Genomic DNA, 110,732 nt, shown 5'->3' with positions numbered 1-110,732 from the left:
TGACTCTGCACATAATCTATAAATTACTTTAGGGAGAGATTGTATATAGAAAGGCTGCTACTTAAGATTTCACCTCTTATATGTCCAGCATAGCTTAGATTCAAGTCAAATGTGCAGGGCTTTTTTTTTTTTTATGCCATACTTAATCATTCAAATGTCTCATGTCACACTTAAGATGGCAGGTAGTTGGCATGGAAACCATCTTAGATGGGGGCGCAGGCAGAATGAATGGCACCACTGTAGCGCTGCTGTCCCAAACTAATCAGTTGCATTGTCCCCCGGTCTGTCTCTAGCAATGGCTCATGCATTCGCTTTTTTCCAGCAAGCTGCTGCACTGCACTATTCCTTGTTAGGGCCCATTGTGCCCACAGCGCACATACCCCTCACCAACTCATCTTAGGATGCCCATTAATGGCACCGTAAGAGGGTCTCCTTCAGTAATTATTTTGATTAAAGTTAATCATGAACAGTTGCAGGATTTGTGTAACAGAGATGCTCATGAAAGCTTAAGGTCAGTTACATGTGTTGGTAACTGCTACAGACAACATGCCTTTGTGCAGTCTGTCTGTGGTATAGATTGACATTTAATTCTGTAAATGCAGCCCTCCTTTTTTCATTACTTTGTTATTTCTTCCCCCAGCCTGTAGCGCGGCTGCTGTACAGCCTCTCCCTGATGAGAGGAGACGGTCGGCTGCTAATGTACTGGAATGCTCCACTCCCGATAATGGCAAACGCAGGCTCGCAGTGACCTGCCAGGAGGTCCAACAAAAAACAAAACCCATGCTTTCAGTCTTTGACAGTGAATGACATCACAACAACAGGAGCACAAACACAATCCTTTAGACTTCTGACTTATGGCTTACCTGTGATTATGCCGCCCTGTTCGAGTCATAGATAAAATACTTTAAATTCATGTTGAACAATTAAAAAGTGAAGTGTGCACCTGGGTGGCGATAATCACTACTTAGACGGTTTGACGCCTTGTGTTAGAAATAAATCACACCAGTAGAATGATAAGAGAATTCCCAATAAAAGTCAGCTATCAAGATGTATCCCTCTGGCAAGCCAGTTATCCATGTGGGTACCATTAGCAACCTGAAATCAGACAAACGACAAATAAAAAAGTAATATCACCTCTGGCATTGTCTTTATTGTCATGGGTGATGAGTGATAATATATTTTATTGAGTTATTACTGTTGGCGCTGTCACATTGTACCAGAGTGCTCCTATATTAAATAGTATAAGGATAAAAAAAAAAAAAGGTTGTGACCAGAGCTGCTAATGTGATTTTCTCAATTAACCAATTCATTGTTTGATCTATAAATAGTGAAAAATGCTTGTTTTATCCAACCAACTCACCAAAAGCAGTTTACTATGGCATACGATAAATAAATACAAACAGGGAATGTACAGAGTTTTTGCCAATAATTAATCAATCATCAAAATACTCGCAGACTATTTTCTTGCTGATGGATTAATGGAATAAGTGTTTCAGGTCTATTTTTCAAAGACTTGATGTAGAAACTACCTTTGGTGGAGTCACGGTATGTCCACAGTGTATCAGGCAGCTCCATTACTGGCAGGAGCTTTGGAAGGGCATTTCTTCAGCCACACGACAAGACTAATGTGTCGGGGGGGAAAAAACATTTATGATTTGCTATTTGAAAAGGGCATTTCTGCAGCTCTCCCCCCCCGCCCCCTTCCATGCCCCTGTGTACCCCACTGCAACGTATATTAGAGTGGAAAATAAATCAAGTGATAGATTATTCCAGCAGTGTTTTAGTGAGTGGAAAAATCTCTACTCTTTGCGTCAGGAAATGATATATGCAAATTAAACCTCTGCAGAAGATGAATGAGACTGTAAAACCTAAGCCATATGGAGGCCTCAATTTCGTAAAAAGAGCATCATGACTGGCTGCCTTTAGGAAATCTATGTGGCAGCTCGTGCGGTTATCAAACAGTGTAAAATCAATCTGGGAAGCGTTTGATCAGATGGATACCAAAAAGTGGACAGAGGGAAAAAATGATAAACACAACAAACAGCTGTCAAGAATGATAAAAATGATTTTAGACTTGGCACACCTTCCTATTATATCATACTATTGTTTGATTTGACTGTGTTACATAAATGTCCTATTTAAAGACAATGATATATTGTATCTTTCTAGTTTAAATAAACTTTTGATAAGAGTGTTTTCCCTGTCAATTTGTGTTTTGAAATAGGTGAAGTTTCCCAATAAGATAAGATGAAAGCACAGCAGTATTGTCTCTCAAATGCACCGTATTTACCCTCACTGAAAGTGCTAACGGCAAAGACAGGCCAAGTGTTTAATTATCTATGTAATAATATGTGTGCATTATCTTAATGTAGCTGGTCCTGAGCTTAACTACTGTTGTCTAGTCAGTCAGTGTAAAACTGAAGCCATGGAAAAGTGCAATGAAGCAAACAATGTCCGTGATGTTCTACTGAAATAGAGCAGAGGTGTAAAGTTAAAGAAAAACTTAAATAGCCGACTTACTGTACTGAAGTACAGTACAGAGTAAATGTGCTTGACACTACTTTCAATAGCACCTTTAAATGGTTTCAGAGACATTTGAGCAGTAAACAGCATCCTCTTGTGTTTAACAGACAGAGTCACAGTATCTAAACATTTGTCAAACTACACTTATTTTTAATAATAATCAATAAGTGAAGAGGGGATAATAAGAATATAATGGTGAACTCTGCACACCACCAAAACAGGATTATTTTAAATAACCAAGCTGCATCTGTCTGATCATTTGCCTGCAGTGTGATAGACGTCTCTGATTGGCTCTTTCTTAGAAACTGGGCGGGACCATGCGGCAGCAACGACCAATCAGTGTTTGAGCTCTCCGCCCCACACCAAAAAGTAAACAGACTTGTTTTGATCTGTCAAAAAATCAGGAGCCTGAGCAGCTAGCTTGTCGTCCCGCTGAGGACTCGGGGACACTGTGGCCAGTCAATGTAAAACGGTTTGTTGTCGACGAACACAAAAATATTTCCGTGTAGCTCTTTTTTAGGCAGTTTTAAAGAGTAGCGCTGGCAGGCTAGCCAGCTGATAGCTGATAGCTGATAGCTAGCTAGCTGTTTTGCTAGCGTTAAAAACTAAGTTAACATTAGCTGAGGGCTTAGCCGGGCTGTGCCTGCTAGCAGAGGCTCACCAGCAGTGCGTGACTGACTAACTGACTAACAATATAACTAAACGTCTTTCCAGTTTCTCTGTAGATGAAACTATGGCGTGAATAACCTGATATACATCTATAACGTTACTATGTAGTGACATTTGAAGCAACCGTAGCCACCCTCACTTAGCCGCTAGCTGCTCAGCCGTCCTCCTCTTCCTCTTCCTCTTCCTCTTCATCAAGCTGCGGCTGAAGTGTTAAACGTATAATGTGAAGAAAATGCAACAACAGAACAATAGTGAATAACTAGAGAGGTTAAAGTGATGAAGCCTGAAGCTCAGCACCTCGCCATGGCCGAGGATGGAGAGCTGACTCCAGTGGGAGGACGCGCTGGCTCATCGGGCCACCTGGGCCGACAGACCTACAGGAGTTCAGCCCACTTCCGCAGCCTGCTGGACGGCCTGCTGTCCCTCAGGCAGAGTGGCATCCTGTTTGATGTGGTCCTGCTGGTGGAGGGTCGACCCATCCAAGCCCACCGCATACTTCTGGCAGCCTCTTGCGATTATTTCAGGTAAAAACTCACAGCAGATCTCCTTGCAGTTTCACTTTCACCTTCTTAAAAGCAAATACGCAGTTAGAGCAGCACTAAGTGTGTCAGGCAGTAGTCATATGCATGGCATTACTATTGACCGACTAAATGCATCCCCAAACATATGTTTACACAGCAGCACATTTCAATCCGTGAGAACAGGTGCAGGCACAGAGAGTCACAAGACACTCTCAAGGATTGGTGCAGAGTCCAACAAAGTTTTCCTTCTTGTGCGTCATCCCCTGCAGCTAATCAATACTGTCATATGATCAGCAGTGGTGCGCACATTTTAGGTTTGCTTTGTGGTTTTCTGTTTGTGCTTTATTTGTGTTTACCTGTTTTCCTCCATCATGACCTAAATCTAGCTTTTCTAGGTCAAAGATGCAGTCACTTAAGTCCACACTCAGCCCGGAGTGTACGTGACATAGAGGACTGATAGGGACAGGCATCGGCGTATTGAATGTGAAGTCAAACAATGAAGGAGTCAATATGTCAATTGGAACTAAATATTGGTTTGTGGCTTAGTGTGCAGGGGTGGAGGAAGCTGCTTCTGTGGAACATGCGTTTTGCCAGTGAACGCTACTGTTGGTAGGTGGCCCTGTAATCCCATTAGAACGCTAAATGTAGATGAAGGTAAGGCACTGATATCCCTTTATAGATCGGCTTTTCCTCTATTCCGTTGGGTGTTAACGTCAGCCTTTTTCTTTTGGCGTTCTTGGACAACTCATAGTAGAAAATGACAGGAAACCTGCAGAGAAACTTGGCAGAGTTCAGATTGGGGTCATACATCTTATCACCAGCGGGCCACTAGTTTACACCAACAGAAGCCATTTAACAATGTGCTCTCTACCAGGGGAATGTTTGCTGGGGGTCTGCGGGAGACGCAGCAAAAGGAGATCCCGATTCACGGAGTATCTTACATGGCCATGAAAAAAATACTTGACTACATCTACACTTCAGAGATTGAGTTAGACCTGGAATGTGTGCAGGAAGTCCTGATAGCTGCCACACTAGTACAGGTGAGCTCCTTGTTGTTCTTATGCCAAATCACGTCGGTCTTGGTTCTGTTATTTCCTGCTAATCTTGTGTCCCCTTGTGTTTCAAAGCTTGAGATTGTCACAGGCTTTTGCTGTGATTTCCTTTTCTCCTGGCTGGACGAGAGCAACATTTTAGAGGTGTGTCATCTGGCTGATGTCTACGGACTGCAGCAGCTTAACACCAGGGTCAAGTCCTACATCCTCAGGAACATCCAGACGTTGTCTCGCACCGACGTGTACCGACAGCTCCCCCCGGATGATGTCTTCAGAGCGCTGGGAAGCAACAAGCTTCAGGTGAACAGTGAGAACGAGGTGTACGAGGCGGCTCTTCACTACCACTTTAGCCCTGAGCAGGTGGAAACTGACCAGGTGTACTTGCAGGTCAGTCCCAAGGTGTGTCCACGTTTTGTACTCATCTCTCCAGCTCCATCAGATACACACTATATACTGAGCAAGGAAGGAACCACTGTTGTTGGTTATTTACCTGTTTAGTTTTACTTTGTCAAAGCTTGTCTTTGCTTAAGTGCAATCAGCTAACTTCTTTCATCTTTCTGACCCAAAGGACAATCTCAAGATGCTCGATGCCGTGCGATTCTGCCTGATTGAGAAACAAGTGTTGCAGAGGCTGCATGGCAAACTGAACCAGTGTCCACTGAAGGACTCTGTGTCAGCCGCCCTGCGGTACCACGAGCAGGAGATCTGGCAGCCCGTCATGCAGAGTCCCCTCACTCAGCCCCGGTCCACCTTCCACTGCATACTGGGCTTTGGGGGGATGTTCACCTCCAACTCCCTCACAGACAGCGATCATTTGTTTCAGGTCTTCCACCCGAGCTGGGGGGACTGGAGGACTCTCACTGCAGCTCACGCCCCCCGAATGTCCAACCAGGGCATCGCTGTGCTTAATAACTTTGTTTATCTCATTGGAGGAGACAAAAACACCAGTGGGTTTCGTGCAGAGGCCCGCTGCTGGAGGTCAGCAGTCCACACCTGAACTGTTCAGCTGTATTTAAACTGTGTTCCATTTAGCACTGAAACTTATAGCAGCGTTCTTTATAAATGAGTTAATAGTGTTTAACTTAAAAGTGAGCCAGTGGTCTCTGGTGGCGTCACTGTTTCTAGGCTACTTCAAACATTTCTTTGGCTTTTCTGTACTGCACTGTACTGTACTGTCTCTTGTGATATATGCTGAGACAGATGTATTTGCAATAAGCTAACACTGGCTGGAAGCCCTCCTGAGTTATTGATTGGACAATAGTTTGAAATGTCGACGTGTTCTCAGACATTCACTTTACACTGAGGAAAAACAGCAAATCCTCCCATTTGATAAGCAGGAACCAGTGAATGGTCGGTGTTTTAGCTTGATAAGTGATCTGATTGATTATCAGAATTGTTGTGGATTAATATATAATAATTATCTAATTGACTGACTAATTATTTCATCACCAGTTCTGTTACCCATATTAAAAATGACTGCTCAGATCTGTGCTCATACCCTTGTTGGCTTATAGTTCGTTCGATTTCATGGTGATGCTCGTCTGTTTTTCCCAGATACGACCCTCGACACAACAGCTGGTGCTGCATCCAGCCTCTGCAGCAGCAGCATGCTGACCACTGTGTCTGTGTGCTGGGCGGCCATATTTACGCCATCGGAGGACGAGACTACAGCAACGAACTGAACACGGTGGAGCGCTACGACCCACACACCAACATGTGGGAGTTTGTGTCACCCCTAAAGAGAGAGGTGTGGCAGCAGAGCTAAAAGCTGTAGTTCAGCCACCATCCACATGATGGTGCTACATACTCACCTGTGTGCTGTCATCAAGGCTCACCTGCATCCCTCTTTACTTGAATTTGCTTTGACATCAGTTTAACCTTCCCTCCAGGTTTACGCCCATGCTGGAGCAGTGCTGGATGGGAAAATGTATATTACCTGTGGGCGCAGAGGGATGGCGTACCTCAGAGAGACCTACTGCTTTGACCCTGCAGCCAATCATTGGACAGCGTGCGCTGAGGGGCCGGTGGAGCGGGCGTGGCACGGCATGGCTGCCGTTAACGGACGCATTTATGTTATAGGTGGAAGCAACGATGAGTGCAGATATCGGCGGGACGTCCTGAAGGTACATTTCACAAGTCATCGTTTATTGTTGCAGAATGAAGGCAGTGAACTCCTGTTTCCTTTTTTCCTCATTTTATTTGTACATTTTTCATGTTTTATGACACATTTCGGTAGTTTTTTGTGTTTTTCATTGTTTATTTTCCGTATATATATAAGTGCTCCAACGTCTTTATCTCCCCTCACTCCTCTCTGTCGCACAAATTTAAATCTGAAAATATTCCACAGTCTGTAAAGTCCAACCTCATTTTACATTCAGATCAGCCTTCGGGTGCTAGAAAGCCACCACTTTTGACTTATTGAATTAAGCACGGTTTGACAGAGGTTATTACCATTATGAAATAGGAAGTCATTCTTTTCCTCTTTTTTTTCAGGTGGCATGCTTCGACCCCCAAGCCAACTTCTGGTCTTTAATGACCCCCCTCCCCGCTGGACACGGAGAGCCCGGTGTGGCCGTGCTGGACAGTCGCATCTACATCCTGGGAGGACGCTCGCATGACAAAGGCAACAGGATGAAATACAACCACGTGTACAACATCGACACAGACGAGTGGGAGAGCGAGACAGACTTTAAGGAGCGTGTCTCCGGCCTGGCGGCCTGCGTGGTGCTCATGCCCCCCGCTGTGATCGCTCAGGCCAAGACCTGGGAGCAGCGCACCAAGGCTTCATGGGAAGACGTGGGCATGGACAACTCCGAGGACTCCAGTGACGACTGAGGCAGCCATGTTGAAGTGAATGTCTGAGCGCTGGAGACTTCTCATGCACTTTTCTTCCACAGCATGTTGAATTTGTACCCCGAGGATATTTCTTTGTGGCAGCATCGTGTCCTTCCTGCAAGTTGACCACTTTGAGTGCCTCTGAGCCAAAGTGTCATTCAGGACCTTTGCGCACTTTTTGTTCCTGTTCAAACATCCTCTCAGATTATCACACTCTGTCCATGAATCCCTACCTGCCCAGATGCTGTTTGCTGCTGATCCCTCTTTAGTTGCTGTCACACTAGCTACTGATTATCATGGAGAAGTGAAGACCACTGCCTATGCAACAACACGGCAATATGGAGTACTCTGAGCCTCCTGGGTTTGTTCTTTAAGTATAGGGTTTGGAAAAGCTTAGTTAGTGAAATGACTTTCTGTGAATTAAAGACCGTGGTTGACTTTTTATGTGACTCCAGCCGAGCAGCTGCTGCTCTTTGAGTTATCTTCAAATCCAAACTACTGAGTAACCATTAAGATGTTGGAATTCAACATCGTGCCTTGTTTTTTGTTGTTACATCCCGAACTTGTGAAGTGTATTTTTATGTTTGGGTGTACCCTGTGGATGGAGATGAGCTCCTCTGTTGTGCCTCTGATATCACAGTTTGTTTGAAAAAAAAAAAAAACCCCACTGTTGAATCAGTGTGTGTTTGAACCTGGCTGATGTAGACGTGAGCTCACGTGAAGCTGCCATGTCTGTAAACGCTATGTGAGCATCACGTCTTCATTTGCTTGATGAAAACCAAACCATTGCAGTCATTTTTTATTTTTTGCGTGTCCTTTCACTGACCCTCCCATGCTGTATAACTTAATCCACGAGTCAATCCAATGAGCACAACGAACAGTACTGATGACTGGGAAGAGCGCTCGCTGAGTCCAGCTCTGCTCCACGCTTCTGCTCGCTCCAGGAATAAATCTGTTTCATATGGTGACAGTTCCATCTTAAGAAAAACATGCATTGTACTACTCACTGCTACTTACAACTGAACACACTTGTCACACAAGATATGCAAATGTAGTATCCTGTTCATGAGATGAGTTTTGAATTTCAGTAAAACTAGTAATACATTGCTTTTGTCGTGTGTGTGCACGTCAGGGGTCGTAGTTTCCACTTTTTTCTGGGATTCTTGGGGTTTTTGGCAACGGAGTGGGGAGTTAATATTGCATAATTAAAAATGTGGTGTGTATCACTTAGGCTGATTCTACTTTCTTTAAATTAGAAGAACTACTTTCAGCTCAACAAAATAATCAAAGCATTCTGTTTTTCTCTGTCAGAATCTCATTGTCGGGCTTTGAAACAACATTTTAGGCTTCGTGTTGGGAAATGATTTACCAACGTGTATATAATATGATGATTTCCTTCCTGGTTGCGGGGGAAATAGAAACAACGTTCTGATGGTTCAGCTTGTTGTTTTGATGGCTGTCGTCCTTGTTTAAACTACAGTCGGTGCTGGTCGCTGGTTATTCCGCCCAGTCTCTAGCAGTTCCTCTCCATTTGGCCCTACACTCCATCAGCTTTATGAAGGCTGACTGCTGCTTTCCTCTCCGAGGCCGTTTCATCTACATCTGTTACCCCCTGCCAGCACTAAGTGAGTCCCCCCCCCCTACCTCCCTTTGTTTCACACTATTGTGGCAGCCCCCACCATGTTGTCTGGTGGGATCTGCTGACACAAGCACTGGACATCCAAGATCAACAATCTGCTGCGTTTATGCGGCAGCCATTTCATTCTAAAGCTGTAGTACCACCTGGGGGATACTCAAGACATATGTCATGCACTTAACCACGTCAGGGGCCTTTACCGGCTCCTGAGTGCAGGTCGATCTGGTGCTCTTTGCTGGATCATTATCAGAGCAATTAAAAGGCCCCAAATTACCCACTGATGCAGAGCTATGCAGATTAAACCCAGCGGAGGTGTGGGTGTGTCTGCTGGAAGGATTTTATGTAAGTGCTCACTTACATTTTTGTTTCTCCCGCTGTGTCAGAGAGGAGGAGGTCATCAGGCAGCTTGTCTGGCAACAAGTCAGTAGAGAAGAAAGAAAGTCACCTGTGGACGGAGATACGGACTCTTCACAGCCGACCCTGTGACCCTGTGACACACAGCAGCTTTGTCTGTAAATTACACCACACGTGAATGAAAGCGTTCATTTGAAGTGATTTTAAACTGGACTGTATTTCATACTAGTAATTAAACGGGAGCGGATGCTGCATTGGTGGAGCTTTAGCTTGGAGGGGCAGAAACTGGATGTTCTCTTTAAACCTTTTATTCGTCACTTTTGCTTTTTCGGCCTCAGCTGTTAACTAGTTCTCACACGTGTTTTTCTCCAGTCGATCATAATTTCTATTTTTTTCAAATTAGTTGAGCTACCACACTTTTTCCGTGTACCCTCAGGATCAAAGAGGACCAAATATCCATTCTACCCCTCGACCTTTCTGACCCCCTTCCTCTGTCATGAGTGCAGAGCCCTAAATACTGTACTTTACATCTCTTACTGGCACTGGTCTTTGATGCAGCTGCGGTCTGTTTGCCGTACACAGTATTGTTGTCCATCTAGACCAGAGTGTCATGGTTTAGCCTGATAATCAAAGCAATGTTATTTCGCTTCATTCATTCACAATATCTTTTAGAAAAATCCCCCCCCCCCCCATGTGCTATTATGTGTAATATCCTGTGGCAAAGGCTCTTTAAAGCCTTAACCAGGATTTTATTTTCCCAGTTCTTTCCAGCACAATTTTATCTTTACTGGGTTTAATGAAAAAGTTCTTCTGGGAGATATTATCTCATAATGTCTTTTGAACTTCATTGCACTGACCCCAGCTGTTCATCCAGCGGTGCAGATTCCTGTACAGATCTCTGCTTTCCTGTAATCAGTAAATGAAGTGAATGCTGCAGACAGCTGGAGAAGCCAGAGGTTTGGCACACTGGTTCAAGAAGCCTCCAAAATAATGAATCTCACTGGATAAAATCCACACCGTGTCAGAGCTGTTCCTGAAGGATGATCTTCCCCCTCCTCCTTCTGCCCACCCCCGCCCCCCCTCGGACTTTACAACAGTCATTAGCAGCTCATATCCACCCAGGGTGGAGGCGATGGGCCCAGCCTGTGTTTTTCAGTAGTGAAAAGGAGCACAAGCCCCACATTTTCATGCTTCTTAAGGCTCATTGAGATGGAGAACGAGGGTCGTGTAATGCTTTATGATGCCGGTGGGTAAACCTCAGCAGGTGAGCCGGAGTCACAGTAACACAATGTCTTTAATGCATGCTGGGCCTGTCGAGACTACGAGTGGCCCTCATTAGATCAACAAAGAGGAAATACAAACAAACACCACCAAAGGACTTGCTGCTTACCAGAGCTGGCAAAGCTACAAAGCATGCAGATGTGCAACTGCGCACAAAGACACTTTTACAATACGCTCATAGAACCTGCATGTGGAGCACAGACTGGATGAAAACCAGAAACACAAACGGGCAATTTGCAGTATCATAGTTGGTCCAACCAGTGGAAGATTTAAAGGCCTGGGTAGGTATGAAAACAGCCAGCGAGATGATTCTCACACTTTTTAGTTTGAATGTAAGCAGAATGAGCAATAGCGAAAGCCAAAGTATTATTTACACCATCCATTTATATTTAAATAAATGTTGGTGTTACAGTGGGATAGGCCAAAAGGGAGACGCAAACCAGTCCTCCTCAAGAAAGTTCTGCCTCTAGTTTCAGATGCATTTATACAAACGAGGCATTAAATCGTGTCACTTTTAGGTTTTTATTTTCCGATCACATCACAGTTTCATGACAGACATAAATTGGACACTTTAATTCTTTCCTTTTTTTTTTTTTTATAAAAATAATATTTACACTTGGAGATGAGATGAAATGCAAAATAAATAGACAATTCAACAATAAAACAATCAAACAGCATAAAGCAGCACACTAATTTCAGCCTAACCGGAGTGTGAATCCTGCCAAACTGAACAGAAGACAGCGACAGGCGGCTCCTTCAACCTCCGGTGGCCCTCAGCCTAGTCTGGGCATGCATTCTCATGGCTGTGAGCACTGGGTCAGCTGCAGCCTCTGCAAAGTCACTCTGTCACTTAACACTGAAGATCCCTTCACCAGCAGGAATAAGAGAACAGCGGGTACTGGCTCCACTCAGCCACGTTGCCATGGTGATAGCCGTGGTGCACAGCTTGTGTGGTGTAGTCAGCGGTCAGGTGGTGAGGGGGAGGGTACTGCGCGGGCCCGGGGCCGCTCCACTGCCCCAGGGGCTGCTCGGCGCCGTATGGGCTGTAGATGTGGTGGCCGATCACCCCCGGTTTACCGGCCTGGGCCATGGTCATGTTGAGGACGCCCGTGTAGTCCTGGGGGCCGGGGAGGTGCTGGGGGCCGCAAGGGGAAGGGCCTACCTCATGTGTACGGGGCTTTGATGAGTCGTGATCGGGAACGGTGGCGACATCAGGGACTCTGGACTCAAAGCTGCTGCGTCCTGATCCGCTGTTGCTGCTGCCGACGCTGGAGGAGGGAGAGGGAGACTTTCCATACTCGTGGAACCTGAGGAGTGACAGGAAGGTGGTCAGCGCCCCGGTCATCGTGACCACATTATGCTCTTATCTGTTGCACAACTTTAGCAGTATTCACCTGTACGGCTGGTAGGAGGCCGGAGCGGGAACAAGCTGCTCTGTGTTGTACATGTCCCTGGGGTCTGCCCCGGCGGGGGACTCAGTCCTCACACTGTGCTCCCTCTCGGCAGCCCACGGGGAGTAACGCTCCTCTTTGACGGCATCGCCTTCTTTCCTTTTGGGCAGGTCTCCTTCCTCTCCGTCGTAACCCTCATATGAGGACTGGCAGAAATCTGATGAGACACGAACCATCAGATCAACTTCAAGGCACAAGACAAGAGAGCGAAAACATCAACAGGAAGAAGGGAGTCTGAGAACCGCACCTGGGGGACTGTCCTCCTCAGAATCCCTGTTCAATGTGTCCGACATCTTGGCTCGCTTCTCCAGGCAGGCTGGGTTCTTGTTTGCACGTCTGCAGATGAGCATCAGATAGATTAGAACAATACTGCACACAATACAATCGACTGCAAAGGAAATCTGTAGGTGAGCCCCGTTTTTCAAGTGAAGCACCCAAACCAAGTGCCTCCATGTGCCGAGTGTGACACCCACCTTTTCTTATTAGTGCCTTCATCCCTGAAGCCTTTTGCAAATGGGTTGTGATCGATCTTCAGCTTTGTAATCTGTGGGTTGGGGAAATCAAATCGGTTACAATCTCGGATCATGTGCGATGTCCTGCCGGCAGTTTTTATTGTATCCTGCAGTGCCACAAACTGACCTTGGTGTTCTGGTAGGCCGTGACCGCTGTGAAGGAAGTCTCGGGGAAGGTGAAGGTCTGGAAGACACTCCAGCGGACACTGAACAGGTCGTCTGCCTGGACGATATGGAAGCGCGGGTGGTAGCGGTGCATGGAGTGCAAAATGATCTGCAGGTAGGAGGAGAGGGATGAATTCAGAGCACTGTTTTTCTGTTTTTAAGCTTCATTTCCACTTGTGTACGTGTCACCACTAGGACTACAACAACCCCCCTTTATCCAGCGTGCTGCAGAACAGTAGTAAGATCACGTGGGGTTGTTGTGCTCTTACTTACATGGCCGTGCTGGTCGAGTGTGTTGTTGGTGAGCTTGAGCTTGAGGAAGGACACGGACTGCTTCATCCAGTGGCTCCCCGGGGCCGGGGAGTCGGGGTGGAGGTAGGTCCTGCATGGAGGCTGGGGCTCCGCTTTTCCTGCCACCTCCCATTTCTCTTTATTCCACTGTAGGAAGCAGACAGATAATCAGTCAGTCAGTCTGTCATAGGGTGGATGGGTGATTTACAGAGGGAGAGGATCTTCTTCCCTTCCCACAGTGTGAGACGAGGACGGCAGAGTGGAGAGTGACTGCTGGCCAGTACCACCCACGGAGATAGGGGGTAGTACAGTGGGCTCCCAGCAGGGGAGAGAAAACAGGAAGAGATAGCACCCTTTGATGTACAATGTCAGGAGAGGGGGTGGGGGGCAAACAGGGGGTGTCATGTCTAGAGATACTGGTAACCACTGAGGGATGTCTACGGCCAAAGCCACGGCTGTGGTGAAGCACGGCTATACTTTATTTTTGATAAATCAAGACTCGTTCAGAAGTGAAGGATGAGTAAATGCTGCCTTACCTTATACCTGAAGCCATCCTCAGGAACCATGTCGACCAGTAAGATGTACTTGGCACATGGAATAAGGCCGGATAGGTTCACTTTACAGTGTGGAAACATCCTCCTGGAAAACATAAAAAAGGAACATGTGAGCAACAGAGGACGCTTTTTCCTGAACATTTTGCATTAAATGCTACGTTTTCTGTCACCGTACCTGCCGGGTTTAGTGATGATCATCTCTGTCCCTATTCCATGGAAGGTCTTCCAGAGTTCAGGGTCCTCCAGCGTCATTCTGATGTTGCCCTGCAGGTAGGCATCGGGGCCAGCAGCCATGGAGGAGGGAGGAGGGCCACCGCTGAAGTTAGGCTTAAGGTCTAGAAGTAAATAAGATTGATCAAAGCTGTGCTTAAAACGGAGAAGTCATGATGGAGAAAGCTGTGCTCGGGGAAAAAGACCAAACAGGTTGGCAGAGCTCTGTGCAAATCCACTGAATCAGTCAGCACTCACCTCTGATGGACTGCATTCTTCAGGCTCAGTAGTAGCACAGGAAAAGCCTGAGAGGGGTCATGCACTGAGAGCCAATAAGCAATCCGAGTATCTGTGATGTCCAAACGTTCCTTCAGCTCTGCTCTCCCTCCTTAGTCTCCTGCCTCATGTGTGAAAAAAAAAAACCCAGAAATCCAGCAGCTCAGGAAGTCAGAAGGTTTGTCGGTCTTGCTGCAGTGGATATTTCAGAGCTCTTGAGTCCTGCAGGGTGATGTGACCATGACTTTTAAGGGGAGCTATGGAGTGGGTGGGGTCAAGAGAGCCATTCCCAGACTTTGAAGTGGCACAATGATGAGTCAGTGTCCTGCTGTGATTGGAGGGTGCTGGAAATCAAAGAGACTTAACAGAGCCTTGATACCGTCCCCACAGGAAGGGGGACGGAGGAAATGCATCTTTATTAACTGCTAAGAGACTTTAAAACAAATATGGACAGACTTCCCTGCTGCAGATAGGGGCTCGCAGCGGCACCACAATCTGTGTAAATATCATTCGCACTGACATAACTACACGCGAAAATGGCATTTAGTGTGTTTGTGCAATGTGGTAAAAACTCAGTATGATACATTTCACACACCTGGTAGAAATCCAATGCAGGGTACATTTAAATGACATAATCCTTTTTGTCCGTTTAGCGTGCGCACTGGAGGAGTGATTTTCTTAAAAATAGCAGCTTTTCCAAGAGTTTTCTCAAAGTTACAACCACGATTTTAACGCCAAACACTGCAGAGGTCTTTTACACTGATCTGAAATGAAAAACTAAAAAGACTTCTCTGACTTCATGAAATATGTGGTCGACCTTTACGCTCTTCTACATCCTCAGCTTTCTCCATCAGAGGAATTATGCAGTGGGTGGGAAACTGTGTAAACCCATAATGGTGTAATGACAACATGCACTCTTTCTGCAGGTAACTTTTACCTGGGGCCATCCTCTGAAGCCTGGCAGTGGTGGTGGTTGTGTGTGTGTGTGTGTGTATGTGTGTGTGTGAGGAGGGGAGGGGGGGTGTGTATTGGGGTGTCTAGACAGGCCCATGCTCTGATAGATAATCTCATTAGGCTAGTTTCCCTTGAAGGGGCTAGTTTCTGCATGTGGAGAAAGCCCAGCGTATAGGCAGGCAATTAACAGCCAGTTAGCACCACAAGCCCAAGTCAGCCTTGAATGGGACGGGAGGGCTCTGAGAATAAAGACCTGCCACAACAGCCCTGCCGTCCTCCCACCATCCACATCCAGGCAAAATCCACGGGTGTCATTCGTAGGCCCGTCTCCGCCTGCGTCGTGCCACGTTACCACAGGCAAAGCAAATGCTAAACGCTGCCAGCATTAACATAGAGGAGCAAAAATTAAACCACAGTCCCCCCTCTTGTCTCCACGGACATGAACATTTGAATTGAGGTGACTTCATTCAACCTCTTTTCTAGCATGGACACAAGACTTCCACTCACATTCCTCATTGTATTCTCATGACCTGCGTGCTGCATACAGTGCCTCCTGTGAGCTCGGCTCTCTGACACCCACACACAAAGGAGTTCTTCTCTGCTTTTGTGTCACTGTGTGGATTTACAGGTCAGATACCAAAAACCATGCGCAACATGTGATGTGGGAGTTTACAAGCAGTGTGTGCAGATGTAAAGATGTCCCGCAGATTTAAAAGGCAGCACTTCACTTCACTCTGTAGAGTCGGCCGTTAAACGCAGAAAGAGATGTCCTCCCTGTGAAAGTATTGACTGGCCTCTTTAAGGCTGCTCAGAAGGGTCGATGCAGAATAAAAAGGATAATAACCTTCAGCTTGTAATGATGCACTTAAAGAGATCTCTGTGCGATGCTCATGTTAAATGCCCTGATGGAGGACCCCCCCCCCCCCCCCCCCCCCCGCCCCGTGCCCCCACACTGTCCTTCTAAAGAACCCGGTGGCACAACATTGGCCTTGAGGAGGTGCGATGTGTTTTTATCCTCCTTATGCCAAACCAATTGTTGTGGAGGAGTTATTAATCACAGGTTCAGTGTGGCTCTGCTCACTTGGCCCTCAGCTGCCCCCCTGCACGGGGATCCCCTTAAACTGTTTCACAGGGAGGAGGGGGAGTTGACACACAGCTCTTTTTTTTTTTTTCTTTTTCAAGGAGTTTGATGCTGCGAGAAATAAGGAGCTTTTGATAATTGATGGTAAATTCTCTGTGGCTCTAGCTGCAGAGTGTGTGACGGTGAGAGCGGAGGTGTACGTTTCAGCAGCAGCAGCGTCGATCCCATTACACACTGGGTCTGGAGGTGACAGGTGTGACTGGTAGAGGCCTCGGTGCCTGGCCTGGGGACAGAAGCCTTGTGGAAGAGCCAGCCTGGGGCAGTTTGGACCGGATCACACATCAGGGAGGTCATCTGGAGAGGACTGCTGACCAAAAACATGCTGGATTTTTTCCAAAGGCCCTAAAAACACTGCATGAGTTTAGCTCCTTATAGATACATCATAGATACCTTCAGTTATGTTATGAATACTTCCTGTTCAGATCGAACCCTTCCATCTCATGCTGATCCCACTGTGGCTTTCCTCCCCGGCTCTACTCTCAGATCACCTTCGGCAGCGATGTTCCACCTCCCAGGTGTCAGTCTCTGGCCATTTGCTTTAACTGCACAGATCCTCTTGTGCTCGACAGTTAACAGCTGCCAATATACAGCCAGGGCCCGGGGATCAGACGGCTCTCTAGCAGCCCAATAAAGAGCCCCCGGAGTGGACTGACGAGAAATCTCACACCTTTCACTCACATTAGCCATGCAGCATGCCCTTTTGATGCTTAATTGGCCACTTTGAGGGTTTTGTAGAGATAGCAGCCCTGTGGCTGGAAACAACATGATGTCACAGGAGGCCGAGCAGTCTCACATGGCAGGAGAAATGCCTTTACCTGAGAACGGGTCCATCATGGTTTACCTCCATCAGCCTTGAGACGCTGTGTTGTGACCGGAGAGGACTCATGACATCGTGTCTCCTTTATGGCACAGCTGGGAACTTTAATCTAAAAGTCTGCACGCAGCCATGTAGTCAGATTCAACAGGTGTAAAGGCCAATTCATCAGTTTACTTTATAGGCTGCAGATTATTGAAAACAAGCCTGTTTACTGTGAAAAATGAGAAAACAATGTGTCACCCAGCGTCCCTGCATTACCTCCACAGCGACCGGGGTCTGACACGCACCAACGAGGGGCCGGGTGAGCTCACATTTGGCCCTCCACATAAGAAAACAAACCTCACATCTAGCTTGCCTGGCAAAGGGAGCAAATGACAACTTCACAGCACTTCATAAGAAACTCCTGGAAGTTGCTAATGAAGACTAATGACTTCCCTCGTGTCGGAGACTTCACACCACCGTGTACAAGCCCTTTGACCACAAAGTCAATGTGGTCAGCGGGGTGGTCCGCTGGCCACAGGGGCCAGGACGCCACAGGAAACAGAAGATTCCACATATTTTTTCTCCTGTTGAAGGGTTTTGGGGTTTTATTAATGTTTCTGTTTATTTCATTTCTCTTTCTTTGATTGTTTGCTTTATGTCCGTTTTTTGAGCTGCAATAACAGGGAGCTTTCCCCACTGTGGGATCATTAAAAAAAAGTTTGTAAAAGCCTTCGTGATTTTGGGCGACACCAATGAAGCTGACTTCACTGTCCTGCAATATTCTGTTGGAGTGTTAAGAGTCGTTTAATCGAGACTAAAATAGTTATTTATCCTCTTATTGGCAGCCAATAAGAAATCAGGATTAAACACTGAGTGTGTTAACCTTGAGATTTAAATACTTTCCATCCGTCTAGGCCACACACACACTCTGAAAATAAACTTGACTGTTGAGAAATTAGCTGTCACTGTCACTGTTAAAATGCTGTGTGGCCTCTGACTGGTGACAAAAGCGACTGCTGTGTGTTTTAGTGAGCAGCCATCACCTTCCTCTCAGCCTGCAGAGCACTCCGACGTCTCCTGACCGGAAGCACGTGGACGTCCGAGCTCGCCGACCACTCAGCTCGCTGTAATAATCTGTATAAAACAAAGGCAAACCTCAATAGGCAGCTTTTAGCCTCATAAGTTAAACTACTAAATGAATTTGATGCGTCTTCACTGGATATTCTGTTCCTCTGTTGCAGTGTGTGACTGTCCTTACCGGTCTGTGTCGTCCTTATTGGATTCATTGTTGTAACACGTTGATGCTGCACTCTTGGCCAGGTCTTTTTTTTTTTTTTTTTTTTTTAACTGTTTAAGTAAAGGAAAATGAAGTTAAATACATATATATATTATATAGACACACACACACCTCTTTGATAGAAGAGCATTACAGCAGTGAAGTGGAAGGGAAATGCTCTCATCACACTACAAAATAACCTTTTCTTTCCTTGGTTCAAATTAAGCCTTGAACTTAAGGCTAAATACATTGTGTGGACAAAGCCGTCATTTTCCTACGAATATATGAAAAAAGCAGTTTAACTGGTGGGAACACTTTGTTTCCACCGTGTGAACTAAATCATTACGGGACACATCAGGTTTTTACTGCATTCATAATTCATTGTGTTATTCAGTGTCTTACGCAGCTTATCCACTTTCATAAAACATTATAACTCATGTGTCAGCATCCTATGAATGTCTGATTAGCAGCCACTCACATTTGCCTGACATGAATTATAAAGACTTTAAACCTGTGCGTCTGCGAGAAAACAAATGTGAAGACAATACCTGAAGAGTGATGTGTTATTACAGTTCTTCCTCGAGGTGCTGTTATACCGAGCTCTGTGTCCACAGGTCTTGTGATAAGCTCTAGTCAGGGCAGTCACAGATGACGGTGGCCCCTCAGGTACCTACAGGAAGCCCAGGAGGTCTGAGCTCTGCCGAGAGTCCGCCGTCTCATCGGCCCCCTGTGGACAGCTTCTTCTGCAGACCTGGATGGTATTTTAAGTACCACACGAAGCAAATGTGTGTTTCTCAAATGTATTTTTGGTTTGACATCTATAATGCATTCAGTCCAGGCATAGAGAACAGTTCCCCTCAAGCAGCCTGAGCCAGGGGGGGGCAGGGCTTGGGCCGAGCTAAAGCCTTCAACCCGGTGAACTCTTTAACTGTGGTACATTCCCAGAAGCTCAGCCGAACAATAGAAAACTATCTTACACCAAGAAATTAAAGAAAAACAATTAAATAAAATACAAAACAGCTTTCTTTTTTTTGTTTTTTTTTTTATATCAAGGGTGAGTTTTACAATTATTATTTTCTGTCCTCCTTAAAAATTATTTTCAGACAGCTCTCAAGAAACACAATCAGTAAATAGCTTTCTTTTCTTTTTATAGAAAACAATCTGTAAAAAACATTCGGTTGTCTTCCTCTGAGTTAAGCTAGAATTGAGACAAATTTACCAAAATGGTTTCAATGGAAAGGCATCTGTATTAGAAAGTCTCCCTCGGCGAGCATTTCAGTTCCACTGAACTCAGCAAAGCTCACGTCTGATGAGTCGTTTCCTGAGTTGATTGAAACTGAAGTGACCCGTGCCTCAGTGTTTGCACTCTCACACATGCGTGTGCTTCTCCAGCTTAACACTCGACCTGGCAGAGCCAAACATATTGGAAAGAGACTTTGGATTATGACATGTACAAAAGCTGATTTCTCATAGCTGCGACCCCCCTTCTCCGCATCGTTCAGATCAGTGCTGGTGACAGGACGCCTTCCTGGTAAGAACTGTTCCTCTTAGCTACAAATGCACACCGAAGAAAAGAAAAATATAGAAGACAAAATATTACAAGAAAATACAGTGAGTACAAAAATAGCACAAAGTTAAGTGCTAAATGAAAAACATCCCAAACGTTAAGTGTAAACATTTCCAATCTGCTACTGGTTGTGAGGCTGCAACCTCGAATGCAGCCGATTGTCCTCGTTTCACCTTTATGTCCACAGAAATATATTATATACCGACACGGTGTCTCTTGCCGATGAAAATTCTCATGCCAAAGTAAAAGACAGCAGGTGCATGCTGCTGCTGCTGCTGCTGCTGCTGCTGAGCGTCAGTCCAGACTGAGGCACCTCAGATCGTCCGCTTCTCAGACGAGGATTTAGCTGCGGTTAGTGTACAGAACAGAAAAAAATAACGATGCATAAAACACGGGGCTGGTTGGCTTTGAACGCTAAAGTCTCTCCCGACTGATCCAGTGTGCAGCTGGGTGCAGGAGAGCTCAATAAGCTGATGTGTGATATGCATAAATGGCACATTACAGACATGCTGCGAGACAGAAGCCGCCGCCGTCTGTCAGATACATACGCCATCGCTGTGGGCCGACAGACGATGTTTCATTGTTTTCAGTCTGGGAGTGTTTTTTTTTTTTTTTTCATAATGCACATGAGGGAACGATAGCATCAACAAAGACAGCTGCAGTGACATGTACCATTCCTTTTTTTTTTTGTTTAGCTTTTGAAGACAGGGGCACAGGGTTTGGCAGAAGTGAGGCCAAGTTAGGACCAAAGGCCTTGTTCAGTTTCAGCGAGCACAGAAGGCCATCAGAGTCTCAGATGTCCATGTAATCGTCTTCCTCCTCGTCCGACTCGCTCTCCAAGGACGACTCCTGGCTGGACGTCTCCTGCACTTCCAGCGCCGGCTGGCTCAGGGTGTCCTTTTTGACTGTGGCTGCAGACTGAGATGACAGGATGACGTTCTGTACGGGAGCAGACAGCAGGGGTCACTGTTGAGTTTTAGAAACTCTGCACGCTGCACCAAGTACGTACACTCACAGACGAACACACTCACACAGAACCAGAGCGCATACCTTAAGTCTCTGTTTGGTTTCCTCTGAGATGCTGCCTTTGGGGGAGAGGAGCGTGGGTGTCGGAGGTGTTACTGTGATTTCTGGCGGGAACTTGGTAACGGTGGAAGGGATGAAAAGCTTTGGCATGTTGGGTGGAACACGGGAGCGGATTCGATTGGGGTCTGGAAGCTTGGACTGCTCGTTGCTGGCATACTGCTGCTGGTCTGAGGGAGGAAAATACGAGGACATTTCTTCACATTAGAACATTTCTGAAGCACATAAAGCCACTGAGAGTTCTGTTACACTTTCTATTGGAATCAGTCCGTGTATCCTGATGTGACCTTTTCTCTCATAACACACATTCAAAGCTTCTGACCTGAGCACGGTTGTGCAGTGCTACATGTGGCAGTTTCCTCCTGGAACCAGCCTGCTGCTGACTCTTGCCCTTGTGATACAGTGGCGAGTTTCATCTGTTGACAAAGGTGCGACTCCTGCTGTCGGTACGACAGTCCTTCTGAGGGCTCCTCCCGCTCCTCTGTGGGCAGAAACAAGACCACAAAATACATTAAAACTGTGCTATCAGCACGGTCTGGACCCTCCAACCACTCAGAGAGAATTACTAAACTATTGTAAAACTCCTATTTCTATACTTTACTTATCGATGACCTAATCAGATCCCTTGCCGGCACAGACAAGTCACCATCTTTAGCTTTGACAGGAAAGAAACCAACAGCAATGCCAGTTGAGTTCAATGTTAGTCTAGTCTGTTTTAAATTAGTCATGGAAAACACCAAGAAAGAGAAGAAATGTTAACATTAATGTTTCTATTGCACAAATGGACAATTTTGTATTTGATGTTGACTTTAAAATTCATTTGATTCGATTCATTTGTCATAGGACGTCTCTCTGAAATGAGCACATGTGAACTAATTGTGAATTCTGCCCCTGCAGCGCTCACACACACACACACGAAAACAAAAATGATCTAATACTCTTTCAGGCTCCTCCATTAATGTTGCCTAGGAAACCATTACATAATGCACAGTGCAGCAGTGTTGCTTGATGCTAACCTGTGTGCGTACATGCAAATATTGTGTATGCAACCACCTTAGCGTGCATCTGCCACACCTTCAAAAGGTCATCCAGCCTTAATAGGTTGAGGAAATTTTAGCAGATCCCCACAAATTGCTCATATGCTGCTGGTTACAACTGCTTTCAGTCAACTGGATCTCCTGCTGTGACAAATGTCTACGGATGGACAACATGCTTGTTGTTTAGTCCAATGCAGCGAGCTCTCCTCTTGCTGACATGAGGAGGACAGCTTTTAGCTTGTGACATGACCCTGACTGAGTGCAGCTGAATTTACCAGAGTAGATATAATGATCAGACGGGCTCCGTGAGGTTTGTCGTGAGGCAGCATTGTGGGTCTCCAATTAAGGACAAAAATGAATACAGCCGTGTTGCAGAGAGCTCTGCCTGACAGCTAATTACTTAAAGGTTTGCATGTGCGAGAGGGAGGGGGGGGTTCCCCTCTCACAAAAATCTAAAAATAGAATTTGCTCAAAATATCACAGTGAAATTGGACAAGAACCAGAAATGTGACTCTTCAAATTGAGTATTTTTAAATCCTTTTGCAGAGGAGAGAAGCCACACACTTCCTACATCATGGAAATGTAAAGAGAATGTTAGCTCCACGTGAAAATAAATCAGACATATTGATTTGCCTTTTCATCAGTAATGTCTTTGCCTTTATATGATTTTTTTTTGTGTTAACCCTTCAGTTACATTATGCAAATATATTTCTTGAATGTGTACAGTTTTCTTTTTTAAATAAGTGGCTTATCTTTTATATAGCACAGCACATTACACACTAAATGTGACAAAATTTTTTCTTTTTTCATGGAAATAAATGTCAGTCAGGCAGTTCAGCACGATTTAAAAGTCCATTTGGAGTAAAGTTCCTCTTCTCAAAAACAACAGCTGTGTCAGGTTTGTTACCTGAATCATATCTGCAGATATCAAAGGGGTAAAACTGAGCAAAGGGTCTCACAGATTGCAGTGAAAAGCTCATGAGCATCAGCTGAAAATGGGCATAAACAGGAGAACCATCTGGAAGGAAGCCAAATGCAACAGCTCCACTTACTGAGCGCTCATCTGACAGAGGAGAAATGAATGCTGCCTCAACAGGAGGAGGATTACCTTCAGCATCTCCAAAAGCTGTTCACTGCCCTCTAATGGCGCTACTGGCCTCGTGCAAATTTCAAATGTCTATTCGGACATTTTAAATAATAATCAACTCTAACAATTAGAAAGAAGGGCTTAAAATATGAAGATGAATACACTTCCACACACTACACGTTGGAGATTCAGGCTAGTTTTGAATATCAGGGGAATCCAGGGTGAAGATTTTGGGTGCAGGGATTGCATCTTTAGAAATTAAACAAGAGATAAAACTAGAAATTTATCCAGCAGATTATTCATGATCATGCCAAACCCCCCAGAAGCTCATGTGGGCAGAAACAGAGTCACAATCTGGAGGACACTGATTTCTAAAACTCTTGTTGGGGAACTGACAAAACCCAAAAGGCAAAATATAACCAGGCCAGACTCTGTTGTTATGTAACAGATCTGTGGAAGCCCGCAGGCGCCCCCTGCTGGTCACGTGGGCTACAGCACTTTAGGATCCTCACAAACTGAACTGATGACAGCCAAGCTTCACCACCAAACAGACATCAGCAGTATTACCAATTTAAACAAAAAACACATTTTATCTCTAAAATCTTCCCAACACAAAAAAAACAAAACGTACGGCATATTACATTTTGGCAAAAACACTAAGCAGCCGCTCAGTGGGGAGATGTGCTGGAGCGGAGGCTACTGTACCTGTGTGTGGGAGGAAGGCCATGGCTGCAGCAGGGTGGCTGGCACCTCTCCTGTGCTGTGGCTGGTCGTGGAAGCCCAAGGCTTGAGGTCTGGACAGCTTGCTCAGGGGCTCGTACACCGTTTTGGCTTGGCCGTCCTGGGCGGACAGTGGGTGGCAGGCGGCGTGGCTGAGCAGGACGGGTGTCGGCAGGGAGGCGGGGAAGAAGATGTCTCGGTGCTCCTTGGTGTACTTGGGCGTGGTCGGGGCGTCGCCTGCTGACTGTTGGAGACAGAAGCAGAGCGGTGGTCGTGAGGAGCTGTGACTGACCTTGGGGATCCATCTCCAGCGTTAACCCTCCTCTGCTCATGTAGACGCCTGAGAACTGTACATCCTCTCCCCGTGAGACAGAATGTGGTCAGACCCTCAGTGCCAGAGAAATAAGAGTAAGCCACAGTCGATACCACTGCACTTCTCAAACAACACACATCAGCCAAATTAGTCTCGGCTCTCTCATATAAGTAGTAATGAAATCCTTTACAGAGTAGCGACGGCGTCCCCCAGGGCTTCAGAGGCTTACTGGTGTGCCGGACTCTGTGTTGTGGCGTAAAGCTGTGCTCCTCGCCAGCACCAGCTACATCCCTCTGAGCCACTTTCCTGCGTGTCCTTTTGAGGACCACTTATAAACACAAGAGCTGCACAAACAACCTGTGACAACAGTCGCCCTGCTCCCACAGCCGCTGTCATGGCAACACAGAGGAGCACAGTCAAAAGAAATGAATATACCATGTCCAGATTTCAATTCAAAATGGATGAAAAGTTGGATGAAAACTAGCCTTCAGAAGCCGGTGAATCCAGCCCCTTAGCTGTATACAAGAGCTGTGGCAAAATTTGACAGGCTGAAGAAACGATTAGTTTTATATCCAGAGGAACTGTACTGCATTAATTATGGGTGCATGTTAAAAACGTAAATATGCCTTCATGCCAGAGGTAAATGTGATTAAAAATGTATCACAGTTTTGTCAGGGCCACATAACACTACTGTCATGGCGACCGGGCTTTGCCAGATACAGTATGGTAGTACAAGATAATTTGGCAATAACAGAGCTCTTATACCATTTTTCTCCGGCTCTCTGCTGGGAGTTGGAGTCAAATTGCGCCCTGAATCAGAGCTGTGTATGATGAAGCTCCCTACGGTATTCACGCAGCACAGCACAGGCAAATCAAACAGAGCAGCCTTCCAAAAGCTCTGACAGCAACAGATCCTTCAGCTCGGCACAGAGCGGCGCAGCAGCTTCGAACATGAACTGGCTCCAAAGTCAGCTTTGATGATTCATATCTCATGAATTAAACATTGCCAACAAAGATAGCAACAAGTCAGCTGAAGCATGTGCATTAGAAAAATACTGTACCTGAGAAAATTGCAGCACATAGCATGCAGCCAGCCCGTGGGTTCATCCAGTGTTTGCAGTGTGGTAACACTGGGCTGCTGGCAGCCAAACTGAGGTCCCACAATGTGAAGTGAAAGATGGTTCTTTGTAATTATCGAGATTGGGCTTTAAATCAGATTAGAGCCGCTGTAGATGTTGTGTACAGGTTTGGTCATCTTTTCCAACACAATTGAAAGAGCGACCAGCTGAACATTTTAATTAAATTGCCTGCCCAAATGGGACTGACTCTGCTGCTCCTTTGTGAAGCAAACGTCCATATTCTTTGATGAGGTAAACCTCAGCATCCTTCCAAGTCTGCTGATAAACTGGAGAGTTTTAATTAAGTACCTCCCTTCTCCTCACGCAGAGGAGAGTAGAAACCAAAAAGATTATGACATGATTTCCCCCTGATATGGCATCAAACTGCGGGAGAAAACAATACAGGGAGCACGACACAGCCAATCCTCTGGCTCAGCACTATACGGCCAGATCTCGCTTCGTGCTTGTGGGGGCTTGAAGGAATGTGCGAATCTGTAAGAGGCATTTTTCATGTCCTCGAGCTGAGAACTCCAAGGTGCCTACTCACATTTCCCACTACATACACATGCAACCCGCAGCATGAGCTGGTGGCACAATGATTACACACGAGCAGGAGTTTGACTGGACTGCTCGACAAGCTAGCAGGCTGCATCGTGGGTAAACGAGAGCACAAACCATCACATGCAGCCCAGTTATCATAACATCTGACAGGTCAACAGTCGTGCCATGTATACCTGACAATTATCACATTACCTGGCAGACTGTCAGAGGACTGGTCTGTGTCTGGTTTAGACTCCACATGAGATTTTAACTATTAGTGACCAATTACGCAACAAATGGTCATAATATGATTGATAAGATTATTTTCTCTGACATTTCTGCTGTGACGACCTTTACTGTCAGACCTGATTTCTTTCACTGCTACTTATTTCTATCCAAGGGATTAAATTTTAGGCTACTCTGTAGAAAGTCATGATTTCTAAATTGTATTTTGTTTAAAAGGTAAAGCAGAATTGCACTGAAGTAATACTGAAATATAACAACAACAACAACGATAACAAGAAAAGATCCCACACAGCTGTTTCGGTTAAATTAAGATTCTACTTCCAAGCAGGCCTTTTGCACATTTGAAAAATGTGGCATGCAGCTCTGCACCCATCTCTCTGTGTTGTGTGTTTATGCATGAAAATTAGACAAAACAAATGTGCGTACAAAACTAACAAAGACGAGATAAAGACTGATGCTGAAAATAAGATGATAGGATCAGGGAACTAGGAGGAAAGAGATTCATTTTGCCCACAGCTACTTCTCATGAGCCTGAGGTTCGTGGGGAACATCACCGTGACAACAGGATGTGGGCTGAGAGGACCCTTGTCAACTGTGTGGGCAGGAGGAGGGATGTGAGGAAGGGGGAGTCACCCACACAGGACGAGGCAGAGCAACAACTGATTCCATGAGGAATATGAGCGCTAGTTAATGGTTGGTTTAGCACTAGCTGAAGCCATTAGATCTACTACAATTAGACTTTTTTTTATTTCATGTATCTACATACCTAAATCTGCCATTTTGCCTTGTAGATCGTAGGCACGTTGCCCGTACGAATACGCAAATGCACAAACGCTCAGTTAAAATCAATGACAACTAATTTGGCAAATACTGTGTGACGCTTAAGGGACAACAGGGAGCATTCCCGCCACGCTTTGGGCTATATTTAGCACTGGCAGGCTTGAACAGGCAATTACCAAGTTACTTATCAGTTTAGCACATTATACTAAAGATGCTACACATTACTCCTTCCCTCACAACACAACAACACTTATATTTGTAAATCTTGCTATAATCAGGTAAATAGCAGGCAAGTAAAATTAGAATTTAACCTTTTTGGATTGACAGATGGGTGGTGTGTGTGTGTGTGTGTGCAACACCAGGACAACTCCAATAGATCATTTTAGCTTGGCTGGTAAAGCATAAGTTTGCCATCCTGGAGTCCAGAATAATAAATCATGAGGATGGCAGTTCAGTGCCATAACCGTTGCAGCTTATCAGGATTTACCTGCTTTGGTTAAATGTTTTCCTGCTGCAATCAAAAGCATAATGTTGTTATGATTATTTCACGGCTGGATGTTTTCTTTTGCCTTTAAAACGGTGTTCATCAAGTCCCTGAAAAGCAGCTGATGTCAGCTGCAGTACGAGCTCCGGCGCACAGGGGAGAGAAACTGTAGATGCAGCAAAAAAATGGCAGATGTGCGTGCTGAGTTCAAGTGTTTTACCTGTCTTTGGGCAGAAGTGGCCAACTGTATCTGGCAGAACTTCACAGCTTGGTCCAGAGCTACATCCTCATCAACCTGACACAGGAGAACAGGCAGAACAAGGACATTAGGCCACAGCAGCATACTGCATTTTCACATGCTCGTGTTTCACAGTGTCAAATCGTTTCACACATCTCTATCTATCCAGTAAAAAGTCCTTATGCTACATCGGAGAAGTGTGTGTACTACTGCAAATTCATCATATATTTCCGTAGTGACCTGTTTTGTGTACATCTCATGTTAATCACTCACTGTGTCTCCACACTAATGTCAAATCATCATCAAATTCTTCTGATGCTGCATCAGAGCCAGCAGGATTTCTTCCGAGCTTCTGCCTCTGATCATAGCACTGGTAAAGAAAGTCTCACATTAAGGCCCTGAGGAGCGAGTGGGTGTGTGGGAGTTGGCGAGCTTAGCTGCAGCCCGGCGTCGTGCACTTTGCTGTAATCTTGTTCACGCAGCTGTTATGTTCCCTCCAGCAGCCTGTTGTATGCAGCGATTCAGGGACCCCCAAAGGGAGGGATTTTTTACAGCAGCCTCATTCTACTTTTCAAATGATGCCAATTGTTAAATGGACTGAGTCAAGCTTCAGTGCATCACAGAGGACAGCTCTCTGCTTTCAATTCATGTCTGGCTCACTGCAAACCTTCCTTGTCAGACATATTTATTACATACAAACATATAAGTAATTGGATGAGGTAAGAAATCTCTGTCGCATCAATAAAATCATTCACTCAATGTGACAGAACTCATGGTTTAGTGGCTCTTTGAAATGTACCACCTTAAGAGCTGTGAGAAAGAAAAAAATATGCAGTAATATCAAACATACACAAGAGGGGAAAAAAGATGCAAGAAACAGACCTAACCTGTAACTGTATGCAACTACATGCAGCTATGCAATGCAGGAGACCATGAAACCCACAGGGCATCTGTAGTTTGTGCAAGTAGATGACAATCAAAAGATGCTTCTGGAAAATGTCCAGGCATATTAATTGCAGGAGTCATCTGGTGGGAGGAAACATGTCACGGCTGGTTGTGGCTACTCTCTGTTATGGGTGTGTCTAAGAAAATATTCTTCGCTGTCTCCTTAAGAGCACAGGAAATAATCTTAGCAGCAACCGCAGCACCTAAAAAAAACAGAACAAAAACAAAACAAAGCCGCTGAAGCTGGCCCATCTCCTCCAATTTCTCTTTTTTCCTCTTCAGCTGTCCCTCGCCTACCACCCCTCCCACTCCAGCTACAGCTCTCTTGCATTAAAGAGGCAATGACACGGCAACTTCTATAGTGCCAGCTCTGATCTGTAGCTCAATATGGCCACAGAAGCTCTATGAGCATAGAAAGCCCTGAAGTTGGACAAACTTTCAACAATTGAGGAACACTTGCTGTCGAGGAGTAAAAAGAAACTTCTCGCTGCTTTGACATTCCCTATGCAGGTGAATGTTGACGTTAGGATTTATAAAGTTTGCAGAATAAGCACAAATGCCAGTGTAACTATCACAAATCATTTTCACTGTCCATTTTTGTTGTGAGCCATGCTTGTGCTGCGGAAAAAAAAAGGATGAGCTGCAGCGGAGCCTGAGCCTGAGCCTGTCCACCCAGGCTGTGTGGCAGTGTGAGTGTGTGTGTGTGTGTGTGTGCGCGCTGGAGACCAGACCGATTAGGATGAACTAAAATCACTCAAGAATTACTATGAAGTCTTTCTTTCCTCAAGTTTTGCTTTGAAACAATCTGACATTGGAGTTTAATTTGGTGATATTTCTTAACTGTTTTGACTGCGGTGATGCAATGCATGGGGGAAAAAAAAAATTAAAAAAATCAACAACACCATCATAACATCCTGCTTGTGACGTCATGTCACAAAAAAAACCTTTACAAAGCACCAGCAGTTTCTGGAATAGCAGCAGAGAGACCAAAGTCAGAGAGGTTAAATTTGGGTTACTGAGTAAAAACACAACCACGCTTTGAGCTGAATTTGTCGCAGTGTTTGAAAACTGAAAGCGGGAAAGTCCCTTTTCTACAGTGGTTGTTGCATTACTAATTCAGTCAGAAGAGGGGTTTCCTGATGTATTTTATCGGAGGGCTCACATCAAGCATGCAAGACTGTGCTGCTGTAGTGTTTTTTTTTTGTTCTATCGAACACTTACTCACAACAACAACATTAGCTGTGCATGAATAGCAGAGCCATCACTTATCTCGAAGAGGTTTACCTGTTTTATGAGCATGTAAGTCTCCGACATGATCTTTTCAATGCGTCCCAGGTCGTAGGTCATGACTTTCTGGCCCTGCTGCCACACCCTGTAGGCATCAAGCAGTAAAGTTTTTCCAGACTCCACATCCTCAAGAAGCTTCCTTTTCCTGTTTGGCCTTCGTAGTGACCCCTGATCGGTCCCACTGGCTACCACTGTGACCTTGGGTGCTGAGGCTTGAAGCTGCTGCTGCCTGGAACTGATACTTAGCTCCTCTAGGGACAGCTCGGGTGTCCGGCTGCTGTCAGTCACTTTCTGCTGGGGCTCCCCGGCACTCAGGGAGGTCTCGGCCTCCTTTTGGTTGCCCTGAGAATCTGTGATAGTAGAGGGCCTCCTCCAGTTGCCAGTTGCCAGGTCCAGCTCCATTGGTTCCTCAGGCCCCGCTTTGTGTCCCTCACTCCCAGCAGTCTCCACCTTCCCAGGGTAATTGTCCTGAAGCGTACTCCCTTTTTCTATGGATGGCGGCAGTGTGGTGAGTTGTGCCTGGGCCGCTTCCCTGGGCCCTGTGTCAGCCGCACAGGCTCCCTCTGTGAGCCCAGGCTTCTTAGGCAGTGCATGTTTGCTGTCCTCTGAACTGGGCCTGTTGGATACGTCCGTTGTGGTCATCTCCCCCATGGAGGGTGTGGGCGCTTTGTGAAGCTGCTCAGACACCTGAAAGAGACCAGAACCTGTCAAAACATGAAGTGGGTGCATGCCAGACATCTAAAACACTGAGCAGCTCTCAGCTCTTGGTGTGTGTGCAGTGATGTGTGCTTCCTTACCCCTGTGAGACTGTTCAGATTGTCCTCCAGGACTTTAACAGTTAGGAAAAATGCTCTCTTGGCCAAAGCCTGGCGATCAACATCCCGTAAATACTTCCTTTATGGAGGAGAAAGACAGAAACACTAGGTGTCATGGAACAAATACATAATATGTAACAGAAACAGCAGCATCATACAAAGTTGGTCCTTACTTTCCCTGGTCAGGGGTTCTCTGCAGCATGAAAGACACTTTGAGCAGAGTATCGTGATCCTTAAGCTGAGACAGCACCTCCAGCAAGAGGACAATGGATCGGTTCATATGAGATGCAAAACTTCCTGGGCGATCAATCTCATCTACTGGAATGCGCCAGATGCCCTGAAGGAGACGAGGACAAAATAAAGAAGCAGAGTCTGGGGTTAAGTGCTACAAACAGCAAACAAAAATATTATGTTTTCAACAAACTGCTGGTGGAACATGGCACAGAGCTTCGTTTCAAAACATGGTTCGAGGCCAAATGGTGTCTGAGAGGAGCTGCCTACATGGAACTGGTTTCACATTTGACCGGACAGCAAGCCAACAGGCTAATTTGTGGAATTCTGAAAGTTTATGTTTTTATGACCGCCCTCTGCTGTTACTCCAAGTTTTCAAAGGCACATGGAAACAATTAACAGGGAAACATGGTCAAACTGAAAAGAAAGAAAGTAGAGGAGAAAGCTGGAGGAATTAGTGGGAGTTAAAAACATGACATTCAAAGAAGAAAGTCCTAATGAGGGGATGGAGAGGCTGCAGGAGAGATCTTGTGTCTTGGTGGGGAGGGAGGGATGTGGGGCTTTCTCTCTGGGCACACATGATAGGCAGCCTCATTAGTGCACAGCTCTGTCCAAGCAATGCAACAGACCAGCAGACTGGCTGCCAACAAACACAGTCCTCTTTTGCAGAAAGCGTGATGAGGTGCTTTTTGATGGACGAGTCCACCTTTTCGGCGAGCACATGTCCTCCCAGCAGGTGAAGCGAGGCGAGGTTCTGCACTCTGAAGCTACCGATGCGAGTGCAGATGGTGGCCTAGGCTGTGTACACTCATAAAGCACATGGCACAGAGTGCAGCTTCTGGCCTCAGAAAATGTGTGCGAGACAAAACAAAGATGACCATATCAGGGTGGAACAAAACAACTGAGATGGCTCCATCGGCTGCTGAAGACACCGCAGAGCATGGCGCTCGTCTGAACAGACAGCTCCAGATTGTCAGATGACATTTTCAAAGCCACCGGGGGGTGCAAAGCCTCACAAAGAGAAGCAAAATAAACATCAAAATAAATTGCATCCCAGAGCATGGACTTATAGCCTTGCTCACTGAGAAAGTTTCAAATCTGACAAAGTAAAATGTAATGTACAAACTCATCCCAGGGGGCCGATGCCACTATGTTTAATCCAAGCCTTCCATTGAAAATCCTAAATCAAGGATGCATTTTCTAATTTTTTGTTTATAAACTGATCTGATTATGATAATTTAGGAAGAAATCTCGTCTGCTCAGATTGTTCATTAATAATTACAGAATACAATTCAGATCTGGTGGTTAAAAAAAAAAAACTCTGAAGAGCAAACATATGGCACCAATGCCTGTGTGAAAATTACAATATTTATTATTATATGATGCAATCAGGCAGGCTTGGGAAGGTTTTAACCTTTCAATGCACAGATTACCAAAAGCTTCCAACAGGAGCGGGACAAGTATGATGGGGGGGGTGGGCTCTGCTCACTTAGAAAAACATCTCTAATGGAGGAGAGTTGTTCTTCATCAGAGAACCATCCAACCACAGCAAATCTGTTTAGGGAAAGCAGAGCCATGGCTTTACACAGATTATTCTGTAGCACAACAGCTAAAGCAGATTTGTAAGACTTTAACTGAAATGATTTTAAGCATCTTTTTCCCCTTTTTTTTTTGGTGAGGGGAAATTAAGACCGCTGCTTGATATCTGGAGTGACAGCTTTGGCACACGTGGCCGATATATCACTCGAAAATTAGTCAGCGATTAAGATGCACAGAAAACAAAGGCTGAACGAGGGATAAGTACATGCCCAGAGAATCCTTCAGTACAAATGGAATCTGATCTTTCTTCAGACAATTTTCAGGTTAGAGAAGCAAATAGACAGAGGACACATTACATCATGAAGTAATCCTAATTAGTCACTCATTCATGTATTTGAAACAGCAACATAAAACAGTACTGAAGTGTGACCAAAAAAAAAAAAAAGGGTATAAGCTGGGACTGAGTACTGATAGTCCGTAGTTCCTTGTGTGATAGCATGAGCCAAAACAAAATGCTGGCCGTGCCTGCTGATCATTTGGGGAAAATCTCTCCGGCTGTTGTCTTATCAACTTCATCTTCTCATATCTTAACATGCCACCAAAGACAGGAAAGGCCCAGGCCCACAACACGACCAATGGTAAAACTTATAAAGTGCAGAGAAGTTGCACAAACTCAGTGTTTTGTAGCAACCGGCAGTCCCTAGTGCAGCTTACTGCTAACAACAATTTCACTATTTTAGTAGTCCAATACAACATTTGATTGCAAGACTTTTGTTGAATCCCAGAAGGCTGGATACCTGCTAATGCTACCATGGGGTGGGGTGGTGGTGTATTTTCACGTCATTCTACATTCCTCTCTAACCTTGGTGTATCTGACATGCAGAAATCAGAACAAGGAAGACCCTCCTCAACTTAAAAGGCATTTTCTTCTGCACTTCTGTACCGCTGAACAAGAGCACCACCGATGTACACCACACTACGCTCCAACTATAATGCAAACTCTCACAAAACGACACGGGAACACAAACTTGTGTTTCATTTTGTAAAACTCGGAGGGGAAGAGAAAAAACAACTCACCATCACCAAAGAAAGCTACTCCACGGTGCCTGTGTTAGTATTGTTTTGGACAGTTTCCTGCTGGCGGTAGCAGCACCAGCAGCCCTGGCAGCGCCTCCACCCTGAAAGAGGCTCACGCTCAGAGAGCAAGTGGTGGGCTGCATTTGGGTGCTCGGGCAGCGAGAGCTGCAGGAGAGGAGAAGAGGAGAGCACAGCTGCACGCGGCAGAACAGGAACAGAAGAAAAAGAGAATTGCAGCTAGCTTGGCGAGAGGAGAGACAGCACTGGAGTCAGGGCCTATGAGCTCAGTATGCCACTGACAGACAAGCCCAGTCGTTCCTCTCCTGCGTTCAAACCCTGCCATCTCAAAACAAAAAACACCCACGCACTGTATCTCCGCTCTCCCCTGACCCCAGCCTGCTGGAGTTCTTTTCCCCCCTCCTCCCTTCCTATCTCTCGCACTATACACAGCATACAGCCAATCCTCGCACACCTTTGCCAGCCAATCGCGGCCGAGCAGAGAAACTCCCGCCCATTTGTGCACACCCACACAATACACACAAAAACAGAGGAGTGAGAGAGAGAGAGTAATGAGGAAACCGAGTGAGTGCAACAGCGAGAGGAGAGGAGTAGAGCGAATAAGAGCCAGGGGAAGGGGTGGAGCATGATCACCCTGAAGACGGAGCAACAGGAAAGAAAAAGAGAACATAAACTGGCTGAAAAATGAACTCAGTGCTACCACATCAGTGCAGTGGGAGGCATAAAGAGGATGGCACACCAGTAGCGAAAGAGAACCAAATAACCTGAGTGAAAAAAAAGGGCAGGTTTGTATGAGAGAAGCCTCCATCAGCCACACACACACCACGGGCTAAAGAACAGTGCTGCCTGAACAGACAGGACTGTGTTGCCTGCACACAGTATTTCCTTAGCAAACAGTATACTGACAGCAGCCCTCACCTTCCTCCTTTCCTCTCTTTCAACTCTGCTCGTACCTCTCCAGCTGGCCGACGTAAACACACTAGAGCAAACACACCTTGTTTTTCCTGCTTCCTGTTGCTCCCTGCTGAAAAATGTCAAGCTGAACTGAAGACAGAGCAGAAGAAGGCAATGGAAGACATACTGGCAGCCACACTTAACATTCCGACGTGCAAATCAAAATATCACCTTCTGCAAAATGTATTCATTGGGGCAATACTCCTCCCCTAAGACAAAAAAAAGAAGGTACTCCTGAGTGGAGCTCCACCTACAGCACATTGCACAGATGAAGACACGAAGGTTTGAGTCATACATCAGACGGAGACAAGTAATGCAAGTGTAACTGTTCCCCAGAAGAGCCTAAGCTAATATAACAAGACACTGAGGACTGCCTATAAGCAAAGTTACATTCAAGCAGTCAAAATCAGACGATAACACATGTTCTGACAAGACAGTATCAGTTCAAAACATGTTCTCTGTCAAGTTACAAGGCCAGGATGGATTTTAGATTTCCTGAAATGTAGCAACAAGGACATCCATTTTCTCTGGAGCTTCATAGAGAGTGAATGTGTGAGTGGGTGGAAGAATATGTAAGCCAAATATGTGTGTGTGTGTGTGTGTGTGTGTGTGTGTGTGGAGGAGGTAGCACCATGCCTGAGTGAACACACAGGGACTCCTCGCGATCAGTCATCGGCAGGCCTGAGCAGCCAGAAGGTCTGGCATTATGGCAGCATTACAACCAGTATCATTAGATTCAGCCTTGATATCCTCTTACAAGGGCTGACAATAACTGAATTACAGTATTCCATTATGACCACTTGCCCACAATGAGGGCATTATTACACACATGGTGATTTTGAAATTTGAGATGTTTTGCAAGGTCTATGTTGCACCATAATCTCTTTGTAACTTAGATATAGGCAGCTTAGATATACCCCTAAAATAGCCAAGTCATTTATCAAAAAGCTGATTTATTTACTGCATTATACAGAACTTCATTACAAGCAGCTAAGAATGAAGTCGTAAGCAGTGTAGTGAGAGTCAATAACACCAAATACAATACACAATACAGATGTTAATGCATCAATAATGTATCACTGTGTCGTGCCATACTGCAAAATGAATTATGTGTCCCACGCCTGACTCAAATATCAACCTTGAATTAATAAAAGCGACATACCTATTATTAAAATTGATTATTGGTTAAAAAGTGAGCTGGCCCTCCTAGAGAAGTGCTCATGCTGACAACCACACCAATAAATTATGCAACACAAGCTCATCTGGATCATTTCTAAACACCACTATATAGGTTACTTTATGCAGGCCCCAGTTAATGTAACCCAGCCAAAACAAGACGGAAAAGTAGGGCATCATGACCTACATTAGGGAACTCAGTATTCACCAACAGGCTCATGGAGGTGCGTACTCAGCTGACAAGTCTCCTTGACATTAAAGTGCCAAGCGTCGTGCCATATGGTTCGATGTGATCAACGCTCTTGTCAATTTGTGGCTCCGATGTTGGAGAGGTAACTCGAAAGCGTACAATATACTTCTAAAGCACTGACAGGCTAGTCAGGCTCAAAATGCAGCTGTCAGTCCAGGTTGACTTGCCTCAAGTACAGGGGTTAGGAAAGATGGCTTGAAGGGCTCCGGTTCAAAATCGACCTTTACCTGGCAAAAATGGTATGCTGGACAATGTCTTTCTATCCACCTGCTTTTGAAAAATGGAAAGCTTTTATTCGCAGTCGCTCTCATGAAGATGACAAAGTACAGTGTGAAAATGGAGGCTATATAAAGTGTTTCAGCAGTTTTTTTGTTCATGCACTAACTGCCCATAACTCATAGACTCAATGAAAACGGCCATGTTTGATTAATGCTTAGAGAGGGGGCTTTGCTTGAAGGGAACAGTAAAGCTCCAACAGTTGGTATGCCATAGTGGCAGGTTTGCCTCCAGAAGGGGCTCTGCGAGAACCCAGTGGGAGCCAGAGCGTTGCAGAGCTCTTCTCCATCTCAGACCTGGCCCACATCGCTTCCACAGTCTGTTACCTGAAGCCTTCTGGAGTCAGCGTTTCAATCTACAGCCTACACAGTCGACTGTGTACACACAATAACGTCCGCCACCGAAATATTCCCTGCACAACTGACTGACATGAGGTGCTGACACGGTGTGACATTCGGCTCGTTTTATCTGCTCTGTAACAAAAGTGAGAGCATTAAAGCTTTAACAAATCACACAAGGAGCAAATCATAAAGGAAGCCAATTTCTGCACACATTGGAAGGTGCTTCGAGTGAAAGGAGGTAAATAACTGACATGCAGAGCAGATGACAAATTCAGACAGTAATCTCCTTCACTGGAATCCAACAGAGGCCTTGTAATTCTGAGAGGCAGATAATTCAACAATCTCCCACTGTGTGACTCCATTTATAGCAGCGCTTGTATCTAGAGATCCGTGTTTACAGCTCTTTTTTTTTTTTTTTTGCATCCAATTGAATTATGTGAAAATCGTGTGTGAAAAAGGGTAAACCTAACTGTAGCGTGCCAATCATTCACTCAAAGCAAACACAAACACAGCTCATTAGTCACAAACGTAAGGACGCCCTTCCTCTGGGAGTCTCCATTCGCTGCTATGGTACAATTCTGTATTATGATAAAGGTAAACTTCAGAGAAAAGGCACAACCCGTAAATGAGTATTTTACAGACCGATACATTATTGCATCAACATTGTTTCTGTGTGAATGTGAAACAGGTAATTTTGTATGTTTGCAAAACCTCTACTAGGTGTGAAATGATTCTACATGTGTGCACTGATATGGGTGATACACACAACTAAAGAAGAAGTAGAGAACCAATAAGAGAATAACTTCAGTGTCAACACATTAACCCATCAACCTTAGCTTAGCCTATGTGATAGTTTGCTTCTGGAGTAACTTGCTAATCCATGTACTGACCTGATATCAGTTTCACAGACAACAGGCTCTGTTGTGCAGGCTACTGGCCAGTGTTCAATATCCACAATTGTTTTCTTTTTTTTTCCTCTTTAACAAAATAACACCAGTGGTAACACCTCTTATAAGAATATCTCAGCCTGTGATAGCTGATGCTCAGCCCATCAGGTAACCTTAGAGCAGACATGCATTAATTCATTAGATTACAAGCAGGAATTTCTACTACATTCATTCAGGCATGCAGAAACTTTTGCACAATACTGCCCTTAAAAGTCACTTTGAGAAACCCCAACAACTTTGTCACAAGTCGCTCAAGTGAAATGTTTTCTGTTACTTACTGCCTAGTGTGAGCAACACTAATGAGATTTTAACCATTTTCCTTCCTACTATTATGGAATGTCAATAAATCTGGCGGAGACAGATGACAGGTGTGTTAAGCAATGAGTAATCACATAATGACATGGGGAGGAGGACAGACAACAAGCAGGGATGATGAACTCTGACTTACATTGAACAGGTTTGTCTTGTTTCTTTCACAGAAAAGTCCTTGTGCTGGCATGTGCTTCAGCTGTTGCCATGGGCCACTGCTCCCTAGCAACACATCTCGGGCCCACTGTAGGTTCTGTGGCGGGAAATAAATAAATAAATGAAAGAAGCCCACATACATGCGTATGTACACTTTTATACATACACACACAACACAACAGAATTCCTAATGAGAAAACCAAGAGGATGCCCCGCCTTCAGCAGAGCAGATTGACAGAAGTGATAAACACACACATGTATCTTTGAATGAAGCACTTAATATCTGCTAAAAAAAAAAAAAAAAAAGAGGAGAAAATCCTGCTCATTTGCAGTCAGGAAAATGCAGACCTCACAACGCTGATGACTCACAAATCAGTGTCTCCACCAGTGGCCTGTTAGATAAGATAGCAAGCTAACGCCACTTCATGTCACCTTTCACAGAGCCACTAGCCTATAGCATGAAATCACAGACTCCCTTCTCCTTCCATCTTCGCAGTGAGGATGAAGAGCTGGTCAGGCAGTGAGTGCATTTTTTCTGAAAACAAAAAAGGGGTGCAGAGGCTTTTAACACTGGATGTGTTGGGTCGGGGGGGCAGCAAGGCAACCTCTGTCAACATCATCACATCAACCGACTGTGTCATCAAGTCACTGTCAGGGAGCATTCGCTTTCATCCTGGCTGTTTATGACTCCACTGAAGGCAAAAACCGAGGGAAGCCTCACCATCTGTGTAAGCCCCAATCAAAAGTTATTGCACACTTAATTGAGCCTCCAGGAAATTCTAATTGAACTTCTTTGATTAAAAACAGCCACAAGCACTAAAATTAAGATTTCTCCATTCTTGCAGCAAATTAGGAAGACACCACTGCTGGGAATCATAAAACCCATGATGCTGCACATACAGTTCTCTAAGGTAAAACAATGAAATGCTAGGGCTTTTCCATGTCCAATTCACCCTTATTGAGAAAGGACAAGGGCTCTATTAAAAAGGTTCGACAAATGGAGTGCTGACAGAAGGATGCCGCCATAGTGAAGCACAACCCAACCTCTCTGTGCCAAACTGGCTGAGAGAGCACTGCGCCACCACCCACACACACCTCTGCCCACAGAGCCTTATAGCCAACACAAGCTGTTTCAGCAACTCGTGTATCACTGCTGAGCTCACAGACCCACAAGGGGGGAAAAAAAATAGTCATCGCAGCTCTGATATAATTGTCACAGAAATAATGCAATGCAAAAGGTCCGTGTGACTTTTGAGGCAATTGTAGGAATTCCTATGACGCCCCATTTTCTGGAAATGTCAGCATTAATGACAGGGGATACTCATTATTGGTGTGTGGCTTAGGCTTAATGGATGACTTGGCCTTTGAAATGCAATGAGATGGGAATAGTGCCATCAGTTAACAGGGAAGGGCTGACCTGATGGGTCTTGCTGTTGGTGTAGAAGAAGGCCAAGCGGTAGAGGCTCTTGTAGTGCTGCGGGAAGCGGCCGAGGCAGAGGAACAGAGCACGGACGCACATTTCCACCAGCATTCGCCTCTGCTCTGCACGTTCTGCGGGCAGGGCCTTGGGCACCTCGATCACCTCAGCGGGGGGCTCTGGCTTCCTCTTTCCTTCGCTGGCTGGGGTTTGAGGAGCGGCCTGTTGAAAGGGGGCTTGCTTTGGAGGGGTGGCTGGGACAGGCAGAGGGTGAGGACAAGGGTCCACAGAGACCTTGGGGGCTGAAGCCTCAGGGAGTGTCACCACCACAGCTTCTACTACTACCTGGATAACTTTTTCTTCTGTCTGGATGCCAGAGTGTTCTCCGTGTGATGCTAGAGTAGGATTTAAATCAAAGACTTCATGACTTCATTCAGAGTTGTGCATGGGAGATCAGTTTTTGTGCTTGCTAAATGTGGCTATAGGTTCATGAGCACATTTAACCGCATTGTTTTAGCTCAACGTAATCAATTTATATGACAACATGCACATAAATGCAGCCAGAAAAGATACATCATGTCAATCCCAGTGTACCTGTGTCCTCAGATGCGGACTGCCCGTCCTTCACAGGAGTTGTGCTTTCCGATGATGACGAACTGGCTTTCCCAGAGACGGGTTTGTGGCTGCTGTCTTGTGAGCTGGTGGGATCTGTGAAGGCATCCTGGGTGGAGTTGGAATCAGAGAGCATCACCACCTCACTGTCCTGACTGCGCTCTGCCAAAACAAAAAACATCATGGGTCATGCTGCCAGGTGCACGGACCCAGATCAAGACAAATGCCTTCACGCTTTGGGGACATCATAGATAAAAACACATGTCAATATGTTTGTTTCTGTGGGGTTTACATACTCCTATCACTCTAATTTCAGGTGGCACAATATTTGATTGGTCAGTACATTGAGATAACTGCACTGTATGAATTTCAGCCAATCATTTAAACAGCATACTTTAGCAGCATGCTTTGTAGGCCTTTTTCAAGCTGTTGGTTGATGACTTGTTTTTTTTAAATGCCAAACATTCCCCGTTGTAATGTGGGGGGGGGGGGATAAATATAATTATGAAAGAAAAATAGGTCATGAGCCACAAATCCTTATTAGTGCATCCCTAATGACACATTGCTATAGAGGAGAAATGGCTTGCTTTTCTAAGTGATCCAGAACCAAAATGCCAGCATTCCTCTTAATTGCCACATTGTGCAGCCTCAGCAAAAAGTTTTTGGCAGGGAACTGTAAACAACAGAATCAGAGGGGCAACAAGATTTCGCTATTTCAGTTAATAATGCACACATAGGACCTTTGAAAGGAAGATTCACAGTGAGTTAACAGCAAAGTTACTATGGTACTGTAAGATATGTGTAGACTGACAACTGTGTGTTCAGTGCGTCCTATAAGAATCCACTTCATTTTGGAGTGAAAACATAGCCTCTTAAAGAGTTTGGAGGGTTTGAAGAGCAGTACCATTCAGGGAAGCCAGCCACATTGAAGACCTGGGCAGGCAGTAATCATGGTCAAACTCTGGTGAGGCTGTTGAAGATATGGGGAGCTGGTTTTACAATATAATCAAGAGAAGCTGTATCTCTGAATTTATATCAAAGAAAATCAGCAATTTTCCTCAAAAAAAAAAAATCAACCATTTCCCTGCTTTGACAGCCGAGTACAGATTTAATGCCACTCCCCTTGAAAATGTAGAGCCTGATTCAGACAAAATTCAGAGACCACACAAAGCGTGTGGTGCAAATGCTTTGGTATCATTTTGATGGTCTTAGAAATTTCAAAAGATCAATGTCTTTTTAACTTGATAAAAAATATCTATGATCAATGGATGAAACCTACAGCTTTTTACTTGTACAGGAGATCAGAGAAGAAGCATTTAGCAGATAATTTGACAGACATGTCTGAATTAGGCCCTACAAGCTTGTCACCTTGATGTGCTTTAAGCAAGACTCAAGCCAGACACCTACAAGCAAACATGTGCATGACGGGGTATTTTCTGACTTCAGTCTCAGAGTTGTGTGCCAGTAACAGGCCAGCCACATTCTTCCTGACTTAACATTTTCACACTAATTGGTCATAATTGGAAATTATATCCAATTAGTGGAGAATAGCAAACACATGATTCACACACGATTTTGAAATATCTCCAGGGAGTTTGACTTGTCAAATTGAGCCCACAACAAAGTCAAACAAAATGTGACCACATGATACACCAGACAATTTAGTGAATTGTGATAAAGGACTGACTTTGTCCAGTCGTGAAGACATTCACCCATTAGAACTACATGCATATAAATGGCAAAGCAGGTGGTAAAAGCAAGCAGGCAAAGAGGTAGCAGGCAGGTAGGTAGGAAGGAATCTGGAAAGGGTGACAAAACTGGCAACATGGGCAATATGGCTGCGTTATTTGCACATTCAAGCTAAACGTGACACATGGGGTGGGTGAACGGATGTTCCTGTCATATGGAAAGAATAGCCAGGACTGTTTTTTCCCCCCAACAGCAGTTTGGCTTCCGTTTCACGACACCCTGCACAGAGTTACAACTAATGAAAATGTTGACTCCAGTTGCTGAAATTGAAATCCAGGTTGCTTCTTCATCTCTTTCACATACTGGGTACGCAAGTCTGGCAGTTCTGTTAATTCATTTCGGTGGCACAATAAAATATTACCAGCACCAAAATGTTCTCTATACAAGATGGTTAATGCACATATGAAATGGTTAATGCATATGAATCGAAAGCACACTGTACTAAAACATAACTGTACATAACTATCAGGTCTGTTTTTCAAAAACACAAATTTTCCACTTCCACATTCAGCTTCATGAGATGCTCAGTTCTACATGGAGGGTTTCAGCACTGCACACAGTCATGGTTATCAGAACGGCCATGCTGAGGCCTCCAACTGCTCTGAAAACATAAAACTAACATTGTTAACTAATATGGCAGCAAGTAACGATTATTTTCAAAATCGATTAATTAGTTTCTTATTTAATCTATTTGTTATTTGGTCAATCAACATTGCAAAAACCAAAGTTATTCAATTTACAACAAGCTAAAGCAGCAAATTCTCACTTTTAAGCATCTGGAACAAAACATTTTGAATAAATCTAACAATAATTAAATTCTCAAAATAGCTGCAGATTTATTTTCTGTTGAGAAACCTAATATGCTGCCTTCAGTGTATAATTGATACCCAACAGGTAAATATAGAACTTGGGAAGACTACCACTACTGACTAATATACCTTTGAGCCAAGTATAGGCAGGTATATCTCATATAATACATGCCTGATAATACGTGATTCAGTAAAAGGCTGTAATAAGGGAGCTGTCTGCTGGACCCCTGTGTAACACTGATGAACTGCAAATTAACTGCAAAGTTTAATAATCATAGTGTGAGATACAGTTTTACTGCTGTTGTTAAAGCTCCATGCAGAGTTGTAGCAAAAACATATAGACAAGACAGATATGTGGTGTGTTTTACTCTGAAGTGCAATTGGTTGATTTGATTACTCGGAAAAAAGTAGTTGTGTGTTCACATGAACCCCAGAAAATCAATCTGGGAGGCTCTTGTTGAAACAAGCAGTTTACCTGTAAATTTCTCAGGTCTGCTTTGCCGTCTCTCTTTAACTTTGCAAAATAATAATCTGATCAGTGACTAGGACCCAGATGTGACAGTCAAACCATTACGTTTAACTTACTGCACTGAACATTCAGTGAAATCGGGATCAGTGGGAATTCACAGCGTGTGTGATGGTGCCAAACGATGGCGGCCGATTGAGGCTAAAAAACACAGAAGCCTTTAACATATTAGGAGAGGCAAGAACATTGGTAGGGAAAGAAAATAAGACCAGCAATTAAGCAGCAACTAGAAATGGATGTTACTTCAGCACACACACAAACACAGGCCTTAATGCATACATCTTTTTGTTTCAACACTGCTGCTTTGTCAGGCATAGCAAATTAGTCAAATAATCAGTAGCCATATTGCCCATTTCACCACATCCCAATCACCCAGTGCATGGGGATCATTGTAACTGAAACCAAAGCCATTAAGCATGGTGATTAGCAATCCGAGCACTACTCAGTGGGCCTCCTGTCCCAGTGCAGAAAGGGCGAAGAGCCCAACCCCAGAGACAGTGTCTAGGACTGGGACTGTACCATCAGCCTGCTGCTCCTCATGCCGCTGCTGCTGCCACTGCTGCCGTCGGAGTGTTTTGCGTTTGGCGTAATCGTGGTCAAACGGCGTGGCCACGTAAGGAGGTGATGTCAGACCTGGGGTGGCAGCTGATGGAAGGGAGGAGCTGAGGGCGTTCCCTACGCATACTGATGAGCAATTAAAGTCTTCATCCGTCATGGAGGGGGGTTTCTCCCTGCAATGAATCAAGAGCAATGCTGAGAGTGAATATTCAGCCCAAAGATCAGATGCTTTTTGTAATTCCTGCTTGATTGTACTTCTCTAGCTTACTTTTCATGGGACCGTGGCATGCTTGGCATACTCTTCTCTTCCCCCCTGGCAAAGGGTCCGGTGGCAGCCTCAACCAGCAAACTGAACAGGAGCTCATGATCAAGATCAGGCTTACTGGCCTCTAGTAGTTTTAGGAGGGTGGCACTGAGACGGAAATGCAACTACAAGAAAGAAGTTGGAATAAGATGTTTAAATGGTCCACAGGTAGATGGACACTGTCTTTAAATGTGAATGCTTTCAGACAATTACAAAACGAGGAAGCTTTGAGGTAGCAGCCTCAGGTAGTTTACCTCCAGGGCCTCCATGGCCAGGTCAGGTGGGTTATGGTAATGGATTTTTCGGGGGTATCGGGCAGCTTCTTCGTGCAGATAGTGTGCTGCCTGGAAGTATAAAGAGGAGAGTCACCAACCCAACCATCTGGTGTTATTAATCAACAAGTTAAATGGAGGGAAGGAGCGCAATAAGGAGTAGAAGACAGCTATGGGCGCTGACATCACTGCCCCTCTAAACCTCTGCTGACCTCCATGACACTGCGTTCATCTGCCTCCACTGATCTAATCAGAACAACAGAGCTATGACTAACTCCATACATTGTTCCCTCTTGGTAAAAAAAAAAAAAACATCTTGCGTGGGTGGAAGGGCAGCAATCGTTGTTTCCGTAGGTGGATTATGAAACAACTCCAGGGAGAGGGAGAAAAATGTCTGTGATCAACTTAGTACAGAAGGGTTACTGCAATTACTTTCAACCAAGGTTTTTATCATCATGAAAACTATGTTCAAAATGTCCTTACTTACATCACTACAATTTGTTCTCTATTATCGTCAAGTACTCAGAAATATTTGTGTTTTTCAAAAAGGGGAAGCATTCAGATAATTAAATAATATGGTCAGAATAATCAAGACTTCAACCTTCAGGAAAAACAGACGACTACAGAGTCCAGCATTTCTAACCAAATTAATTCAGTAGGAACTAACAAATGTGAGCAACAATTAAAATAAGTGGACATATTCTTTAGCACAGGTTGGAGCCAACATACATACTTTTATCTGACATCAGGGCAAATTAACACCTCAACACCAGAAACATACTCGGTCTTATAGCCTCAAGTTGTTTACCTTCTTGTAAAGCTGGAGATATTCCACTGGGTTCTGTTTACGTTTCTCTGCTATCTTGCCCAGCATGTAATGAATGAGCCACTCTTCTTCATCACTGTCACACTCACAACGGGAAGCGCCCTGGAAACACTGGAACGCCGTCTCCAACATGGAGTCTCTCCTTTCCTCCATCTGAACCAACACACACAGTGGAGCTTTCATGAGTACTTTAGCTCGAGGTGACAGATCAATTTACTCTACAACAAACTCACATCTGGAACAAGCAAAAGTGACATTTGTTTAGCTCGCACATGGGCGCATAAAAATTGATTTAATATAGACTGGCAGGGAATACAGATGGGTGACAAGATAACTCAGCTAATGTCAGCATGTGCCTCACCTGTTTAACCACCTCTGGGGGGAGCTCGTTGCGCCACTGCTTGAGCTGCCGCGAAGCAAACGAGTGCAGCGCATATGATATGGTGCCATACTCGATCCACAGCGACAGGTTGGAGCTGTCTATTTCCAGTGCTCTCTTAAAGCAGTTAAGCACTGCCTGGGAATGTTTCCATATGGGAACGTCACTTTTCAGCTCGTTGGAGTTGAGCTTTTCCTGGATGCGGCTGGCCCTCGCTAAAGCCATACCTGCCCAGGAGTCAAACCTGAGAAAGATACATGTTTGATGGGTTACTGTAAAATACAAGAAAACAAACCCTACACATTGATTTGCCAATTTCCATAACATTAATAGAGTTTGATTTTACTCCCAAAGATAAAACAAAATTGATGATGTTTTATGAAGTGCACTGATGCTAGTGTAGAGAAATGGACTACCTGTTGGGACACACGCATATGTCATGCATATAGAACTTGATGGCTTTGGACTGCTCCTTGTTCTTGAAATGGTAATCAGCCAGCAGGTAGTAGATCTCATTAATGATTGGAGGTGCAGGAGCACTACCCTCAGGAAGGCTGGGGGCCTTAAACAGATCAAAACCAAACATTTCTTTAATAATAATGATTCTCAGTGACAAACCTGCAAATTAAGTTAAGAGAGTGACATGAAGGGAGGATAAGACAGGTCTGTAACCGGTGTTCTTCACATTCACTGAGGTCTCATCCACTGACCTTTTCTGCCATGTCTTCAATGTAGGCTGCCACTTCATCCATGGTGAGGACAGGGGTGTCACTTTGGGGGGCGATGCCAGCAAACCTCCTCAACAGATTGGCCAATTCTGCAGACACTGTGCTTGTCTTGTAGCTGTCAAAGTCAGGCAGTGACTTTGGTTTGAAATACTGGAACATGAAGAGGGCATCGCACCACAGCAGTTCCACCTGCAAATTACACATTCATTCCATAGGAATCATTAGTGTCATAGTCTGTTGTTTTGAATGGTAAATGCTTAGCACTGCATTCAGATTCACCCATTAATACACATATTCACACAGTGATGGCAGGGGCTAACCATGCAAGGTGCCAACCTGCTCATCAGGAGCTAATCGTTCTCCCTCTCACACACACACACAGCACCAGAGCAAATTAGTGGTATTGAGGTCTTCTAGGGACGCTTTTCTTGCTCTATGTTACTTGATAATTACAGTTGGAGTGCCAGTCAACTAAAAGCACTGGTACACAACTGTGGAAATGACACCCACCTGGTGGCCGGACATGTGCATTACAAAAATACAAGAGACCAGGGGTGGTATCCACTAAACTTGTGCCACTCTGTGTCGTTGTGTCATTCTGGTTGTTAAATTCTCACAGTATTTTCAGTGGAACTGAAAATGTTGTGCAAATACTTCACAAGAAATATGACCCCTACTGGCCCGATGGTGGCGCTAAAATTGAAAACTTTGAAGGCCCACACACCACCACGAGTCCAGTTGAGTTGGAATTTGAGCCACATTTCAAACTCGCTCTACAAAAAAAGCCTCTTGGACCATAAAAATCCACCATGATGGATTTTTTGCTGATTTTTACATTTTTCATCAACACAATCCCCAATGAATTTAGCATATGGCAGGCAAGATGTTACTTACTGTATGGACATCTCAGCTGAAATCAAACATTTTTTCTATTGCAATATAACAACAATGTAATTGCTCTTACTCCTCCTTTAGACTGAATTAAACTAGCTGGGGTGACTTTGCTCAGCTATGTGAAATGTGAAACCTGCTCACTGCTGCTTGCAGCTTTAATTTTGAGCAATTAGAACTACTTTCTCCTGTTGATGATAAAAGGTTTGAACCTGGAATTGCGGTGATGTTCAGGTATGTTGTTTGTGGTTGATCTAAACGTGTTCACATTTCTCACTCAGTGAATTAATGCTATTATGCCACTAATGCTATTTCACAGCATCAATTTATTTCAGTGACACCAGAAACAAATGCCGTGCGAGTCGACACGACAGCATTAATGGATAGAGCAGCCGTCCTGTGTTGTGAGGGTCAGTGAGAGCACATGTTTGCGTCATTGGCTGTCTGCTCCTGTTCAAACACTCTGTTTATGTAAGTTTGCCAATACAGGTGAGAAATACCAATTAGTCAAAGCCTTGAGGCATTTTCACCACCTCTTCACTGTTTCACCGCCTCTTCAACACCATTTCGCTATTATCTAAATACCAGCTCAGCCACGTTCGGAGTTTTTGCAATTACATAACATATTGGTTAAGAATGGATCAGTATCTGAGTGAGTAACCTGTGGAGATGCGTGGTCCTCAAGGTAGCGGGCCTTGCTCTTCTTACTGGGGTAGGCATATAGGCAGAAAAAGCACTGCTCCAAGGCCATCTCCAGCTCCTCTTTGTAGGAATGAGAGTCATTTTTGGAAGAGGCTGCAAGCTCTTTTTCCAAAACTTGAACCTACATCAAACAAAACAAGAAAGCCTTGTCAATACAAATCACATGAACTATGTTAAGTCTAGTTGCTACAGTTGCTTTATGTAAATACTTAAGGGCATTAGTACATAGCAGATGTGAGAATTATTAAAATTGTTCCATTTCTTTTCAAATCAAAAGGCATATGTGTAAGTTGTACATTCATATATCACCTTGGTGTGTTTGCAGAGAAAAGTCTACAAACAAACTTACATAGAATTTAAGGAGTGCACCATCTGAGTTGCAGCACAAGGAGCGACGGCCAAGATACTCGTGGGCTGTGTTCAGCAGCATCAACGAGGAGGGCAGCATGGGAGTGTCTGAGTCATCTGAAAGTGAGACTTAGCGGGGTCAATCAGTACAACAACTAGCATGGCGTAAACATCGAGGGAAAACTGAAGGCACGAAAATAAGAAGTCGACAAACCTTCATCATCCCCTACAGACATATGCTGTCGAAGCATACAGTCAAAGGCAGCCTCCTCGTGTTTGATAATGCGATACAGGATGATCCAAGGCAGAACCGAGAAGAAATAAGGCTCCTTGGGATCGTCAGAAACGGACATGCTGAGATCGATCAGCTGAAAACACAACAGCCACCACACAATAAATTCAAAGGCTCATCGGTTTCTTATTAAAGTATCAGTTGAACTATTTCTGTAAGGAAACCAGAGCTGTCTTTAGCTCCTTTCTAACCTGAATTAGGTTATTCGCCAGTCGAGCCATACTAGAGAAGTGGGGGACATTGCTTAGAAGTGCTGAGTCTTTGGTGAAGCAGAACTCGATGCCATCCAGCAACTTTAGAATGGTGCTGACCCACTCCTCCTTACTGGGGGGAGAGCTGTGTGAGGCTGAGTTGAGCTGCTGGAGGGCTTCATGCAGAGCTAGCTCGCTGCACTCCAAACACTGCTGGAAGTCCTCCATCTTCAGCAGCGAGTTCTGGGACAGGGAGTTAAAATTCAGAGAGTAACAAGTGCCAGCCATCTAGCATTTCAAAAGATGTATAGATCAAACCGATATTGTTGTAGCATGTCTAACCTGCAGTAGCATCAGCTGAGCAGGCCGCTCAGGTGCTGAGCTCACAAACTCCAGAGGTTTAGTCCTGCTGCCATAATTAAGAGTGGGCTGCAGCAGACGAATGACAGACTCAAAGTCTGCAGACTCAAAGAGACGCTGGATCTCCTCCAAAGACTGACAACGCTCCAGAGACTTCAGCCTCTTGTCGATCTGTCCATGAGGAGGAATGAAAAGTGAAAGAAACCCACTGTTAAAACAGCTAGAAGCTCTTTAAGGGACCAGCTAATGGCTTTCTTTGGGAATAATTTACATTTATGCTAGAAAAACAGAGTAATTATGACATTTATTGAATTATTTTGCTAATTAGAATGTCACATTCTTTTACAGCATCTCAGAGTGTTGACTGGAAGCATTTTCTTTTTTATAACTCATGAATATCAAGGAAATTTCATTTTAAAAATTAATTATCATAACATGATGGGAATAAGAGTTATATAGATTTTAAAAAACAACAAAATTGCGCTGATATGCGCACTGACCTCCTCCACAGAGATTGCTGCATCTACGCGTAGGTTAGGCAGGTTGATGGTGTAAGGTTTTCCTTCAGAGGTCTTTGGTTTGTTCTGCAACAGGCCTGTGCAGACATCATAGCTCTCCAGGGCCAACTCCATATCTCCCTGTTGAAAGACAAGAAAGACAGACTCACAAGTCATGTCTGGCTGAGCGGAAAGGACTCGTATAATCAAAAGCAAAAACTAACAACGAAATATAGCCTTTACCTGCAGAGCCAAGAATCGTGCCTTGAGCCAGTGGACACGCACCATAGAATCCAGCCAGTCATCCTCAAACAGGTCTCTTTGGGACGAGCCTAATGCCAGAAGTAACAAATCACCCTGGAAGTGCTGCCCAGGGAATTCTGAGTCAGCTGCTTCATTGCCAGGACCAACGCTGCTTCTTCTTGGAGACACTAAACAAGAAAAAACTATTACAACGAGCCAAGTGTAAACATGTCGTTACCCACAAATGACTTTCCAGTGTTTTACAAATCCGGCATGTCAGGATGTTAAGAACTGTAATCACAGTGCCCCCTTAAGGACGATTGGCCCGATATTTAAAATGCAAAAAGCAACAAAGACGTTTATCAGAATGAAATGACTGCAGCACAGTATTGTAATGCATCAATTGTCGAAATCCAATAATAAATGGTGAGGATTAGCTCACTGGTACTTACCAATCTTCCCCTTGTTGTGTAACCATTGCTCCAACTGCAATTCCATACATGCGAGGCTCATTGCCAACATTTCCTGTACATGTAGCAGATACAGACACTTAATTAGAGGTCAATGTGGATGCAAAATACAAAGCCACTTCTGATGAAAGTCATGTCCCTGGAAAATGTAAACTTGGAGTCTGCAGACGTTTTCGAAATTTGATCCAGAGTGAGTGTAGAAATATCAAAAGTATCTCGGGCAGTGCCAGTGTTTTAATTTTAACTCAGATTCAAGTACAGCAAAGTTTTGTCATTTCATATCACATCAAAGAGTTGAATAACAATGGTTGAAGAATTTTCTATTCATTATATATGGCAGTGATTGATATTTCTCTGTATAGTCTGGGACTTACAGGGAATTTAAAACACTGAAATCTAGTTCAAGTGATCAAGAAATTAACCAGTTTACCCGGATGTGCTGGTTGCTGCAGTCCCGAAACAGCGGGTTAGGGAGACCAGTGCTGTGTTTCCTCCAGAGCTGATAGACCTCCAGTATGACAGCAGTCAGCCCCCGAGGCCACTCCTCCAAGAACTTCTGACCGACTGCTTTCAGATAGCGCAACATCAGGTCCAGTATACCGCTATTGGTCATATTATTGAGCAGGAAGTTGTGGACATCCTGTCGTTCTACGGAACGTAATACACAGTTTGTTAGTATGACAGATATGGCAACATGGCACAACAGTGCGTTTGAAATGCATATCCACAATGCACTACATACCAGATTCCATGTATTCAACTGAGTCAACAGGCAAGCAACTCCCATGTAGAGGCTGCAGGTCCTCCTTCTCATCACACTGCGTCTCAAGATTGCTCAGACTCTCGTCGTCATTATCAGGATCAAACTTCTTTAGCCTAGGACAAACCAGCAGGGTAGTGTTAAATCAACCGATTTATAACAGGCTATGTATTTATGCATTATGTATTATGTTAATTGTAAGCTACCTGGAAGGTAGGTACTTAAAAAGCAGTTCTTGAAAATCAATCTTCTCTTCCTTCTTGCATTTTGTGTTTCGAACACGTGCAGAGCGTCGCTTGGCCGTCTCCCCACTATCTTCCACCACACGTTTCCTCTTTGGAGCTTTCTTCACTTTATCAGTCAGGGAAACCTCCATTGCTGTAGCTATGAACCCACAGTAGGATAACAAAAATACTTAAAACATCTAGAATGTTAGTTTTACAGTTGCTCAGAGAAAAAAAAGAAAAGAAGAAGATCATATGTAAGCATGCAAAAGATACATTTCTCCTTCTAAACAACTAACCGACAGGGGGAGCAGAAGTGGTGACTTCAACTGTGGTCTGGGTGGCGGTAATCTGAGGTTGAGTGCCAGGTTGGGGCAGCACTGAAGGCTCAGGGAGGGCCACAGGCGGCAGGGATGAGCTGGGGCTGCTGCTCAGCACGGTGGTCTGGCCCATGCTGACCGGGCTGCTGGGTTGAGGGAGGTTCTGAAGGACGTTTGGGTCGCGGTACTCTGACAAGTCAATTCTATGGCCAAGACTCGGGCGGGGCGGGTCGCATGTGGTCTGATGTCTGTACATTGCAATAAGACTTTCACCCACGTGCTTCCATCTGAGGTACAAAAATATCAGTCCATTAATATGAGCAAAATTTGTCACTTATTTCTGCATTTAGCTTTGCATGAGCATTAACTGGTCAGACAGACACATGCTCAGATCTTGACTGTCCTTCTCATTTATATCAATTTCTAAGTGACGAGCAAAATTCAAACTAAAGACAGGAAAAACAAAGCAATTCACAGAGATACAGCAGCAGCACTCACGAAAGGCAGCGAATTGGCTGTTTCAGGACGAGGTCAGGTTTTGGTTCACAGTGAGAGAGAGCCTGTCTGCGCTTCCGAATCTCGAGAGCCTCTTCCAAAATGGATTCTCGTTCCTCTTTGTCCACTTCCACATAGTGAATAGACATATCACTGCAAATGACCCACACCACAGCACAGAGGTTCATCACTGATAGTCAAAGTATAGAGCTGCAGCCGAAGCATATACTAAACAGATGGAGGAACAAAAAGTGAGGCGGCTTCACCATTTCATGAACATGTGCATCGTGTCCCTCTTTAGACAGGGCTGCTCCTCAAAGATTTTCTCCTTCAGCACCAGGCCTTTAGTGTAACAATGATCCCTCTCCAGGGCTTTGGCGATAAAGTACAAACAGCCTGGGAAAATGTAAGCAGATGACAGTTACTTTTCTTTCAATACTTGAGCTCCCTTGGGCGAGAGAGGATACAGAGCAGAGAGCTAATGATGATGTATTACATACAGGTGTAGTCACTGAGTGTGTAGAGAATAGTTATGAGGTTATCCAGACAGGGCCAGTGGTCTGGGTTACAGTGCAATCCCTCCTCAAAGGCATGTCGAGCCAGAGGAATGCGCACCAGTCGCACAGCCACCTGACCAATTTTGTACCACATGTTCACATCAGTGGAATCCAACATAACTGCCTGAAAAACAGAACAGAGCAGACAATGTGGTGTGAACACAGCGTCAAGCATGTGCATGAAAAAGACACATTTAGTTGTTGCACAATGCCAAGACTAATAATATGCTATTGAACTGGCACCGTTTCATTGGTTTACCTCCAAATAAAACTCCATAGCTGTCTCCAGGTCATCACGCGATGCAGACATACTAGCCAAGTTTTTAAAAGTAGAATATTTCAGCATCATCCCGGGATGTTTGAGACCCACTCTCTGATCTTCCGAGGGAGTGGCCTGCAGCATTAGACGATGCATCAGATTTGGCACCAGACACAGCGTGATGCAGATAAATTCTTTTGCCTGTATATAGGCAGAGCTGGTGCTAATACAAATCTAAATTTGAAGTGTGCATTGTAAAATTATTAAATAAGTGAAAGTGAATTCTGGCACTCTTTCTCAATACTACAAAACTGATAATGAACGCACATCTCACCAAACTACTTCAGGACCTCTTCCTGAAATTAATACATGTATTCAGTGGCCTTTGATACTGATCAGTATTTTAATGTCTGTCTATCAGGTTATTTCACATCATGAATCCAAGTGATAGATATCATACAGAACAAGGTCTGCACAAAAAAGTTTTTTGCTGAGTAATGGAGTGTATTACAGCACCTGTGTGGAAGCATTACTCTGGTCTGAATTACATCCCAGATGCACAGTGTTACACGTGATTTTAGGTGTTCTGTGAAACCATTAAGATTAAGAACACTGACAGGACTTTATGCTGTGTGATATCTTACCTCTTTGAGCAATGGAGTTTTGAGAAGCTCATGATAAGCCTTGGCAGAATCCTCAAACTTGTCATGTTTTTGCAGATCTAAAGCTTTGTGATATAAAGCAAACGCCTCGGCTTCCTGTGGATGTGGACAGGAATAGAATAAAAATCAGTCAGCCTACTTAGGTCTGCAGAGACGAATGTCTGCAACAGCGATCAGGCCCAATGTTGCTGACTCATCTTTATATAGTCTGTACCTGAGCCTCTTTTGTCTGACTCTTGTTACTTCTCAAGGGGTCTTGAGACTCATCTGCAGCTGTCGAAGCAGCATTCAGTGCTGCTATGCGAATCTGTAAAGAAAACAGAAAAGAGGCAAACCACTTTATCAAGCAGATATTGGACTCTGGAGGGGAGGGGGTGGTGGCTGGTAACACAATCACAAGATGTCCCTGATACTAAACAGCTACAGAGGATGTACTCAATACCCCAAATCCTTACCATTTTAATATGTGGAGATCACACCTTCCACCTTCAAGGTTTGCAGTTTATGATTGGATCTATAGAAAAAAGGTGCAGACAACGAGCAAAGAGAGCAAGCAAATATAACGTTAAGTGAACATCTATATTGGGAAAAGCCTGTCGTACCAGCAGAGAATCACGGACAAAGACTGAGTTTATTTTTTTCATATACTACTTCCATACTACTCTCCAAACAGCCTCTCCAGTTTGAGTGCATGTGAGAGCTTCTCGGGCTAAATGCTAAATAAACCCTGACTCGACAGAGAGAAGAGCAAGGCAGCCTGGTGTAGTCAAGTGTTGACAGACATGTTAATCGAAGGGGACCAGCTAGCCTCATCAAAAATGACACTGGAAACTTAGCCTGGTTAGCTTAGCCCTGCTGCAGTTCTCTTGAGGAAGTGCACACAGGTGAATAACACCACTAGAACTACGAACAGCAGGCAGTACATATATCTACCGGACAGGCGAGCAAATTCAGCAAGCTAACTGCCCCAACGAGCTAACGTTAGCACACACATGAGCTAACGTTAGCTCGGTTTTCGCCGGGTGACCATCACTTCATAGCTGGGCCACTTACCGTTCATTACCGTTTTAACTGCATTCGTAGCGCTGCTATCACCAGAGAGAGGCAGCTAAAGTCTAACACAGACTGCGGCCGTGAGTGGACACGAGGCACAAAACAAGTCTGAAACTTCATTTATTCAGCATCCTTTGTTGTTGTTAAGGTTATGAGCGTTTGCGTCACAGCGTGACATTTGCTACGCGCCAACGAGTAAAGTCGTCGCTCATTGGTCGATACGCGGTGGGTGGGTTCACGTGACCAATCACAGCTCATGATATTGGGTGAAGCCGCACCACGAACAGACAACACTAAAATTTACAACATTTAGCCTATGGCAAAGGTAATTGCGATTAAGTTACTAATTGCATTTGAAAAAAAACAAAGTAATTATTGAAAGCATATAGACAAAATAACAGTTTCACTTTAGTTGTGACACAATTGCATTTGGCAATTCTGAAAATAAGGGAAGTTTTCACTTTTCAAAGGTGTCCTCTACAAACCTAACCAATCCCAGTGTGTTACAAGAGGTAGAACATTTCTCTATAATAAACTAAGCCTGTAAATAATATTATTTCTTTTCTGTAAAATGTTAAATTATCCAACACCATGTCCTATAGCCTACCCTATTATCCTACTCCAGCAGGCCACGGCCTCTCACCCATTAGGTTTGTTAACTATGCTGCTTATGTAGGCTGAATCTGTAATTTCTTATACAGCAGTTTGTCTTTATTTACTTAAAATCAGCATTTGTGATGAGTAACCTGCATGGCAAACAGACAACCACCAGAGGGCAAACTTTTATTTTATAAGCATGTGAAATGTTTCCTCTAAGATTGAGGTGGTATATTTTTTAATCAAAGGATCTTCCAGACTTTGATCTTCTGCTGATTTACGTTGGTTTGGCTTACAGTGACATTCAGCTGAAGAACTTAGATCAAGATAATATTGTCATCAATTTTTTTCCCACTACAGCACAGAGATGATGCAAAACACTGAAAAAGCCGTGTCACCTTTTACAAAAGGTGGTTTTCCTTCCCTCTTACATCAGGCAGTCTTTCAAGAGTTTGTACAGCCACATGACAGGTACATTGTGTTGGGATTCGTGACGGTAGATTGTAACAACTTCTGCAGTTTTTAGGTGTAACAGTATGCTGTTTTTGTCCTTAGTGACCCCGTCTGTTGCAGTCTCTTGTTGCTCTACCGCTTATCCCCGCCTCCTCCACCCCCCCGACACTCATCCTCACCCCCACCCCCTCTCCCCCATGGCTGAGAGTGGCTGGCTGGCACCATCATCAGTTCCTTTTGTCAGCATGCCTGCAGAAAATAGCTTACGTCACAGTCATTACAGGCTCTATAAAAGTCGGGGTAATGCAGATTCACAGTGCAGTCAAACCAGCTTCATTCTTACACACAGACCAGCCTGTCTCTCAAGTCATGGCTTCCATAGGCTTCGACCCTTACTTCCCTTCTACTTACAAGAGGAGAGTTGTTGTGCGCAATGCCGGATATGGAGCAGGTGGAGGAATAGGAGCTAGGACTGCCTACCTCAGCCACTCTGCCCCAATAACTTCCCATGCATCTTCCCGCAGAACTTATCCAACACACACCCGAGCTACTTCCAGCTACTCCTCCGTGTTTTCTGCTCCACTGTCTGCAGCTGCCACTGAGCTTCGCCTTGACCAAGCAGCCCAGGTCAGCTCTGAGTTCAAGGTAATTAGGACCCAGGAGAAGGCTGAGCTGCAGGACCTAAATGATCGCTTTGCAAGCTTCATTGAGAGGGTCCATGAGCTGGAGCAGCAGAACAAGTTGCTGGAGACTGAACTCCTGCTGCTGAAGCAGAGGCAGACGGAGCCATCCAACCTTCGGGCCCTGTATGAGCATGAGATCCGCCAGCTCCGTTCTGCTCTAGAAGACGCCCGCCATGAGAAGCAAGCAGCCCAGGATCACAGAGATGAGATGGAGGATGTGCTTAGGAACCTGCAAAAGCGTTATGAAGATGAAGTGCTTGGCAGAGAGGAAGCAGAGGGCAGGCTCATGGATGCCAGGAAGGGGGCCGATGAAGCTGCACTGGGTCAGGCTGAGCTCGAGAAAAGAGTAGGCACCCTGTTGGATGAGCTGGCCTTCCTGAAGCGCCTCTGTGAGAGCGAGATCGCAGAGCTGCAGGCCCAAATACAGTACAGCGCAGAGGTGTCAGTGGAGATGGAGGTCGTCAAACCTGACCTATCTGTGGCTCTTCGCGACATCCGAGTCCAGTATGAGAAGCTGGCACAGCACAACCTTCAATCAGCCGAAGATTGGTTCTGCAGCAAGATGAATGTGATGACAGCAGGCACCTCTCGCAACGCAGAGAGCGCACGCAATGCCAAAGAGGAGGCCGGAGAGTTCCGCCGGCTGCTCAGTGCCAGGACACTGGAGATTGATGCCTGCCGGGAGATGAATCAAGCTCTGGAAAACCAACTGCAGGACGTGGAGGAGAAACAGAGTGCTGAGATCTCTGCACTGCAGGTGAGGAACAGAAAGGCACTGGAATTAAGGAACAGGGCTGCAAATCTTTCTTTTCTGTGAAAATCAGCAAAAAGATCTAATTCTATTACAGTTTGAGTTCATTTTTTGTCAATAGAGATGAGTTACTGAGCGTGCAATGTTGCCCCAAAGCTGAGATGCAATTTGCATCCATAATGTGCCACTAACATGTTACTTTATCTTTCCTATACAGGATACAATAAGTCAACTGGAGGATGAGTTGAGGACCAGCAAGAATGACATGGCTCACTACTTGAAAGATTATCAGGACCTCTTGAATGTGAAGATGGCCTTGGATATTGAAATCGCAGCCTACCGGTGAGTGTTCTGTCGAGTCTTTCCAGTGTTTTTCATATCATGTTATAATTGCTGGATTTGAATGAAGGCCACCAGCACCTGTAATTTAGGATCTCATTCAATTGATGTTTGTCTCATTCTGGTAGGAAGCTCCTTGAAGGAGAGGAGAACCGTTTGAATGTGGCAGGTCCGGGGTCTGTCAGCGTTTACTCCCAGGCCATGTACGCTGCCGCGCCCTACGGGAGAACACAGTTCTCCATGCAGTCTCAGCTGAGCTCAGCAGCTCCGTACCTGCTGAGCTCCCGCTTCTATACCACATCTCTCTCCAAGGAGGAGACAATATCTGCAAGCCAAGCACAGCAGGAAGAGGCCAGCCCTCCTCAAGAGGAGGAGGAGGAGGAGGAGGAGCAGAAGGAGGAAGAGGAACAGGAGGAGGAGGTGGAAAAGGGAGAGAAGGAGGACGAAGAGGAGCAACAGGGAGAAGAGGAAGAGGGGGAGGCTGCAGAAGATCAGGGAGAAGAGGGGGGCGAAGAGGAGGCGGACACTGAAGAGAAAGAGGAGGAGGAAAAACAAGACGAAGGAGAGGGAAAAGCAGATGGAGCAGGTAAGTGTGGTTATTTTGTTTAACCCATATGTGCATGTGTGTCGTCCTAAATGAATTCTAACTTCTATCCCTCCTCACTTGTTTTTGGAAATGAAGAAGGCGAGGCAGAGGATGGAGAAAAGGAAGATGAGGAGGACACCGAGCGGAAAGAGGAAGATGGTGATGAAGAGGCCGAGAAGGGGAAGGAATAAACTGAAGAGAAAAATGGAAAAAAGTGCAGACGAAAAGGTTTAAACTTGAATGCTTTAAAATACCTGCTAGCATTGTAGCTGAAGGGTGTCTTCTGCGGTGCTTCATATGTACAGAGATATTTCTCTCATTCAGACCAAAGAGACGTCTCTTGATATCAGAAGATATCAAGATTTGCTGAACAAATTCTCTCTATGATCCACTTGAGTGACTCTCAGCATGTGCGCACAGAAACCAGCGAAGAGATTAAAACAATACAAAAGCCAATCAATAAATTGATGAAGACAGGATGTAACGACTGTCAAAGTACAAATTCTGCTTTGTGGAGATTTGTTTGCTATCACCTGTGTGCTTTACTGTCACCAACACATGCCTGCACATCTGTCTGTATGCGCAATACTCAGTTTGAAATGCCTTACTTCAAGTCCTTACTGAGTGCTTTGAGTCCGTGATGTGCTGCATTGAACTCCAATAAAGCCTTGAAGCCTTGTCAACCTAGAGCTGGCCCCAGGCTTTTCATTTGTGCTCATGAACAGGAACAGCATTTGGCACAAATAAATGCATTAGCAGAAAATCATATTCAGTGTCTCAGCTCTGTGACTCACTCTCGCAAGCAAGGATGGATGGTTTTACTTGCTATTCAGCCCAGGGATCCTTTAACGTTGAGAGTTTTAAAACAAAAATGGCCCTTTCTCTCCAGACTGTTAATGGAGGTTAATGGAATAGCCCACAGATGGTAGCCAGAGAGCCCTTGCTCCATATTGATATATCAGTCCACAATTGACTGGAAGGGAGGGCTGCAGCAAACCTGCAACGTCAGCAAGTCTGAGTGGTTTTGGGTTCTTCCAGCAAAAGATGCCAAATGAAAATACATGAAAAAAGCAACTTTTTAAAGAAAATAATAAATCACAGTATTTCAGACTGTATCAAGCTTCGCATTTTCAACACGATCAGTCGATAAAGCCTCATTGGATTTTTCTTGATTTAGCTAAAGCCAAAACGAGTAAGAGAGGCGTTTTTGTCTTTATCTCAAGTCAGCAGGTCATCTCTGTCCTGATGTGCCTACAGTGTGATCAGTGAGCTGACGCCGGTGTTTTTCCTGCTGCCTCACCCACATCCACATCACTGTCCATAAATCAGGGCCCAATGAAACCTTTATGACTCAGCTAGTCTGCTGCACCAAAGAATCTGGCCAAGTGTCAGCTCATGCAGGACAGCAAGAGAGAGAGCAATTTCATTATTTCATTGGGGAAAGAGAGAGATTGAGGAAGAATGGGTGGGTGGGTGTGTGTTTGTGTGTGTGTGGGGGGGGGTTGTCTCACTGCACTAAACCTTGACAGAGGACAGACTGTTTCTTTTTTTCTTTAAAAAGGCTGAGGGACCAGGGGCTTCCTTTAGGCATCTGCAGAGATGTAATCCCTATCACACAAATGAGCCCCAAACACACACACACACACACACACAAGCTCTGTCTTCCGCTGTCACACACATTTAGACAAACACACCCAGGAGTGGATGTGGAGTAGGAGCTTCTGTTTGATGTATCTGGAGCACTGATATATTGCATCACCTCATCATTGTAACACATGCACATCACTCTTTGGACACGTGGCACATGTTCTAGCTGATGTTGCGCGTGTCAGAGCAACACCACAAATTGTCTCTCTCGTCCTCTCCATCCTCCTCGTCCTCAGTTTACCCCACCCTGAGCTAAACCACGTTATCCTCCTCCTCGTCTTGCTCTCAGTTGCTACAGTAGGACTTGAGCCGATCCAGAGGAGCACTCAATGTAATCATTCGAAATTCTACTTTGCAATGAATTTGGCTTCGCTTACACACACCTTTCAACGCTCAAAGAGATAGCAATACTGTTAATGTTTTCTTATTGATTAAAAGTGCACTCATGATATACTACTGGCTGGGTTATAATACACAAGCCGCCCTGCAGACGGAATGCTGAAGCAGTGAAAGAGCTCTTTACAATAGATACAGTAAACCACCAGCAGGATATATAGTTACTCCCCTAGGTGCTCGTATGTATCATTTGTATCGCATACAGAGCTAGGGGAAGTTTGCAAGGCTGTGTGTGTGTGTGTGTGTGTGTGACTGTACAGTGCACGTGTTGGTGCGTCTCAAGGCACGGTAGGGCGCAGGTCTCCTGTAAACATAGCATATCAAAGCAAAGCTGTATTATTTTCATCACATTTCATCTTTCACATATTGAGTTTCATCTGTCACATTTAGGCTGAGAATGGACTGGTATATAAATCTTACAGCTCCCCGTCCTCGTCTTGTGTGCGGGTACAGTGTCAGAGGGAGGCAGGCCTATCACTGAGGCCCACTAGGCCCCCCAGACGCACCATCTTCAGATGAAAAATAAAGAATTGAAGGTGCAGGAGGAGACGTCGGCACTGATATTGTAGTTTCCTGGGAGGTAAAATGAAGGAGTGCTTGTATCAGTGCAGCTACCCCAAAATAGACGTCATTTTCAATGTAAAAGAGTCTGTGTTTGAGTCCTACATTCAGGATAGCTATAATGTTACAGGGAACCTTACACATTTTGGATAGTCTCATTACACTTTGAAGCTTCACAAAATTAAATCACTACACCTAAATATGACAATTATGTTACGACTTCTTTTAACAGACGGAAAAGCGGACTTATTAATTGCCATGAATCTATTTGAAGAATTTAACAGGACATTGTATGAAGGCCGGCTTGGTCCCAGAGTCATGAAACAGTATCCATGCAAGGAAAAAAATAGCTGCTTTCCATTACAACAAATGCATATTACATTTCAGGAGGATGCGCTGATTTGAACTCAATGTCAGTAATCTAATCTGCAAACCAGACTACCAGCAACACTCTTTGTTTCTGTACTCCCACATGATAACCTTTGAGTTTACAACCAAACTGATGCTGAGTTGAAATGCTGCACATTAAAAGTCACTGTGAAAAGAAACACAAATATTTGAATTCAATTATACTTATAATGAATACTGGGAGAATGAATCCAAACCCAGAGTTAATGTATTCCTTGTCTTTGGAAAGATGATACTATCACCTTGATAGAAGTCCTCATCGTCCGGTTAATGTGGTTGGGTGTGCACACTCCTCTCAGACGGCTCAGGCCCCCAGACCAGACAGTGAGGGTGGTCACGCTGCAGTCTCCCTTTTTGGTTGTCAAATAGCCACTTTGTCTCCAAAAAGAAAAGGATGTCTTAGATAAGAGATGTGGCTCCCTCTGCTGATCTCAGGGAATCACCTAATTAAAAGGCTTAGTCCAACGAGCCTTCACATTGGCCTGGGAGACAGCAGACTATTTCACTTTCACTCTAAGAATAGACACTGGCTTCCCGCGCTGTATACATAGCCACAGTTTTCAGATGGCCTCACGTACCCACTGCAGCGATACAAAGGGATGCTTCACTGAGTCAGATGGAGACAAATGGGGGAGCCTCGGGCCACATCCTTCCACATGCATCATAACTTGGAAATGAGTTGTTAGACTTGTGGATGAAAATGTTTCTAACCCTATACCTGCAGAAGACTGATTCTGTGATCACATCCAATAACACTGTATATTTCCTGCTGTCGCGTCTGTATTTATTCAGGCTGTGCTAGAAGTGGAACCTTTTTGTGCAAAATAACACAGTTTATCTGACCTGCCCGCACCTTTCTCACATTGAAAGATGTATCAGAAGCACAGTAAATCTACAGGAATTCATGTGGGTGTCCATATTAGTGAGGAAAAATATCAGCAGCTTGCATCATTACACAGTGACCATGGTGACACACATGCAGGATGTAACGTCATGCAGCAAGCTCTAAAGAAACAGATCTTTGATGTAGCAGTCTGCACAAGGGGAACAGTTTGGGTACCACGAACAAAAATCGTCTGCAAATCAACTTTTGCCCCAGGATGTTGAACCCTTGTACACACATAGTGCATTGGCCTATCTGTTGTCTGCATTGCAGGACCAGGCTATTACCTGATTCTGCTGCCAGACAGCCAGGTGGACGCAGACGCCCAATTTTGCCTCTGGCGTCATGCGGTCCTGGCACTGGACCCAAAAACCCATTAGGTCTTTTGTCTGCTTTTGTCTCGGGAATTGAACACCTCAGTTGTTGCTACGAGCAGCGTTTAGAGCCGTACCACTCAGAAATCTCTGAGGCATTGTACTTCCTCACATCACAGCAATCACAGTTCACCAAGTTCAGCCTCCGAATGACAGTGGAGTTAATTCAGGTCAAGCTTAGTTTGAATGTCAAATTCAAATTTCCTCCATATGAATGCTCAGTGTGCTTCATCTTTGTGCATCCGGAAACAATAAAACACATGCGCAGGCACACGCGCATGCACTCAAGCATGTGTGCACGCAAACAGTAATCAGATGCCCCAGAGTGTTGGAGGGTGGGTGGTAGATAGGGACCAACTTTCAACTGCCAGTCATGCTAAATGTTGATTTGTGGTGTGACCGTCTGGCGACGAGCTGAGGGGCCCTTCGGCAAAGTAAACAGTCGGGATACCCTTGTTTCAGCACAGAAATGGCAGCTTCATCTCATTTTTTATTCACAATAACTGCAGCGCACTCTCACCAAAACACTTCTTCACATTCACACAGAAAACGAGAGCAATTGGTCTTTATGTTCAGCTACTCTGGCTCTGCATCCACATCTGCACATGCTTGGTTGATAGATTTTATTTTCATTTTTAAACGACTATTACTACAATGTTGCACCTAGTCAGGGAGTCTGAATAGAAGGACGCCTGAGACGTAATGCAACCTGATACAAACTAGAAGACGAGGCGAGTGGAGCTGTCCTGTGAAGATTCAGCCTGTCTGCTCCTATTGCTTATGGAGCATTCAACTCCAGATGAACTCGAGAGTTCAACTCCACTTATCAAGCTGTCACATACACTAATGCGCTAATGCAAGACATGCACGCACGTACGACCAGACCAGCACACCAACATCTGAATTTAATGATTTGGCTTTAAAGTTTCTGTGGAGAGAGATATGGATTATTTAAAATACCACGCCACAACACTATGTAGCACAATCTTGAGGTTTTTGCCAGGAACAAACAGTGCACTAAATGCAATAGCACAAAGCAGTCAGCTGATGGCAACATTGTACTCCTTTTTGCAGATTTGATTTTGTTTTTAACTTTTGATCGCCCAAAAGCAACTCCTCACATTCGATAAGAGGTGTGAGAGATCTCGCCAACGGTTTAAGGAGACTCAGAGGTGAAAAGGGGAATGAGCAGATTTAAAGGCCCCTTTCGGTGAATCCAGTAACTTCGCAAGCACCTACAGCTCAGCCAGAAATAGGTCACAATAATCATGTGTAACAGCTCAAGTCATAACCTTGGAAATTCTACATATAGCTGCAAAATACATCTCCACTACTTGATTTTCTGGATGAGCTCAGCCAGTGTGTTTGAATCCTTTAGCTGCGTAAGATTTGTTAAATGTACAGCAGCAAGAAAATGCACAACTGGGTCTGACAGAAAGAGAATGATTCCCAGTTTTCTATTTATTTGTAACTTAAACTTAACATCAGTGTGTGTTTTGAGAAAGAAGGCAGCAATTTTAAAACTGTATTTATCTGAGGGCTTCATTGTTACTACTGTCCATTATCTTGATTACAGTTTTGGTCAGTAAACAGCCCCTCATAATGCTACGCTGCAGTCGCCATATGTTCGGTAGCGTTGTCCCAAAATAATAAGATTCAATAATAGCTTTCAATCAGCCTGTGTTATGTTGTGTTAGTACTTAGTCACCACAAGCTGTGTTTTATAACAGCCGCAACACAAAAGATTGAAAAGGAATGGACATCACACTGTCAGAGGGAACAACAAAAAAGCATTGGATGGCTGAACATTATTGACAGCACCATTTGGCTGACCGGTGGTAGCAGAAAAAATAAAAACACACACACACACACACACACACACACACACACACATATGATGGGCAAACAAAAGGCTAAGTGGGCTACCAGATCTCAGCCGGCAGCTGGAAATTACTTCACTGGGCAGGGAGGGAGAGTGGTGAGGCTCATTAGTGATGAGCTGGCCATGTTGAAATTTAAATTAAAGTCTCACTGATGGACAAGTTCAACAAAACTGTTAAGGTCTTATTACTCTCATATGCTCTTCTAAACAGTTAACTGTTGCTTGTGTTAAACCAGCCTGCACAGATGAGGAGTCTGTTGCTGAAGGAGCTCTCCAGTGCTCTCACTGTGTCTATATGGGGTGGGAGTGGTTCTGTCTCATGGATGATAGCTTTGCCATCATCCTCCTCCTCTATCACACCACCTCCACTGGATCGAGGGGGCAGCCCAGGACAGAGCTGGCCTGTCCTGTTGGGGTGTGTTTACAGCTGCAGGCGTGCTGCCGGAGGTTTGTGGACATGACCTGACTTGTCAGTCTGAGTGGAAGTGAGATTACGATCATTACATTGAAGTTTAATGTAAATTAAATCATCTGTGTCATTTCATGGCGAAGGATCAAAGGACCAAAAGCTTCATCAAGGCCTTAAGGGTAACCTGACAGCATGTTGAAGTAGATCTGGTCATTCGTCTTTTCTGTGGATGTCACGGAGTAAAACGGGACATTTCTTACTGAATATTGTCCTATAGATATGTTCAGGGCCGGACTCTCATCAAACATGATCAGTTTGGGACAGATTTGATAATCTAATAACCCACTTCCTGTTTCGTGGCGAGAAACTGAAGTTTGAGGCCCCGCCAACGTCACGCCGTTAGACTTTTCTACTGCGTTTTGATGAACTTTTCATCATAAAGGCTTCGGCTACAAGATTGCCACATTTGAGGTGGATCGGATGAACGGTGTTGAACTAGTTCAACCGTTTATGACCCCAATAAATGACCCAAAATGCACCAAATTTGGACATATGATAATATGTTTATATATGACGGTATGGCTCCTGCAGGCTTTTGTTGCTGTTGTTGTTTTAGGTCTGTGGGTGATATACGTGCTCACCAAATTTCATATTTCTAGGCCAAAGCGAAAGGTGGGGGCTCTGCGGCTTTGAAATATATCACATTTTTCACCACCCCTGACATGTTTGCAGATTTTCACCTGGTTTTCCCTGTCGAAGAGTCCAAATAAATCGAAGAAGAAGAAGAAGAAGAAATAAGAAAAGAGAGTGTTAAACACTCTAATTAAAAACAATAACCTGGTGATCATTAATTTATGACTCATAAGTGATTTATAACTCACTGGACGGTCAGACTGTGTGCTGGGAGCTCTAACAGTGAACACTGTTAGTGTTTCAGTTTTCTTTCTCATTAGAAATGTCCCAGAATTCAATTCCAGATTGATGGATGTGTGGGGCTGCTGGCAGGGCTCCTGGAGGACTGGCTGGGGTCTGACTGGGTCTGAGTGGGTGTTGTTGTCGCTGTGGGGGCAGTTCGGGAGGCTCGCTGTTCACGCCTACCCTCCCCCCCTTCCCTCCCTCCCTCCCTCCCAGCCGTGTGTGCGCCCTCCTCTCCCCTCCCCGTCCACAAGGCATGATGGCGGAACTGTAGTCTTCGGGACGAGCAGCAGAGCACCGCCCGTCCTCGTTTAGGAACTGTACATAGTTATTTATTTATTCCGCCGGCTCTGCGCCTCCCCCCCCCCGCAATGACCCGCTGGATTCCCACTAAAAAGGAGAAGTATGGAGTCGGTAAGTCCTCAAATGTTGCTACTACGTGTGTTTTGCTCGCCGAGTGAACTCCCTGCAACTCCAGTAACTCCAGAGGAGAGAGGACCGAGGAGGTGGAGAACTTCTCTGGCTACTTGGGAGTTGTTGGTGTCGGGTTGAAACTCTGGAGCCCAGCTGGGGTTCACAAAGTTTGTGTCGGCTCTTCCGGGGAGGTCGACACTGACCCGCCTTGTCGTCCCGAGGACTTCAAAATATTTTGGTGTGGTTTGGAGAAATGACTTGTGGAAGTGTCCATAATAGGTGGTGAGGAAAAATGGAAAAGAGCCAAGAGTTCAATGAGCATACCAGTCATTCTTGTGCTTAATCTCACTGAGCCGAGTTAACGGTGGACTCAGATGAATCCTCATTTAGCTGCCAGGTCCCCTGAAGTCCCCCTGCAGGGCTCCTGCAGGGCTCCTGCAGGGCCCCACATGGGAGCCTCTGCTGGGACTGACTGCTCCGTGTGTCAGATAAGAGAAGAGTATTTGCATAGACATTGGCTTTGTCAGTGTCGCTTGGCTACACTTAGGGCTTAACTGTGTCTGTCTTCTGAGGCTATCAAGCACTTTTGTCTTCCTTACAACTTTATGGTTGAAAAAAAAAGGGCTGCAGTAAGGTGTGGCCCTGTGTGTGTGTGTGTGTGTGTGTGTGTGTGTCTTCCTGCTATCAGGTAGTTCCCCACACCCTCAAGGCAAATGAGCACAACCAGGCTGCACAAGACATTCCTTTCAGGTCTACTGTAATAACTTCATTGTCAGCGCAGGTTGGCTGGTCATTGGCTACCGTGCTGACTCCCCAACAAATCACTGCTTAAAGCTACAGACTTTTACAGACGGTGTTTCCAGTTGAGCTTGCACATGTAGAAACACCTGCATGTAAATCCTCAGCACAGTCTCTCCGGTGTGTGTATGAATCAGTGCCACCCACTTTATCTTTAAGAGTGTTTCCATGCTCTGTTGCTGTTGTGACCTAAAACATATTTAACCCATAAGTCCAGACGCTCCCCCGTCTTTGCGAGACATGACCTTCTATTAGCAGCTTGATGTTGGGGAATTTTTCGCGTTAATCCCTCAGATCCCAGCATGGCGTTGAAAACTGTTGCTCGGCGTGATTGTGTAGACTGTTCTCCCGCCACTCACCTCAGAAACAGGGCAGGAGTCACTAACGCTGCACTTAATCCCTAAAATGCCATCGGACCCTGTACACAGTCTTACATTTTTAATCCGATTAGTCAACCCAGGCTGTGCCCAAATACAGGCAACTACATTTTGGGATGAAAGAAGAGATCGCAAGGTTTCTGATAATATCAGTAATATCCTGCTAGCTAACATGGAAATGTGGATAATATGGGGCTTAAGATATCACAGTCTTCAATGTTGAATTTGTGACACCATGATAATAGGATAGCTTCCTAATTTTTACATCCTGAAGAGAAGCACTGCAGTAGAGAACAGCAGGTGAAGAACATGTGCACTCCCTGATTCGTTTAATTTATTGCATCTTTGTTTTTTTATAACCTTGTTTACATCCATAATGACATCCCAAGGCTTTATTAGGTTCAGGGCAAGGTCTCCGTAATGAGCAGCCACATAAATGCTTACATGAATTTTAAACAAAACCCAGACAGAGTTGGCCATTTTGTATACAGAAGTTAGATGAAAATTATATATTTGTGGCCAGTGACACCTTCGCTGAATAACAGTAATCCAAGAAGATTATGTGGAATAAAAAAAGATGATATTGCCGGTTCTGCTTTATCATTTTCTTAAAAACACTGCACACCGTTAACACTGTTACAGGAATGCAAAATTGGTGGAGTACTCTTCTAACAGCTCCTCCAAACATGCTCGAAGATATCCTAAAAATACTGTGTCTTATATGATAATATGTGTCTGACAGGGTTTTTCCACAAAAAAGTAAAAATTAAACAGCTGGATACAAGATGTGTCTTTCCTCACTGACAAGCACACTCAGTGTTTGTGAACTGGAGGCACCGGGTGTCCACATCACACTGCTGCAAGTTGCATTATGGGCCGTGAGTGGTTCACAAATAAGTCACAGATCGTGCTCATATATACATTTTATGCATCTAACAAGTTAAGTTATTATAAGCAAACCACATTTTTCAGTGGATTGTGACAATACAGTCATAATTACTAAATGTGCTACTTCGTAAACATTATTGTATAATATTGTATAATTATGAATTTGTAATGATTGTAGTGCCTTAAAGATGCTTACAAGCAACACTACAGCCTGCTGTAACTACCTTCAGTTTTCTCCAGGGAGTTGCCAGTCAAGCCACTGAAGTCATAAAGATTGACTAATGCTCGCGCTCGCTGTGGCCGTGTGAAAGGGGTTTCCAGTATACGGCCACAACTTTTACTTTCCAATATCATCCAATAAATAACAAATAAGGTTCCTTAAAATGCCGGAAATCTTAAAGCTGGCTGCCCTGCAGGTGTTGCATGCTCCGCGGGCGTCTTACATTTCAATAGCTGTTTAGCACTGAATCCTCCATAGATCGCAATCAGTACATCCCTGTTTGTTCATCTTGCAATGTCAAACCTGATTGCTGCAGGAGAGATAAGTGTTGACCTTGTTCTCAGTTTTGATGGACTCGCCAGATGGCTGGTCACTCATTGAAGACTCAGACATAATTTCAGAGTAATTCCTCAGAAACCCGGAGAAAGACATTAGCGCTTTATTCCCCTTCAGATAAGGCATTGGTAATTTTCATTCTGTTCAATGTTGCAGCAGGGTTTCTAACCAGAACGAAAAGATGAGCCCACGCTGGTGTAACCGTATGCCTTTATTTTGCAGTATTAGCTTCAAACCTGAGAATTAACATTGTGATTTCTGGATAACCTGTAAGGATGTATTAGCTGGAGTTTTAACAGTTTTAAGAGCTACAGATCGTTCTTGGCTGTCTAGACAGAAGATGGGAGGCGAAAGGCTTTGCTGCTTTATGCTTTGAAGAATCATGCCCGAGGAGGATTGGCTCAAAAGACTTGCTTTTACCTAATGACTTTTTGTAGAAATACTATAGCGCTTCCTATGATATTGGTATGCTCGGGCACATTTCTTATAAGAGAAATAAAGTATCATTCATCATTGAATGGTAGATCACTGAAGATCTTTTTTCAAATTCATAACAGAAAATCTCTTATGTAATACCTGTCTTTCATTGATTTTATGTAAAATGTTTTGCTCACAAGATCTACTGAACAAGTGAAAATACTGTGTGCAAATTTTGTTCAATCAGAGTCTTGTTTGTACAGCATATCTGCCCCATTACTGTTTTTATTACTGCAGTTCTCTCATGTATTAAATCGAAGGGTTTTCCTGCTGAGAACCTCAATGCATTCAGTGAGTTGACAGTGCAATTCAAGGACTGGTTGCTTGTATAATTGTGTGTGTGTGTGTTTCACTCGTTTTGTTTGCTTGTAGATTTTTATAATGACCATAACTTGGAATAGTTGTTTCTGTTTTGCTTTCACACCCAGTCAGTGATGAGAACAATAGATTTTCATTGAATTGTGTTAAGTTTGATGAGCTGCCAGTTGCTGCTCAAACTCTTCAGCTGTGGTGCTCTTTAATTGTTTTCTAATCCACTTCTATGATAAACCATTTAGGGTGAATCACGCTGACTTTGATTTAAAATTAGCATTAACTTGAACCAGCACAGATAGAGGTTTTATTGGAATTTACAGCAGCAGCTACAGGCTCAGAATTTTGAGTTTGAAGAAGAAGATGGTGAGTCTAAGAGTTGTACAGATGAGCTGTGCTGCCAAGGCCCAGACTGTTGCCTTTATTTTGGACAGTGTGGCATCACAACGCGCTCAGCTGGGTTCCTGCCACTGGCATATTGCCATGCTGTTGCCAGGCCCGGACACTGTCTCAAGTTGGTGAATGGACCATTGTCTCTCTCGGCATGACCAGAGGCAGATGTCATTTCTTCAGTGCACGTTTCATTCGATATTGTTCTGGCTGCACAAATAATTTCCTGGAGAAAACAAATACTCTTTCAAGAGAATACAGAGTGCGTCAGTAACTTTTCACAGTATGTTCCTATGTGAGCTCCACAGGCCTGAACTGCCTGGTCATAATATTGTGGTTTGTTTGGTCAGAAGAAAACTGCGATGTGAGGAAATTTTGATTTAAGGCGGGAAAAAGGAGAGCAACAGAAGTGTTGTTGATATTGCTGCATTTCTTAACCCATTTAGGTTTCAGTATCTGTTTTCCTTTTTGATGACTGGATGAGGCACACAGTGAGGCAACATGCACGTGAAGCTGTGCAGGGGATATCCAAAACAACACAGCCGGCATCAACCGGGGTCCAGCCCAACATTTTAAGAGCCCACGGGCAGGTTACACAAACACAGTCTTAAACTAAGAACTGATTCTCCGTGTAGATTTTTTTGGTCTGAGCAAATGTGTTTTATGGAAAGCTAGAAAAATCTATCAAGTCGTGGCGAGAGATGGGTAGTCGCATTCAGTCGAGTCAAGTTTTGGTATTCAGACTGAGGTGTGATAAGCTGAGCCAGTTGGAGCGTGCTGTGAAATCTAGCCTCCAGCAACAAGCATTATCGCCATGCAAGTCAGGGCAGAGCTCCACTCATAGTTCCTCTATCTCACCATGAGAATGAGTGGCTGCGTGCTATTGCAGCTCCCTCAAGTCATGACAAAGACCTTTGCCACAGTATTGTTTGCCAAGGTTTCTCTTTTGCAATGTCTTCCTGGTCTTGTGTGTGCACCTACATGTGTGTGTTCACATGCACGAGCAGACGTGTTCATGTGTAATCAGTCCTGTACGTGTGCTGGTTAGAAAGTGACTCAGGAAAGACAGGAGTCTCCTCCAGGAAAGCTGTTAGGTTAATAAACTAAGTGTAGGCGAGGGCAGGGCTGGCAGGTAAGCCAGCTGGCAGAAAGGGAACCTGCACAGTTAAACTATTGACCAAAGGCCGCGGCGGTATGATAATATCAGAAATTCAGAGGATGTGATGCCATCGCCTTTTTAGCTCTGCCCCTTGCCTTTCAGATTGGAGCAACTACCAGTTGCAGCACAGTCCTATTTACTGGAACTTTAAACACAGCCTCAGGGCCTCCGTTTCAATTAAGAATCGTCAAAGTGCTTTAAAGGTTTGAGTCACACAGTTCCGCTGCACAAACACACCATTCGCTGGTAGAAAGAGCAGTGAGATGAGGAATAAATCAGAGATCAAGATCCTCTATGCTCGCGAGTCCAACTTCTGCGACAAGGAGGGAGAATTGGTTTCCTTTTCCTGGGAGAAACTGCAAACCTCTGATCCAGAACTTTTTTGAAAACAGACCTGCTCCTCGGTGCAGTGACTGATTGAAAAGGGATTTGGGATCTTTCTTAATCCGCTGGACCTTGAGGAGGAACAAAACTCGTCCGTCAAACTGTCGGCTGAAATCTTTTCTTTATCAACAGTTTTTATTGAATGTTGTGTGTGTTCCCCATAATGAGACAGTCCTCCTCTCTCCTTCAGCAATCTACAATTATGATCCCAGTGGTGAGCAGGAGCTGTGTCTACAGGTGGGGGACACGGTGCACATACTTGAGAAATTGGAAGGTGAGCGAGCCTGAACGCACAGCGGGCCCAAACACATCCCTCTTCTCCCCCTCTAAAGCAAGCTGGCACAGGAACGTAAATGAAATGTTGAACTAGCTGGCGCTCAATATGCTGTGCATGATAATGTAAATGAGCCTACCACATTGTCCTCTGCACGGGGTGGACTGTCATTACTCTTATCTCGGCCACTGTCTCTCTCTCTCTCACTGTAAAATGTTTCTCTATTAATTTCTATTTCCGCAGGCTGGTATAGGGGCTACACGCTACGCAAGAAATCGCAGAAGGTAAAGGCATCATTTGCACTCAATTATCCTGTAGCCGATGCTGTGATATATACATATACATATACTGATATCACCCCTTTGTTTCTATAGGGCATTTTCCCAGCTTCCTACATCCACTTAAAGGAGGCTACGGTTGAGGGAATAGGGTGAGATCACATATCAGTGAACATATCGCGGTGATAACCCACTTTGCCTTTGGTTTGCCGCCCTGCCTTGTCATTTGCCAATAACATAGCAGTGCACTTGTAATTAGCATAAGTGAGGATTCAGTAATGCTTTTCTTGGCTGTGTAGGGAAACCATCTGACTATTTATCATGTATAGAAATGCACTTGAGTCCGTCCAAATTATATGACATGATCTGTGAGTGATTTGTCTAATGGCTTATTACTCTTTTCTTGTGGCCGGTAGCCAGCAGGAAATAATTATTCCAGCAGATTTACCCCTGGTGCAGGAGCTCGGGGCCACTCTGAGGGAGTGGGCGCAGATATGGCACAAGCTCTATGTGGTATGTTTTTAGATTGTCTCTCGCTTATCAGCCCGTCTGTTTCTGCTGCACCCACTCCTGTACACCTCTCTGGTTCACACCATATAGACTCACTTTTATTTTGCTTTATACCCCCTGAAGGATGTATTGTTATGAAGTGTGTCCATGTTTAACTGACAGGCGAACAAGACAACCCAGTTCAGGAGTGTTCAGCAGATGGCCTACAGCCTCATCGAATACCGATCTCAGATAGTGTCAGGAACGCTGCCTAAGGATGACCTTGTGGAGCTCAAAAAGAAAGTCACAGCAAAGATTGATTATGGAAACAGGTATGAATCTCGCCGCCTTATTGCACTGCAATTAACTGCCTTGTGACACAAACACCATTGTAAAGTTTAATTGCTTGAATTATGGCTCTAAGATTGTCTCTATAAACTCAGCTGATGCTGTTTGATCCTCTCTGCTGCTCAGGATTCTGGGGTTGGACCTGGTGGTGCGAGACGAAGCAGGAAACACGCTGGATCCTGACCACACCAGTACGGTCAGTCTGTTCCGGGCGCACGAGACAGCCTCCCGCAGTGTCGATGACAGGATACAAGAAGAGAAGGCATGATTTAGATTTGTTCATAACATCAGCCACGTTTTTTTTTTTTTCCCCTTTTGTGGTTCGTCCATTCTGATTAACCTCTGCGGGGCCTTGCTTTTCTGCAGACGCGGTTGCAAAACCTGGAAATGAGGCGTCAGACCCTGTTCAGTACTGTGCACACCTACAGTCTATTCATGAACCTGAAGAACTTTGTATGCAATATTGGGGAAGATGCTGAGCTGCTCATGTCTCTGTATGACCCCGACCAGTCTGAATTCATCAGGTCAGCTCCTCTCTTTTCTCTTAATTGAGTATCAAGCTGAGGTTATTTGTCAATTTGACTCCATTAAGTTTTGTCAGATCATTTAAGTTGAATCATTGTTATTATAACTTTTGCTGCATTAGTCTCTTGGTCTAAAACTCTTTGAAGAGTCCAGCAAGCAGCATACACTATCTACTTGGCTACTCAAACTGTCCCCTGTGAGAAAGGTCTGTCGGGTAGATCCCTGCATGGGACTGTTTGATTTTAATCCTGCTCCCGCTGCATTTCTGACTGCTCAGACCTCCAATGCATATGATGTAGCAAAGTTCTCCTCCTCTGCATTTAAACATAACACTGTTATTTGATTTTTGTAGATCATTTATGTAAATATTTGTCCTGTTGAATAATTAGCCACCATGTCTCGTTTCATTCCATCATTAACTCACACATAAAGGAACTAATTTCATCCTGCGAAAATTCCGCAGTTTGTTTTTTGACCGACTGGCTCCTGTTTAAATTTGCATTGGGCCCAATGGGTCCCGCTCCCAAAGCAGCCCTCTACCATACAGATCAATAGACTCTTATATCATTGCTATTCAAAATACGCAAGCATCTTAGAATCTACTTGACACTTTGGATTTTATCTGACGAGACCGATAGAATAATGCAGTTTTTACATCAATTACTTTTATACTCTTCTATTTCTCCTGATGCCTCCGACGATGCACTATCTGACTGCGATTCTTATTTAAATTCATGCAGTGAGAACTTCCTGGTGCGGTGGGACAGTATGGGGATGCCTAAAGAAATTGAAAAACTCAACAACCTGCCAGCGCTATTCACGGTAACTGAATCCCAGCCCACTGACTGCATTCCCTCTGCTTGGGATTTGAACAATCCAAACGCCGCCTGAAGTCTGTGACAAAGCAGACAATTTACTCCTGGATTGCTCCTAATTTACTGAAAGTTTGACTGAATGGCTCACATTCACGGCACATCTTTGGAAATTTGAATACATTTGCCTCCATTATATTGCTGCAGTTTATGTTAATGGCACAGTCAGCTGTTCTCCCGCAAAAACATGTCTTTGTGCTAACCTGCATGTATGCCTACAGGAATTAGTAGTGCAGAATGTGATAAAACCACACTCATCAAGGGGAAGAGCTGAAATTTTATTGTTCAGATTTACCTCCCCAGAGCACACAAGTGGAGACTCTTTTGACTTCCTCCTGAAAAACAAACATGTAAAGAAGCTGGATGAAGATGTGTTACTGCATGCTTTCATCCTGTAATACTTACCATCTGGTCTACCGCTCTGGCCACATAATAACAAGCTGGTGATACACGCCTGTTGTATGCATTGCACGTTATCACTCGATATGCCATAATAAATCATGTTTATGGTCGTCCTTTGCATCCAGGACCTGAGCAGCAGTGACTTGATGAGGCAGCGACTCTTCCTGGTGTGTCAGATCATCAGAGTGGGCAGCATGGAGCTAAAAGAGGGCAAGAAACACACGGGAGGACTAAGGAGGCCATTTGGTGTGGCTGGTGAGCCGATTCTCAAATGTCCCAATGTTTGTTTAAGCAATACAAAAGTCAGTCCAACAGAAGAATGCCACTCCTTCTTCGCATGAATAGTTCCGTCGAGGTGTAAAAGTGAAGGATCCACGTGCTGAATGAAATGGAAACACCTGCTTCCTGACCTAGAAAACGCCTCCACTCTGCCTTGGCAAAGGAGTAGGTGGAATTGGTTTAGCACCCGTCTTCTATGTTTTTTGGCCAGATGATTAGTGGATTTGATGAGGAATTGTTTCCTCTGCTGTTCCAGTAAATGGACTGAAACCAGAGTCAGATAGAACGTTCAATTCGGAAGTCACATTACTCTTAGCCAGGAAAAAAAGAACACTTTAGGAGAGGAGCCGCGCGGAATGAAAAATTCAGCGGCATTTGCAAGCTGGAGATCACGAACCCTCAATCTGTTTTACAGTGCTGGCTGTCTGCTGTGCCAGGCAACAGGTGAGTGAGATCCAACGCCTGGCTCAGCTTCTGTTCTAAATGTAGAAATCACAGTTTGCAGAGTTACAGTGAGTAAATGAACTTTCAGAACTATCAAAACAAGGAAATTCCGATTTTGCCGTCGTTTTTGCAATAACCCAAGAGCTACATTGCATCTGGTGAATGATCTTATCCTTGACAACAGGCTGCCGCTTTACTGCGACGCTCCCTTTGTCATTGCAGTGATGGACATTACAGATATCGCCCATGGCAAAGCAGACGATGAGGACAAACAGCATTTCATCCCTTTTCAGCAGTGAGTCTTTTGATGTTGTCACACCTCTTATACTGTTAACAGGCTCAACCCTGTTTTGTCAGCACACAATTGAGCACAAATAATGGAGAAGAATTGGAACAGGACTTGAGTCATATTTGTTTATGGTGTTCCATCACATCTTTTTCAAGGATGCAGTTGAGTTTTTCCAGTGTCACATTTCAAGGACAAATATAAAAGCTTCTGAGTGTGAGCTCTTCTCACAGACAGGCTTCAAGGCCACCTTTTCATAGAAGCTGCACAATGGGGGGATGAGGATGATCATACAATCACAGGGATCCTAGATGGAGGAGCCCCAAAAATATCTTCACTGATTCTTGACATCTAAACCAGATTTTTCTAAGGATTAACCTCCATTTGTCTCTTCTCGCTATGTCACATTTCAAGTGTCTTCTTGAGGATGTTCAGACAGAAAACATGTCGGGTCTTTTGCATTTTCTATCTGTTAGGCTAGTATATATTAATCCAGACTTAAGGATAGACGCTGTTTGCACTTATGTGATGTTTTTTAAAAGTGACTACAAGTTTCCTGGAAATGCTGTTTTCTGCTCTTCAATAAGTGCTACGTCTCTAGATGTGTTCCACACAAAGGACAAATTGTTCAGTAGAAGATCTTGTTAAGCTATTCAGCCCTGACAAATGAATTTATATTTCATTAACACAGACTGTCTTATTTGCTACTGGTAATCGTGAACTGGATAATTACAAATTAAAATTAAGAAAAGGTCATGCTAAATGAATTTTCCAATTAACAATGGAAAAAAATATATTTTTTGATTGAAACAACAACAACTGATGTGTTATTATGCCCCTGAGTTGGTGACAGCTGTGGCCAGAGTCATTGTAGCTTTGGTTTGTCCATCCAATCCGTCGCCATGTAGGAATTTCTTCTAATTAGGCACAAATGTTTTTTATGACTTAATTTCACAGAAATGTCTAATAGGATACACACACAGACTCACAAGGTGAAAACGTTACCAGCCATATGCTGTAGCTCATAGCTCAGGAACTAAAGGGGAGATTGTGACCATATTTCACATTTGGTTAGATACCGAATTGTTGCCACTAATCTTGCGTCTGGACAGACATGGATGTAAACAGCAACTTGACTGTTCGGCAGAGGCGTTCAACCGCAAGGCTGTTATTGTAGTTTGACAGGTTTTTCAGCAAAAACACTTTTACAGATCCCAAAACATTAAGTGCAATTACCACATCAATCCATACAGTGCAGTGCAGCACTCAGTTTGCCCTGCTAAAGGCTGTGAACTCATGAATGAGAAGTGAATAATATCATCAGTGGATTCATCACCGCCCCAGAAATGACTTGTCCTTTTATCATAACGTGAGCCAGCCTGTCAAATTTATAAGCAACTGTCATTGATGTCCTCCTCCTCGTAGCAACGGTTATGCAAAATACAAAAAATAAAAGCTAATGCAACATTACACAGTAAAGAATGTAGAATAGTGAAACAGGTTAATGTAAATCAGGAACTATTGTAGAAATGCCCCGGCATGGCCCCAGCATTTCAGTTACCTCACATCTGCTTACAAAAAGCTGTTGCCATGATGAAACCTTCTGTTCCACATCCCTGCTGTGACGTCCGCACAGGCAACGCATAGACTCTGCCCCCCCCCCCCCCCCCCGTCTGTGTCCGCCTTGTATTCTGCAGTACACATAGATGTATTCCCTTCTGTAGGAGTTACACCTGTAAACTAGACTAGAACACATGTGATAAGTTGCACATAAACAGCCAAGAAGCACTAATAACACACCTCTTTGGTTAATAAGAAATGCAAATGAAGGTGTATGTTTTAAATAGACACGTACAATGAGAAGTCCTGTACTTAGTAGTGCTCCTGTGAAAGTCAGTATAGTGCGAGCGCTCTGTCACTTTAGGTAAGCGGGGTGCAGGGAGGTCTAATGGTGCATCTTGACAAGAGATCCAGAAAGTCTCGCACTGCCTTTGCAGCTCCTCAGTCCATTTGTTTGTCACCTGTCAGAGAAGCTGGCAGCTGATTTTTCTTCTTCTCATCCCGATGCTTCTCTCCCAGGATAGCTATGGAAACCTACATCCGTCAGAGACAGCTCATCATGTCTCCGCTCATCCCGTCCCGAGTCATAGGAGAGAATGAGCCGCTCACTGCTGTCTTCAACAAAGTCATTGCTACGCGGGAGGTCAATCACAAAGGCCAGGGTAAAATGAAGTGCTCGGAGACAGTGTGTTCCCTTGTGATTTCTCAGGGTCGCTTTGAATTGACCTTTTTGTTTTGAGGGGAATAAATAATGTGTGAGGCAGAGTGTGTGCTTTGGGTGTCTGCCTTATTGAATTTCTTTACATGTTTGCTGGCAGGGCTGTTTGTGACTCTGAAGCTCCTCCCGGGAGATCTTGGTCAGGTCAGGAAGGACTATCCTCACTTTGTGGACCGCAGCACGGCTATTGTCAGGAAAATGGGCTTTCCAGAAATCATCCTCCCAGGTGGATTAAAAGTCTTTGTTGCTGGGCATTGCTCTACATTCGCCATGGTCATGTTCATTTTAATTGCTTACAAACCCGTGAGAAGGGTTCATAAATTCTCGCCACATGCACCTGATCATCTGTTGTCCTTTCTCCAGGAAACGTGAGGAATGATATTTACGTAACCTTGCTGCAGGGAGAGTTTGACCGCGGTAAAAAAAAGACCCCGAAAAATGTAGAGGTCATACTGAGTGTGCATGATGATGAAGGCAACCCAATGGAGGTAAAATAGACGAGTGAATGCAACATACTGTGTTATTTTTTTTATGTTTCTAACTAGGTTTTATGTGTCTAAATGTGCTAGCACCTTCTCATAGTAACTCTTGTAGTTCTGCTGTAAAAATAGCCGCTTTTAGCCGTGCTAGCGACATCAGGCTTTATGGATAGTATTGTCAGGTGGACAGTCCAAATCTTCTATGAACATTTCCAGACCCCAGATGATCAGTGCCCCTGACTTTTCCTCTAGCTCTTCCATGAGATTATGATTTGTGGTTTTAAGTCAAATGCGTCAAAAACTAGAGGATGGATGATAACATTTGGTACACACATTCTCGTCCCCCTGAAGATGAATTGTGATAAGACTTGTGCTGATCTTTCAGCAGGTCAAAACTTCCACTTAACAATTCCTGCAACACAAATGACAATCCCATCAACCTCAGCTGTACGTTGTGTTTAGTGCAACTTAGCAAATGTCAATATGCTAACTTGCTACATGAATACGTACATCTGGCAAACATGAGTATTTCTGGCTTTTGTGACTGACCATGCCAGCATAGTTATCAAAGACATCAAAAAGCAAATTTATATTGTTCCTATCATTTTAACTAACCTCCTTCCTTCACTTTCCACAGAAGGCGATATTTCCTGGGGCCGGGTATGATGGCATCTCAGAGTACAAGTCTGTCATTTACTACCAGGTGAAGCAGCCTTGTTGGAACGAAACCGTGAAGGTGAGCTGATGTCACAGACCCAGGGGTGCAGCGTGTCACTTCGAATACAATACCTCATCTTCTCTAATTAGCTTTTCAAATGGGTTTACTGTAGCTCAATACAATGAAATAATCTTCCTGGGAAGATATCGGCACAGAATGTGCTGCTCATACAAATCTCCCACCAGGCAGCATTTCTTCCATATGTATAATCCTGTATTTGCACACAACTTAATTCCCCCGACTTTTCCCTCTCCTTCCTGCAAGGTGACGATCCCCATTGAAGACGTGTGCCGCTGTCACTTGAGGGTGATGTTTCGACACAGATCGTCCCAGGACTGTGAGTGACTGTGCCTTATGTGTGCGGCAAACACCCCACATGTTATCCTGCCACCACATTAAATACAGCTTATGCCCCTGTGTATCCTTCAGCTAGAGACAAATCGGAGAAGCCCTTTGGTATGGCCTTCGTCAAGCTCATGAGAGGAGACGGGACCACACTAAAAGACGGCAGGCATGAGCTTATCGTCTATAAGGTACTGCTGTAGGATTGTGGTTTTTGTAGTTGTATTTTGCATAGAATTTAATTCACTTCACTCATCTTTAAAATAAGCGGATTGTTTTATCTAATTATACAGAAAGAATCTGTCTTGAATAGCTGACAGGGGTTAGATGGATTATGCATGAGTCTCCCCTCAATCAATAAATATGAAATTAGATCACCGATCAATATGCTTCATGATTTATTCCCTATTTTATGGATTTTGTAGGTCGACGTGAAAAAGGCAGAGGATGCAAAGGTTTATCTCACCTTGCCAGCGACCTGGGCTGAGGTGGAGGAAAAGGAGAAGCAAACAGGGAAGCAGTTCCATCATTCAGGAGTGATTCCTGTGACTAAAGACAGCTTCCAGATCGCCACGCTCACCTGCTCCACTAAACTCACTCAGAACGGTACCACAGGGGACCATTTCTGTTTCTCCCAATCTTCCTATTTCCGACTGTGATAATTAAAAAACGCCCTGTCACAAGTCATCTTTGAGAAATGAAACAGTTTCTATAGAGGACAGAGGTGCAATGCCACCATCATTTCCTCCCTTCAGATTGCCGTGAAATTAATTAAGCCAATTTGTGTTGCTAATATTTTGCTGATGTGTTGATGTTGACTGATGTAGATTTAATTAGGTTTTTATTGAAATTTCAGGCTTTTAACACAATTACCTAAGTGTAACAGAGGCGATGTTGGTCATACTTAATGAACACTGATATGTTAATGTTTTTTCCAGTGGATTTACTTGGCCTGTTGAACTGGAGGTCTAACCCAGAAGCTCTAGACCAGATACTGCAGAGGCTGATGGAGGTCGAGGGAGGGGAGATTGTGAAAGTGAGTTCTCTTTATGTCATTAATGCTGCATTTGAAAATGTGATATGCTGCTTTAATTTCCAGATGTGTATAATGACACCTTTTTAAACCAGCTTCTGTTTCATCCACAGTTTTTGCAGGACACTCTTGATGCCTTGTTCAACATCATGATGGAGACCTCAGAAAAGGACACCTATGATACCCTCGTGTTCAATGCCTTGGTGAGTTTTTTTTGTCGCACTATTGTCAATGGCCGATAAGTTTTACCATACATATGCATTTCCGGTGACTCCTTGACAGTAAAAACAGGGTGGCTGTGAGACAACTATAAACACTTTTGCCTTTGTATGTTATCAGATAACACATCGACAAACTATGGCCCTAAGTGTGATGCTCTGATGCAGCTCTAATGCAGCATTAGGAGAGTGAACAGTAAACAGTGAGGCTGATATCGGCTAGATAAACAATAAACAAGATAACACCGGTGTAGGAATGAAACAATGCTAAACAATGAAAATGATTATTTGAAGAGGTATTTACAGAATGTACATACATCTAATAGTATCAGCAACAGGGTTAGATGTCATGAAAATAAAGTAAGTAAAAAGAAAAAAAGATGCTATACAGTCTGTGTATCTTCTTTCAGATAATTCTCTGATGCTGTTTCCTCCTTTGTTTATGACCAGGTATTTATAATCACACTTATCGGTGACATCAAATTCCAGCACTTCAACCCAGTCTTGGAAACCTACATCAACAAGCACTTTAGTGCCACTTTGGCTTACATGTGAGTCTCAATTCTGTGTTTCCAACCTTTGATCGCTCGCATCCATTCACACTGTTTAATTTTAGTGCTCCTCTTGCTCGTCTTCTCCACCCACACCAAATTAGCAGCAGACCTTGATGCCTGACTCATTCACTTTCTCAGGAAGCTAACCAGGGTGCTTAACTACTACGTTGGCCACGCCGAGGAGCCCGTCCTGACTGAGAGGCTCTACGCAGCACTCAAAGCTCTCAAATACCTGTTCAGGTTTATTGTACAGTCCCGGGTCCTCTATCTCAGGTACGAAAGGCGCTGCCACACAAGAATCCACTTGTGACTCTCATATTCCAAGGACGACTGCTTGTGATGCAACACCCGGCCTTGATTTACAGATTCTACGGGAACAGCGAGGATGGAGATGCTTTCTTCAACTCCATTCGCACCCTTTTTTTGTCTTTCAACACACTCATGGACAGGCCGCTAGATGAGGGAGTGAAGATAAAGGTAAATGTTGAGGAAATCTTTTTTTCCCAGCAGCTGTTTTTGTTTTACTAGTTTTATTTTTGCATTATCAAATGAAACACGATATGGAAACATTTGAAAATTCCACCGATTTGTCATTTTCTAGCTTGAAAACAAAGCTGAAATGCAGTCAGTGAGACTCTTTATGTAGAGATATCTTTTTTCAGTTTTGCATGCAAATGACTGCAGTAGTCCAGCTGTTGAAATGCATTCCACTGTTACAGACAAGTTATTGAAGTTTTACAAATTAACTACAAAATAAGTGTGGGCTCCCTGTTGGCAGGCTCAGTAAAAGCTCTGGTAAGAACGTGTTTTACTAAAGAATAAAATAACATCTCTGTGCTTCAGCCTGATGAGACCTGATTCTTTGCTTTTTCAGGGAGCAATATTGAAATACCTCCCCAGCATCATTAATGACATCCAGACTGTGTTTGATCCCGTGGAGCTCAGGTAACTCTCCAGAGGGTTTGCACAGCAGGAAATGATAATTGCCTGTCTCAGTGCAAATTATCATATTTACTTCTGAGTAAAGGAGGCATTATTCTCAATTTTGCTGCTGTAAAATCAACCTGTCATTTGTGCTGCTCATTAATGACAATAATGACTGGATAAGAACAGAACTGAAATAATCTCTAAAATATGACTCTTTTCTTTCATCCTTTTATCAGTGTTCTCCTAGCGAAGTTCATTGAGAGCATTCCTGACTCTCAGCTTGTGCGTCAGAAGCTGGGCTGCATGTGTAAAATGGTGGAGAGTGACCTTTTCAGGCAGCCAGGTAGGAGTCCTTGAGGCTCAAAAACCACTTAATGACTTTTCACACAAGATGTAAGGGGGAAAAAAAAAACACTCCGTTCCGCCTTACACCAACATACAAGTTTGTCAGGTCAGCTCTGTTAAGAGGAAATGTGCTTTGTGATCCAATGAGCACATTCTGTCTCTGCTCTGTTGCCACAGACTGCAGAGATGTGCTTCTGCCACTTGTTACTGACCAGCTGAGTGGGCAGCTGGACGACCACTCTAGTAAACCTGACCATGAGGCCTGTGCACAACTGCTCAGCACGGTGTTGGACAACCTGGACCGCAAGGATGTGGTGAGGAATCAGAAGTCAACTTTAGACACAGGCAAATAATTAGTTTAAACTCCACTGGAGGGCTGTCTCCAAGGGCTCCCCCTCTGGGGGCTCACCCTCTGAGATAGGGTAAAGAGCACAGACATCCGTTGGGACTGCAGAGTAAAAAGGAACAGTTGAAATGACTCCGGCTTCTCCTAAGAGGTTTTTATTGGCTTGTCCAACTGGAAGGAACCCCCGGGGCAGTCCCAGAGCATGCTGGAGAAATTACATATCCCATCTGGTCCGGTAGCATCTTATAATTCCCTGGAGGAGCTGGAGGACGTAGCTAAGGAGAGGAACGTCTGGGCTACCTTACTTAGCCTGCTGTCACCATGACCTAGACCCAGATAAGCAGCCTCAAATAGCTGGATGGATAGCTAGAACATCTAGTCATGCACATGGTTTGGATTTTGTTATGCCTCCGTGTCAACACATTATATTTTGGATTATCTGTCCACATGTACATATGGACATCTCATTGCTGCCAACACAGTATCTCAAGAATGCCTTGAGGGGATTTCATCACGTCTAGCGGACACGTCCACTTGAAGTCAAGGATGATCTTATTAGATTTTGGGGCTCAAAAGTCACTCTGAACTGATGAAACACATTTTTGGCTCAGTTAATATGATCACTGTAAGAAAATGTCCTACAGATTTCCTGAGCATAAAAGTGATGACATTTTTACGCAGAAGGTCAAAGGTCAATGACAGCATGTGACCTACCTTACCTAGAACGTACTTACCTGGCCGTCATTCAGCTCCGTAGCTCTGGAACAGAAGGGGAGATTGTGACCATATTTTACATTTGGTCAGATAGTTTGAATTAGTGACACTAAGCTTCTTTGCAGCAACATCCATATTTGAAGCATTATCTGCTGTCATGGCCACAGCATTGTGTTCTGTCAGAATCATATTAATTGTGTACACACACACACACACACACACACATACACAAGGAATCTGACTCTGTTTTTGTTTCTCTCGCTGTACTTACACACTAATACGGTGTTATTAGTCCAGTACAGGGTTTGTTTTTTTATTGATTTGAACCCCTTCACTAGCTCTCCTTGGATATAAACCAGGAAAGGGAGTCTCCTGTTCCTCTGCTAGTCCACCACAATTGATTGTTGTTGCACCTTGTAGCAAAGCTCTTTATCAGTCCTCTGTAAAAAATAGTGTCTAAGTGAAGACAGCACGTTTCTCACAGTATATTAAAGGATATATGTCTGGTTGGCGGAGGCATAGAACCAAGAGGTGGTAATTTTAGGTTGTTAGACTGTTTTTTTTAATTTTTTTTTTTTTTTATTTGTTAGTTTGTGTTACTATGGAGCTGAATGGAATTTGTATTGTGAAGCTCTCAGCCTTGAAAAATGGCAGCAACATCTCTTTCCACAAAGAATGTCCAAATGACTCGATGTAATCAGTGGACCTCACTGAATACAGTTTTCAACTGTTTATTTTTCTTTAAAACATAAAATAATGACAACATTTTTCCCCAAAGCCTGAGATGACATCTTTGAAATCTTCTTTGTTCGGCTGACCAACAATCCAAAAGATATTCTATATAATTTAGGACAAAGAAAATTAGCATTATCTCCCAGTTTAGAGGCATGAAATGTGAAAATCACTTTAGCGGACAACCAGTCAAAATAGTTGCCAGTTTCTTTTCTGTCAAATGACTAATTGTTTCAGCCCTAGTTTGTATCCTCCTTTGACCAAAGAAAACTTTTGACAGAGTGGATTTCGAATAGTACGTGGAACAGTGCTTCCAGAAAGACTCAGTGCTATTGCATTTTTTTTATGTAGTTTTTCAAATCTGTGAGCACCACAAAAGAAATTCCCTTCACCTGGCAAATGAATGAAAAAAGTGAGATAATTGTCAATCTTTTCCCCTTTTGAGTGGAGCGTGTCTGTGGCTGTGTTTAAGCTTGTAATTGTAACTGAGGCTGTTCTCTCTGTGCAGGGTCCAACCAGAGGGCACGTTCAGCTGATAATGGAGCGGCTCCTTCGCCGGGTTAATCGCACTGTCATCAGCATGGACAGATCCTCGCCTCTCATTGTAAGACACGCTTTGATGTCGCAGCTGAAACACGTTCTTGACAACTACATCCTCAGCATTCATTTCAATATTAATAGCACCCACATCAACAATACCTAAACATAGTAGCACACGAATCCTTTAAGAGCCGTAACACGAATACAACATGGAATATGTGCTGTGAATGTGTGGTTTTCTTTGGAAATATACTTCAAAGTGAAATCGTGTTAGTAATGGTGAACTCCTCTGCGGCAGGGCCACTATCTTGCCTGCATGACGGCCATCCTGAAGCAAATGGATGACATGCATTACGCCCACTACATCAGCACCTTCAAGACAAGACAGGATATCATCGTAAGTGTCCTGGTTCCTCCCCTGTCGGCTACTCTTGTCCTGAAACATCTCATCAATAACCGGCATTAAACCACCCAGGCCACTTACGGCTCCTTAAGAGAATATTGATTGTAGACATTTCATGCGATGGATTGGACTGACATGATGAGGATGTCGGTGGTCCTCCATTAATGGTGAGGGCAGTGTGTGCGCCTGACATGTGCCAGCGCAGCTTTTGATTTGCTTAGTTTGGGTCTATTGGATATCTGCGATTGTATTTCTTTTAAGTGACGGCGTGCATTTTGTGCTTGCGCCGCCCTCAGGACTTCCTCATGGAGACGTTCATCATGTTTAAGGACCTCATGGGAGACGTCTTCCCCGCTGACTGGATGATCATGAACCTGGTGCAGATGCAGGTCTTCCTGAGGGCCATCAACCAGTACTCGGACGTCCTCAACATGTATTTCCTGGACCAGGCGCATTTTGAACTACAGGTGTGTCTCGTCCTTACCCGCCTCGGCAGAGGTCACATTTTTTATTAAACACAAAATCAGAAGCTAGTGTTATGAAAAGGTAATTATGGTATTAATATTGAAAACTCTGCTCCCCTTGCAGCTGTGGAATAACTACTTTCATTTGACTGTGGCATTCCTCACCCACAAGACACTGCAGCTGGAATCCTTCTCTCAAGAGAAACGAAATAAGATACTGAACAAGTGAGATCATTTACAGTTCATCAAAAATATTAGTTAAATGGAGAACTCAATTTAACAGTTGTTTGATTTGCATTTGCCACAGATACGGAGACATGAGGAAGACTATTGGATTTAAGATCAGAGATATGTGGTACAATCTTGGTGAGTATGTTGCACCATCTGATAATGCTGCCATTATCATAGAGTTTGTGGAATAGTTAATTTACTGGCTGCCAGTAATGCGAGGGGAACAGCAAGACAATATTTTTTATTGTCCAGTTTCACAGTGTGTTGTTGTTCTGTTTCCCACATTATTGGATTTGTCCTCTTGTTTGTTGAGAAATGAAGGTGCAGCTTATTGCCTTCTCAAATCATACTATGATATTTCTGTGTGATAATGTTTTGTTGTCCCTCAGGCCCGCACAAAATGAAGTTTATTCCAGCCATGGTCGGGCCAATTCTGGAGGTCACACTGGTGCCTGAGCCTGAACTGAGGAAAGCTACCATCCCCATTTTCTTTGATATGATGCAGTGTGAGCACAACTTCAGCCCCGGACGCACGTTTGAAACGGTAAAAAGCTATCTCAGAAGCTCAGCAATTTGGTGTTTTTTGGTGTTTTCGACTGAAGCAGCCCCTGGCTAAATATGACATTTGTGATGTGTGTGTTGCGTTTTTTTTTTTAATTCCCGTCTGATCTTTGCAGTTTGAGAACGAACTGATAACAAAATTGGATCAAGAGGTAGAAGGAGGCCGAGGGGATGAGCAGTACAAAGTCCTGCTGGAGAAAACGTAAGGCAGAGGAGCTGATCAAACAGAAAATATTTCTTTTATTCTGAGAGCTGTTTAAGTAGTCAAACGCACCAGTCAAAAATCCTTCAGTTCACTGTGATAGGGAATTCACAGAGGATTGCTTCTAAACTACAACAAAGGCCTTTATGATTGTGTTTTTGAAATAGTCCTCAAGGAGTCAGAAGGACAAGACAGTCGATTAGAACTGTAAGCAACCTCTGATCAATTTCAGAAACCCCACTGGGGCAAAAACAGATTTTAATGTGCTCATTAGGAGGAAGGACAGGCTTTGGCAAACTGATAAACTCCAAATGGCCCTTAACAGCTAAAGAGTCGTCTGATAAGGATATTTCTTGGTATTTGCAGGTTACTAGAGCACTGCAGACGCCACAGATACCTGTCACAGTCAGGAGAGGAGCTGGCGCTGCTGCTGAGCAGCCTGCTGGAGAATCTCCTGGCGTACCGCACCATCACACACGACGAAAGCCCTGAGCACCGCATGAGCTGCACTGTCAATGTCCTGGTACGCCCTCCTCCTATATTTAGCAATGGGTTAACGCTATTTATGCATGCACGCAAAGCAAATCACCTCTGCTGTCTTGTTTTGTTTTGTTTTTTCCTTCAAAGATATGCAATCAAGATTTTTCTCTTACAGAATTTCTACAAAGAAAAAAAGAGGGAGGACATTTATATCCGGTGAGTCAGACTCACTCACAGAGTGTCTGGTTTTTGTACCCAAGGATAACTGTGTCTAACTGATGTGCTTTTCTAACCAGGTACCTGTATAAGCTCCGAGATTTGCACCTGGACTGTGAGAACTACACAGAGGCGGCTTACACACTGCTACTGCACGCTGAATTACTAGAGGTCTCTGACACATCACAATCCCTTTTTTTTCCCCCTCAACCTAAAGAAGATCAGAATACCTTTTATGTTTTAGCTGCTAAATCTTTGCCAATATTGTCATGCTTCTTTATGTTTCCCCATGTGCTGAGTTTTGATCGTTTGCCTCCCCAGTGGTCTGACAAACCGTGCGCACCTCATCTGATTCCTCGAGATGGAGAGCACGTATGGACCCAACAGGAGCTGAAAGAGAGGCTTATTCAGGAGATCATATGCTACCTAGACAAGGGCAAGGTAAGTATTAACTCCTCTATAAGTGAGCTGGTGTCAAAAGTTCAGTTCTTCACTTTTGCATAATGACTTTAGTCACCCACAAGTTACTGAATCTCACACACCAGCTACAGGTTTCTTTGTTGTGTCAGTAGTCAGATCTCTCACTGGCTGTTCCATATCAACTGTTTTCCTTCAAAGCTGTGAGACTGGGGAGAGGAGGGGGCTGGTGGTGGTGGTGGCGGTGGTGATCGGGGGGGTGGGGGGTTCCAGCGAGGACAGCCGTGGGAGCCAGATGGCAAAGTCTACCTCATGCTCCTGTGTTTTTGTGTTCATACTTTATGTCCCCTTTTAACTGAGCGATGCACATGTCTTCTCAGATGTGGGAGAAGGCCATTGAGCTGGGGAAGCAGCTGGCCAAGATGCATGAGAGCCACATGTTTGACTTCATGGAGCTGAGCCAGCTGCTGGTAAGAGGACGTGTGCATTGTTATTCAGCCGTACAAACAAAACACGATCCCTCCGAAAACCTCTTCAGATGGCAGCTTCATTAACTGATATGAAAACAATTCGTTTGTACATGATTGCATTGTTAGCAAGAAATGTGTGTTATCTATTTATAAAGTCTCTCCGCTTTAGTAGTTTTCATAATTACATAAAAGAAAATGAGAGGAACCGCATTCATTTTATAAAAAATTTATTGGAATTAATTTATCATGAATGATTTATTTTGCAACCACTGACAGACTAATTGCAACACAGTGTGCTTGGACGGCAGCCTTAACATTTTTTTTTTTTTTGTCCTCCTTCACAGAAAAAACAAGCCCAGTTCTATGAAAATATCATGCATGCAATGCGGCCACAGCCAGAGTACTTTGCTGTAGGATATTATGGACTTGGATTCCCTTCTTTCCTCAGGGTAAGGAAGTAATTACCTATCTCAATAAACTTAGAGAAATCATCATGCTTATACAATGAGTTTAGCTTCCTGAAACGTTTCTCAGGGCAATGCGCAGAAATGTTCAAAGGTTATTGGTTTTTTGATGACAGGAGAAAATGTCAAACAACGGCCCGGTCGCAGCGTTTCACAAGCACACCTCTCATATATTATGGAAAAGAAGCTCGGTCATGATTCTGGCTTTTTTTCTGTTTTTTTTTTTTGTGTTGCACACTGAAATTGTCTACTACAGAACAAGATGTTCATCTACCGTGGCAAAGAGTACGAGTGGCTCGAAGACTTCAGCTTAAAGCTCCTCTCACAGTTCCCCAACGCAGTACGGATGACCAGCACAGCACCCCCTGGAGACAACATCAGCAACTCTCCTGGGCAGTGTATCCTTATGTAACAGACCACACGGAAGCCATTTCTCATCAAGGTTTTTGAGCCGTGTTAGCGTGGTGTCCCAGAGAGGACAGTGGGGTGACATTTCCGGTTTTGAGTGAATTTTTAATGAATCTCAACAACTACTGAATAAATTGTCTTGAAATGTGCAGAGACGTTCACGTCCCTCTCAAACTTCGGTAATTCCGTAATTTTTAATTTAAGGACATCATCAGGTTAATAATTAAATTTGTCTGATACTTTGGTTTATGAATAAATCATGCAGAACTAATGGTTTTCCCATCAGCCTCAGCTTTGTGTTTATTGCTAATTAGCAACTGTTAGCATGCTTATGAGCTACACTAAAATGGTGAAATGGTAAACGCACGCATTAGTCACTGTGACCATGTTTGCATGCCAACATCAGCATTTAGCTGAAAGCACTGCTGTGTCTCCCAGAGCCTCGCAGAGCTGCTAACATGGCTGCAGACTCTCTAGCCTTGCTTGACAATTACAGATTTAAAAAAGAAAAAAAAAAATCTGATCCAGTACAATTTTGGCTTGTCTGCTCCCCCACACTGCTCCTGGTTTTATCCTCAGCTGAACTTCACAGACATCCAGAGCTTTACTGTCAAGCCTGTTCTCACCGTGCCGCACCAGTTTAAAGACAAGGGGGTTCCAGAGCAGATATTAAAGTGCGTAACAGAACATTTAAAGGCTGATTTATTTTCTCGTGAATACCCTGGGATTTATAGTTCTCTGGGCAAACCGCTAACTCACTGCTGTCCTTCGCTGTTCTTTCGCAGCTATTACAGAACCAATGAAGTGGACCAGTTCCAGTATTCAAGGCCCTTTAGGAAAGGTGAAAAGGACCCAGACAATGAATTTGCAGTGAGCGCTTTTTGAATTTATTTTAAGGCACCAGGCTCATACACCAATAAATCCTCAAAAATGTGTAAACAACCCTGTCTGAGTGCATACCTCACTCTGAAGATTAACAAAGACGATAAAATGTCAATTTTATTGATATTCATTCTGCCTTACAGACCATGTGGATCGAGAGAACAACTTACATCACTGCCTATCGCTTCCCAGGGATTCTGAAATGGTTTGAAGTCAAATCTGTCTCAGTGGTAAGAGAAAACCTTGATGCTCCAAACTTTGTTTCCCGTTTTTTTACAGTTCCTTTTTATTCAAAGAAATTTCTCAAAGTGACATTATTATTCATGTAATTCTCCTGACGGGCAGGAGGAAATCAGTCCTTTGGAGAACGCCGTAGAAACCATGGAGATGGCCAATGAAAAGCTGAGTAACCTCGTGCAGCAGCAAGCCTGTGACCGCTCGCTGTCCATCAACCCACTGTCCATGATGCTCAGCGGCATTGTTGACCCTGCTGTCATGGGCGGCTTCTCCAACTATGAGAAGGTTTGACGCTAGATTTTTATTTTCATTTCTTTCAGTAGAGTGCACAAGTAGGCTGTAGTGGCAGCATGCACTTCATACTTTGCATTTCCACTACTTACTATAGCATTTAGTAATACATTAAGTGCATTACATTTTGACAGCACTAAGTACAAGAAACTGGCTTTCACGTTCACTATACGAGATACCCCCCCAAACAAACGTGTGTCATTGTCCCACCACATATTGACTGCACTGTAATAAGGAGATTTTAGCTGTTTGCTAAATCAGTTCAGGTTGTGTGCACAGTGGCTCTAAAGTAATTGATTTGGAAAAGAATATATGGCTGTCAAACATTGCCGAACCACACTAATAACCGATAAATCACACAACTGCAAACATTAATATGAATTTGTATTTCCTGTTTTTTCATTACCATGAGTTCCGACTGGCCTCAAGCCAGAGCTGCAAAGTTTAATTCATAAGGGGGCCACTGTGGCCTCTTTGTCATGCTGTGCAGACCTGTTCATTGTTGCTTGCAGCTGCACTTTAAGCGTGTTTAAAAAAAAAGCTGAAAAAAGCCCAATTTTCAGCCTGTTTTCGTCCTCTCTAGGCATTCTTCACTGACAACTACATCCAAGAGCACCCAGAGGACCACGAGCGCATTGAGGTCCTTAAACACCTCATCGCCCTGCAGGTGAATCCTCCCGCCATCATTGTCATTGACACTGGCGTCAAATCAGAACCACGTTCTGGGAGAACTTAATGTGCTCATCGTCCCCTCTAGATCCCTCTCTTGGCAGATGGGATTCGCATCCACGGGGAGAAGACGACGGAGCAGCTGAAGCCTTTGCACAACCGTCTGGTTACTTGCTTCCAAGACCTTCGGGAGAAAGTGGAGAAGCATTATGGCGTCATAACCTTGGTGCGTTGCCAACCACAAACTCAATTTAATGTAAGAGGGTGCCAACTTAGGCTATAGGCCCTCTTGCCTTTCTATCAGACTCTTCTCATTCAAAGCAGTGTATATTATATTAGCGCAGGACAATAAATCTTCCTTCAGCCAGTCCATTGCAACCCTGAGTTTTGCCTGTCACTGTGCTCCTCCCCTGCCAAGAATCCCCGATGACGCTTAATCCCATTTGTGTGTCCCAGCCCTGCTCTCTCACAGAGAGGAAGAAGAGTCGCGTGGGCTCAGTAGTGATGCCCTACATCCTGTCCTCCACCCTGCGACGCATGTCCACTGTCTCAACCCTGTCCAACGCCTCCTCAGGCCTGTCCAGCGGCTCCGCCTCCTCAGACGGACCCTCCTGCATTTCCTCCCAAGAGTCAGTCCCCACATCCTCTCCCTGCTTCACTCGTCTCCCTCTCCCCTGCCTGCTCATGTCTGACCTTGTGTCGCCGTCACAGACACTGCTTTCGCTGCACAGTCATTTTTGTCTCCGCTGGTATCAAAAGCACCGTTTGTCTATATGATTGCATCTCTTTCTCTGCCCTCAATTATTCACAAGCAGTTCCTTGTTGTCCCGTCCCAGCGATCGCAGGGCCTCGGTTTTGTCCCGCTCGGAGGAGGACAACAGGATTGCTAGAAAGAACAGGAAGGAGTGGAGTGTGAGCAAATCTCAGGTCCTGCTGGAGAGGCAGTCCGATGCAGATGAGGTGAGGCCCTAAATTCAAGTGCTATTATTATATGTATGTGTTCTGCTCTTTCTGTTTCCCCGTACAATATACGTTCGGTCACGTGCTCATGTAAGCTGTTTACAAGACCATATCATCCCACTGTTAAACCGCTGTTATTCAGCTGTGAATTGGGAGTAGCTTCATTATGCTTGACTGTTTTACATGGACGTGTGTATCTTTTGTTCTCCGGTTCTTATCCCAGACTCCCCCGGAGAAGCAGCAAAGACCCAAGAGTTTACAATTAGGAGACCGGCGGCTTACCGTCTCCCTGTTCCACGGTGTTTCATCCCAGCTCAGCCTGTCTAACCCCCTCAGCCCGCTACCTGCCTCTCCACACACACCGCACACACCACGCAGCTCCAGTATGTGGATAATAAGTACTGCTCTGACAAACACCGCACTGCATGTCATCATTTCATTTGCTCTTAAAAAATATGCCTCGCACACAGACTAAGAGGAATGTCATGCTTACTAATCGGGAGCAAGCACGTTGTGGTCTATGGCCCTAATCAGGTCACACACACACGCACACACACACACACACACACACACACACACACACACACACATATATATGCATATCCACAGTTTCATTGTGAATATTTGGTATGAAAAGCTCTGATTTCCTCTCTCCCCCGATAGGTTATTCATCGCTTCTCAGTGACAATGATGCCAATACCATTGACACCCCTGGGACCCCCCCACCCATGCCTCCTAAGAAACACCCGTACGAGATTGACAACCCCGGGTTCTCTTCAGAGGTACATCTGCTGTGAAAAAAAGCATCCCCTCACTAATGCATATTTAATGACGTGTAAATGTTGAAATATTCGGTTTTTTATTTTTATTCTAGGTCCTCACATGAACTCTCTTCTCTCCTTCCCCACAGTTCACTCCTCCACTGCCAGTAAAAATTGAGAGCAAGCCCCCCCCACCGCCTCCAAAAACACGGAAGTCCATGTTCCCCTCTTAAGAGCACAACCCCCCCACTAAGGCTGCATCTACACGCCGGCCTCAAAGTTTCACTAATTCTCTGATTTGGCCTTGATGAAAGCACAGCTCCATTTTTGCGGCACTGCAGGTACAGAGGCAGGATCATCTACGTGGGATGTATGCAAGATTTTTCGGTGGAAAAAAATCTTTCTGATGCAAGTCACTAATAATTCCAAGCAGTCCATTGTTCTCGTGTTTTGGCTTCTTTTTGTATTTAAGCCGCAAGGAACAATATGTGTGGGGGTGTCTGTCTTAAGAGGGTACTACTGTGCAAAAATGGATCTATGATTCTTGGTACGTAAGGCGACTGCAGCCTTTGATTCAGTGGGCTTTTTAAGAGGTAATGAAACAGTCATAAGATGCTTTCTTTCTTGAAGAAGTCAGTATCTTGTACAGACTTTATCACCCGCAGGGAAAAGGAATGACCAATGCTGCAATGTAATATTTCGCTTTTATGCGTTAGAGTGACACTGGATGACTTATTTCCCCCCCAGCTGTTTACCAGCATTCCATACCGACATTTCCAGACAGGAAAAAGCTGCATTAGATACATGTCAAACTTGATCAAGCAGGGAATACAATGTACAGAATGTAACTGTTGTGAAATGTAGTTATTTTGTGTCCGATGATGGTTTTCAGTAATGTTATGATCAAACCCTTTTTCCTAAGCCGTAATGTTTTAGAGACACTGGATGGCATTAATGAATGTGTGGCAGATTATGCATTGATGTTTATGATGAACTGAATACTGTAACTGATGCTTCCAAGCTGCATCACGTTGATGTGGATGTTCAGTGGAAGTAAGCCTTTCCTTAAAGCAATAGTCTGCTATTTTGGGAAATATGCCCTTTTGATGTTTTGAGTTAGAGGAGAAGATTCATATCACTCTTGTGTGTTTCAGGGTAAACGTGTAGCTAAAGCCTGCAGCCGTTAGCTTAGCATAAGGACTGGACAGGGGGGGGAGCGCCAAGCTAGGCTCTGTCCAAAGGTAACAGAATCCACGTACCGGCCCCGAAGCCCACTAACTGACACTTTATGTCTTGTCTTTTAAATACAGACAAAACCTTAGGTTATAAAATGACAATTTGTGGTTTTGTGGGGGTGGGTGGTTGCCCAGGCAACACACAAGGAGGAAATTACTCCTCCCAGCCAAGAAATAGTGCTGCACAGAACCCCTCATAAAACAACAAACTGCCATTTTTTACACTTCGTTTTCTGTTAACAAAGGGGATATAACATGTTTATTAGTGAGCTGTAGCTGTTACCGTCACACAGAGCCAGGAAGGCTGCTTCTCCATCTCCAGTCTTAATGCATCCAAGGTAACTGGCTGCTGGCTCCAGCTACATATTAACCACACACACACATGTCTCCATCTCCTCATCTAGCTCCCATCAAGATGATAAATAACCACAGTTCCCAGAATTTCAAACTGGCCCTTTAAAGAGCCTTAAACGCTGTATGGTACAAGCAGAAATGCCTTTGGAGTTCACTTTAGTTTAATATTTCAGGTGTTGGCAGTTTTTCTTTTTATATCAATTCATTATTGAAATTTAAATTATTGCTATTCATTGAGTTTTAATATTTTCATTGTTTTGAACACCCGGTGTGTACAGAGATTGGTTGTTTTTATGCAGCATACATTTAATTTTATTTCAACATACCGCTTTACTGTGCACTGTTTAATTTTATTTTTAAAAAGAAGCAATACAATGTACGTGCCTTCAGAGTTCTAAATCTATGCATGGAAGCTGTTTTGAGACTGATCAAAATGAACTGATGATTAAGATGTCAGTATTTTAGATTTCAAACTGTTCTACAAGGGATCTAATTTTATATACAGTACACACTTCCTAACAAGCATCAAAGAATTTTTATACAAACAATGCCTCAAGAGATATACAATGATCTTTTCTTTTTTTTTTTTACGAACAAGCTGTTGTTGACTGAACAAAAATAAAGACTTATTGAAAGAGTAATTTTTCCTTACATTGATTGTTTGAGAAAGGCATCTTCTCCATCTCTTAACTATGATCCTGTGAACATGATGAATACAGATTAGTCTCTGCGCCCTCACTGGAAACTCGGCGCTCACGCTGGCAGCCATTTGGACGCTACTGATAGCATGAAAAATCACCCATTCACGCTCAAAACATCTAATAAGCTGGCATGGAGCTGGTGATTCATGTGTTTCAAAACACAATCCGAGCTGAGTGAAGCAAAACGATGCCTCTGTGGCTCATGTTCAGGCATTATCACTGGGGGGCTTCGTTGCAGGGAGGAGTTTATGGGATGTTTATAGGAGTTGTGTGATAGTTGCTGGACTTGCTAATCTGGATTGCTAATGGTCTGTTCCTTCCTGTCAGATAGTGAGGCGTGGGATATCGCTCCCGCTGTAAGTCTCGGGAGCAATAACAGTTTGAAGTGATGTTCACCCATGCAAGGAGAGCCGCGCTACAACTGCCTGGTTTAGCTGGATGCTCCAGAACATCTCCATGGAAACAAACTCCATACAGTAGACATGTTTACAACTTCATGCTGTATAGGTTCTGAGGATATCAGTCAATCTCCTTGGCGTCATGCACGTCACAGTTGTCTTTCTGGTCTCTTCTCAACTGACAATGCACCGGTGACACATCTGTGTCTAACTTTGAGCTCTTGTAGAGTTTGAAGGCTCACAAACACACACACACACACACACACACACACAGAGTTTCCATTACCTTGAGACAGTGCTTGATGGAAAGCAGCTGGAAGGTTTTTCCCAGTAGTATGCTATGCAGATGGTTGCTTAAATATAATGTTACAGTGATGGAGCAGACTGTAACTAAGTTTATTTGCTCAAGTTCTGCACTGAGTATGATTTTAAGGTGCTTTCTATTCCACTTTAATGCTGCGTTACACTTCTGCTCCACGACAGCTCAGAGGGATTTATACTTTTTAATCCACCATATCAGCTGCAGTGACTTTTCAGGTTTAGATTTGACATAAAACATGCACGATATAAGATCCAATGTCATGTTAAAGATGAAATCATTCCTTCCTTGTGACCTCTTAAACTGAAGCAGTGTCCAGCCGGACAGATAACCGTTTGATGGCCAAAGAGGTAAAAGTACCAGATATTTCACCAAAAAAGTAACCTAGCCCTAACCCTGAGACTTATCTTGTGACCCCTTGTGTTGGGAACCAGTGGACCTGACTACCTGAGCTCAGAGGTGGAATGCTCCTTTAATAGATCTACTTTTTCATACCCTTCTCGTCTGGTGAAAACCACGCATCTCCAAATTTGGTGGATTTGAATTTTTCTGATAAATTGAAGGAGTGTGCGTTCCTATATGGGTTGAGAAGATTCTCCAGTTTCTCAAGCTAAATAAAATATTCAGTTGATAATAATACTAATAATAACGTCACATAATAGTGTCAGTCATGGGGTAGCCATCTTTCTGCAGGACTACTTTGCTGGCGGTACGATCTACTGTAGTATTGGTGCTTTTACTTAACTAAAATGATCTGAATACTTATCTTGCTTTTCTAAGCAAAAAAAGTACAGAGCTTCAGAGAAATATTCCATATGAGTATTGCATCCATATTAGCCAGTGTTACGTAATATTAAACTGGTTTCCTGTCGTGCCAAACCCGCCTCCCTCCCATAGAGACAGACATTAGGGATGGAAGCCAAGCCTTGGTACGACTTAACTCCCCTGCATCAAAGGAAGATATGCCCTTTATGACTTTGTCCCTTTAGCTGCTGGAGGAATTCTGAGCCTGTGTGTGGAGTGGGATTAGTTGCACCATTGTATCCCAATCTTTGAACCTCACTAGGTGGTGCCAGAGGGTGTGAACTAATGGAGCATCGCAAAGAGGTCTGCTGCGTTTTTTTTAAAACCTCTATTTGCTCAGGGTAGGTTTGCTTGGCTTGAGCTCACCTGCCAGGAACGCCCAGCCTCACACCCACACACACAGTTGCAGTTACACACCATCGCACCTGGGAGCTGTCGAGTACACGCTTCTGCAGACAACCAATGAACAGATACACAGGAGAGAGTGGCGATTACGAGTGCCTCCCTCCCCCCCATCAGGTTTATATTTTTTCTCCCTACTCTGGTGCAGGAGTTTGGACTGGCAGCCTTCCAGTTACACGCTGGCTGCTGTTGTCCCCGTGTGCAGCTTAAACTATCTGCAACCTGACTGAGGAAAAACTTTTAAAACCTCTGTGATGTACATGAAAAAAAAAAGAGAATTCAGGCGGTGCGTTCATTCTTGTTTTATTAATACACTCTGTACTCTCACCACAGTCACATGTATTTTTCAACATTTCTAGATGGGTACAGAGTTACATCATGTCCACGCAGCCATGCTTGGGGATCTATTTTACAGGCCTGACTATTATTTGTTCTACTGAAATATTAATTGATAGGTACAGTCTGATGAGCTTGTGATTTGGATGGAAAGCTGGTTACCTGGCCGCTATATCCTCCCCCTGCTAACACAGCTAAAATACCTTATTGATGTGGGAAACCGCAATTAATGGTGATACTGCAGGACTGTAGTCATTACTGAAATTGCTTGCACAAAAGATAAAAGAATAAGTTTCTTCAAAGTTTTTAATAAGAGCAGACAATGACCAATTGATTTCAGCACAAAGACCTCCAGTGCAAAGTAAATTGGCTTCTCAGTTTTTAACTTTTGCAGGAGTGCTTGGTTTAGCCTTTTGTTCGGGCACCTTCAGACAGGACAAACAAGGATACTCGTCCAGGCACACGTTAAATTCATGTATGAGAGCTTTCCAAAAAGGCTTCTTCCCATAGATCAGCACCGTGGCAGTGACAGTCGTGTAGATGGACGTGAAGAAGAATGTGAGCACGATGATGTTCTCGTGGTTCACCGCTATCTGGTAGTTGACGTACAGGTCGATCACAAGGAAGAGGACGAAGACGGCCACCAGAGATAAAGCCATCTGGATCACCCTCATTTGGGCGCCCAGTTTTGGGCGGTGGGCTCCGTTGGTGCTGGCTTTCATGTGGCGGAGATGGGTGGCCAGGTGGACGGAGATGGAGATGCAACATTTCACCATGAGCACCCCTGGCAGGACATCGGCCAGGAGCAGATACATGGCTTCGTAGACCTGGCCAGACCAGGTGTCGGGCATTAAAACCCCACAGTCTTGGTTCTCCGTGGTATAGTTGTCAGGGTGAAACACCACCAGCATGGGCATGCTGGTGCCCAGGCCGCACAGGGGAATGAAAAAAACAGCTAAGGTTACGTGCTTGAGGATGGCCGCTTGGATTTGTGTGTAGCAGTGGTTGGGCGTGTTCACCAGCTTGGTGCTGTAGTAAAAAGTGAGAAAGCTGGTGTCCCACATGATGGTGAACTTGAGGCTGTAGAGCAACAGCAGCATGATAGTGTAGGGCAGCTGGGCGATGTGGCACTCGCTGTCCACTTCATCCATGGTCATCCAGAAGTAACAGACCAGCTGGTGAGCCACGTTGGCGCCAGACAGAGCCACGATGATCGTCTCACTGGGGCTCCACTGCTTTTTCTGATGGTAGTTCCACAGACTCATCAAGAGGATGTAAGCATTAAAGAAGACGGTCGTGACGGCAAGCAGACCTGTCATCACCCAGAGGGTTAATTTATTTGTCCCATACATAATGTAATCTTCACCCTAAACGCATCTGCTGCGTACCACCTTTAACTATAACTCATGCCTTCATTTCTACACCTCTGTATGACACTGCACAGTCTGTGTGGGGTTCTCAAGTGTTTTGTTTTTGCTGTGCTCAGAGAGATGACAAGAAGACAAAAAATTATGCAAACACACTTTCAAACCAGACGATTCCTCATTGCTGCAACCGAATGGAATCAGTCACAGTTTGTCAGCGGGGCCTGGGGAAAAGATTCACATATTTAGCTTTTGAAATACATGAAACAGACCCAGATAGGCCCATTCAAAATGTTCTATTATGGTTAAAAATATATGTGAAATCTACAGTTTAGGTGGTTACATGCAACATAAAGTAAAGTGCAGCGAAGTTAAGAAGGGAAGAGCAATTATTGTAAGACACATCCTCCATTTTTACCTCAAACGAAGCTCCCATGGGTTGGATGAGGCTTTTCATCACTCTGAAATCTACTCAAGGTTTCTGCTTCACATTCATTGCCTGCAAGTCGTCGCCGTGCTTTTGCCTGACTCAATACCTCTGGCTGCAGCTGAAGAACCCTTTGTTTTGTTTTGTTTAGCCGAGCTTTAATCCTTGCCTGAAGTTGTCTGCAGCATGCACACAGCAAGGTGAAGTCCTTGGATTTAAGTATTCCTTGACAGGCATATATATAAGCATTAGGTATGATTTGCATCAGCTATGACCACAGGTAGTGGTGACAATGTATTTGCATTGCATTGGGAGTGCAGGATATGTGCTCATTATGAATATCCAGTGACTTTACTGTGTGTCGATCAGTGCGGCGTGACAGCTCAGCAGACCACGCTTAACCAGACTCCGCATGCAAATGGTTATTCCTGCAGCTCGACCACATATTTACATATAATACCAAACCACACTCACACACACCCACACCCACACACACACACACACACACACACACACACACACACACATAAAGACACACTTATTTACCTGATAAGAAAAGCAAATCACCTTTGAATCACCTTCAGGACTAATGCAGCACCTCATCACTGTAGTTTGTGCTGTAGAGGAAAGTAACTTTGTAGACAGACTTAAAAAGATGCTGACTTGAATTGTATTAAAGTAAATATTTGATTTAAATTTTTCTTTTGCTGGCATGTTTTATATACAATACTATCCAATCATAGCGAACTGGGTTTAATAAGCAAGTGATACTCAAGCCCTCACCTATATTTGTCTTCATGAATAGCATTACATTAATTACATTTATTACTGTAATGAAAAGTTAAACTTGTACAAAACAATCCAAAGCCAAAGGAGAGATTCTGTCTTTTTGCTCAATAGCATAGAAAAGAAGAAGAAGCTCTCTTTCATGCTGAAGCTCTTTGAATCTAAATGTGCGAGAACACTCTGCAGCGGGAGCTTTTATTTAGAATAATTACTAACCCAGTTAGAAGTTCTGCCCTCTAAGAAACTTATTATTAAAAGAAGATATTATGGGGCTTCCTGGTGAGGTTTCCAGAATTATTTGTAATTAATTATTGTATCTATTTTCCCAGTTCACGCATGGATCAAAGGACAGGCTTGCGTATGCACAGAAAAGGCTTTTGTACATAGAGTCCCTCTGCTGCATGTGCATTTCTTTACACATTTGAATTGAGCAAATAGAAAGATAGAGATATGGACACGCACACACAATGGCAGCTTTCAATTTGTCTTCATTTGAAGCAAAACAAGTAACAGACACTGCAAAGGCATAGTAATTGTTTATATGTGTGTGTGTGTGTGTGTGTGTGTGTGTGTGTGTGTGCTGTGGGGGAATGAATGCAAACTAGACTGATTTTGGAAACATTTTCAACTAAAAGTCTAAATGCTTTTTTTTTATTTCTTATCATATGAAACAGTAACACAGTTGTTTAATAAATACCCAGCTGTTACAGTTTAGTGTAGGGCAGCCTCTGCCCTTAAGGGGGCCCTTGGCAGAATTTAATACCAAGGGCCCACCAACCCTCACCACTCCTTGCAGCTCTTATTAATTCAACATAAACCTTTTGAAGCTGTGATCAGGCCAATACAGACGAGAGGAGAGGCCGCGGGCATCGTGCTGACTCGGGATTCTGAGAGAGGCACCTGCAGGTTAGGCCCTCCACTACCAGACCAACAACTAGTTCACTGGCTGCTTTGCAAAAAAAAAAAAATGGAGAGACACACAACACAAACAAGTCAGTTTAGCAACACTTTGCTCTGCAAATGAAAAAAATTCCAGCAGGCAAACACACAAAGAGGATCAGACTCAAAACTGACTTCACTGTCTCCCAATATTCTCACTCATAAGCAGTTCGAAGTTTGAATTTATGTTCATCCAGTTACAACCCTGAAAATAGCTGATCTCCAATCTGCTGGCTGTAAAAACAGACAGATGTTTGTCTGATCATGTTTACGCGCTAAAATCAAATTTTAATGAACTCTCCAAACTCCCCTCTAATTAGATTGCATTTGAATCTCCATCCTCCGTATTTGAACGTCCATATAGATAATTTGACAGTTTTTATTATAACCGTGCCTAATTCTGCATGTCTAGACTAAACGTCTGATTTCATTATGATGCCGAAATATAACTCATTCAATTAAGATTTATCTTTTTTTCCAGGGAGATAGCGGTCGTTCCATCCCCGGAGTGGAAGATGTGTTTCAAATGTTATTCTATTGTGTTTCATCAGCCCAGATATCATCGAGCAATAAAAAAAACGGACCCATGACACAAAAATTGGATTGCTCAGTGAGCCCTAAATGGGATTCAGATGGTGCTCTTCTCATTGACTTGTTAGTTAAAAAAGATGTTTTATTGTACAAATACTTCAAAAAAAAGTAACACAGTGATTGAGCTACATGTGCATCATAGAAAAAAAAGCATCAATAAAAATACATGTTAATATATATATATACATTTTACACACACTTCTAGTGAAATCTTTGTAATATTTAATTGGATTATAACAACCTATTATTGTTGCTTACTGTGCTACAGTGCATTATGGAAGTCACATTTATGTTTGTCCAAAGGCTGACAGTTCGATAAGATAAGTCACACCAGCATTCCCATCATTCTCCACTTCAATATATTGTATTGCACCATTTCTCATATTTACACAGAAAAAGTATTTTCTTCCGCAGGCGTCTTTACTTTGGATTGTAGTCAGACAGGGTATCCGTATCGATGGTCATATCGGAGTGGAGGAGGATTTCCCCCTGCAGTGGCCGGCTGTGATGTGCCGTTACTCCCGCTTGTGTAGACGGCACTGCGACCTGATTCGCGGATACCAGGCAGATGGTTCCCCACTGGGCTGTAGAGCACCTCGGGGTGGGTGCGGTACCCCGGCACTGAGCGGAAACTGGAGTGTCTGCTGTTGGACCTGCTCTCTGGAGCCTGTGTGTCCTCCCTGAGGAAACAGGTCATTAACAGGTCAACATGATCCCCAGATGTTAGATTACTTCCTGGATGTTTTGATGTTGTTTCCAGCTCTGATACAATACCTTATTTCGTTTGCCATCTCTTTCTCATAGCGGCGCTTATGGCAGCAGCAGATCAAGAGCCAGATGAGAAGCAGGAGGAGCAGCAGCAGCAAGATGGCACCTATTACTGCTCCAACTATGACACCCACCTTGTTGGTAGCTGGAACAGAGGACATGGTGCTTTGAGATCAAACAAGCATTTCAGCTTTAAGAGGCTTACGTGTGATTTCACAAGTTACATTTCAGAGTACATCTAATATTCAAACAATACAGTAGGAAAATGAAAGGGTTCTTTTAGGATGTGAGAGTGTTAAATACATAAGGGGAAAATAAGATGATGATATCATAGACTTACCGTTGTATGCGTGCAGCGCATATTTACACTGTGCTTTGCCGACGGCGTTTTTTGCATCACACACGTAATTTCCAACATTGCTGTCTGTGTGGTTCCTTATCAAAAGCTCCCCAGTCTGTGGGTCTTAACGTAAGAAGACAACATTCAGCAGAAGAGTATATACAAACACAGCATCATGAATGTATTATAGAAAAGCCTTTTTGTCTGTGAAGTTGCCTCCTCACCTTGGGTCGCAGTGGGTGGCATTGCACCTCCACTCTCCCTCCTCCACACGTAACTGAGAGGACTGGATCCCTGAGAGGATTTGCAGCGGAGGGAGACGGTGCCGCCTCTCTCCTCGCCGCCTTCAACCCAACACTTTGGCGCTGACGGGGGAACTAGTGGAGGGAATAAATAAACTCATGGCACAAAAACGGTTTCTAGAGCAATGCCTCAGTGCTTTAGTTCATCATGGGAGGATTAAAGGTGTGAAGGAGGAGAAGAGTCTGAGGTATGGCTACAGAGAAAGATCTGATCACTGACTGAGACAGAGAGACGCACAAAGGGCCTCATTCCATTTGAATGAGAGCAACATTTGAATGAAGACTGAGAAAGTGGACAGGTTAAACCGGTAAAAAGGAATGCCTCCTCACCCATCACCAGCAGTGTGACTTTTCTCATGTCCACACCCGGGGCCTTCTTCACTTTACACTGGTAGGTGTTTGTGTCTGAGGACCTCACATCAGAGAGGGAGATGGAAGCGTCCCCCTGCTTGGGGTCCCCTGTGAATTTGAGCCTTCTGGAGAGGCCGGGGTCGCCGTACTGGAGCGTCTGGCCTCCCGTGAATGACAAGATCTGAAATGCAAAGATTGCACTGAGTAATGACACATCTTCAAAGCAGGTCTTTCCACTGCATGTTTGATGCTTCATCCAACCTCACAGGCAGGTTTCTCTGCGACATACCTCTCTGCCCTCAAACACCTACCAGTTTGTCTTTCTGTGTCATGTCCTGGCTGACTCTGGACCACTCAATATCCAGCTCTCCTGTGTCTTGGGGGCTTTGGGTGTAGGTGCATCCCAGTTTGACCGTCTCCCCCTGGGCCATTTGAACGGTCTGCGGCCCCGAGGATGTCACCTCCATCGCCTCTGTCGCATCTGATGGGACAGAAAAATTCTCTATTTGTCTAATTCATAATATTCACTTCCTCCTCCCTCCAATTTTCATAATCATCTACCCAGGCAAAAAGGCAAAAAAGGGAGAAAAAATAACTAATTTCTCTCTGAAATGCATTAATATTTTCCCCGCTTAATGGCATTCAAGCTCTGGGCCTGTGCTCATAAACAGACTCAGAGTGGGGTAGGTGCTGATCTGAGACTAATTGGCCTCTTAAGTCAAACTGAGGACAATTTGGAGCCGAAATAAACGTAAAAGTGGTATTTTTGCAAAAATGAGTTACGTATTAATTCAAAACTCTCGAGGCTCATTAGCTGTCAGAAATATATTGGTAAATGATGATGAAAAGTGAACAGATGAGCAAACATGAAAAATGCAGTTGACAAGTGGAAGTTTAAAGCTGTCTCTGAGTTGACACACACCCTGCTGACTCACAGTTTATGGCCGTGGATTTTAATTACTGCTGATAGCCTGACGTTTTATAGAAAGAACTCAAAGCGGAATATCATTCCATGTGCATTTCAACAGAAGTTATTTATCTTGTTAAAGTTGTCATCCAACTTCTCAGACACCGGAGCAAACATCTATTCACCGTTCTCCTATTCAGATATTTAACCTGCTCTAAATATCGGAGTGGACGACGCTGACGAATCAGCCTCTCTTTTGACTCCACTCACCACTGAATCTAATATAACGCTCTGAAAGCACTTCAATGCCACAAAACAAAATAAAGTATGTCAGGGGTATTTATGAGAGATGTGATGAAGGGAGTATGAAAAAAACCCAAATTAGTCACTCAAATGTTTATACAGCGAGAGCCCCTTTGGGCAAAACGCTGTGATGTAAGGACGATGTGTTTTCCATGTGGAAAGGCAGCGAAGCTAACCCGCCCAGTCACTAAGCTTCAAATAAAGAGCTGCTGCTATTCAAATCCTGTGCACTTCCTCACCGGCCCAGACGACACAGGCTCAGATAACACTTTCCTCTCAGTCTGCAGCAGGAAGTCACACCTTAAAGAATTAATCAAGGCTCTTAATACCAAGCAGTAAACTACTGATCTAATACGCTGGTGCAACATGAAGATTTAAAGGTTTTTGTGTGACATAACAAAGAGTTTTGCGTGTGCTCTGTATGGACGACGTGTACTTTCACTCTGCTGCGCGCATTTGTTTTGATTTTCCTTCTGTTTTTATGTTGTTGGTGTCAACAGGCAGCTCAGATGGATGGACGAGACTCATTTCTCCACTGGGGACAATAAAGTCTCTCAGGGTCTTACTCCAAGACTGCACAGCATGAAAAGAGCTATGAATGCTGTGCAGGGTACCTGTCAGCCGCCCATATTATATGCCCATATTTCATTGATTGTCCCAATAGCATATGTGTCAGATCATCAGCCAAGAGCACGTCGGAGTGACAGTGTGTTGTGTGAATTACAGATCAGACAGGTTCGATCCAAAAAAACATCCACTCTGTTTGATCATATATTCAGAATATGTTCACTATTATGTAAAAAAGGCAGGTGGTGGGGGGAAAAAAAGGGCACTCAAAGACATGTCAAATGTCATATTTGCTTTGGCCATACTTATCTGAAACCTACAACACGCTCCTGAGATAAATATTCAGACTCACCTATGCTCAGCTGAATTGTTAGCAGGAACAGCACAGCCACCTTTAGCCTCACCCTTGTGAATACAGACTCCATTATAACCCTGAAAGCAAGAAAAAAGGGAAGAAATTATTCAGAGAATGTAATTTCAGGAACTACTATCTTTGAATCCTCGCATGTTGTCTCTAATTTAATTCCACGGAAATGAAAATATTTCACACTGCATGGTTGTCATCCGCATCTCTAATCTAGTTGTTTTTCTTAAATCTAACATGCAGCTAGGAGTGGAAGAATTACTGCTCCTAATGTTAGACCTTTTTTTTTTTTTAGAGCAAATGAGGCAGAGAATGAATTTGAATATCAATGGAAAATAAGCAGTGGTAGAACAAACTGTTTCGCTCTTAAGTACACACTACCAAGAAAACCAAATAGAGCAAATCAGAGTAGCTCTGACGTACCTTTAAGTGAAGGAATAATCCGTAAGAAGAAAAGAGACTCTTCTGAGGTCTGGCAGCAGAGTTTCAGTCCTGCTGAGGCTCAATTATTTTGCTCTCAGGTGAAACTCAGCAGCAGTAACTATGGCCACACCTTCTCGGTCCATAGTGCATCTGTTGGCCACTCCTACATGTGGGAACATTTCAAACCTCCCTCAAAGAGGTTTTATTTTTGGGAGCTCACTTTTCTTTTTTTCTTTTTTTTTAAAGCTGGAAATGTGTTAATGTAACATAATTAACAAAAAAAATCAGAAAAAAAAAAAGCTTTGTTAGTCATGCTGTCAGTATTTGTTTTCTAATCTCAGGCCTATGTGAAGTAGCTGATGAGAGAGATTAATGATTACCTGCCAGTTCAGTAGTTCAACAGCCTCGCTCAACATATCCAACGTCTGTCACTCCATAATAAAACACAACATGACATCCTGTGTGCTGCTGTGCCTCAATTTAACAGTCTTTCTGTTGAGTTTATGTAGTTTGGATGTAGGATCTATAGAAATTATGCATGTTTTGTGTGTAGCCTTTCTTCATGGCAGCTGAAGAGCAACGTCACTTTGTTTGGTTCCCCCCAACCCTTCCCTGGACACACCCGTGAAAACACACGCTTGGCCTCACAGTGATACATGCCTGAGTGCAAAGATAGTGGCAGAGATGCAAGCGGCAGTGCAACTACTGGAACTGCTGCAGTGTTCATGCTGTAAATGAAGCCGGAGTTTTATGAAGCAGCCCACAGTTGAGTCACAACTTCTTATCAGCTGTGAATGATTCACCAAAATGGAGAGTTTTGATTTGGCAGCTCCAGTCGAGTGGTCATTGTGGTTTAAATCATCTGTTTGAACGCACTAAATCTCATTGTGGCTGATGATCCAAAAATGAAAAGAGAGGCATTTGAGGCAAGTTGGATGAGGGGGGGTGAAATTATTCAGTATTGATTGTGTGAGGCTCTACAGTGTGTGATGTGAGCGCGGAGCATGACGCTATAACCATTAGGAAACTGAAGTGCTGCGTTAATGCAATCCTGCCAATAACGTTCATTAAGGAGATGAACAAATTAGTAACACTCAGGATGAAACATGATCAGAAAGCAAATTTGAAATTGCCCCCCCCCCCCCCCCCCCCCACCCTTGCATGCTGCATACCTGAGCTCCATGCAGTGTGTGTGAGTGACATCTATAAATCTGTATACGTTCAGGAGTGGTCCTGGAAATGACAGGGTGTGTGTGAGGCTTTGCGGTATGGCTGCTTTACCAGCAGGTGGTTAATTGTCTCACTCCCTCCCCCTGGTGTAAGAGGAGGTTCTGGCACGGGAACGCCGCACTGAACAGACTGTGTGACAGGGCAGGGCGGGACCAAACTGATAGTATTGGGACACTGCACAAGACCACCATTAAGACTGCAGGAGAGGGAGTATGAACAAGCATGATGAATACATTTGTGATCACTGTGACACAGCACCCTTTTTGTCTCCCGATGATTTCTTTATTATCCTACTTAATTTGGTATATGAGAAGTTGCCAAACTCCGGCTTTGTCTTTACAGCCAAGATTTGCTATAACCCCATCCATCTTCCCAGATTTGGCAAAGGTAGCCTAATCACACCACAGGGTAGCAAACAAACCACCTTGACAGATGTCCAAATTACAAGTAAACAGCCTAGCAGGGGAGGCAAACAAATGACCAAAGCAGGGAGGGGAGAGGCAACTGAAAGGCTGGGCTTGCCAGCAGCCATACTGAAATAGCACGGCAGCATGACTCACGGTGTGTCAATGTCAGGGAGCCAGTTGGGCACATATATTCGTCTTTTTAAGGTGGAACGCCACTGGGACAAGGATGGCGCTTCTGGCAGAGGGAGGCAGTCACTCAGCCCCTCAAAGAGCTACGTGAGTGGAATACAGCCAGCACACTGTGGGCAGCACACTATATTCATGACCCCCTGAATCTCTGCAATTAAATGTTCACTCTGACAGTGAAATTGATTTTTTGTCTCCTTCACAACAATCAGTCGTTATTCACTGATGTCCTGCTCATCATAAACATGTACCCTGTCTGCAGCCTGCTGTCAGTCACACCATGCATAATGAGTAGGGAGGTTATACTGTAAGTGTTGCCAGTCGTCATCCAGCACTAACTGTTGCCTTGCACTGCAAAACCGGTATGATTACTTCCTTTCTCTAAGCAGGGTGCATTTTCAGCTGCTCCTACCCTGCACGCTTTCCATGTTCCATGCTGCAGAATAAATAATAAAGAGGCAAATGGCAATGGGTCCTCTCAGCCTCTGTGATTCTTTATCTCGGTAAGTAACCCGCTATGGAAAGAGCACATCTACCATCAAAGCATGCTTGAATGATGCTGGATACAGTAGGACACCATCCCATTGGCTGCATACTGTGTTTTCTTTTCGCTAGTATTAACTATATAGAGTCTAGTGAAGCTACAGGCCGTATTATCATGAGGATGTAAAGGTAGACGAGGGCAAAACAGAAAAAGAGGGCGAAAAATGTACTTCTAGCCTGAAAACAACATTCCACTCTACCTTGGCTTGAATCTGTGAGGGGTGAGCAGGGTTACCACATCAAATAGGCACCACGGACACAAATAGAGAGTGATTTTGTTCCAGTAATTAACTTCCACTGTGAATCTCTGTCCATATGTGGACAATTATGGAGCGTTATGTCATCAGCAGAGAGCCCATCTATCCAAGACTGTGTCCCAAAGCCTTATCCTGCACATGCAGACAAAACACCTCCTGAGGACTGAAATTAGACAGTTAGTCAGATCCACGTGAATCAAGAAAAAGCCATGACGGTCCTGCGTCATTTACAAGTAGGCTGCTCCTCAGGCCTGCTTAAACTTCTAACCTCTGAACATGAAAAGGCAGGGCTCTATGAGAGATTCTGCATTTAAAATAGGAAAGTAAATGGGAATTGATTGTGTATTTACTGCTCCATCCCTCCTTTGGTTCAAAAGCTGCCCACCTACATATACTCCCGCACACACACACACACACACACACACACACATGCACACACACAGCCCCCAGCAATATGAGCACGGTGGACCCCATAATCCAATAAGTTGTGCTTCTTTTGCTAAACCCAGTGAAGTCTGGCACACAGAGAGAGTCCATGGAGAGGACTGTCCCCTAAGCCTTGCTTGCAGGAGTGGGATAGAAACTGTATTCTCTGAAAAAGAACTTCAGATCTCTCTCCCCCTCTCTGCTTCTACGATAGCTCATATTTCCCACACACATTGGGGACTTCTGATATAATGATGTAATTTAATGCTGACCTCTCTTTTTTTAAAAAAATATGAATTAAGAGAAATATTCTAGGGATAACAGCCTAGTTCACTGACTGTGTTGTGGAAAAAGACTGGTTGTTTATTATCTGCTGTGTCTTCAGTCAATAAAATAAAAACACATTCATTTGGAAAGGAAATTATTTCTGCAGAACTGAAGCTCGGCTGAATATATTCGCATACATGCTTGGCCATGCTTGAAAGCAACATAATAATTCATTGAGTAACCGCAATTTTCATCAAAACACCAACAATAGTTTGTGGAGTAGAATTTGCATTCTTTTGATGCTGTTTGTCTTTGTTGTCTGTCACAGCTACAAATTAGTAACTTGACTTTGTTGTAGTCAGACATTTATAGCCAGTGCTGGGCAGTAATAATAACATGACACTCTCCTGCAAATACAAAACACAGTAATTACACAAGCACTCCTGCTACTGCACTATTGTGGAGCACATCCACTCTTGTCATTTACTTACTGCCGTAAAGGAATAGTCCAACATTTTGGGGTAGCTTATTCGATTTGGCAGAATAAAAGCAAGTAACTTGGTCACGTGTGAGAAACACATATATGTTCAAAACAACATTTTCAAAACAACAAGTTCTGATGCAAACTTATCAGCATGTTGTTGCAGCCTAATTAATCATTACAATTAAAATTCACTCATTAAACCAGCTGATTTTTACTTTGTTGGTCTGGAATTAACAATTTGTAATATTATAAATACACTGTTGCCCATAAAGTTGGAATAATTGTTCAATACACCCAATGTTGTTAAAGCCTGAAGACACAGTTTGCGAAGGTTAATTGTGGTTTAAGTTTCACTGTGATATGTTTGGAAGAGTTTGATCAATAAAGTTGAGAAGATATACACTTTATTAATCAAGAATAAATCACATTGTCACAATCATTTCAAGAAAAGAGGTAAAAAACATTTTATTCCAACTTTATGGGGCAACCGTGTATAAATATACATATATACGTTATTTATTTAATTCAGAATAATTAGCTTCACACAATAAGAAGCCCTTGCTGTGTAATGTAATAGTGTGACTAATCAAGTGAGTCAGTGCACATTTGAACAGCCGCTTAGGCAATCATATTATTACATAATTACAATTCTACAATTACACAATTACAGACACATCCTGACCAGACACTATGATGATTGTAACAGTAAGATTAGCAGCTGATTCAGGCGCAGTGTTGGAGAACTGATCTAATTAGTGCCACTAGGTTAATGTAAATAGCTGCTATAGAGGACAGGGTCATTTTCTTCCAGCTCTGTCAGTCCCTCCCACTGTACATTATATTATAAAACTGGTCACTATAACGTCAGTGGATATAACATGTTAGCAAACAGGCATATTCAACGATCGAATGCTATCAGTGCGATACTATACAATTCAGCCCTGTTGAGAGTTGGTTGTTGCCACACAGTAAGCCGGTATGCTGTTTCTGTTGGAGGTCTGGTCCAATTTTCACTCTCCTTGTAGCTCTGTTTTGGTCTCCACCAACTCCCAAAGGAAAAATCTGGCTCTTTAGTGTCTAAATGCTTCATTATGTTCACCAGCTTGTCGCTAGTTTTGTGTGACTGCTGTTTGTTGCTGCACCGGAAGTGTAGTCCGGGTTTATAGAGCTGCCCCCTTGTGGATGGAAACAGGTTGATGAGAGTGGTGAGACTGAACCAAACCAACAAAGCTGTA

At 44.0% G+C, this 110,732-nt stretch overlaps 7 protein-coding genes across 11 annotated transcripts; 3 read left to right on the top strand and 4 right to left on the bottom strand.

The window, feature by feature from the left end:
• The first annotated feature begins 2,941 nt into the window (after nt 1-2,941).
• klhl22 (kelch-like family member 22) lies at nt 2,942-8,830 on the top strand. 4 transcript variants are annotated; one of them, XM_070833991.1, is made up of 7 exons: nt 2,942-3,716; nt 4,588-4,753; nt 4,841-5,152; nt 5,334-5,743; nt 6,320-6,512; nt 6,655-6,888; nt 7,259-8,830. In XM_070833991.1, exons 1-7 carry the CDS (start codon nt 3,469-3,471, stop codon nt 7,598-7,600), a joined length of 1,905 nt encoding a protein of 634 aa, XP_070690092.1. In that variant the 5' UTR covers nt 2,942-3,468; the 3' UTR covers nt 7,601-8,830. The 4 variants fall into 4 exon arrangements, with proteins under 4 accessions (XP_070690092.1, XP_070690091.1, XP_070690090.1 ...); XM_070833990.1 differs by having other exon boundaries at nt 4,841-5,164; XM_070833989.1 differs by having other exon boundaries at nt 4,588-5,152.
• Nucleotides 8,831-11,490: 2,660 nt separating this feature from the next.
• tbx16 (T-box transcription factor 16) lies at nt 11,491-14,351 on the bottom strand. Its single transcript, XM_070834354.1, has 9 exons — nt 14,313-14,351; nt 14,020-14,179; nt 13,827-13,929; nt 13,273-13,437; nt 12,962-13,108; nt 12,796-12,866; nt 12,570-12,658; nt 12,266-12,479; nt 11,491-12,178 (listed from the first exon to the last, which is right to left on the bottom strand). Exons 1-9 carry the CDS (start codon nt 14,326-14,328, stop codon nt 11,740-11,742), a joined length of 1,404 nt encoding a protein of 467 aa, XP_070690455.1. The 5' UTR covers nt 14,329-14,351; the 3' UTR covers nt 11,491-11,739.
• A 4,935-nt stretch (nt 14,352-19,286) lies between these two features.
• Nucleotides 19,287-54,545, bottom strand: cabin1 (calcineurin binding protein 1). The gene is made up of 38 exons (XM_070834294.1): nt 54,539-54,545; nt 53,700-53,866; nt 53,468-53,581; nt 52,824-52,958; nt 52,508-52,688; nt 52,274-52,403; nt 52,011-52,160; nt 51,492-51,799; nt 51,175-51,352; nt 50,951-51,084; nt 50,639-50,856; nt 50,191-50,263; nt 49,739-49,926; nt 49,499-49,636; nt 48,981-49,169; nt 48,639-48,881; nt 48,370-48,523; nt 48,157-48,272; nt 47,767-47,928; nt 46,197-46,403; nt 45,903-46,048; nt 45,469-45,730; nt 45,090-45,260; nt 44,264-44,353; nt 43,974-44,134; nt 43,667-43,878; nt 40,968-41,033; nt 40,046-40,225; nt 39,452-39,846; nt 38,018-38,131; nt 30,934-31,097; nt 30,743-30,839; nt 29,943-30,632; nt 27,696-27,770; nt 23,980-24,238; nt 21,473-21,631; nt 21,118-21,320; nt 19,287-21,006 (listed from the first exon to the last, which is right to left on the bottom strand). Exons 1-38 carry the CDS (start codon nt 54,543-54,545, stop codon nt 20,860-20,862), a joined length of 6,783 nt encoding a protein of 2,260 aa, XP_070690395.1. The 3' UTR covers nt 19,287-20,859.
• A 1,412-nt stretch (nt 54,546-55,957) lies between these two features.
• Nucleotides 55,958-58,138, top strand: neflb (neurofilament light chain b). The gene is made up of 4 exons (XM_070834293.1): nt 55,958-57,028; nt 57,240-57,364; nt 57,490-57,947; nt 58,044-58,138. Exons 1-4 carry the CDS (start codon nt 55,958-55,960, stop codon nt 58,136-58,138), a joined length of 1,749 nt encoding a protein of 582 aa, XP_070690394.1.
• Nucleotides 58,139-65,681: 7,543 nt separating this feature from the next.
• Nucleotides 65,682-94,946, top strand: dock5 (dedicator of cytokinesis 5). Of its 2 annotated transcripts, none has more exons than XM_070833076.1 (51): nt 65,682-65,836; nt 71,368-71,451; nt 71,695-71,735; nt 71,826-71,881; nt 72,146-72,242; nt 72,402-72,550; nt 72,693-72,828; nt 72,933-73,090; nt 73,832-73,913; nt 74,491-74,620; nt 75,311-75,383; nt 77,454-77,596; nt 77,753-77,878; nt 78,016-78,140; nt 78,769-78,867; nt 79,114-79,186; nt 79,279-79,382; nt 79,617-79,797; nt 80,130-80,227; nt 80,338-80,427; nt 80,893-80,993; nt 81,135-81,269; nt 81,362-81,473; nt 81,871-81,941; nt 82,160-82,266; nt 82,446-82,582; nt 84,569-84,664; nt 84,899-84,997; nt 85,300-85,470; nt 85,592-85,692; nt 85,775-85,833; nt 86,088-86,242; nt 86,376-86,461; nt 86,828-86,984; nt 87,117-87,157; nt 87,238-87,328; nt 87,479-87,598; nt 87,955-88,044; nt 88,389-88,493; nt 88,765-88,906; nt 89,509-89,590; nt 89,702-89,786; nt 89,942-90,028; nt 90,144-90,320; nt 90,910-90,993; nt 91,084-91,221; nt 91,452-91,624; nt 91,832-91,955; nt 92,179-92,338; nt 92,619-92,737; nt 92,866-94,946. In XM_070833076.1, exons 1-51 carry the CDS (start codon nt 65,794-65,796, stop codon nt 92,947-92,949), a joined length of 5,577 nt encoding a protein of 1,858 aa, XP_070689177.1. In that variant the 5' UTR covers nt 65,682-65,793; the 3' UTR covers nt 92,950-94,946. The 2 variants fall into 2 exon arrangements, with proteins under 2 accessions (XP_070689177.1, XP_070689176.1); XM_070833075.1 differs by having other exon boundaries at nt 91,811-91,955.
• Nucleotides 94,947-97,639: 2,693 nt separating this feature from the next.
• tas2r202 (taste receptor, type 2, member 202) lies at nt 97,640-98,617 on the bottom strand. The gene has a single exon (XM_070833713.1). The coding sequence runs from the start codon at nt 98,615-98,617 to the stop codon at nt 97,640-97,642; it is 978 nt and encodes a 325-aa protein (XP_070689814.1).
• Nucleotides 98,618-100,494: 1,877 nt separating this feature from the next.
• vsig8b (V-set and immunoglobulin domain containing 8b) lies at nt 100,495-105,780 on the bottom strand. The gene is made up of 8 exons (XM_070833712.1): nt 105,698-105,780; nt 105,263-105,342; nt 103,445-103,614; nt 103,113-103,314; nt 102,705-102,857; nt 102,481-102,603; nt 102,147-102,285; nt 100,495-102,052 (listed from the first exon to the last, which is right to left on the bottom strand). Exons 2-8 carry the CDS (start codon nt 105,333-105,335, stop codon nt 101,809-101,811), a joined length of 1,104 nt encoding a protein of 367 aa, XP_070689813.1. The 5' UTR covers nt 105,336-105,342; nt 105,698-105,780; the 3' UTR covers nt 100,495-101,808.
• Nucleotides 105,781-110,732: the final 4,952 nt, after the last annotated feature.

This window comes from Pempheris klunzingeri, chromosome 7, assembly GCF_042242105.1.
Source record: "Pempheris klunzingeri isolate RE-2024b chromosome 7, fPemKlu1.hap1, whole genome shotgun sequence".
NCBI lineage: Eukaryota > Metazoa > Chordata > Actinopteri > Acropomatiformes > Pempheridae > Pempheris > Pempheris klunzingeri.
This window is presented reverse-complemented; position numbering and strand designations above follow the sequence as displayed.

Excerpts from the sequence above, each read along its gene's own strand:
- klhl22 (XM_070833987.1), top strand. The coding sequence starts at position 3,469 with ATGAAGCCTGAAGCTCAGCACCTCGCCATGGCCGAGGATGGAGAGCTG. Across the intron at positions 3,717-4,587 it reads GCCTCTTGCGATTATTTCAG|GGGAATGTTTGCTGGGGGTC; the intron begins GTAAAAACTCAC and ends GCTCTCTACCAG. Across the intron at positions 5,165-5,333 it reads ACTTGCAGGTCAGTCCCAAG|GACAATCTCAAGATGCTCGA; the intron begins GTGTGTCCACGT and ends TCTGACCCAAAG.
- tbx16 (XM_070834354.1), bottom strand. Across the intron at positions 13,438-13,826 it reads AGGATGGCTTCAGGTATAAG|TGGAATAAAGAGAAATGGGA; the intron begins GTAAGGCAGCAT and ends TGCTTCCTACAG. Across the intron at positions 12,867-12,961 it reads CGGCCTACCAGAACACCAAG|ATTACAAAGCTGAAGATCGA; the intron begins GTCAGTTTGTGG and ends CCCAACCCACAG.
- cabin1 (XM_070834294.1), bottom strand. Across the intron at positions 41,034-43,666 it reads TGAGGAGCAGCAGGCTGATG|CCTCACCAGAGTTTGACCAT; the intron begins GTACAGTCCCAG and ends TATCTTCAACAG. Across the intron at positions 31,098-38,017 it reads ACAAGACAAACCTGTTCAAT|GGCATCTGGCGCATTCCAGT; the intron begins GTAAGTCAGAGT and ends CGTCTCCTTCAG.
- neflb (XM_070834293.1), top strand. The coding sequence starts at position 55,958 with ATGGCTTCCATAGGCTTCGACCCTTACTTCCCTTCTACTTACAAGAGG. Across the intron at positions 57,365-57,489 it reads ATTGAAATCGCAGCCTACCG|GAAGCTCCTTGAAGGAGAGG; the intron begins GTGAGTGTTCTG and ends TCATTCTGGTAG. Across the intron at positions 57,948-58,043 it reads GGGAAAAGCAGATGGAGCAG|AAGGCGAGGCAGAGGATGGA; the intron begins GTAAGTGTGGTT and ends TTGGAAATGAAG.
- dock5 (XM_070833075.1), top strand. The coding sequence starts at position 65,794 with ATGACCCGCTGGATTCCCACTAAAAAGGAGAAGTATGGAGTCG. Across the intron at positions 85,693-85,774 it reads CGAAATAAGATACTGAACAA|ATACGGAGACATGAGGAAGA; the intron begins GTGAGATCATTT and ends CATTTGCCACAG. Across the intron at positions 92,738-92,865 it reads ACCCCGGGTTCTCTTCAGAG|TTCACTCCTCCACTGCCAGT; the intron begins GTACATCTGCTG and ends CCTTCCCCACAG.
- tas2r202 (XM_070833713.1), bottom strand. The coding sequence starts at position 98,617 with ATGTATGGGACAAATAAATTAACCCTCTGGGTGATGACAGGTCTGCTT.
- vsig8b (XM_070833712.1), bottom strand. The coding sequence starts at position 105,335 with ATGGAGTCTGTATTCACAAGGGTGAGGCTAAAGGTGGCTGTGCTGTTC. Across the intron at positions 102,858-103,112 it reads AGTCACACTGCTGGTGATGG|TTCCCCCGTCAGCGCCAAAG; the intron begins GTGAGGAGGCAT and ends TCCCTCCACTAG. Across the intron at positions 102,604-102,704 it reads GCCACCCACTGCGACCCAAG|ACCCACAGACTGGGGAGCTT; the intron begins GTGAGGAGGCAA and ends TCTTACGTTAAG.